Source organism: Anomaloglossus baeobatrachus, chromosome 4, assembly GCF_048569485.1.
Source record: "Anomaloglossus baeobatrachus isolate aAnoBae1 chromosome 4, aAnoBae1.hap1, whole genome shotgun sequence".
NCBI classification, from domain to species: domain Eukaryota; kingdom Metazoa; phylum Chordata; class Amphibia; order Anura; family Aromobatidae; genus Anomaloglossus; species Anomaloglossus baeobatrachus.
In genome coordinates, this window is record NC_134356.1 from 560,259,562 (window position 1) to 560,403,740 (window position 144,179).

General features: G+C 43.8%; 3 protein-coding genes across 9 annotated transcripts in view; 1 reads left to right on the forward strand and 2 right to left on the reverse strand.

The window, feature by feature from the left end:
* Nucleotides 1-4,241: 4,241 nt before the first annotated feature.
* LYSMD4 (LysM domain containing 4) lies at nucleotides 4,242-23,209 on the reverse strand. Of its 2 annotated transcripts, XM_075342831.1 has the most exons (4): nucleotides 23,089-23,209; nucleotides 21,047-21,111; nucleotides 9,258-9,543; nucleotides 4,242-7,240 (listed from the first exon to the last, which is right to left on the reverse strand). In XM_075342831.1, the coding sequence occupies exons 3-4, from the start codon at nucleotides 9,528-9,530 to the stop codon at nucleotides 6,668-6,670; spliced, it is 846 nt and encodes a 281-aa protein (XP_075198946.1). In that variant the 5' UTR covers nucleotides 9,531-9,543; nucleotides 21,047-21,111; nucleotides 23,089-23,209; the 3' UTR covers nucleotides 4,242-6,667. The 2 variants fall into 2 exon arrangements, with proteins under 2 accessions (XP_075198946.1, XP_075198947.1); XM_075342832.1 differs by lacking the exon at nucleotides 21,047-21,111.
* Nucleotides 23,210-23,268: 59 nt separating this feature from the next.
* LOC142301811 (putative E3 SUMO-protein ligase RNF212) lies at nucleotides 23,269-118,231 on the forward strand. 6 transcript variants are annotated; one of them, XM_075342836.1, is made up of 15 exons: nucleotides 23,269-23,357; nucleotides 45,150-45,290; nucleotides 49,597-49,658; nucleotides 52,025-52,099; nucleotides 68,761-68,817; nucleotides 69,921-69,970; nucleotides 73,881-73,951; nucleotides 76,506-76,560; nucleotides 77,215-77,260; nucleotides 79,463-79,523; nucleotides 94,801-94,855; nucleotides 96,783-96,828; nucleotides 96,938-96,998; nucleotides 98,794-98,830; nucleotides 117,947-118,231. In XM_075342836.1, the coding sequence occupies exons 2-15, from the start codon at nucleotides 45,179-45,181 to the stop codon at nucleotides 118,140-118,142; spliced, it is 984 nt and encodes a 327-aa protein (XP_075198951.1). In that variant the 5' UTR covers nucleotides 23,269-23,357; nucleotides 45,150-45,178; the 3' UTR covers nucleotides 118,143-118,231. The 6 variants fall into 6 exon arrangements, with proteins under 6 accessions (XP_075198951.1, XP_075198949.1, XP_075198950.1 ...); XM_075342834.1 differs by lacking the exon at nucleotides 23,269-23,357 and adding an exon at nucleotides 23,381-23,485; XM_075342835.1 differs by lacking the exon at nucleotides 23,269-23,357 and adding an exon at nucleotides 23,381-23,485 and having other exon boundaries at nucleotides 73,887-73,951.
* A 16,436-nt stretch (nucleotides 118,232-134,667) lies between these two features.
* Nucleotides 134,668-144,179, reverse strand: part of ADAMTS17 (ADAM metallopeptidase with thrombospondin type 1 motif 17) — a 398,711-nt gene continuing 389,199 nt past the window's right edge. The window contains exons 22-24 of the mRNA XM_075342840.1: nucleotides 143,126-143,278; nucleotides 142,461-142,638; nucleotides 134,668-135,290 (exon numbers count right to left, since the gene is read on the reverse strand). Of these exons, the coding sequence (XP_075198955.1) occupies nucleotides 135,139-135,290; nucleotides 142,461-142,638; nucleotides 143,126-143,278 (483 nt within the window). The 3' untranslated portion in view covers nucleotides 134,668-135,138. The remainder of the gene's footprint in view (nucleotides 135,291-142,460; nucleotides 142,639-143,125; nucleotides 143,279-144,179) is intronic.

Here is a 144,179-nt window from a genome sequence, read left to right on the forward strand (position 1 = left end):
GCCAGTAGACCAGGGCCACTACCCTGGCTACCCTCCACTAGGCACAGCCTTGACCTTGCACTGTCACTTCCACTCCTCTCCACTTGATCTTCACTTAGAAACTACTGTGTTCCCACCCCCAGATCCTCAAGACCCCTAGGTGGGCTCTCCCAATCTGCCTGGTCCTGCCCACTGGTGTGTCCTACCTACCCTGAGGGGGGTGGTTAGGGTTTTGTGGCTGATGGGACCTGGCGTGGGAAGGTGTTATGTGGGGTGTTGTTCTCTTCTGTGACCACCTGGCGGCACTAGGGTGTCACATACCCCTAACAAAAAACCCTTCAAATGTTGATCAATGTAGATTACATTATTTCTGAAAAAAGCAAGTGATCATACATTGTTCTCTAATTTGTATCTCCAGTGTAGGTTTTGTACACAAGGCCATATTACAGCTATGGATAGATGTGCAGGACATAATTGCTGGCACAATTTCATTTTTGCCTGCAATGCCTGTTTAGGTCATATAATTGAATCAGGAATTGGAGCCATAATTAGAAATGAGCGGACCCGTGGAAGTTTGGTTCAATGGGTTCAGCTGGACTTTAGATAAAATTTAGTATGGGACCTGAACCCCAATGGAAGTCACTGATTGGGCAGTTCGGGTCTCCACCAACATGCAGCCAGCCATAAACAGATCACTTCTGGGGGAGAGGGTGGGTTTTTTTTTTTTCCCCTCCTGTACACATTACATCTGATCATGTGGTGTTACCCCCAGTGCGAGCCATTCAAACACTGCAAGCAGCTCACACTGGGCTGAGCATCAACCATACCTGAGCACTGCGAAGCTTGCTTGAGTGGTCAGCATACGTAAAGCACCTGAGCTCTGAATCCGAACTCTGTACCAAACACTAGACTTACCCAAAAAAAAACACCCACTTCGAGTTTGCTCATCTCTAGCGGTAACCCATTTAAACGGTAAGCGGTAACCAAATAAAGCCTTGCAAAGTAGTCTTTAGGCCTCATTCAGACGTCCATTTTCATATACCGTGTTCTTTGTTTTTCATGGATCGAGCACATACTTATTACAGTCGATGGGGTTGTTCACATGTGCGTTTTTGTTTCCTGCAAAAGGTAAGCTTGTCTTTGGGCTAAATACACAGGACTACAAAAAAAATATTTTTTGTAATCATCGCAGATGACTTTGTACTTTACTGAATCATCTTTTTATCCTGATTTCAAAAATCTATATAGTTTCCCAGTAGCAGCATCATTATTATAAGGTATAGGAAATATACTGGTGACATTAAGAAAACAGTAATTTACATATCAGAAAAAAAATGCTTCACCTTACAAAACAGTTTTTATCGAACCAAAATAATTTCACATGCAAAATAGAAACCAAAATATAAGTAGAAATTAAACTTTCTTGACATTAGACTGTCGTTGATACTATTTTTTAGGGTTGTCACTATATAATATCCAACAATATTCTTCCATCATTGAGTCATTGCTGGTAGCAGTGTTCCATTACTTTAATGTCCTGGTGAAACTGCTTTCCTTGTTCATCGCTTACATCCCCAAGATTTTGAGGGAAGAAATCTAAATGTGAATTAAAAAAAATTGCATTTTCAGAGACATGCGACATCAAAGACATTGGTATGCATTTAGCAGTTCCTCAACACCTTCAACATATTCTGGAGATTTATTTTTTCTTAAATTTTCAAAGATCCACTTGAAGCTTTTACAAGATCTCAATTCCTTATCATTTAGAGTTCCTTCAAATACATCATCTCTCATAAGTTCTCTGATCTGAGGACCAACAAATACCCCTTCCTTTAGTTTTGCTGGTAAAATGCTGGAGAATTTCTGTGAAATTTACTGGAACCCTTGTGAATTTGTCTTTGCCATGGCTTTCACAAAGTTTTTAATCAATCCCAACTTTATATGTAATGGAGGAAAAAAGATTTTTGTTGGAGCAACTAAAGGATTTTTGCTGAACATTGTCTCTACCTGGAGCATAGATGTTTCTCTGTCCCCAATCACGACAAACAGAATGCTCTACTGTATTTCTACTGTCCCATAAACACAAGAAGCAACAATATTTTGTGAAACCTCCTTGCATTACCATTAGCAGACCAATCACTTTCAAATCTCTACAGATATTCCATTGATGATGCTTATATTGTATAGCATCCAAAACAACTGACAGATTTTCATAACTTTCCTTTAGATGACATGAGTGAGCAACAAAGATTGATGGTTTTATATTTCCATTGTGAAGCAACACTGCTTCTCTGGGATGAGGCAATAAACAATCGCCAGTCTGCAACAAGATACTCTTGATTTAGCTCTTCAAAGAGGCCATTCACATTATTACAGTACACCATTGGTCCATCAACTGTGAAAAATTGTGTTAAAGTGTTACTTTTGTTTCGGTAATAACTCACTTTGACATCATCATGAAGATGATTTTTCTGTTTCAACCTAGATGCAAGAAGTTCAGCTTTATCTTTTGACAATGCAAGGTCTCTGATGACATCATTTAATTCATGTTGAGTAAAGCGTTTTGGCTGCTACATCAGGTACATACATAGCTTCAGCTTCATAGTCTTAATTTTCATCCAAAGCAGACAACGGTGGTACAGGAACTGGCAAGGTGCCATCATGTGGAACTGTCCTAATCACAGATTCAAGTTCAGGGTAATTAATCTTATGTTTGTAGAAAAGCCCTTCAGTTTGACAAAACAAAAGTTGCAGTCATCACTATGATTTTTTGGGTTCTCTCCAAATTATGGGAACAGGAAATGGCATAGATTACTTGAACAACTTGAGCATATCACATGAGGGGGGCCAGCTTTTGTCTTGATCACCAAGTGGACACTTAAAGTACATCTTTTTAATATCATGAGTGATTGCATGTACTTGGCCTTTTGGTGTAACAGAACCACACACATAGCTCAATCTGTTCAAATGATTGATACACTGTTCGGGCATTTTGCTCCTTTAAATCAGATCAAACAGTAGAGTAAGTTCAGTTCAATGGCGGTGACAAACTCAAAATTAAACAATGCGATGAGCCTATCGACTATATGTAGATATTTCCCCAGAGATGACAGATGCTTTCCCTCCTATCTCCCTGTGGCAGTGCTCAGATCCCTGTAGAGGCCTGTCTCCTTTCAGAGTCTCACATACCAGTCCTTGCGCTGCCATCACCATACTTTTTTGACTGACTCAACTCTTACAGCCTCATAACATGTGACTTTCCCAGAAGCAGTCATTGGTTGACTGCACTGTCAATACTCCTTCCCATAAAACTCACTAAAACCTTTACTGATGTTGTCCCTGTAAGAAAATTCACAATTAAGTATGACAAGCAAAGAAATGGGAACAATATAGGAAAAACCACATACATTGAAAATGCACAAATACTGTAATAACAAAAATATTTCTATCTCAGAAACTTTATGTGAAAAAGCAAAACTAAGAATATTTTTGGAATCCGCACATCAAACTCCATAAAACAGACCTATTACCTTTGCTGATGATTTTTTTTGTGTTGACCAGTGATATAGTAGTGCAGTGTGTGAATCCAGCCTTAGAAAATGTAGGTACATGTCTATTTCACAAGAGCAATGGTAATACCCAACTTGTGAATATATTCATAAATATTTATGCGAAATAACAACTGTAGAACAGATGTAGTCTATATGTAATAAGTCTAGGAAAATCATTGACTATAATGCATGAGAAGTGATGGATCCATTTTAGATCACTCTCTGTACTGGAAACTGGTGGTCATCACTGGATCTTTAGAAATGTGGAGACTGAGAATAGCATTGGTTCCTACAGACTACTCACAGAAATAATCCAGCTACGGACTCCCCAAATCGATGATCAGATTGGAGTTTCTTTTCAAGTATCCACAGAGGTTGTGACGTTCTCAGAAAATAAAACAATTAAGCAACTGCTAAGATTCATTTTATTACTTGCTGAAACTCTGTGTCTCTCAAATCTCTTAACAAGTATAAAAGAAAGAAGAGAAGATAATGATTGGGTTTTCTGGGACATTGCAGCCATCTTCGGCCTGCATACGTGTAGAAACTGGCATCTCTCCTGGATCTTGGACTGTCTCCATTTGTTTCTGATAATTTGTGAAGTGAATACTCATAAAATGAGAACCCAGAAATGATCTGATACTTTGTGGTTGACTCGCCAGAAGATACTATGTGAGTAAATAAGCAGCTACCACTCCTTTTTACACAGAAATATATTTTATTCCTCCCAACTCTTAATACAAATCGTACACAAGTTTTTTGTTTTTTTCCTTCACAGAAGAAATAATTCTATTTACAGTGTCATAAATAAGATCTCCTGCAGAGCGGTCCTCTCAGCAGCCATGACACTGTTATACACATTAGATGAGGTATTAGAATAGTTGGCACCGTGGAGAATTATGAAATGTCATGTACGCCAATGGAACAAGTGTTGCTGTAATATACTGTCTGATACCAGAAGTGCGGATTTCACTGCGTTGGATATTTTCCCTGAGGAGCTCATCATGCAACATCGATGGACAAGTCAACTCCCAATGACTTCCCTAAGCTGGGGCGGAAGCTCAGAGGAGGATGCACGACACTCTGCTGTCATCATCAGCCCTATAAACAATGAATGGAGTAAAAAGCGCATATATAACCGGCCAGTTCATTCAAACACTTGGCCATGGTCGTAAATTACCCGTTCTGGCTCTGAGTAGGCATAACAGCCGTGGGACCTGCACCAATTAAAATCTTCTCACCTACCATCTCATTTTTGTATAGTAAAATACCTCTTTCTATCCAAATAGCAGGAAAAAAATACTATAGACAGTAGATCTGTACTACTAATAGCACATCCTCTTTGTTAAAGGTGGTGAAGAGACAGGATACATGGTCTGAGAAGCTAAGGAGCGTGCTGGAGCCATTGATTGGGCTAAATGTTTGAGGGCAGCTCCCAGGTCATGCAGTCACATCTAGAAGGTCATGTTGTGGTGCACAGAACTCCCTTCTAAATGGTACCTGTCTGTTAGACTTCATTCAGATGTCCAAGATTTTTCTTGCATGTAAAAACAAGGATTGTATTTGTCAGTTTTATCAGTAATGTTTACTAAAAAATAAATAAATATATACGTCTTCATACCTGGACAGACATCTCACTGACATCCACAAACCAGGGAGGAGCACGTCCCAGCGTCTCGAGCTGAAGACACAAGCTAAGCCGTAGGTAAATGATTCTGAGGGTCACACAAGACATTTTTCTGATATTTTTTTGAAACATGGTTGCATTTTACATGCAGAATTAGATGATCAGTGAATAATCGTTCTGGTGGAGGAGAGTAATCACACAGAAACGCACAGCGAACAACCCTGTCCTGTAATTCCACAGTATCAGACCTGGAACCAGGGAACATGGCTGTGCAAACTGAAATACTGTACTCATATTACAAAGATGAATATCACCAAGGTTGAAAATATGACTTGCCAAAGCAAAACACCAATGTAAACACGATCATAAAAGAAATGGGGGTAAGCAAAGCTCGAGTCTGCGACAGCAGGATCTAACGGAGGAATCTAGGAGCAGGTAACCATTTGCAGCATTGGACAGTCCTGACATCTTGAGGTTGGCTCTTGGAGGAACATTATTGGGCAAGACCAAGAGGTGTAGGAAATGAGCCCATCAGAAAGCAATTTGTATTTTTCATTAAATATTTTGCTATAACTCAACAAACCAAAAAAATCTGATGCGTGCCCCTGGGGTAGTTAATCGTAAACCCCCCCAGCAACACTGACGTAATATGGATGTAGTGAGCAGCTTGTTTCTGTTATGACAAAGGCTGAGTTCAGACGTCCAGTAATTATCCGTTAGATTGGATCTGTTTTTAAATAATTTTTGCCCGATCCGTATTTGTTAGCATGGAAGTCTATGGAGAATGGATCCATTAACGGATTGCTATTTATCTTCCATTTTAAAGTGATCCAGTGAGCAAAAAAACGGATCCATTGCAAATGAAAGAAAAATACATGGCTAAATAGCAATCAGTTAATGTTCTCCATAGACTCCAATGATAAAAAAAAAAACAAATCCTGCAAAAATCAATTATTTAAAGGCTGACCAAAAAAGTTGTGTCTGCACAAATTTTTTTTGCAATCGGATTGCTGCTGGTTCCGTTCGAAGGCCTTGGTTCCACTTGTGTTTTGCACAGATGAGCGCAATACAAAAAGACATCAGATTGCACTCGCACCAGTAAAACCTATGGGGCAGTGTCCATTTGCGATTGATTTCTCATGTTATATCAGCATGAGAAATGGATTGCAGCATGCGGCGTTTGGCAGCAAGTCTCGGCTGACGCACCCATACAAGTCTATGGGTGCGTGTGAAACATCGCACTGCACTCGGATGACATCAGACAGCAGTGCGATATATGCAGAGAGAGGCCACGGAGAGAGGGGAGAAAGTGCTCCCTCCCCCTTTTTCACAGCTGTGATCCGATTAGAAGTTTGGATCAGTCGCATGACCCTCGGTTCCCACTAAGAGGGTCATTAGCATATCGCTTTTGATGCTCTTGCATCGAATACTATGCACAAATAGATCCAAGGCCTAATAGAAGATTACTGGATGTGAACTCAGCCTAAAGAAACTGTTCCTCTTTCACACTTTACCCTCCTGTGTCAAAAAGTCTCTGTGGACGCGGTAAGGGTCTTGCCATCTGATCGGCAAACTCTGTGCTGATGTTTGGAGTAATGTTTATAGTGAAATTGCCAAACTGTGATCTTTCTTGGCCTTTCCACTTTTCATAGTAGAGTATATAAAATACTGGCAGCACAATCCCAATTAAAAGCATAATGAACACGGCATTCCACCATCGTATACCCCAATCTGCTCCTAGATTGGGGTTTTTGTGCCTTGAGCTGGTGGAGAGATGATGGCTGCTTGTACCAAGGTCCAATGATTCACTGAACAGCTCCTGGTTCTGCGCTGCAGCCTCAATGTTCTGGTCTATTTCCCGGAAATACTGAGTTACATCCCGGTTTTCCGTCACGGTGACTGATGCCTCGTCGCCGGACTCAATGACAATGTCTATGGAATCTGCTGATCGGCCCTTTTGTGCATTTGTCTCCTTGTGCTGCTCCGTTAAAAAGCCATGAATCTTGACTGGAATCTTGATGGTCTTTAAGGCGTACACGTCTTGCTCTGTTAATAACTTATTTATTCGCTTAATATCAGAAACCTATAGAACGGAAAGGACATTAACAAGGAAGGTGAATGCAATAGACATAAACAGCGTTCCTCCATTTTACACTTTATCTTTAGACCAGTCATTCATTCCCCTGCCTTCCCTTTACAAGGGTCAGACCAGATCTTTAGCTAAACTTAAATCTGCCCATTTATGTCTCCAGACACACCCATAAACCATAACACAGCTAGGCAGAGAACTCCTGTTCTATCAGGAGAGAGGAGTAATCTGCTGCCAGAATCGATAGCGGCTCATCCACCCACCAAACAATTGGATTGAGAGACTGAAGGCTAATTGTCTAATCCATAGCTCCACTGACAATCTATTAGAAAGAGGGGGGGAATCATTGGCTGATTCCGTTACAAAAAAAAATAAAAATTGGCAGTTTTCACAGACTTATCTAATGTGTATGTAGGCCTAAAAGCTGAGCAATCACATACAATAGCTGATGTAGCTGATGTACAAGTGCTTATTGCGCTGTCTCCTATCTCGCCCCTAAAGGGCTGGGAGGAACTAAGCCACTGCCGAATGGCTCCGCGGGCAGCTCCTCTGCTATTTTACAAAAAAAGAGACAGTTAGTAAAAATGCTAAATATTGTCTGATCTGTATCTCCTAAATATCATGTGTCGGGGAAGAGTCTGCAGGCACCATACACATTACAATGTCTGCCGATCCCACCAATTTCTGACATTAGCCATTTTAAGGTGGACATACACCATACTGAGCTGCTGTCTAACAGATATTCCTCTCCCACTTTCCCTACACTTTGGAGCATGCGCTCTCAATGAAGTAAAGGGCATAAACTCCTGGCAGCCTTTTAGCTCCTGTCGAAACAAAAAGATCAGTGCATGGTGAAACCCAAGAGATGGTTGGCTGGCCCTGACAAAAAAAAAGTGTCATGGTTCAGTTGACATGTCTGGTCGCCTTAAAAGGGGTTATCCAAGCCTTTGGTTATTTTTTTTCCTATGGGGCTAAGGATTCACAGGCACATAGTTCCTAACTACCTATCTGTTCTACCAGCGATGATTTTTGCTGGATCAAAGTGGTGACAGACTGCTCCTGCGGCTTCCGCTGACATGTCAACAGAGCAGCAGCTTCTCTTTCGCTCTGCTCTGATGTGGAGGACATCACTGCAGGTGTGATGCTAATTGACAGAAAACTCCCTGCGGCTTAAATGCATTGAGCTAGCGGTTAATCTGCATGATGTCGGCAGTGAAACCCCCGTCAGCAGAGCAGAGCCGAAGAGGAAGAGCTGTTCTGTTGACGTGAGGTGAAATGAAGCAGGAGAGTTACCACCTGAGCCGGCAGATATCATCACTGGGTAGAACAGGCAGGTAATTAGTATCTACCTGCCTGTAAGTGGTTAGCCCAATAATAAAAAGTAACCATAGTTCCAAATAACACCTTAAGGCCCTGAGCGCACGCTGTGGATTTACCGGGAATTTGTCACGAAATTACTGCAGCAAATGTGTCTAACCTTGCTGCAGTCATTCCCCAGCAAATCCTGTGGGTTTTAAAAAAGGCTGTGCGCACACTGCGTTTGTTTTATACCCGCAGATTTTCCACTGCGGAATTAATGTGCATGCCACTTCTTTTTTGCAGGTACCTGCGATTTCTGCCATAGATAATGGTAAAAATCCGCAGGGACCAACCTGCGGAAAATCCGCGGTAAAACCGCATGCGGATTTCGCTGGGTTTTTTTACCACGGGTGCGGGATTCTTTAAGAGGGTCCGGATTTTTCTTAAGAAAAAGGCCCTTTCTAGTGCACACATAGCCTTAAAGGGGTTTCTCAGACAAAATACAGCTAATTAGCTTCAGTTACTACTCCTTCTAGAGACTAGGTCGATTAGATTCTCAGCTCGTGCTCAACAGAGCACAGGTTTCCCTTCTAGAGCAGTGTTTAAGGGGGCTGGTGGTTGACTTATGTTAGAAACCAAGCCAGCCCCTTTTCCAGTACAGCCAGTGCATTTATCCACGTGTAGAGGTGTAAGGAAATCTGTAAATTATTACCTTGCAGCCATACTGCAGTGCCAGTTTGTTAAGGTTGTCGTTCTCTGTAATGGTGTGCTCTAACAGAACGATGTCCCCCACTTTTTCCCTTGATGCGCTCTGTCTGTGAAGCTCTCCTCCTCTAGCTCGTAGCTCCATAGTGTCAAGTTCTTCTTCTGAGGAGCTGTCACGATCTGCAGACCCATTAGTAAATGTGTAAACATGGCTTCCTAGAGATGAATGAATGGTAGTCGGAGGATGGAAGGAGTGAGAAGGACCCTTTTTTAGGCGCATGGTTATTAAAGACCTGGAAGAGCAATGCAGACATTATCAAGTTATTGAAACAGAGGTTTGGTATGAAAAATAATGTAAAAATATAAAAATAAACAAACACAGTCTCACATTGATACAGACAAGATACGCCTACTCGGAGTAATGCTTCAGGCAGCTACATCTGATACTACACGGGCAGGGCTTCCTTACCCCTGAAGGTCAAAGCAATTAAAATCTCATCCAACTTCAAGTCATGTTCATAATCTTGTGGACGACGACAGACATGTACTTTATATACCCAACCATGGCAAGTGTCCAGAAGCTGCAGCCCATGTGGTCACCATTACTGACAGGAGAATGGTTATACCGGGTGTTGTGTGGACACAGAGGGAAGATCACGTTTCGCTCACTGCGGCTGGGCAAATAAAGGGTGCTCATGGATGTACGGCCGCTTTCTGCACCTCGAACTGATATTACACATCAACAAGTAAACACGGCTCAAGTCACTGTATATTCTTCCATTCCAACAATCCTGACAAACATCCACAAAGTTCACTGTCAGTCACAGATCTGTTAGGGGTGTAGCTGGGGTGTGTGACCTCTCATACCAAGATCATTTACTAGCTCTCTTTATTGGCTAGAAAGGTGCCATGTAAAAGTAGAGTCTTCAGCCATGGCCTTTAGCCTAAAATAAAATTCAGCAACAGTGCATTCACCGCTACCAGGGTACTGGCTGCAGAAGGAGCCTCCCCCCACTGCGCTGCCTGAAATAGAAGCTCAGATAAGTCCCAATCCTCAGTGACCAATCAAAAGAGAAAAGGAAATTGGCCCCTGTGGTTTCTGCTTGTCACCATGTTCAGATAAAAACAACATTGGGAAGCAAGCATGTCTTGATGTCTCCTCCTCCCCTCCTTTTGAACATTTACAAAAAGATAAGGGCGGATGAAGCTTAGGATCACAGCGCAGAGACACTGGTAACTGCAAAGTGATAGCGAGATGTGGACAGTGTCACTGAGGACGTATGGCAGTGCAGAATCTGTTAGTTAGTGCTGCTTGTTGTATCATACGCTGTTAGATACGTGGACTGTTTCACATATGATGATATATGATACAGGGATCAATGTAGTGTATCACATAGAACGGGAGCAGCAGTGTAATGTGTAATACCTGCTCCGTTCACTTCTATAAGAGCAGAAGTGTAATGTGTGACATCACGCCATACACCTCTATGGGAGCAATGGTGTAATGTGTGGCCCCGCTACATCCACTTGACCTGTGGAGATCAGGTACAAGTCTCTGTTGGCTGTAGCACATGATGAGCATTAGATAAGCAGCATTGTGGGACTATAAGCTGTGGCCACCATCAGTGGGCTCATATTTTATTATATATATATATAATTAGAAGGTGGCCCGATTCTAACGCATCGGGTATTCTAGAATTTATTGTGTAGTTAATGTATGATTTTTGTTATATATATAGATGTTGTTGTGTGTAGTTGCCAGTGTTTGTGTGTTGTGTTGTTTGTGGAGCGCTGTGTGTGTGGTGCTGTGTGTGTTGCGCAGTTTATTTGCGTGTCGGTGTGTGTTTTGGGGGAGGTATGTTTTGTGCAATGTGTGTGTTGCGCGGTATGTGCGTATATTTGTGTGTGCGGCGTTGTCTGTGTGAGTGGGTGTCTGTGTAGGGGGTGTTTGTGGTTCCCAATGTGTGTGTGGTGTGTTGTTCGGTGCGTGTATGTTTTGGGGGGAGGTGTGCACCCCCCATCGTGCTCCATCCCCCATGCTGCACACCCCCGATCGTGCTCCATCCCCCATGCTGCACCCCCCATAGTGCTCCATCCCCCATGCTTCGGACCCCTCAGAGAGGATTATAATAGGAATATAATGGGAGGAGTAGCCCTGGGGAAAGAGGAGTATAATGGGAGGAGTTGTCCTGGGGGGGGGGGGGGGAGGTGTGCAGGTGCCCGTGTGGGGGGGTGTGGGCGAGCGGGCATCGTGTGCGGGGGGCGTGGCCTAGCAGGCATCGTGTGCGGGGGGCGTGGCCTAGCAGGCATCGTGTGCGGGGGGCGTGGCCTAGCAGGCATCGTGTGCGGGGGGCGTGGCCTAGCAGGCATCGTGTGCGGGGGGCGTGGCCTAGCAGGCATAGTGTGTGGGGGAGCGTGGCCTAGCAGGCATCGCGTGCAGGGGGCGTGGCCTAGCAGGCATCGCGTGCGGGGGCATGGCGTGTGGGGGCGGAGCCTGGCCAAACGGCCAATCCATGTGGGGGGCGGGGCCAGGCCGAGCGGCCAATCCGACGGTTGTCACTGTAAGGACACAATTTTGGAGCAAGACAGACAGAATAAGGTATATATATATATATATATATATATATATATATATGCCTTATTCTGTCTGTCTTGCTCCAAAATTGTGTCCTTACAGTGACAACCGTCGGATTGGCCGCTCGGCCTGGCCCCGCCCCCCACATGTAATATATATATATATATATATATATATATATATATATTACACACACACACTCGGGGCCGGCGCACCCTCTTTCAGCCATCTTGGTCTTCCTTCTTCAGAAGCCGGCATGCATGACGCGTCCTATGTCATACACACAGGCCGGTACTGAGGACCTGCGCAAGCGCACTACAATACTTTGATTTGCCCTGCAGATCAGAGCGCGCCTGGCTGAAAGAGGAGGCGCCAGTCCCGGAGAACAGCGCCACCAATCTGAGCAGTCTGCACAGCAGCGACCTCCTCTAGATGAGTATTATAAACTGTTTTTTATGTTCTACACAGCATGTTAGAATACTGTATATAAGAGCCCGCTGGAGGTGGCCACAGCTTATAGTCACCAAATCTAGTGATAAGTTCCCTTAAAATCCACAGCGCTTTACAGACATGTAAATCTATATTCCCTATCAGTATATCTTTGGAGTGTGAGAGCAAACTGGACCACCAGGAGGAAACCCACGCAAACACGTGGAGAACATACAAACTCCGTACAGATATTGTCCTTGGTCAGATTTGAACCCAGCGCTGCAAAGCCACTGTGCTGCTCATGATGTGCATTAGATACGTGGCACTGCAGGCTGTATCGCACATGATGGCATTAGATACACGGTACACGATGCAGTGATTATATATTTTTTTTTTGTTTCTATAGCTTTTGATAATTTTTTTGAACATTTTTGTAGTGTATATTTTCTAAATGGCATTTCATTGTACAGTTTTATAGCTCAGGTAGTTATGCATGTTGCAATAATCTTTTTTTTGTTTACTTTATTTTATATATAATACAGTATTTCTAGGGGTAACTTTTATGCTTTATTTTGACTTTTTAAGATTTCCCCCCCCCCCCCCCCCCCCAATTGGCCACATACTGTAATATAGCCTTACCATTAGAACAATTTAGTGATTTTGGCCAACATTTTGTGATAATGTCCCCCATCCCGGTCCCCTTCTTGCAGTAATTTCCCCCATCCCGGTCCCCTGCCTGCAGTTATGTCCCCCATCCTGCCATCTTTTATGATGAGTTAGGGAATATTATTGACCCTAACACTTATGGTGTTTTTTTAGGTCTTGCATTTACTATTGTGCCATCATGTACTTTTGTAAATGTTTTAGCCACATAGCGTATTTGTACTGAGTCACCTGATAAACTATATTGATTGTTATTCAGTGTGCATGACATACTTTATATAGGATACCTTTTCATTTTTTGTCTATTCTTAAGGCCCCGTCACAAACAGAGATAAATCTTTGGCAGATCTGTGGTTGCAGTGAAATCATGGACATATTGTTCCATTTGTACACAGCCACAAACCTGGCACTGATTGTCCACAATTTCACTGCAACCACAGATCTGCCGCAGATTTATCTCTGTGTGTGACAGGGCCTTTAGTGTGGGTCATAGCAGATTGGTGGGGTCAGACACCGGCACTCCCACCGATCAGCTGTTCTTAGCTCCAGGTGAATGTAAACAGTAAATGTAGTTGAACAGTGCAACTCTTTTCTACATTGATGTTCAGCCGCCAAGTGCTGACTCAAGAAATAAATAATACAGGTGTAATTAAGGCAAGATCCAAGACTAAACATCATACCTTGAGGTACGTGTCAGCTGTTCAGTTTAAAGTCCTCGGTGGATGTGATATTTGTGTCCTGCAGCTATAGACCTTGCTCGCACTGGATGATAACACATTACAGCAGCAGGCTTTTTTCCCTCCAGTACATTGATTTTTTTTTTTTTTTTTACTGTTGACATTTCCTCCCAAGAAATGACTGTGTACACATCTTTTCAACAAGCGCTCACAGACACGGCCTTGTCTAACAGATGTGAATATGGAGCTATGGGATAAATATGTACTGGCCGACATCCAGAAAGCCAGAGCGAAGGAAACCACAAATAGAGCGAGAATTCATAGGTTTACTCAATGCACATCAAAGAGCAGATCTGAAGAATATTGCTGATGTCTAATATCTGAACATTCTGGAAATAAGGCAGAAATTAAAGGTCCAGGACCGAAGCCTCACATTGATTAGTCAAAAGTCTCCTGAGAAACGTGGCGAGGTCTTCTCTGAGCGCTCAGGCAGGAGCTGTGCTTGTCTAGGGTGATATTTGAGTGATCTTAGGACCCAGACCCTCACCCCTATACACATATACAGTACAGACCAAAAGTTTGGACACACCTTCTCATCTCTAGAACAACTGTTAAGAGGAGACTTTGTGCAGCAGGCCTTCATGGTAAAATAGCTGCTAGGAAACCACTGCTAAGGACAGGCAACAATCAGAAGAGACTTGTTTGGGCTAAAGAACACAAGGAATGAACATTAGACCAGTGGAAATCTGTGCTTTGGTCTGATGAGTCCAAATTTGAGATCTTTGGATCCAACCACCGTGTCTTTGTAGAAAAGGTGAACGGATGGACTCTACATGCCTGGTTCCCACCGTGAAGCATGGAGGAGGAGGTGTGATCGTGTGGGGGTGCTTTGTGGGGACACTGTTGGGGATTTTTTCAAATTTGAAGGCATACTGAACCAGCATGGCTACCACAGCATCTTGCAGCGGCATGCTATTCCATCCAATTTGCGTTTAGTTGGACCATCATTTACTTTTCAAAAGGACAATGACCCCAAACACACCTCCAGGCTGTGTAAGGGCTATTTGACTAAGAAGGAGAGTGATGGGATGCTACACCAGATGACCTGGCCTCCACAGTCACCAGACCTGAACCCAATCAAGATGGTTTGGGGGTGAGCTGGACCGCAGAGTGAATGCCAAGAGTGTGCAAAGTAGTAATGAAAGCAAAAGGTGGCTACTTTGAAGAACCTAGAATATAAGACATATTTTCAGTTGTTTCACACTTTAAGTATTTCATTCCACATGTTTTAATTCATAGTTTTGATGCCTTCTATGTGAATCTACAATTTTTAGGCTATGTGCGCACTAGGCCGTTTTACCCGCGGATTTACCCGCGGTTTTGCTGCGGAAATTTCTTGAGAAATGTTTGAAATCTTTGTGCAGACATTTCCCAGCAAAACCTATGGGGAAAAAAAATAGCTGTGCGCACGCTGCATTTTTTTCTCAAGAAAATTCTTTGTGAAGATTTTCTTGAGAAAATTTCTCGAGAAAATGTGCAGGTCACTTCTTTTCTGCAGGTACCTGTGGTATACCCCCAGTATTTCACTCCATTCACTGTAATGTAATCGCGAAATTCTGGGGGTATACCGCAGGTAGCAAATGATGTGCGGTATACCCCCGGTATAGCCGCGATTTACCTGCGGTAATGCTCATCGCTCCCTGCGGTTTTGCAGGGAGTGATGTCATTATGACAGAAGAGGAAGCGGAGCAGAGTAAACACAGACGTCACACTCCCTGGAGGCCACACAGAAGCGCTTCCGTGTGACCTCCAGGTGCCCGTGCAGTCTGTGTCCCGCTCCAGCCCCGCGGCTGCCCGCCCTGCAGTGTCAGTGTCTGTCCGCAGTGTCAGCAGCTTGTCACCCTGCAACGCAGGCAGACACTGACACACAGCAGTGCGTGAAGTCGTGGGGATGCCGAGCGCTGCTGTCAGGAGGTGAGATGAGATCATTACCTGCTGTGATGATCTCCTGCCTCCTGACGTCACTGCAATCACTGCTGTCTATGCCAGTCTCGTGAGCGGCCCGAGACTGTCACTAGCGGTGACGTCACGGGCTGCTCGCGATACTGCTGACAACGCGGTGGGCATAGAAGGCAGTGACAGCGCTGATGGCAGGACTGCAGGAGATCATCACAGCAGGTAATGATCTCATCTAACCTCCTGACAGCAGCGCTCGGCATCCCCTGCAGTGACCTGGGCTATTGATGTTAGCTCAGGTCACTGCATTGCTCTCCCAGCCAATGGGGAACATTCTGTTCTTCATGGACTGGGACAGTGACTATGGTATGGATTGCCGTGGGACGCCCCCCCCTTATTGGATTACGCCGGACGTGGAATTGATTGTTCTGATCAATAAATTGGTGAAAGAGGGAATGTGGGGAGTGTTTTTTTTTCAAATAAAACTTTTTTTGTTGTCTATTTTATATTTCTTACTGACTGGGTTTGTGATGTCAGGTATCTGATAGACGCGTGACATCACGAACCCCAGGGCCTGATGCCAGGTGACATTAAACATCTGGCATCAACCCCATATATTACCTCGTTTGCCACCGCACCAGGGCAACGGGATGAGTTGCGGCGAAGCGCCAGGATTGGCACGTCTAATGGATGCGCCACTTCTGGGGCGGCTGCAGCCTGCTATTTTTAGGCTGGGGAGTGTCCAATAACAGTGGACCTCCCTAGTCTGAGAATATCAGACCCCAGCTGTCCACTTTACCTTGGCTGGTGATCCAATTTGGGGGGGACCCCACGTTTTTTGTTTTAAATTATTTATTTAATGTAAAATAACAGTGTGGGGTGCCCTCTGTTTTAGATTACCAGCCAAGGTGAAGCTGCCAGCTGTGGTTTGCAGGCTGCAGCCGTCTGCTTTACCCTAGCTGGCTACAAAAATAGGGGGAACCCCACGTCATTTTTTTTTTATTATTTATTTATTTTTTGGCTAAATACAAGGCTAGGCACCCTTTAGTGCCACATGAAAGTCACTAAAGGGTGCCAGCTTAGAATATGCAGGGGGTGGGACATTATATAGGTCTTTCTCATCTATCTATCTATTCATCTATCCATCTTTCCCTCTATCCATTATCTATCTATTATCTATATTATTTATTTCTGTTCAGCATAAAAAAAACGCAGGGACCAACCTGCGGAAAAACCGTGGCAAAAACGCATGCGTTTTTCCCGTGGATTTGGTGTGGTTTTTTTACCGCAGGTGCGGTAATCTTCAACTCACAGAAGTTTCTCAAGAAATTTTCTTGAGAAAAATCACTTTTCTAGTGCGCACATAGCCTTAAGCGGGCTTTACACACTGCGATATCGGTCCCGATATCGCTAGTGTGGGTACCCGCCCCCATCTGTTGCGCGACACGGGCAAATCGCTGTCCGTGCCGCACAACATCGCCCAGACCCGTCACACATACTTACCTGTCCGGCGACGTCGCTGTGACCGGTGAACCGCCTCCTTTCTAAGGGGGCGGTCCGTGTGGCGTCACAGTGACGTCACTCAACGGCCGCCCAATAGCAGCGGAGGGGCGGAGCTGAGCGGGACGTAACATCCCGCTCACCTCCTTCCTTCCGCATAGCGGCTGGGAGGCAGGTAAGGAGAGCTTCCTCGTTCCTGCGGTGTCACACGGAGCGGTGTGCTGCCGCAGGAACGAGGAACAACCTCGTTACTGCTGCAGTAACGATTTTTGAGAATGGACCCCCATGTCACCGATGAGCGATTTTGCACGTTTTTGCAACGATGCAAAATCGCTCATCGGTATCACACGCAACGGCATCGCTAATGCGGCCGGATGTGCATCACCAATTCCGTGACCCCAACGAGTTCGCATTAGCGATGTCGTAGCGTGTAAAGCCCCCTTTAGAGTCATGAAAATAAAGAAAACTCTTTGAATGAGGAGGTGTGTCCAAGCTTTTGGTCTGTACTGTATACAGACTTAGCTGAAAGTGTTGGCACCCTTTAAATTGTTCAAGAAAAATCAGTATTTCTCTCAGAGAATTACTGCAATTACAATTTCTTTTTACACATTCTTTTGATCTTGATTGGACTGCTTATCCACCATCCAGACTATTCTGTATTGCAACCATTAATCATGTTTACTCTGCTGTCAACCACCAGGAAGATTAGCCACAGTGTCATGGGTTGTCAACTTTTTGATTATGTTGCGTACCATGGACAAAGGAACATCAAGATCTCTCACTTGTAATCTTGAGATGGTTGATATTTTTCAACAATTTTAGTCCTCATACAGTTCTCCTCTCCTCTTTCTGTGCTCCACACTTAATATGGCACACACAGACACACAATGTATAGACTGAGTCAACTTCTACAGTTTTTATCTGATTTCAGGAGTGATTTTCATATTGCCCACACCTATTACTTGCCGCAGGGTAGTTTGAACGAACATCACATGCTTGAAAAATAGTTGTTTACCCCCAATTTTGGAAAGGTGTCAACATTTTTGTCTGTTCCATTTTTGGAGTTTTGTGTGAAATTATGTCCAATTTGCCTATTTTTCCAGTGTGGGGTTTTTTTGTGTTGTTCCAATACACACAAAGGAAATAAACATGTGTAATTGCAAAAATTTTCTGGGAGAAATACTTCATTTTCTGCTACAATTTCAAGGGTACCAAAACGTACGGCCATGACTGTGGGTACTGTATTTCAATGGATTATAAACATAATGGCCATGACTGTTATATGGAAAGATTGATTATTCTTTAAAAGGAGGATCATATAATGGCTCTCGAGAAGAAAAAAAAAAAAAATCTTGAAAACCCTGCTCCACTAACTTTTATCTGAAACACATATGGACAACAGTCCCCCAGTATATAATAAAAAAAGAGGCCCTGTGCTATCCCTTATTATTGTGCTGCAAAATATAGGATATAATTGTTGGGAATTCTCCCCTGACATAATATCTGTATAAACATCACATTCTGATGTCAGATCTAGACAATCATACAAAGATAAGTGGTGCTCCACTGAGTATTTTTCCCCTACAAAATTAGTTAGTAACAACTTTTTTTTTTTTTTAGAGTACATGTTAAAGGAGTTTTCCCACTAACAAAGTTCATTTTAATCAATAGATATTGGAATAACATTAATTATTATTATTAATAATTTCCACGTATGGATGTATAAAAAAAACAAAAATAATGTTCCTGTGCTGAGATAATCTTATATGTGTGTACCTACTATGTACTGTGTAATGGCCGTGTCTGACTGTACAGGGACATGGTCTGATCATACCTCATCTCCTGGGCAGGGGAGGAAGCAAAAGAGAATATACAGATATCACAGCAGGGAATCATTGAGGATTCTTTTTGTGAGGTAAAGCATTTCTCTGTCCGTTTGTGATCTCACGCAATGCTATCTGTATACTCTTACGAGAACTCCCTACCCAGGAGATGTGGTATGATCAGACCATGTTCCTGTACGGTCAGACACGGCCATTACACAGTACACAGCAGGGACACATATATATGATTATCTCAGCACAGGAACATTTTTTTTTTTTTTTTAAACATCCAATTGTGGAACTTACCGTACTATCGTTCCAAGATCTATTAAACTAAAATAAACTTTACTCATGGGGAAACCCATTTAAGTATTTGCTGTGATTTTGCCCAAAATTTAGTCACAAAAACGAAAGGATTTCCTAGTACCTGCAAAGTGAATGAGATTCTTAAGGTCTCATGCACTTTTTGCTTTTTTTTCATGGCCGATTTGAAGCAGTTTCAAATATGTAACGTGTCAATTCTTTTCAGGGTTTTTTTTTTACCCATTCTGAAAAAAGCATTGATACAAAAAAAAAGTGCTTTTTTATGCAGTGTTCTTCATGGTATGAGACATGTCATTCATGCAGAAATGCCTGCACAATTACTTATTGTGTGCACAAACCCGTAGGAAGTTTCTTTTCCTGTGCCCTCCAGTGACATGCAGGGCCTGTCCTTAGTTACAAAGAATGGTCCTTCAGCAGCTGTAGAGTTAATTATATAGCTCGGAAGAAGTGGGAGTAAACTGTTCCCAAAAAATCTATTGTAAGACTGGTGTACTTACTATGATATCTATGTCAGACTGCTTGTACGATCCTGATATCAGAATGAGCATTGTAATATCAGAAAGGACTTTTTTTTTTTTTTTTTTTACAGCCATTGTGATTTGGATTTTCAAAGTACCGTATTTTCCGGACTATAAGACGCATTTTTCCCCCCCAAAATATTGGGGGAAAGTGGGGAGTGCGTCTTATAGTCTGAATGTAGGGCTGCGGGGAATGAGGGTCATCAGGGGCACGAGCAGGCTGTAGCATCGCCTGCCGTGACCACATGCGCCCGCTCATTTCATATGCGCGCTCATCCTCCCGCCCATCATCTCTCTGACAGGTGGGTGGGATGATGGGCAGGGGATGCGTGCATAATTAACAACCGGCCCGCGTGATCACCCCTGGCAACTACAGCCTGGAGTGATCATGTGCGGCTGTATTCACTGCCCCCTAGGCCTCATCTGCGCGGGGGCAGTGAATAAGTAAGGTATACTCATCCGTCACCATTCCCCTGCTCATCGCGATGTCCTCCTGTCTGCCGGACGCTGATCTGTGCAGAGAACGGTGAGCCCCGCGATGACGTCATCCCTGTGCGCGCTCTCCATACACATCAGCCAGCAAACAGGAGGACATCGCGATGGGAACGGCTCCACACAGGTCAGCTGCACAGCTGCTGACACAGACAGGAAGACGAGCGATGCTGCAGGGAGTGAGGAAAGGGGAGTATAAACGTTTATTTTTTTTCTGTGCCATAGGATACAGGCCATATACCAGGATGGGGGTATATTATGAGCAGGATGGGGGTATTTATCAGGATAGGGGCTATACCAGGATGGGGGTATATAACAGGATAGAGGCATCTTATAGTCCGAAAAATATGGTATATTGGACTCATCAGGTCTAAGAATGTATTTTGTTATGTATGCAGTTTGTATTGTGAAAGTGGTAACAAATCGACTTTGTTTTGGTTGTGAAAGAGGATCCGGCACCGGATTTTATAATAGAAACTGCAAATACTATTAAATGGATCTTAGGCCTGATGATGACGGTGGACTCACTCAAAGTCATATTAAAATGGCTGCATATTAATTTTTGAGAGCTTTCCTATGCAAAACTAAACATTTTCTGAGTTCAGCTCCAGCAGGATGCATAAAATGCTCTTCTTTACATCAGGATTATACAATATTAAAGTATGCATATACATAGTAAGTACATACGCCTCATCAGGTCCTAAGTCTATTTACTAATTTATACAGTTTATAATGTGAAGTCTGGTGACAGATTCACTGAATATAAAAAAAAAAAATACCTAATTGTAACCCTGCATCAGATCAGCTCTTTACATAAAATGTACAGGACATATACTTACAAGAAACGCCTGTCCTGTGAACTGTCACCGGTGAACTTCTAGCTCAATGAAAATATCCATTAGCGCTAGGAGAAAAAGAACAATAATAATTCCTAAGATGTCACTATTATACATTACATTTTTCTAGCACCCTTGCTTTCTCATCAACATTTTCTCTGACGTTTTGGTGGTCTGTATTCGGGCAGTGAGAGCAGAGTCCTGGCAGTAGCACCAGGCGGAGACCCAACGGTGATCGTGGGGGTACAGCACAGGAACCCCCGCGATCGCCATGAGTATATATATAAAAAAAACCGCGCAAACGCAAGAAAAAGTGAGCGGTTTTTCAGTTGCTTTTTCCTGCCAAAACATACTTTATGTGCAACAAATCAGTACATAAAAAAAGCAACGTGCGCACATACACATAGCCTTAAAGCTGCAGGTACATCCATCTTCATGACTGCACAGGTTTATAGGGTTACAAAGTACAGAGACATAGGCTTACAGTTTTCAGGATGCTAGACTGGTATTTTTATGGTGTTTGATTGATCATCTAAACATAAAACATGAACAAATGTCTTAAACTCAGTGTCACGTTTCTCGGACCATTACTTGACTATCTTTGCGGTGTGGATGGGGACATTATCCTGCGGAGAGGCCCCTGTTATAAGTGAAACCAGAATGGTTTGTCAGTCTCCGCAAGGAGAAAAGTTTTCCCCTTAGACCCCGCTATAGCGTCTCATACAGCCAGATCAGATCTCATACTTTGCACTGACGAGGGACAATCACCACGAAACACCATGTCTGCAAATTGAGGCTCTGATCTGGCATAAATCCTAATACGGGCGTCACACGAGACGATCTATCGTGCGATATGTCGTCGGGGGTCACAGTTTTCGTGACGCACATCCGGCATCATTTACGACGTCATCCCGTGTGACATCTCCGAGCGACTCTGAACGTTCGCAAATCGGTAACAAATCGTGTATCGTTGACACGTCGCTCATTTTTAAAAAATCTTTTATTTTTGTTTGCGCCGGTTGTTCATCGTACCTGGGGTAGCACACATCGCTCCGTGTGACACCCTGGGAACGGTGAACACAGCTTACCTGCGTCACCCGCCGGCTATGCGAAAGGAAGAAGGAGGGCGGGATGTTTACGTCCCGCTAATCTCCACGCCCCCGCTTCTATTGGCCGGCGGCTGTGTGACGTCACTGTGACGCCGAACGTCCCTCCCCCTTCAGGAAGAGGATGTTCGCCGCCCACAGCGAGGTCTCTCAGCAGGTAAGTGCGTGTGACGGGGGTTTAACGACTTTGTGCGCCACGGGCAACTAATTGCCCATGACGCACAAACGACGGGGGCGGATGCGATCGCACGATAGATCGTATCGTGTGACGGCCGCATAAGTCATATGAAAAGGCTCGTTAAAGGGTCACTTTTGACTTTTAGGATTGCTACTTCCAATAGGTGGAATTAAAGTTCGTCTCCTTCCACTTTGCTTACAAAGCATCGTTCTCAGCAGCCCGTGGTCTTGTGTAGACGCTGGCGCTGCGGAGAACAATGGCGGCCTACACCCCGAGCGATCTCTGACACATCAGATGCAGTACAGATCGCTCTGTGCGCCTGGTTTACCGCAGTCTGACTGGTGTGAACAGGTCTTACACAGCCATTGTTCCCATCGGCGATGGTCTGATGCTTCCGGTGGTTCCGTGAAACATCACCATCGCCATCTTCACCCTGGAAATTGTCCGCTGCTGTCGCCACCCATCAGTAATGTGGTCATGGCTGATAACAGAGAGTCAGAAGTGAGCTGCCACCCCAGCAGGATTTTTTCAGTATTTTTCCTTTTGCAGGGGCTGACACACACAGGAAACTTTCCACAAGCTCAGAGCAACCTAAGGGGGCAGTGTGGCACTACAAGTCCCAGCATAACACGCTGACCTCAAGTGAGTGAGGGAAGGAGCTTCACATGTGGAGAACTACAATTCCCATAATGCCCTTCTGACCTGTCAGGGGTCTGGGTCACCCAGTCACATAGAGAGTATGCGGACATTCACAGTACTACCTGCGCTCTCCTCCTCCGGGAGCAGGCCCTCAGTCCCCGGGCTGTGCCGCCTCCGGGGGCCGCTTTTCTCCTCCCTGTTCCCAGGTTCAGTCTGTCCTCAGCCACCTGGACTTGCGGTTCATGGAGAAGACGAAGCCGAAGAATCCTTATCCAATGGGCTTCAGGATGACTAAAACTGTAGCCAATCACTGCTCTCATCGATCGTTAACTAACCAATGAGAATGCAGATTTTATTTTCAGAGCCAATGGGAGCGAGCGGAAGCGGTGAGGTAAGTTAGGGAAGTGTGGGAGTTGGGGTTTGACGTGTCGTCTGGCTGAGCAGTGACCCGCGGGGCCCGGGGCTGCAGGCGGCGGCCATGGCATTGGTTATAGGACACCTACATGTGCAGACTGGATGGTAAAGGGCTGAACACAGAGAGCACTAGCTCACATTGCGCGACACACACTTTTTTTTTTAATTGTTTTGATGTTTATCATTCTAAAGAGATGACAGGAAGTGAGGCCGGAGGGCGGCTTTTAACCCCTTACTGACGAGGCCAATTTTTAGATTTTTCTCTCCTTCAAAGAGCCAGCACATTTTTATTTTTCCCACCATCTCCTGCTGAGGGTTTTTCTGACAAGTTGTAGTGTTCAATGTCCCCATTAATTTTGCCATTTAATAATCTAAAAGTACAATCAAGGTGCAGCAAAATGGTGAAAAACCACACAGAACACAAATCCACCATTGTTCAGGGGTTGTTTTTTTTTTCTTTTGTTTTTATGGTGTTCAGCACACAGTAAGGCTATGTGCCCACGGGACTCTGTACCTGAGGATTTTGCCGCGGAAAACCTGCGGATTTATCTGGATTTTCTAGATAAATCCGCAGGTTCTAGCAAGTACAGACACTCCCCATGTTATCCTATGGGATTTGGGGAGTGCTGTATCAATTCTGCGGTATGTGAGGCTGCGGATGTAGAATATGCTGCGGATGTCCTGCAGCCTCATGTAAATGCATGTCAATTATTCATGCGGAAATATCTGCGGAATTCCCGCTCCTCCACTACGGAGATACAGGGTGGGAATTCTGCACGAAATCGGCAATGTTTCCGCAGATTTACTGCAACAACGCCGCACATATAGCGCAGCAATGGATAGCTGCGGATTCCGGGCAGCAGCTGCGGTAAACCTGCGGAAAAGTCCGTGGGTACATTGTCCCGTGGGCACATAGTCTAATAATGAGCTGTGAGCGGGCGTCAGGAGGCGAGGCCAAGACCGAAACTGTGAGGTGTCAAGCTAGTACTGATTTACAAAATTTCCGAAATTTGTAAAAAAAAGTATAAAGATCTGAGAATGGCGATACAAAGTTACAGCTCTCTTTTATTGTGGCCGGCCTAAGGCGCATCTGTGCAATAATCCTGCTGTCAAATCAGCATCTTGATATGCCCCACCGGTGAGGTGGATGGATTATCTCCGAAAAGAAGTAGTACTCACTAAGGCTGGTGTCACACTTGCAATTGCCTCGCGTGTATCCCGTGTTGCATCACCCGTCGTGGCCGCACACTCTCCTCACAGGAGCGGGTCGGTTGCATGCATCTCTATGCAGCTGAGACGCTTGTGTCCGGAAAGTGTGAGTCCGTGCAGGGTGATGCAACGCAAGATACACGCGAGGCAATTGCAAGTGTGACACCAGATTTTTTTGTTGCAGTTTATCGTGCAGAGTGTTGCCCAAATCTGCATGTATATCCTTATGGCTGCTTTCACACCTCCGGTTTTTGCTATGCGGCACAATCCGGCACTTTGCAGGAAAAACACAACCGATGCGGCGGCCGGATGGAACGTTGCCTGGCACGTTTTTTTGTGCGGCAAAAAAAACCCGCATCGCGCCGCATCCGGCCGATGCGGCGCTTTTCTCAATGCATCCCTATGGATGCCGGATGCGGAGTGATGCGGCAAAAACCGCATCTGGCCGCCACATGCGGTTTTTGCCACTGCGCATGCTCAGTAGCATGCCGCAAGCGGCAAAAACTGGACGGGCTGCATGTAAAAAACTTATGCAAAGGATGCGGTGTTTTCACCGCATCCGTTGCACAGGTTTCACAGCCGGATTGAGCAGCACTGCTCAAACCGGATGTGTGAAAGCAGCCTATGCCAGCAAAGTCAATGAGAATTCTGTAGTGCTGTGCACACGTTGCTTCTTTTTTCCTTGCAGTTTTGGATTCAGAAACATCTGTAACATGGGGAGTGTCTGTACTTGCTGAAACTTGTGGATTTAAATGGAAAATCCAGATAAATCCGCAGGTTTTCCGCGGAAAAATCCGCAGAAACAAGCTCCTGTGGGCACATAGCCTAAAGGGGGCTTTACACGCGTCGATATCGTTAATGTTTGGTCGCTGGGGTCAAGTTGTTAGTGACGCACATCCGGCGTCATTAACAATATTGCAGCGTGTAATACTTACCAGCGACCTTAGGCGACCTCAAAAATGGTGAAAATCGTTCACCATGGAGAGGTCGTCCCAAAGTTAAAAATCGGTAAGGGTTGTTTAGCGTTGTGGTTCATCGCTCATGCGGCAGCACACATCGCTATGTGTGACACCGCAGGAGCGAGGAACGTCTCCTTACCTGCTGCCGGCCCCAATGAGGAAGGAAGGAGGTGGGCGGGATGTTACGTCCCGCTCATCTCCGCCCCTCTGCTTTGATTGGCCGGCCGCTTAGTGACGTTGCGGTGACGTCGCTGTGCTGCCGAACGTCCCTCCCCCTTGAAGGAGGGATTGTTCGGCAGTCACAGCGACGCCGCCGACCAGGTAAGTATGTGTGACGCTGCGTAGCGATAATGTTCGCTACGGCAGCGATCACAAACAATCGCATGCGCGACGGGGGCGGATACTTACACGGTCGCTATCGCTAGAAATTGCTAGCGATATCGCTACCGTGTAAAGCCCCCTTAAGGCCTCCTTCACCCCTCCGTCTGTTCGATACAAGTGATGTCTGTTTTCAGACTTTCTTGAAACGTTCACACGCATAGAGATTAGAATCATTGGGTTTCTTCACACATTTGTGTTTTCACAGAGGTCCCATGTCTCCATGTGAAACAGTGAAACACGTCCGTGTTTATTTGGCCCTTCGGAGCCTACAAATAGCAGCCTCCTAGCGCTGAACCCTGGCTTTCCTATTGCCCTGGTGCAGTTTCAATCGGAGCAATGGTTTATGCCAGCTGTGAATTGACAGCTGGCATAAAGCCTTGTTGTTAGTAATGGTGAATTGACAGCTGGCATAAAGCCCTGGTGTCAGTAATGGATGGGCGTCTATCAGGCACCCCCATTACTAACACAGTAGCTCTAAATAGTAAAAAAAACAAATTTATCAAACCCCCCCCCCCAACTATCCCTCATTCACCAATCTACTAAAAAAAAAGCCTTTAAATTCTGACGTCATCTAATGTATCCAAAGTACTGTAGTCCACAACCTGAAAGACCTAAAAAAAGAGAGAATTAGTAAAGAAGTAAAGACAAGAGACCCCCCCTCATTCACCAATTTATTCCCCAGCAAAACCCAAAGCAGGTCCGACGACGTCCCGTGGATGTCCCACAATTTTCCCCTACTCAGTGTCCCAGCCTATGAAGAACCATCTCCATAGGTTGGAACAGCAACCACTACCGGCTCTCCTGCTGTGTGAGAGCCACTGGCGGCAGTGAAGGTTACCGGAGTTCACAGCATGCTGGGTCACACAATGTAGCATGGGAACCACCGACAGCTGTGACGTCATGAGGTCACCACTCGTTACAGCACCCAGGTCTCACAGAAATTAGCGCAAGCGTCAACTGCGGTGACTTTATGACGTCACAGCCTCCAGTGATTCTCATTCTATGTTCTGTATGACCCAGTGTCAGTGATCTGCGGTAACCTTATGAGGTCACCGCAGTTCACTGCTGCCAGCGGTTCTCGCACATCATGGCATGAGAGCAAGCGGTGGCTGCTGTACTAGCCTATGATTTTAGATCTCTGAACGTTCTTCCAATGCTGGGACACCGAGTCTGAGAACATTGTGGGACCTCCATGCAGATTATGTCGGAACATCAAAGATCTCTTATTTTTTTCTTTTAATAAATTGGTGAACGAAGGATGTGTCCTGTGTTTATTTCTTTAATCCTTTCTTTAGGTCTTCCAGGTTCGCTTTTGTGGAACCAACTTGTGGATTATGGCCGAACTGCAAGGATATATATATATATATATATATATATATATATATATATATATATATATATATATATATATATATATATATATACATACATATACATATTGGTGAATGAGGGCTAGTGAGAGGGGGGTGTTTTTTAATAAAATATTTTTTGTTTTATTTCTATTTACATATACTGGGCTAGTAAAAGGGGTGTCTGATAGGCACCCACCCATTGCTAACATGAGGGCTTGATGCCAGCTGACCTTACACAGCTGGCATCAACCCCATAAACCATTACCCTGATTGTCACTGCACTACGGCAATAGGGAAGAGTTGGGTTCAGCACCATAATAATACCAGCCCCCAGCTGTCTGCTGTACCTTGTCATTTTTTTTTTAATTATTTATTTTAATAATAATAAACTTAATAATAATAAAACAGCATGGCATCATCTCTATTTTTGATAGCCAAGGGACAGGTGACAACTGAGGAGACCCCATGTCATTTTTTTTTCCCTTTAATTATTTATGAATTCTGCGAAATAGCTGTCCAAGCTACCTATCTATCTAGTTATCTATAGTTTTTCTAGCTTTGCACATCTTTTATATATTAAAAAACAAACAAACATTTATTTCTACAGATTAAAAATCAGTGTTCGGAAGCAGTACGTATTCTGACCCCTCGAGCGAGCAGCGCTGTACTTGGGTATGCTCGGGTCTCGGCACAGTGTGAGCCACTTGCAGTATTTATCGGCTCTCACTAGGGGTAAAATCGGTGTTAGCGGATGTAGTGTGCACAAAAAAACAGAAGGAAATGGAAAAACCCTGGTCTGCCTCTGCCAGAAGTATTCTGTTTATGGCTGGCTGCATATGGGCAGAGCCGACCTACCAATCAGTGACTTCCACTGAAGGTCAGGTCCAGAACCGAACCTTAGGCCAGAGTCACACTTGCGAGTGCTTTGCGTGTAACTTGTGCGAGTCTCGCATCCCATCACCAGACACGGCCGTACACTCTCCATACAGGAGCGTGTCAGTTGCCAATAAATATGTATATTTATGTAAAAACAAAAAAGTGCATACATTTGGTATCGCAGCATCTGGAACAAACCGTCTATAAGGCCCTGTGCGCACTTGCCGGTTTTTGCCGCGGATTTCCTGCGGTTTTGCTGCATGTTTCGCTGCAGAAAATGTTCATAATATCTCTGCAGTGATTCACCAGCAAAACCTATGGGGAAAAAAAAATGCTGTGCGCACTATGTGGATTTTGACAGCTGCATGTTTTGCTGCGGGATTCCCGCAGCGAAAACAATTGCATGGCACTTCTTTTCCGCACGTCGCTGCGGGATTTCACTCCATTGACTGCAATGTAATTGTGAAATCCCACAGGGAATAACGCAGGCAGCAAATTTTGTGCAGTTCACTGCGTTTTCCTGCGTTATTCGTTCCGGTATTTTGCGGTTTCGGGACATAATGTTCATCGCTGCCTGCAGTTTGCAGGGAAATGATGTTATTATGTGAGGAAGTGAAGCAGAGAGTAAACACACACACACACACACACACATCACAGACTACACACAGATCACATGCACATGCAAATCAAACGGACATATAGAAAAAGAAACACGTGGGCTCCGCTGTATTTTTACCGTCCAGCCGAGGTAAACACACAGCGGCGGCCCGGTATTCTCAGGCTGGGGAGGGCGAGGGGCAGGGTTAATGCCCCCCCCTCCCGCAGCCGAGAATATCAGCCCGCAGCTGCCCCGGGACTGTCGCATCCATTATGCGGCAGTCCCGGAGTGTCCCTGGCTCTTCCAGATGCCGTGATGCGGTGGCAATCCAGGTAATAACGAGTTAAATGGCAGCGGATTACTGCCATTTAAGTCCAGGCTTGATCATGGCAGCGTCTATGAGACAGCTGACATGATCAACCCGTAAGTAAAGTGAAAAAACACAAACACTGAAAAATCCTTTTATTTTAAATAAAACACAAAAAAACCCCTGTTTCACCCCTTTATTAACCCCCCGAAACACACAGTTCCACGGCGTAATCCACGTTCTGCGATGCTTGCATCCAGCCGCAACTCACACTGCACTGAATGCAGCCTCGCAATGAGACAGCAAAGGTAACCACAGGGCATTTCCCACAGCCGGTAATGTGAACACACTACCGCCGGGAGAAATGCAGTGATCTGTCATCTATCTATCCCTCTATCTATCTACTATCTATCTCAGAAGTAACTTTTTTTTTTTTTTTCCTTTTCAATGTTCTTTATTGCATTGAATGCATTAAAACACATGTACCAACCCGCATGCGGAAAAACCGCGGCAATACCGTGAACAATACCGCGGTAAAACCTGCCGCGTTTTTTTACCGTGGGAGCGGTAAACTTTCAGACCCTGCGGAATTTTCTTAAGAAAATTCCATTTTCCAGTGTGCACAGGGCCTAAAACTGTCACAATAGTTATCCCTTCAGTAAACACCGTAACTACAAAAAAAAAAAAAAATGTAGAAAAAGCGATGCATTTTCATCATACAGGTGACCAAAACGTGGAATAAAACAATCAAAAAGTCATATATAGATAAAAACTGTATTGCTGAAACTGTCATCTTGTCCTGCAAAAACTAGCCACCTCAGCAAAAAAATAAAAAAAATATAGTTTCCAGAATGGGTTAAAGTGTGTGAGATTTCTGCTGTTTTGACATGTCAGGAATTATTCAAATGTGACATAGCGTCTGCAATCTATTCCAGCCAAAATGGCGCTCCAAAATTCAAATAGCGCTCCTTCCCTTCCGAGCCCTGCCATGTGTCCAAACAAAGGTTTTTCATTACACATGGGGTATCGGTGTACTCTGGAGAAATTGCAAAAATTGTTTGGTCTATTTATTTGTTTATTTTTTTTTGCTGTTAGCCTTCTAAACATGGAACATTTGGCGTTAAGACAACATTTCTATGGTAATTTTTTTTTTTTTTTTTTTTCTTCGTTCAACACTTTAAAATTCTGTGAAGCACCTGTTGGTTCAAGGTGCTCACCACACATATAGATACATTTCTTGAGAGGTCTGGTTTCCAAAATGGGGTCACTTGTTGGGGGTTTCCACTGTTTAGGCACATCAGGAGTTCTCCAAACGCGACATAGCATCCGCTAACAGTTCAGCCCAATTTTGCATTCCAAAAGTCAAGCGGTGTTCCTTCTTAGGGTACTTTCACACTTGCGTTATTTTCCTTCCGTTACAATCCGCCCTTTTGGGAAACAGCGGAATCCGTTAACGGATTCCGCTGTTTCCCATAGACTTGTATGGTTGACGGATTGTACCAAAAGGAGCTGCGTTGCTTCCGCTGGGCGACGCTCCGTTGCTTCCGCCCAGCGGGAGGAACGCAGCATGTAACGTTATTTTGAGCAGCGGAATCCTCTGGATTTCACTGCGCATGCTCTTTTTTTTTTTTTTTTTTTTTTTTTTTTTTTTTTTTAAATCAAACTTTATTTTGGCTCGCGGTGGCCGAACGTTCAGCTGAGCGCCCGGCCGTCGGCAAGCGACAGCGCTCAGCTGAATGACCGGCCACCAGCATGCCCGGCCGCCGGCAAGTCACAGCGCTCAGCTGAGCGCCCGCCCGCCGGCATGCCCGGGCGCCGGCAAGTGACAGCGATCAGCTGATCACCCGGCAGCCGGCTGCAGGGAGCGATCAGCTGATCACCCGGCAGCCGGGAGCGATCAGCTGATCACCCGGCGGGCGGGAGCGATCAGCTGATCACCCGGCGGGCGGGAGCGATCAGCTGATCACCCGGCGGGCGGGAGCGATCAGCTGATCACCCGGCAGCCGGCTGCAGGGAGCGATCAGCTGATCACCCGGCAGCCGGGAGCGATCAGCTGATCACCCGGCGGGCGGGAGCGATCAGCTGATCACCCGGCGGCCGGCTACTGGGAGCAATCAGCTGATCACCCAGCGGCCGGCTGCAGGGAACGATCAGCTGATCGTTCACTATAGTCTGCCGCTGGTAAAACCGGGAAAAAAAAAAAAAAAAAAATCAAAACGAATTGCGTTGTTTTGCAGCATCCGTTGCATCCGTTGTGTCACTATATGCAACACATCCGTTGCATCCGTTACACAACGCAATGCAACGGATACCGTTCAACGCAAGTGTGAAAGTAGCCTTATACAAGCCCTGCTGTGTGTCCAAACTGTAGGGCAGTTTTTTTTGGTTGTTTTTTTTTTTTAACCATATACGGGTATTGGCATTCTCTGGAAAAATTGTACAACAAATTGTACGGTCATATTCCCCTGTTACTTAAAATTTTGGGCTAAAGCAATATTTTTTTTTTGTGGGAAGAATATGATTTTTTATTTTTCTGGCTCAACGTTATAAAACTCTGTGAAGCATCCAGGGATTCAAGGTGATTACGACACCTCTAGATAAATTCCTTGAGGGAGTCTAGGTTCCAAAATGGGGTCACTTGTGGGGGAGATCCACTATTTAGGCACAACAGGGTCTCTTCAAGCGCAATATGGCGTCTATCTATTCCAAACAATTTTGCGTTGCAAAATTTAAATAAACCTCTTCCCTTCCGAGCTCTCTCGTGCACCCAAACAGTAGATTTTCACCACACATGGGGTATCTGTGAATTCAGGAGCATTTGCACAACAAATTGTACAGTGCATTTTCTACTGTTAAGGGGGTTTTACACGCAACGACATCGCTAATGACATGTTGTTGGGGTCACGGAATTTGTGACGCACATCCGGCCTCCTTAGCGACGTCGTTGCGTGTGAAATGTACGAACGACCGCTAATGATCAAAATTACTCACCTGATCGTTGACACGTCGTTCTAATCCCAAATATCGTTGATGTTGCAGGACGCAGGTTGTTCGTCGTTCCTGAGGCATCATACATCGCTACGTGTGACGCCCCAGGAACGACAAACATCTCCTCCTTACCTGCGTCTTCCGGCAACGCGGTGGGTGTAACTTTCTTTTGGCTGCTCTCCGCCCCTCTGCTTCTATTGGATGGCTGCCGTGTGACGTCGCTGTGACGCCGCACGAACCGCCCCCTTATAAAGGAGGCGGTTCACCGGCCACAGCGACGTCGCTAGGCAGGTAAGTATAGTGTGACGGGTCCTAGTGATGTTGTGCGCCACGGGCAGCGATTTTTGCCCGTGACGCACAACCGACGGGGGCGGGTGCATTCACCAGCGACATTGCTAGCGATGTCGCTGCGTGTAAAGCGGCCTTTACTATTGTGAAATGCAAAGTTGGGCTAAAGCAACATTTTTTTTGTGGGGGGGGAAAAGTAAAATTTTATTTTTTCCTTCCACATTGCTTTACTTCCTGTGAAGCACCTGAAGAGGTAATCAATATCTTTGATGTGGTTTTGAGCAGTGTGAGGGGTGCAGTTTTTAGAATGGTGTCACCTTTGGGTATTTTCTGTCACCTAGGCCTCTCAAATTCTCTTCAAATGTGATGTGCTAAAAAATAAAGGTTTTGTAAATTGTGTTGGAAACACCAGAAATTGTTGATAACCTTTTAATTTCTAACTACCTAACAAAATAATTATGTTTAAAATATTGTGCTCATGTAAAGGAGACATGTGGGAAATGTTATTTATTAACTATTTTATGTGACATAACTCTGGTTTGAAGACATGACAATTAAAAGTTTTAAAAATTGCAACATTTTTGCCACATTTTCCATATTTTTTGCATTTTATTTGGGAACATTATCATCCTAAATTTACCACTAACATGAAGTACAATATGTCACCAAAAAACTATCAGAATCACTGGGATCTGTTGAATTGTTCAGAGTTATAACTTCATAAAGTGACAGGGATCAGAAATGAAAAAATTGGCCTGGTCAGGAAAGCGATTTGCCACGGAAGCAAAGACTTTCAAAATGCCATTAATGATGCCACTCTTGGAAATCATGACACTCACAGAAGCATGATCACATGATTAGTCACCCACAATTTAGCATATTACAGGCCAATATGTAAAATTCATTTTATGCCAATTCAAAAATCTATAAGCCACAAAAAGGCCATGTTAGGAAGTAGAGAAATGGGTCAACAAATACATAGTAGAGGTTTGGGGGGTCTATCGAAGATGACAGGTTCCCTTTAAAATATATGCCATTTTTCTTTGGGGTGGGAAGAGATTCTCTATATGTGCAGTCATGTCACTGGGCAATTATATAACCCCATGGTCATGTGAGTCCATGACTGATGAGAATCCCCACCTGCGACATTTTAAATCATACTTAACAGGTTTCGTTGTTGCTGTGTATCCCTTAACCCCTTAATGACCGCCGATACGCCTTTTAACGGCGACAAATTAGGGTACTTCTTCCGATCCGCCGCTTTTTAACGGCGGTCGGAAAAAAGGGTCTAGCGCCCCCCAGAGTCAGAAAATTTCCGGGGTCTCAGCTGCCGGGGGTAGCTGAGACCCTGGAGATCATGATTCTGGCTGGTTTTTCCGGTCCCCGCTCACCTGATGACCGGTATACACCGTATACCGATGATCAGGTTACAGTAAATGACCGCGCCGGTAAAAAATCATTTATCTCCCATCTGGCATAAACAAACATGTCAGATGGGAGATAAATCTCCTCCCCCGGTCCTTTCGGGTCCCCCGGTGTCGCCAAAGTGTCCCCCCCCCCTCCTCCCTCCCGAAAATCTAACATGGCGCTGCACATACCGGCGCACACAGCAGCGCGCCGGCCGCATTTCCCCCTTTCCTATGGTTTCTGTCGCATGTGCTATGACACATACGACAGAAACCTGCTCCCCAGGCCCTGCCAGGTCACCCCCTATTCCCACCCCGGTGTTCCCCGCAGGGCTGTGGAGTCGGAGTCGTGGAGTCGGAGTCGGAGTCGGAGCTCATTTTGGTGGAGTCGGAGTCGGTATAAAATGCACCGACTCCGACTCCTAAAATATATAATAAATTGGGGACAGGAGTGCAATGCAGAATGTGCTGAATATTTTACTAAATAATAACATTTAGTATAATGCTTATATTTAAGTGAAAAATGTATTGTAGTACAATGTGAACATCAGACATTTAATTGTTTTTATGATACAATAATCAAGATATTTGGATAGAACATAAAATATTTATTGGAATACAACTTTAGAACACAAAAAACTAATAAATTGTAAATATGTAAAATATATATATATATATATATATATATATATATATATATATATACAGTGTATATACACACACAAGATATATATGTAATCTACTGTATATTACATAGTGTATTACATATTTACAATTTATTACAGTTTTTTGTGTTCTAAAGTTGTATTCCAATAAATATATTTTATGTTCTATCCAAATATCTTGATTATTGTATCATAAAAATTATTAAATGTCTGATGTTCACATACACATATTCATGTACTACAATAAATTTTTCACCTAACTATAAGCAATATATGTAGGAGCCGGAGTCGGAGTCGGAGCCGGAGTCGGAGCCGGAGTCGGAGCCGGAGTCGGAGCCGGAGTCGGAGTCGGAGCCGGAGTCGGAGCCGGAGCCGGAGTCGGAGCCGGAGCCGGAGTCGGAGCCGGAGCCGGAGTCGGAGTCGGTGCAAGAGAATTTGAGGAGTCGGAGTCGAAGGTTTGGCTTACCGACTCCACAGCCCTGGTTCCCCGGTGTCCCCCGTACCTGCCAGCTCTGATCCCCCGCGGCCCCCTCCTCCTTCACAGTGCACGCCGGTCACACGTGCAGAGCGCGGCTGACAGCTTCCTGTGTCTGATTCAGACGCTGGCTGCTGCTGCTGCTCGCACTCTGCAGCTGTGACCCAGGGAGGGTGGGTGCAAATTCTATGCACCCACTCTCCTCAAATGGATGGTCTGCACTCCTAGAAAATGGGGGATACCCCCCATATTCTAGAAGGTCCAGAATCGCCGCGGGACTTTCACAATGGATTACAGCAGGGACCCGATTTTTTTTTTTTTTTTTTTTTTTTCAATAAATTGGCCAAAGAGGGAATGTTTTTGGGGAGTGTTTTTTCAAATAAATTTTTTTGTTGTCAATTTTTTTTATTATTACTGTCAATTAGTTATGTCTTGTATCAAATAGACGCCGTGACATAACTAATTGCTGGGCTTGATGCCAGGTGACATTACACATCTGGTATCAACCCCATTTATTACCCCGTTAGCCAACGCACCAGGGCGCGGGATGAGTTGGGGCGAAGCGCCAGGATTGGCACATCTAATGGATGCGCCACTTCTGGGGCGGCTGCGGCCTGCTATTTTTAGGCTGGGAAGAGTCCAATAACCATGGCTCTTCCCACCCTGAGAATACCAGACCCCAGCTGTCAGCTTCACCTTGGCTGGTGATCTAATTTGGGGGGGACCCTATGTTTGTTTTTTGTATTTTAATTAGTTATTTATAAATAATTAAAAAAAAAAAACAGCTTGGGGAGCCCTCCAAATTGTCACCAGCCAAGGTGAAGCTGTCAGCTGTGGTTTGCAGGCTACAGCTGTCTGCTTTACCCTAGCTGGCTATCAAAAATAGGGGGGACCCCACATCATTTATTTTAATTATTTCTTTTTCTTTTTGGGCTAAATACAAGGCTAGGCACCCTTTAGTGCCACATGAAAGGCACTAAAGGGCGCCAGCTTAGAATATGCAGGGGGGTGGGACGTTATATATGTTTGACATCTATCCATTCATCCATTGTAGCATTTTAGGCTATGTGCCCACAATCAGGGTTTGCAGCGTTTTGGGCGCAGAGTGTTTTCCCTGCGTCCATAACGCTGCGTTGTGCAGTAGAAGCACAGTGGAAGGATTTTTAGAAATCCCATGCCCACTGTGCTTCTTTTCTCCGCAGCATAAACTGACCTGTGGCGCAGCTTCCCGAGCCTCAGCATGTCAATTTATGCTGCGGAGATGAGTGTTCTCTGCAGGTAGAATAGAACTAAAGTCCACAGCAGCCTGAACCCAAATCATGGGCATGGGCAGCTGCGTTCTCCCATGGACAACACTCACATCTCTGCAGGAAGGCTGACGCTGTGTACTGGACGCCGTGTGGCTGGATCATGGCCACATAGCCTAAAAGTGAGAAATTTGTTGCTATAGCAACATTTTTGTGAAGTACCTGTGGATTCAAAATGCTTACTATACTCCTGAATAAAATCCTTGAGGGGTCCAGTTTCCAAAATGGAGTCACTTGTGGGGGGTTTCTAATGTATAGGTACCCAAGAGGCCCTGCTAATGTGACATGGTGCGCGCAATTTATTTCAACTTTTCCAAAATTCAAATGGTGCTCCTTCCATTCCAAGCCCTCCCATATATCCAAACAGAGGTTTTTGGCCACATATGGGGTATCCCTGCGCTCACAAGAAATTGGATAACAACCTGTGGGGTCCACGTTTTGTTGTTGCCTCTTGAAAAAGTGAGAAATGTGATGGTAAAGAAACATTTTTGTGAAAAAAATGATAATTTTCAATATGGCAACCTAAGCTTATCAAATTCTGTGAAGTATTTGTGTATTCAAAATGCTCAATATACACCTAGATAAAAGCCTTGAGGTGTCTTGATTCCAGAATGGGGTCACTTGTGGGGGGCCTCCACTGTTTAGGCACTTTAGGGGCTTTCCAAATGCGACATAGCGTCCACTAATTATTCCAGCCAAATGTTCAGTCAAATTGCACTCCTTCCCTTCCAAGACCTGCCGTGTGCCCAAACAGTTGATTTCCACCACATATAAGATATCACCAAACTCAGGAGAAATTGCACAAATTTCATTGTGATTTTTTTCCTGTTACCATTGTGATAAAAAAAGCTACCTGGTTGAAGTAACAATTTTGTGGTAAAATTTTATTTTTTTATTTTCATGGCTCAACGTTATAAACTTCTGTGAAGCACCTGGGGGTTCAGGGTACTCACCAAACATCTAGATAAATTCCTTAAGAGGCCTCTAATTTCCAATATGGGGTCACTTGTGGTGTTTTTTTGCTGTTTACGTACCTTAGGGGTCCTCCAAATGCGACATGGTGCCCGCAAGCTTTTTCAGCCAAATTTCCTTTCCAAAATTCAAATATTGCTCCTTTCGTTCCAAGCCCTCCCATTTGTCCATACAAAGGTTTCAGACCACATGTGAGGTATCACCGTGCTCATAAAAAAGTGGGTAACAAACATTTGGGTCAAATTTTTGGAATTGCCTCTTGAAAAAGTGAGAGAATTGATGCTAAAGCAACATTTTTGAGAAAAAAATTACAATTTTCAATATGACAAAGTAACGTTATCAAAATCTGTGAAGTACCTGTGGGTCCAAAATGCTCAGTATACCCCTCGATAGAAGCCTTAAGGGGTCTAGTTTCCAAAATGGGGTCACTTGAGGGGGGTTCCTGCTGTTTAGGTACCTTAGGGGATCTGTAAAAGCAACATGGTGCCCGCAATCTGTTTCAGCCAACTTTGCTTTCCAAAATTCAAATATTGCTCCTTTCATTCCGAGCTCTCCCATTTACCCAAACAAAGGTTTCTGACCACATGTGGGGTATCGGCGCGCTCATAAGAAAGTGGGTAACAAAGTGTGAGGTCCAATTGTTGGTGTTACCTCTTGAAAAAGTAAGAAAATTAGTGCTAAAGTTTTTTTTTTTTAGGTAAAATGTTAATTTTTATTTTTTTTCATTCCACATTACTTTAGTTCCTGTGAAGCATCTGAAGGGTTAATAAACTTCTTGAATCTGGTTTTGAGTACCTTGAGGGGTGCAGGTTTTAGAATGGTGTCACTTTTGGGTATTTTCTGTCACCCAGGCCTCTCAAAGTCACATCAAATGGGATGTGGTCCCTAAAAAAATGGTTTTGTAAATTGTGTTGAAAAAATGGGAAATTGCTGATGAACTTTGAACCCTTTTAACTTCCTAACCCCAAAAAATTTTGTTTCAAATATTGCGCTGATCTAAAGTAGACAAGTGGGAAATGTTATTTATTAACTATTTTGTGTGACATAACTCTCCGGTTTATGGGCATAAAAATTAAAAGTTTGAAAATTGCAAAATTTTTAATTTTTTTGTCAAATTTCAGATTTTTTCACAAATAAAATAAAAAAATATCATCCTAAATTTACCTCTAACATGAAGCCCAATATGTCACGAAAAAACAATCTCAGAATCACCGGGATCCATTGAAGCGTTCCCGAGTTATAACCTTATAAAGTGACACTGGTCAAAATTGCAAAAAATGGCCTGGGCATTAAATACAAAACTGGCTTCGTCCTTAAGGGGTTAAAGTGTAAGAATATGTGCCCATAATCGGGATTAGCAGCGCTTTTTTGCTGCTTCCAAAACGCTGCATTGTACAATACAAGCACCGTGGATGGGAGTTATAGAAATCCCCTGCACACTGTGCTTTTTAATGTTGCGTAAACTGACCTGCGGTGTAGGTTTTCTATCTGCAGCTTGTCAGTTTTTACTTCCGGAAACACTTGAGTCTCCTGTATTGGACAATACAGCTGTGATTACTTGTGCTCTTATGGCCAGGAATTTGTTCCACTGAGGAGTCCGACGAAATGCATAGGGAGGTCCAGGAGCACGATACATCACTAATGTGTAGGCTATTTCTGTTAGGGGCTAATTTGTGGCCATGGTAATTTTGCCCCCCCCCCAGTATTACCCTTTCAATTGTTTCTCCCATGGTGCACGATGGATCTGGTGAGATCTTTCCAATTTATATATTTGTTGTGTTGCCCAGGCATTTTGTTTACATTCTTTATGGATCTGTGTTGAGCCGTTGCATAGATTCTTAGCACAATTGTTTTGAGTCTATTGGAGCAGTCTGGTGATTATATAACCCATCTGGTAGACATTTGGTTTACAAAAAAGGGTTTTCTGATATATTTATACGGTTTAGTGTTGAGCGAGTAGTTAACTATTCGTACTCGCTATGCTGTTAGCGAGTACTGCCCGTTACTCGCATATTCGTTACGAGTAGCGGGTGCAATGTAAGTCAACGGGAAATACTCGCTAAGTGGTGAGTAACACAAAAGCCGTATTTTTGTGCGAGTGCACAAGGGACAAGGAGACAAGGGAAAGCCACCGTTGAGCGGAGGACGAAAAGAATCTTGGGGTCACTTCCGCTGTTAGGAGGGTACCTTTGTTAGACGTTTATAGGGAGAGGTAGGACTGAATATCCATATACTGAGATAAATGCATATATATATATATATATATATATATATATATATATATATATATATATATATATATATATATATATATATATATATATATAATTAATATATAGCCACAGTCTATTATGCAATGGTCGGATTTTTTACATTTACATGTGTTTATAGATTTCACTTTGGTGTATTTTTAAAATTGATTATTAAAGGCTATATATTTTACATTTGGAGTACTGCCTTGATTGAGTCAGAGATGAGAGGAAGCTTATACCTGAGAAGGCTGTTCTCACCTGCATAAATGAATCTGACTTCTCTTTCCCAGCACATTTCCCTGTTTATAACTACAGCCTACAGTAGGGGTTGCTATTTCAATAGAGATGGATGTGTTTTATCTCTTTCCCTCTTTCTATTATAATTAGTTTCAGATATTCAGTGTGGGGGGTGGATATTTTTCCTCTCCAGAGATGCCTTATGGATTTTAATTTCTCTCTATGACACAATGGAACACTGTAAAGACAGTTATCAAGAAGTGGCATAAATTTGTCACAACAGTGACATTGCCTAGAACTGGACAACCCTCAAAAAATTGATAAGACGAGAAAAGTGGTCCAGGAGGTTGTCAAGAGCCCTATAGCAACATTAAAGGGGTGTTTCACCCATATTTTATATTTTCTAGATCGATATTATATTGAGAAACAATGTTTCTCTCAAATACCTTATGTTGGCAATAGTGCCTGTGAGAGGCGCTATTACAGACCGCTGATCCCCGCTCCATGACCCCCGGGCTCCGTGACCTCGGGGATCCGGTAACGTCACGTCAAGTTCCTGACACCGCGGTCGGCCGCAGTATCCGTGAGGGATGGGCTGTGGGCGGTATTTCACCACTCGTCACAGCCCATCTGCTCCCTCCTTCCTCACAGCAGAGCGCTGCAAGCAGGAGACACACTGGGCTGTGATGAGCGGGGAAACATCACCCACAGCCCAGTGACTCAGGAAGACTGGGGCCGGCTGCAGGAACTTGATGTGATGTCATAGGATTCCCGAGGTCACGGAGCCCGGGGGTTAGGCATGGGGAACAGCGGTCTGCAATAGCGCCTCTCACAGGCACTATTGCCAACATAAGATATATGAGGGAAACATTGTTTCTCAATATATTATCGATCTAGGAAATAAAAAATATGGGTGAACCACCTCTTTAAAGGAGCTGTAGAAATTTCTGGCAAGTACTGGTTATGTTCTTCATGTAGCAACAATATTCTTCATTTGTCTGGCCTGTAGGGTAGGATGGCAAGATGAAAGCCTTTTCTTACAAGGAAAAACATCCAAGCTCATCTGTGTTTTGCTAAACCCTACATAACGTCTTCCAAAAAACATGTTAACCCCTTACCGACAGATCAGTCAGCTCCCTGACTTTGATGCGGGATTGCATGCTGAGACCGCATCTTTTTTTTTTTTTTTTGCAGATCATGGTTGAATCTAATAGCCGGGGATGGAGAAAAGCTCCACCTGCGACTGTTATCCTGTTAAATGCTGCTGTCAATCTTTGACAGCATCATTTATTGCCCACCGACAAGGGGGCATCTAGCTGAGGCCTGCGGAAGTTTCCCATGTTTGTTGATATAAAAATAAAAATTGGCTACAGGAATAAGGGGAAGAAAAAATGAAAGAGCAAAAATGTAAAAACGCTCAGTCGAGAAGCGGTTAATGTCTGATGAGTCCAAGGTTGAACACTTGGCCATAATTTAAAAAAAAGGTATTTTTGGCACAAAGCTAACACTACACATTACAAAGAGAACACCATACCCACAGTGAAGCATGGTGGAAGTAGCATTTTGGGGATGTTTTCAGCAGCTGTAATTGAGGCTAAATTCAAGATGAGGGAGATATGAACAGTTCTAATTATCAGTTGATTTTCCATTAAAACCTACAGGACTCTGATAACCAGATGAAGAGAACGTTCACCTTTTACCATAAAAGCCAAAAGTATATCTCCAAATCAACAAAAGAATGGCTCACCAGAGGTTGATTAAAGATTTGTAATGGCTGAGCCAGGAACCCAGACCTGAAGCCATTTATAAATTGTGGGTGACCCTAATTGGACTGAACACAAGAGATGCCCTCACAATCTGACAGATTTGAAGCATTACTGCAAAAAAACAGTGGGCAAGAACTGCAAATTTTAGATGTGCCATGCTGATGGACTCCTACCCAAAATGATTGAATAGTGTCATTAAATTATTTTTTTTTTATCAAGTAATTTTTATTGAAAACTTTTATTATACAACAACCAAACTATATAAATTATTACATACATACAATATAGTCTTAGAAATTCTAAGCATACTTCATAGAGGGGTTGCTGATAAGTCTATGGCTTTGTGATTTTTTTTTTTTTGTTTCTATAGTAACGAATGTTACATCACATGAAAGCCTTATGTGTCTAATATATGTTTTTAAAAATTTTGTGTTTGTTTCTTATGGTAACAGTGTTCTATGCACGCCAGAAAACAAAGTGATGGCGTCTAATGCGATATTCACAGCAACTGACAGCAGAGGCGTGAGAAAAGTCTTGTTTCTGCAAGGAAAGTCCGCACAGGATATTCATGGTGATATGTCGCAGACATTGGGGGATCAATGCTCTTCATATTCCACAGTTAAAAACTGGGTTGCCAAATTTAAAACTGGACACTTTAGCACTAATGATGAGGAACGTCCTGTACGACCGAGAGTGGTTGTTGTTCCGGAGCTCGTCGATGCTGTGCACAACCTCATACTGGAAAATCAACGAATTTCAGCTAAAGCAATAGTAGACATCATGGGGATTTCCCGTGAACGTGTTTGTGTCATTATCCATGAACATTTGGACATGAGGAAATTATCTGCAAAGTGGGTCCCCAAATGTGTGACAACAGATCAGAGAAGCATGCGAGTGAAAACTTCCCGGTCCATTTGTCAGTATTTCCGGACTGATAAGAACTTCCTGGATCAACTGGTCACTATGGATGAGACCTGTATTTATTTGTATGACCCTGAAAACAAGGAGCAGTCAAAAGTATAGGCACAGTGGTTCTCCTCATCCAAAGAAGTTCAGGGTGCAAAAATCAGTCATTAAGGTGATAGGGTCTGTTTTCTGGGATAAGGAAGGAGGGCGTGCTGCTAGTGGACTACCTTCACGTAGAGAAAAAGGAGTAGCAATCACTGTCCTTTGTGAATGAATGAAGAATCCATTTTTTTTATTCACAAAGGACGTTGATTGCTACTCCTATTTCTCTACGTTTTTGGGTTACATTTTTCCAGATATGGAGTTTAGCACAAAGGAGTCCTGAATAGTCTATAGGAATGTTTGTTCCGTTCTAAACCACCTGCATGTGAGTAGTGCCAGATTGCTTTCTAAGTGATTACCTTCAAAAGCGTTCCACCATCAATGCAAGTTATTACATTGAACTTTTGGACTATTTGAATACAGCTCTGAAGGCCAAAAGGCGCAGACATCTGTCCAAAGGAATCTTGTTCCTGCAAGACAACGCCTCCGCTCACACTGCACAAGTGACCATGGAAAAACTGGCAGAGCTGGGCTTCCAGCTGGTTGACCACCCATCTAATTCACCAGATCTCGCTCCCTTCCGACTATCATCTGTTTCCAAACCTGAAGAAACCCCTCAAGGCTACCAAATTTTACACCATTTCTGATGCCATGGCTGCTACGGATGCCTGGTTTGAGGCACAGACGAAATCCTTCTTTTTGCTAGGCTTACAGAACTTGGAATACCGATGTAAGAATTATGTTGCCATCGGTGGAGAGTATGTGGAATAAATGTAAAGTTTCATCATCTTATCTTGTTTCTTCCTGGGAAAAGCCAAAGACTTATCTGCAGCCCCTCGTACATGGTATTATTTAAAGGTTGTGCATATTTTTGCAACCACAATATTTTCGTTCTTTTTTATTTTTACACCTGAAAAGATTTCAGTTTGTTTTTCAATGGACTTGTACAGTTTTAGGATGACCTTTTCAAGGTGGAAAAAGTCCTGAAATTCTTCTTTTTGGTATAAAATATATATTTACATGACTAAAACCTGGCATTCTAACACTGTCGTGTAGACTTTTTATATCCAATATAGATGATGAAGATGAGCAAAAATGTTTTGGGACTCTGCAAAAGTATAATTGACATGCTCTGTCACCAACAACACTGAAATTGGTTGCAGCAGAGTCTAGGAGTAAAGGGCAACAGGGAGCAGTGAGCAAAGCCGTTTTCACATCTGACTTTTCACTGACCAAATACAGATTGCAATGTCCGGACTGGCATATAAGCCAATGAGGCTGTTAAGTTCAAGTCGGATACCCACAGCCAGTCCGGACTTCACTGTCCAAGAGTCGGAAATTTTGCTCAAGAGATTTACCTTTCCTTTATCCTCTTGGAGGATCTTTATCACTTTGTGTCCTTTCTTTTCTGTATACACGAGAAAGACCAAAAGGCTATGTGCGCACGTCCCAAAAAACGCTCCCTTGGCATGCATTTCTTGCTGCATTTTAGCGCATTTTTTATTTTTTTTACAGTGTTTTTGCCCAGTGCATTTTTTAAGTCAAATCTATTGACTGGAAGGGCTCAAAAACGCTCGCAAAAATGAAGAAAGAATTGACATGCTGTATCTTTGTGGTCACCACAAAGACGCAGCCAAAAGAGAGCTGCAACGTGCGGACAGCAAAAATTAAATCTCACTTTCCTGGAGAAGGAAATGTATGCAGTTTTGGGATCAAAACTGCACCCAAAAAAACCCACAAAAACGCAGCAAAAAATGCAGTGTGCGCACAAGGCCCAAATGATCCAGCAAGGGATGGAAGTATAAGTAAAAACTTGTATTTATCTCTTATTTTTTAAAATCTCCAATACACATGCGTCAGAATAAGAACTCTAAAAACACTCAGGGTTGTGTGCAACAAATCAGCGCGTTTCGACTAACCTTAAGCCTTAATCATGATCATTATGATTAAGACTTAAACGTAGCTGAAACAAGTGGATGTTACCCACACCGCTGAGTGTTTTTTGAGGGTTTTTTTTGACTGCTGCATACAGTATGTGTTGGAGATTTTATAAATACATACAAGTTTTTACTCATACTTGGTGGACTTCCTTCCCTTGTTTGATCATTTATGATATTTCTCATTTATGCTACATGGTATCCAAGTGAGATCCGTGCCAAGACTGGAAGCAGGAGCAAAAAGGGATTTAATGGTAAGGTGACACATTGTGGTGTGCCCTTTTCTTTTGTTATAGTACAAAAATCCAAAATGTTTGATCATTTGTAACTAGTGATGAGTGAGCACTACCATACTCTGGGTGCTCAGTACTGATAACGAGCAGTTTGATGCTCGGATGGGCACGACTCTGGTACCTGGGTATAATGGAAATCAATGGTGAATGCATTTTTCCTGGAAATATTTTGGAAAAATACTTGAGTTTTCCATTTACTTCCATTACACTCGGGTACCTGAGTCGCGCCCATCCGATCATCTAACTTCTCGTTATCAGTACTGACCACCCAAGCATGGCAGTGCCCGCTCATCACTATTTGGAACCCTTTTTGGAACCCTTCTTTTAAACAATTTTTTATTTGGAACCCATCATGTTCCCAGATTTCTTTTTCTCTGCCAAAATAAATGAGTTATTCTTGGAGATTTTACTATAAGGTTTGTAACTATTTGATTTGTTTATTTCATATTAAACTAATAAAGTACATTTTTTATTTTTTATACATTTTCTGTAGCCTCATCCAATCATACTAAGGAGACCAAAATGAATGAGCTGGTCCGGTGTAACATGTGCTTTCAGCAGCCTGGCAGGAAAGCCTCTCAATTTTCCATAACAAGCTGTGGTCATGTCTTCTGTGAACAATGTCTAAGGAAAGGTATTATATCAGTATTGAACGGGAACATACTGCCATCTCTTAAAGGAATTTCATAGAGAATTTCTAAACATAAAATAAATATACATTTAAATATATATTTTTTTTTCTAAATACCTTTAGCAAAAATGTATACTTTACCTAGTCACCTCTGTCAGGATTTTAAAGATGGAAACTGCTATCTATCAGTGTGCAACTTGTTCTAGATTTCAGCTGAAACACAATATCATGGCTGCATGAATAACATCTGCTTAAGGGGAATCTGTCACCAGGCGAGAGCAGCATAATGTAGAGACAGAGATCCTGATTCCAGCAGTACGTCACTTACTGGGCTACTTACTGTAGTTTTGATAAAATCACTGTTCAATGAGCAGTAGATTATCATTAGAGGACTACTTGCGTGCTGCCAGGTAGTCCACCATATTCATGATCTCTGTATAACTGCTAGATCTGCAGCAGAGAAAACATTGATTTTATCAAAATTACAGCAAATTGCTCAGTGACACATCGCTGGAATCAGAATCTCTGTCTGTACATTATGCTGCTCTCAGATGGGTCAGCAAAAACCTAGTGACAGATTCCCTTTAAGAGAGCAGTCAGGTCAGACCAGCATCCTGTTGACGTGAACTCGCATTTCTCTAGACCAGGGGTGGGGAACCTCCGGCCCGCGGACCGTATACAGCCCGCAATGTCCTTTTCTGCGGCCCCCGGGAATCTGCCGGCAGCAGCGTCTTGCTGGCTGCCAGCCCTTTAAATCCCCATGTGCACTGTGAGGACGCGCATTCAGCGTTCACTACTGAACGCTGGTCAGTGCTTCTGTGCGGAGGACTTACTTTTTTGGGCAGGGTCAGCTCTCTGCGCCCCGTCCCAAAGAAGAAGACCAACAGCAGTTTCACGGCTTCCAGCGCTGTGCACTCTCCATGTGCCCGCTCCCACTGCACGCTCCCACTGTGTTTCGTGCCTGCTCCCTCTGTGTGTTGCTACTGTGCTGTGTGCCCACTCCCAATGTGCACGCTCCCACTGTGCTGTGTGCCCGCTTCCTCAGTGTGTGCTCCCACTGTGCTGTGTGCCGCTACCAAGGTGTGCGCTCCCACTGTGCTGTGTGCAAGCTTCCCCTGTGCGCGCTCCCAGTGTGCTATGCGCCCGCTTCCCCGGTGCTGTGTGCCCACTTCCCTTGTGCCGTGTGCCAGCCCCACCAGGGTTGTGTGCCCCCTCCCCCACCAGGGCAATGTGCCTCCACCTTAGTGCTGTTTGCACCCCCCTCCCCTAGGGCTGTGTACCACCCCCAGTGCTGTGCCCCCCCCCCCCATGTCCATGCTCCCCCATGCTATCTGTGCTTCGCAAGTGTTATCTGTTTCCCCCAGTGCCCCCTAGTGCTGTCGGTGCCCACTTAGTGCTGATCATAATGCCTGGCACTTCCAGTCATGCACACTATGAAGCCAGGTGTACGTGTCCCGGCTTCAGGGAGATCTAGTCCACATGACTGGAAGGGCCGGGGAATGCGCAGTAAGCCTAAAGCCGGAGTCATCAGTGGACACAGGTACGTGCGTCACCGCTGATGACGCTGCATTGACTAGCATGTTAGCATGCCCCTGTGGGTGTGCTTACATGCTAAGAGGGCGGAATGAGCACAGGAATTAACGCCCTTGCGACTAGTCCCTGCACTCATTAGCATATAATAGAGGATCTTTAAAAATACTTTTTCTAAAGATCTCTTTATCTATGCGACTACATACAGGGACAGTTAGGCAGAGATTAGCAATATGCACCCAGAACTGCTTGTGGTCCTGGGTTCATATTGCACCTGACTGGTTCCCTTTAAAGCATCAATAACTCAGGATCAAATAAAATTAAAAAGGAGTGTGAAACTCGCCATACGGCACTGTCTGGGTACATTCCTCCAGTGTGCTCATATCAGCATTTCTGATGGATGGATAGGCAGGGATTAGAAATATGCACCCAGAACTGCTTGTGGTTCTGGGTTCATATTGAACCTGACAAGTTCCCTTTAATGCAAGGCAGGGAGGACGTCTGTCCATTCATGCAGCCAGTGTACTGCGTGTCCTCTGAAATCTAGGACGGGCTGCACAGTGGTAGATGGCGGGTGCCATTTTTTTAATCCTGACCGAGTGCTCTGGATGAGACATCCTTTTTACTAAATAAAGGTGTATTTAGAAAAATGTTTAATACATAAAAGTATTTTATTTTGTTATCCCTTTTTAACACTAAATGAAAAAAAACCCCAGAAGACACTGGCCATAACTGAAGCAGTTTCTGCGTGAAAACCTTGGCTGGTCCGCCGCCTTGAAAAATACTTTTTGTTCATATAGCCTAAGACAATGAGGGCACTACGGAGCAAAAGGCACAATAGGGTTTTATCTGATGGGTGAAAAAGTAGTGTGCTCACCTATGAAAGTTGTATTACACACACAACAATAAATGCGTTTAGGGTAGTATACAGCTGCTACTGACACACGTGTACAACCAGTACAGAAATCGTGGAAAAAGAAGACATGTCCGTGTTAGGTTTGCACGCCTATTGAAGACTTCTGTGAAGATGATCAAGGACACACCAGTGGCTACAATGCAGTGTTATTGTGACGCATTTCGCAGCTGTCCAGCCTCTTCAATAAAAGATATTGTGGTTCTTTTCATGAAGAAGCTGGGCAGCTTCAAAATGCATCAAAAGGAAACTGCATTGTAGCCACTGGTGTGTCCTTGATCTTCATCACAAAAGTTTTTAATGGGCATGCAAACCTAACACAGACATTCCTTCTTTTTCCATAGCCTAAGCAGACACCTATTGACTCCTGTGCTGCCCACTCTGTACCCAGGAGGCATGTAGTAATTTTTGTTTAGATCTGCCTTTCATCTTGTTTCCCTCATGTAATTACAGATGCGTCCTCTTGTTCTTTTGTTTAGGTTTTTATTAAAACACTTTGAGCTCTAATCATTATGCCTAGTGATGAACGAACACTACCATGCTCAGTACTCGTAACAAGCAATTTCACTCCGGAAAGAGCTTGACTGTTGTAAGAAGTATAATGAAGTCTATGGGGAAATAAAGCACTTTTCTGGAAGAGCTTCCTTAAAAACTTGAGTTCCCCATAGACGTCCATTGTACTCGGTACACAAATCAAACTTGTCCAATTGTCAAGTTGCTCTCAGAGCACCCGAGCATGGTAGTGGCCGCTCATCACTAGTTACGAGTACCGAGCACCCGAACATGGTAGTGGCCGCTCATCACTAGTTACAAGTACAGAGCACCCGAACGTGGTAGTGGCCGCTCATCATTAATTATGCCCTATTCTGGCGTTTAATTTCTAAAAAAGGGTCCGCAGGAGCTGTGCATGGGCCGTCAATAGCAAGAACCTGCTGTAATATATAAATGGGCTACCAATGAAATAGCCAGGATAAGAGATAACGCTATTGCCTGTTTAACCTTTTTAGATGTCAAATTGAATAGCAACCATAGTATCTAAATTGCCAATAGAGGAAGAAGGCTTCTGCCACATTGCAGTGTTTCTATGGTTTGATATGGCAGCCGATTAGTAGTCACCAGGTCTGCCATTTTAGCATTGCTAAGTATCCTGATAAACTAAACACCATAAAGAAACAAATCAATGACAGAATAGATACTAAATAAGTTTGTTAAATATCAACTTACCCTGCAAAGCACAAACCTTAAGGGTAAGTGCCCACGATCAGGACTTGCTGCGTCCTGGACGCAGCAGGTCCTGACCTGCGGGGCAGCGAGTCTCCTCCGCAGGAAACCGCAGATGCTCATGCCCACGATCAGGGTCATTGCGCTGTGGTCTTTCTCTTGTGTTCCCCTCTCGGAGGACGCATGCGAATTCGTAGCAAACAATTGACATGCTGCTGTTTGGAAAGACGCACCGCAGGTCAGTGTTTGCTGCGGAAAAAAACAAGCACAATGGGCACAGGATTTCTAGAAATCCCATCCACTATCCTTGTACTGTACAACGCAGCATTTTGGATGCATCGACAACACACTACATCCAGAATGCTGCAAACACTGATCGTGAGCACGAACCCTAACACACTGCATGCAGAATGATCGCGTCATCCAAACAAACTCTGGAGCCTTTCCTCTGGATCTGTGGGGGTCCGAGCAGTAGCATTTCCACTAATCAAGAATTTATCAAATTATCGTTACTTTTTATTAATTAATTGTAATTGATCTAAAAACATATTGCAGGTATATGTAGGCCATATGTAAAATGCCGCTTTTGTAATGTTTTATGGGTTGATTGTATATATTGATGATGTGCTTTTTATCACCATGTAGGAAATAATGAGAACTGCAGTGTCTGCAAGGCTCCTTGCCGCACAATATTACTTTCAAACGAGGTACGTGAAGTGTATATCTAGACGTAACAGGTGGATTTAGATTGCATTCAAATGGCTGCAATATGGCTTGATTCTTGAGCTTGATATACATTTTGTTTTAAAAACGGGAGACGGTCTTGTCTTAACGAAGCATAGAAACCTTTTTCCAAATGTTTTGTTCTGCTGAAGATTTCCTAGTTTTATTTTCACAGCATCTGTGATCATGTGCGATACCGAGGTCTCCAACAGGGGCTGTGCAAACAACTGAAACACAGCCCCATGGAGAAAATGGAGCCCTATTTTCTCTGATTCCGTGATTTTGGAAGTCCCGAAGAAATAATATAGTAAAGCTAAGACCAGTGATGGTATGCCCGGACTGTAAAAGTCTGGATCCGCACTATTTCAAAGGTGCCCAGTTGGCGGGATTCCACATATTAATCCGTCACTGGGGAAATTAAAAAAAAAAAAAAGGGAGAAGTAAAGAATATAAGAATGAAGTGAGCGCTTCATACTTATGACGGCTCTGGCGCAGATGTACACTGCTCCCGCGCGTCTGTACGCTGCACTGGCGGCCTCTCCTTCACGTCCTGGGCAGCTCATCATTGCTCATCCAAATGCACTGCTTTCCCTGCCCACTGGTGGTCACACAGGCTGGGGGCGCATCTGACTGCAACCAATCACAGGCGCTGTCTGCGGGTCAGTTTCGCGGTGCAAAAATAAATAAATAAAACATTTGGCATAGGGCCCCCATATTATGATGCCCATTACAGATAAAGCATACATTACAGGCTGCAGTCTCCATCCCTGCACTTATCTTGGCTGTGTATCAAAATAAGAGGAAGAGCATGCGGCTTTTTTATAATTATTATTATTTAAATAAATTTTAAAAAACTGAGTGGTCCCCCCCCCCCCATTTTGTTACCCAGCCATGATAAAGCTCAACAGCTGGTGGCTGGTATTCTTAGCTTGGGGAGTCTCATGGTTATTGGGAACCCCCAAGGATAAGAATAGCAGCCTACAGCCACCCCAGAATTGTCACATCCATTAGATGTGACAAGCCCAGCACTTTACCTGGCTCTTCCCAATTGCTTTGGTGCGGTGACTGACGATACTGACCCGCAGACGGTTGCACTGCTTTCCCCGCCCACCGGCCATCCTGGCGCCTGTGATTGGTTGCAGTCAGCTGACATGCTACCACTCAGGGTGGGGCACTTTGGACTGCAAGCAATTACAGGCGCCGGTGGGCGGGTAAAGCAGTACATATGAATTGAGCCTCATGCACAGTACCGGAAGTGAATATATGGCCTGGGAGCAGCATACAGCTGTACCGGTGTCTCGGTAAGTACAGCGTGCTTGCTCTCATCCCCCTATCTTTTCTACCACCATTTTTAATCCCCCAATTCTAGTACCCATAGACTTATATGGGGACCGGAATCTGGCCTGGAACTGGATTTTAGAAACTGGATCAGCTGGTCCCGGTTATCTGTGAGTCCGATCATCACTAGCTAAGACCACTTGCAGACATTCTGTAGCACAGCGGGTTTGATAGCCATTATTAACAACCATATGAATACCATTAAGTAAAACAACTAATCTTGAGATTTCCATGTTACTTTCAACTAAATATATCAAAAGAATTGAAAAACTTATACATTAAGGAGTTTTACAAATTTTATGCAACACTGAATATCTTATCCACCGCCAGAAGAATTAAGCCAAATTCAGATGTCATTTTTTTTTTCATACAAGTCCAATCTGAGGTTTTCATAGATAGAACCCGTACCCATTATATTTTTTGGAGATGTTCAGGTCTCTGTGTATTTTTGCAGACTGCACTATAACATGGAGACATGACAGATTTTGATCCTAGTCACGGATCAAATTCACCAATGCAAGTCTATGTACGGTTTGATAAAAAAAAAAAATTACACAGCACTCAGATGCCATCCGTGTGCTGTCCATTTTTCACTGACTGCTTCATAGGAGAAGCATGAGAAACCTCCATAAGTTTTAGTTTTTTTGTTTTTTTTTTTGTTTTTTTTGTGCTTAAGCAAAAATGAGGAATCTCTGTGAAGAAAAAACTGACACACTGACTAAACTCTGAGGACACGCTGATCAAAAACACTTGTATAATTCAGACCGTTTTCTTTGCGTACATGAAAACTCAATGAAGTGAGAAGGAGCCTTTACTCTGTTTCCACATGACTCTCAGTTCTATATATATTTTTCCCAGTATTATAAACTGATGAAATTCTGATCAATACACTGATGGGAATTCACTCTGGGTTTTTTTACGTACGAGAAAAATCACCAACATCTGACTGTGGCCTAATTGTATATTTAATCAGTTTTATAGTATTTCTTAATGCCTTTCCCTGTTCCTACAGACTGATCCTGATATAAAAATGTTGTTTACCGATGTAAACGTCCTCTGCAAAAAGTTTTTAACAGAATTTACACAAGTAAGTAACAAGTGATTACTTTAGCTATGCAAAGCTGGCATGTAATTAGATTTTGGAGAATGTTTGTTTTATTTATTATTATTATTAATTATTATTAGTATTATTTTATCTTTATCAGAAATGTGTGCATTATGGTTATGGGACATCACTTGTGTCTGTATAAACTTATGATATAAATTTTATAGTGTAGGTCTATCTATCATAGCATTAGTGTTAGGGGTACTTTGCACGCTGCGACATTGCTACTGCGATATCGTCGGGGTCAAATCGAAAGTGATGCACATCCAGCGCCGGTAACGACGTCGCAACGTGTAAAGCCTAGATGCGCCGATAAACAATCGCAAAAGCGGCGAAAATCGGTGATCTGTGTAGCGTCGGTCATTTTCATAATGTCGCACCAATAGGAGATACGATGTTGTTCCTCGTTCCTGCAGCAGCACACATCGCTGTGTATGAAGCCGCAGGAGCGAGGAACATCTCCTTACATGCCTCCACCGGCTATACGGAAGGAAGGAGGTGGGCGAGATGTTTACGTCCCGCTCATCTCCATCCCTCCGCTTCTATTGGCCGTCTGCCGTGTGACGTCGCTGTGACGCCGCACGACCCGCCCCCTTAGGAAGGAGGTGGGTCGCCGGCCACAGCGACGTCACAGGGCAGGTAAATGCATGTGAAGCTGCCGTAGCGATAATGTTTCCTATGGCAGCTATCACAAGATATCGCATGTGTGACGGGGGCGGGGACTATCGCGCTCGGCATCGCTAGCCGATGCTAGCGATGTCGCAGCGTGCAAAGTACCCCTTAGGCTCTGCACACACTAACATCATGACAACTGTATTCAAACAAATCTGCATAAACATTGATGGTTTTTACTAAGCTTTAAAGAGGATCTTCCACCATATTTTTCAAGTTGAACTGGATGAACAATGTAATAGTGGCTGCTCACCGCTAAAGTATTTGTATTTGGTACCTAATAAGTTTTGTGAAGTCCAAGTGAGTGTTATCAGAGCGTTTTCACTGGGGGCGTGTACTTATTCTTCCTGTATGATGCTGACCAATAGAGCTGATCGAACGCCCAAAAATCCGGGACCGGAGGATCACCGCCAGATTTTAAAAAGAGTCCGATCCGCTCTGGAATCCGGTGCCCATATAAGTCAATGGGGACCGGAATCCGGAGATTAAAAACGTCTGTGTAAGGGATAGGGGGGTAGGAAAGAGCGTGGCATACTCACCAAGGCGCTGTCATGGCGGCACACTCCTTCCGTGTCACGATTTTACCTTACGGAGCCGACAATTCAATATTCATTGTTTTGCCCGCCCACCGGCGCATGTAATTGGTTGCAACTAGACTCGTCCCCACCCTGAATTGCAGCATGTCAGCTGACTGCAACCAATCAGAGGCGCCAGGATGGCCGGTGGGCGGGGAAAGCAGTGCAAGTGTCTGCCGGACAGCATGGTGGTAAAAAAAAAAAGAAACTAACGTGCGGTTCCCCCTAATTTTCATCCCCAGCCAAGATAACGCCAGCTGGGGGCTGGTATTCCAGCCCGCAGCCGCCTGGTATTGCCGCATCTATTAGATGTGACAATCCCGATGCGATACCGGCTCTTCCCGATGGCCTGCTGTGGTGCCAATCTGGGTAATTAGAGGTTAATAGCAGCGCACAGCTGCTAATAAACCCTAGGTTTGATGGCACAGCGTCTATCAGATACCTGTATCACACAAACCTGTAAGTGAATGTAAATAAACACAGAGTAAAATCCTTTTGTGAGGTAAATCCGGAGATATGACGATAAATCATGATATTCAAGTCATGTCAGGAAGCCCTCTCCTGGTGTCACCCCCCCTTTCCTTCACACAACTCCTTCAATCATAAAATTTACCACAGGGATAAACGGTTTGTTTAGCAGATAGGTGTCAAAGGAACTGGTCTGTGTTTCACTCACCCAGCAGAAGGCCATCTCCTCTGATATGGAGATTAGTGTCCTCTCAGGCCTTTACCACAAAGAGAGAGAGGAAGACCCCCTGGGAGCTGTGTCCACTCATCAAAGAAAGTGGACAGTGACCTGGCAAAACCAAAAGGAAGCTAGTCACCACAGGAGAGCATACGGCTGGCTCCGTAATATCATACCCAGTTATGATATTACCGTGCGTCTCAGCCATACACCCCCTACATCGTTAGAATCGGGACTTTGAGCTGAATCTGTGCATATCCTCGGGGTCTATGTGGCACCCTGGGGCGGCGAGATATAGAGAACTGCTAGTAGGAGTCCGGTAAATGAGTCGTGCTTGGACTCAAAATGCCGAGGGGACCCGGGCGGATCTGATGGCACCAGAACCGTCCCGATTGGACCTCCCAGTCCGGAGTTACGGGTAATAGCCCCTTCTGGGATATTACTCTTACTCAATGCAGGGGGAGTGGCAGTGCTTCCCTGTGAGGTCACTAAGGTAGGAGGGGACCTGGATTTGCCCAGGTTGATAACCCCAATTTGGCCATTTTCCAGGGTTCTTTTGCTCGGGGGTCTGGTCAGGGAAGACCTGTGAGTGAGATCCTGGAAACCTGGTCCACGGCGCCCCCCGTGGCCAGACGCACAAGGTAACTGCTCGAACTGTGTATGCCTGTTTGTAAACCATGCTTTGATTGTAACTGTACTCTGACCTATGTATATTCTGTAGATCCCCTATTGTATATATTGTAGTTTCTAGTGTGGCTTCAGCCGATTAAATTATATAATTAATCTTGGGCTGTTCTGTTATCTCGATCTTGAATCCCACGTCTGTGTGTTCGGCTAATAGTTACCGTGAAGCGGTTGGTGGCAGCGAGTTGTGCCAAGGATTATTGTGGGGCGGCCAGTGAGATTCGGGGAGGTTTTTATATATTCCGTCCGCGGAGGTCGGGGGAATATATACCCTACTCTCACCGGGGACCCTTCAATCATCGGCATAGTAGAATTGCAGCCTCCTTGCTTATTGTCGGGCAATTCCATAATTGGCCTGACTATAAGAGGGGCGCTAGAAAGCGCGTCACGTGCTCTGTCTGTCGGTCGGGAGGTATAAAGGAGGGGTGACCCCCGCTTGTTACCCCCCAATCGTGACATTGGTGGCCAGCACGGGGGATTTCTGAGTGACCCCCCCCCCCCCCGGTGGTTCGTGACATATTGGTGGCAAGCGGTGGGATCGAGATAATAGTGTGTGTGAGTGTGAGACCCATACTCCCAGACACTAAAGACTGCCTGCAGCAGCTGTGGCTGCTGGGGTCTTCAGACCAGCTCAACACTAGAGTGTCAGAGTGCAGGTACTGTAAGGTGTGTGGAGGCATCAGGTGTCAGTTCTGTGTCAGTGACCAAAGTCTGCAACAATGGCTGAGAGCACCAGGAGCAAAGCCAAAGGAATGGCCGATGCTCAGGCCAGAGATGATGAGGAGGTTGTCCACGAGCCCTCCAAGAGCCCGACGCCAGAGAACAGCTCTGCAGAGGACATTGCACAACCTGGCAATTATGGACAAGATGAGGAGCAGCTCACCCAAGGGTCCTCAACGAGCCAGATGCCAGCCCTCCGCTCTGCAATGGACAGTGAATCACCAGGCTCCGCAGCGGGCCGCAGATCACCACGTGCCATTCCACTGAGTCTGGGAGGCTCGGATAGCCTTCTTCAAATGGCTATGGCCCTACTCCAGGCTGCAGACCGGGAGGGCTACAAGGAACTCCTGGCAGAGCGCAGGGCAGAGCGCAGGGCAGCGTGTGAGGCTGAGGCTGCGGAGCGGCAGGCAGCGCGTGAAGAGCGAGAGCGACAGGCAGAGCGTGACCTCCGGCTGCAGCTAGCTCAGCTCCGGCCCTCATCAGCCACCCGTGACCTTCAAGACACCAAACTTCCAAAGGTCCGTGTTGAGGACTTCCCAGTGCTGGAGAAGGATGGAGACTTAGACTCTTTCCTGACTGCTTTTGAACGGACTTGCCTGCAGCACCATCTGGACAAGGATCAGTGGGCCAAATACCTGACCCCCCGTCTAAGGGGTAAGGCCCTGGATATCCTTTGGGACTTGCCTGCTGAGGCAGATCAGGGCTACGACACCATCAAGCGGGCCCTGATCCAACAGTACAACCTCACTCCGCTCCGGTGCACAACGGTCGCATGGGTAGTTCCGTTCTCCGGGCCAACGTCTCCCCTTTCGGCCATCTTGGTCTTCCTTATTCTGAAGCCGCGGTGCATGACGAGTCTGTCATACACACGCGCCGGCATTGAGGTCTTACGCAGGTGCACTACAATACTTTGATCTGCCCTGAGCAGGACCTCAAACTAGACGCGTCATTCACCGCAGATTCAGAATAAGGAAGACCAAGATGGCCAAAAAGGGAGAGGTCGGTCCCGGAGAACGGCGCCACCCATCCGACCGTTGTGTACCGGAGCGACCTTATAGATGAGTATTATAAAGTGTTTTTTATGTTATACGCAGCGGCCTGGGCTCTTATATACAGCATTCTAACATGCTGTATATAAGAGCCTAGTGGTGGTGGCCGCAGCTTATAGGGCAAAAAGAAAAAAAACTGGTGACAGATTCCCTTTAATACTTTTGTCGGACCACTTTTCGCTGCAATTACTGCTGCAAGTCTTTTGCACATCTAGAGTTTGAATTTTTTTACTTATTCTTCTTTGAAAAATAGCTCTATCTCAGTGAGATTGGATGGAGGCATCTGTGAACAGCAATTTTCAAGTCTTGCCACACATTCTCATGGGAATTTCGATCTGGACTTTGACTGGGCCATTAACACACCTGACTACACCACAGTTCAAAAGTTTGAGGTCACCCAGACAATTTTGTCTTTTCCATGAAAAATCATACTTTTAGTTATCAAATGAGTTGCATAACGAATAGAAAATATAGTACAGACATTGACTAGGTTAGAAATAATGATTTTTACTTGAAATAATAATTTTCTCCTTCAAACTCCCTTTGCAGCAATTACAGCTTTGCAGACCTTTGGCATTCTAGCTGTTAATTTGCTGAGGTAATCTGGAGATATTTCACCCCATGCTTCCAGAAGCCCCTCCCACAAGTTGGATTGGCTTGATGGGCACTTTATGTCTACCATACGGTCAGGCAGCTCCCACAACAGCTCAATAGGGTTTGAGATCTGGTGACTGGGCTGGCCACTCCATTACAAATAGAATACCAGCTGCCTGCTTCTTCCCTAAATAGTTCATGCATAATTTGGAGGTGTGCTTCGGGTCATTGTCCTGTTGTAGGATGAAATTGTCTCCAATCAAGCGCTGTCCACAGGGTATGGCATAGCGTTGCAAAATGGAGTGATAGCCTTCATTATTCAAAATCCCTTATACCTTGTACAAATCTCCCACTTTACCAGCACCAAAGCAACCCCAGACCATCACATTACCTCCACCATGCTAGACAGTTGGCATCAGGCACTCTTCCAGCATCTTTTCAGTTGTTCTGCATCTCACATGTTCTTCTGTGTGATCCAAACACCTCAAACATCGAATCGTCTGTCCATAACACTTTTTTTCCAATCTTCCTCTGTCCAATGTCTCTGTTCTTTTGCCCATATTAATCTTTTCCTTTTATTAGCCAGTCTCAGATATGGCTTTTTCTTTGCCACTCTGCCCTGAAGGCCAGCATCCTGGAGTCGCCTCTTCCACTGTAGACGTTGACACTGGTGTTTTGCGGGTACTATTTAATGAAGCTGCCAGTTAAATACTCGTCACCGGGCCGGTGTGGTCGAGTCTGGGATGTCACGGGTGGCCCTATCCAGCTTCATGGCCCCGAGGTGTACACCAAAAGGGGATGAAGGGTGATGGGATTAAGGGATGATGAGGATGTTGGGTGTTGTAGTTGTCTCGTGACGCCACCTGCAGTATGCGGCCAGTGATTAGCCGCCGCTGCAGTCGCAGTCCTCTGGGGCAGATGGTGTCGCAGCTAGGATGGTTCAGCTCCCCACAGGTGGAACAGGCCCCAGGGAGGATGACTGGGTAGTAGTCTATGGTGTTGTACACTGGGGTGCAGGGCTGAGGACGCCGACAGTAACTGGACAACACAGGCCGGTGGTTTCCTTTACCTTTACTGGTCAGATGTTATGGTCCCAGAGTTACAGTGGTCCGGGAAGCAGTGAGGAATCTTTTTTTTTTTTTTTTGCCAGGTAGGTTCGAGGCCGTCCTTAGTGTGCTCTTAATGTGGGTCGCTGTGGCCTGAAGCAGCACAGGGTCCCTCTTCCTAGATGTGATTTGCCTTGTCCCTTGTGGCGGGCAGCGCGAGCCGGATGTAGGGCCCGCTTGTATTTCTGCGGCCCCGGGCTCTGTTGTGCTACTTCACCTTGGGAGTCTTTGCTGGGCCAGGAGATGTGGAATCTCTTGCCCTCCGGGTTTACTGCTGGGCCGAATACACCCGACAGTCGAGGACTCCGGTATCCTGATTCAATGCTCGGTCCTGGAAAGCTTTCAGACAGCTCTCTAACAGCGACCATTCTCTCTTCCGGCTACTAGAGTTCTGAGGTCTCTCTCCCTGTTCCTCTCTCTAACCCCTCTCCAATCGAGAACAGGGAAGCTCGCCCCAAACAGGACTTGAGGTCCCCCTTCTGACCTGGATTAGGAAGTGTTGTGTGTGATTGTACCTGACATAGAAATCTCCCTGCTGCTTCCTGGAATAGCATTGCCCTCCGAAGAGTAGAACAAAGCCACTGTGGCTCCCATGAGCACTGGGGTGCCACGAATCCATTAACCTTCTAACACAGTTAGCAAACACAATGTACCATTAGAACACTGGAGTGGTGGTTGTTGGAAATGGGCCTCTATATACCTACGTAGATATTGGATTAAAAACCAGACGTTTTAATCTAGAATAGTCATTTACCACATTACCAATGTATAGAGTGTATTTCTGTTTAATTTAATGCTAGCTTCATTAAAAAAAAAGATATTTCTTTATTTTTGAAAGAAAAGCACAAAGTGACCTTAAACTTTTGAACTGTAGAGTATGCTTTTATCTAAATCATTTCATTGTAGCTCTTCAGTATGTTTAGAGTTGTTATGCTGCTCCCATTCTCAAGTCTTTTGCAGCCACTATCAGGTTTTACTCCAGGATTGCATGTATTTAGCTCCATCCATCTTCCCATCAGCTCTGACAAGTTACTGCTGAAGAAAAGCATTGCCACAGCATGATGCTACCACCACCATGTTTGATTCTGGGGATGGTGTTTTCAAGATGATTTACAGTGTTAGTTTTCTGCCACACAATAGTCCAGTCAAAATACGAAAAAAAAACACTTTACCCTGAACAAATTCCAAGAAAGAGTTTTATTGTTTTTTTTTTTTGTAGTATTACATGTAGGGAAAAACATACTAAAAGTTTACCAAGATAGGGTTACCACAAAGGGTCTAAATGTGACGTCAAAGAATATGGCTGCCAAAGCTGTAAAATGTTAAAGGTGACTCGCCTTTCAGTGTCTATCATATTTCTTTTACAATTACTACTATTATTATATTTATTATTTAACGATTGATTTATTTATTTAAAGTCAAGGACGAGAAGAGATCGTGGAGAAAATTGCAGATAAACTCGAGACCTTTTCACCTTTCTCTGATGAAGTGTCTCTTCGCAACATTATCACCGGTGTCAATGCAAATAAGGATGTGAATGTCCATAACCTGTTCACTAGAGTTGAGCGATGTTCGATTCAAACCGTTCGCCTTCTTCAAATTCGAGTGATTTTGGGCGGTGTTCGAGTCGTTCGACGAACTCAAATGATTTACTTCAAGTTCGGCTGTTCGAGTTACCATTCGATAACGGTTCGATCACCAAAAGCGTAGCTAGTTACTAGCTGGCTTTTCACTGTAATAGTGTCAGTCACTGTTAATAATGATATTATCAAAATTCAGCATATAGTGTGCGGGGGGGGTTAGATCAGTGCTGCTGAGTGCTGAAAGAATGGCGATCGCAATTTTTTTTCCCTAACCGCACGTACAGTGGGGCGGGCCAGGCTGTCAGCCAATTACAGAGACACACACAGCAAAGTGGATTTTTGCCAGACAAGCAAGGGCATGTGTCATAGGCAGTGCATGTCACATGTCCTTGCCCTATAAGACCCGGCCATTTTCCCCTTCGCCGCCATTATCTCTCTGCTGCGGATGTGTGACAGTCACCGCTCCCGCTGCTGCTGCTGATGTGTGCGCTATAGACTTATACAGTGCAATCTACACATCGGTTTAGGGATTAGGGACTACTTGTAATTTCAGCTCTTTTCAGGGCTACATTACAGCATTTCATAGCCATTTTTGCTAGGCAGGTCTGTGCCAGCGCTGTGCAGGGGTTTATCACAGCGTCTGGCTAACTCAGCTCAGGCAATTCCTAGGGGCATATTTTCATTGTCTGGGATAGAAAGTGAGGGTTCCTCTGCTAACAAGCAAGCTACACCACCTGTGCGTTGTACACCACCTGTCCATTTTTGCTACGCAATTTTAATTGCAAAAAGTGCTGCCAGTTTTAAGGGCATAGTTTCATTGTCTGGGATACTACGTGAGGGTTCCTCTGCTGACAAGCAAGCTACACCACCTGTGCATTGTACCCCACCTGTCCATTTTTGCTACGCTATTTTAATTGCAAAAAGTTCTGCCAATTTTAGGGGCATAGTTTCATTGTCTTGGATAGTACATGAGTGTTCCTCTGCTGTCAATAAAGTTAGACCACCTCTGCATTGTACACCACCTGTCCATTTTTTCTACGCAATTTTAATTGCAAAAAGTGCTGCCAGTTTTAGGGGCATAGTTTCATTGTCTTGGATAGTACATGAGTGTTCCTCTGCTGTCAATAAAGTTAGACCACCTCTGCATTGTACACCACCTGTCCATTTTTTTCTACGCAATTTTAATTGCAAAAAGTGCTGCCAGTTTTAGGGGCATAGTTTCATTGTCTGTGATAGTCAGTGTTGATTCTTCAGCTGTCAATAAAGCTAGACCACCTCTGCAATCTACACCACCTCTCCATTTTTGCTACGACATTTTAAGTGTCCAATTTGGTCACAAAAAAAATGAGTGGCAAAAGGACAGATGGTGGTGGAAAGGGGAACAGGCTTGTTGGAAAGGGGAAAAAAATGTTTGTGTCCGTGAGGTGGGTGGTAAAGCAACAGTAACATCTGCTGAAGAAAGGCCATCTTCCAGCAAAAGTAAGATGTCTACTACTTTCCGTGGACAATCTGACGTGATCCCTTTTTTACGGAACCGACCAACTCTACCAAAGGTAGATGATGCACAAATAAAGCACATGCTTGAATGGATCTCAAGTGCTCCATCAAGTGGCCTCTCCTCCACCAAAACTTCAACATCCCAAAGACTCCAGTCCTGAGTTGTCACCCCAATCGCGCTTGCTTTCTAACAGCTCTCAAGTCTCCACCCGCCCTGCAGAGTATGGGGTAACAGACATGGTTGAGTCTGCAGAGCTGTTCAGTCACACTGTAGCCTAGGAATCAGAGGTCTGCTCCAAAGCTACAGTGAGTCCAGACCAGGAAATGATCTGCAGTGATGGCCAGAAGCTTTGTGAGTCAGATTCAGGCCCTGATGAAGAAGTTTCTGAGCATAATGTAGACCCTCATTCCCAAAGTGTAACTCTTCTTGGTGGAGACAATGAGGAACATGCTGATGACAATGAGACTCAGATACCTGATTGGAATGACAACTTAACTATTCGGTCAGGGCAGGAAGAGGTTAGCTCTGAGGACGAGGGGAGTGCAAACACACAGGGTGATGATGAGGTTGTAGATCCCACTTACTGTCAACCTACAGTCAGGCACTCGATGAGGTCAGCAGAGGCGGTGGAGGAGGATACGACTGACGATGAGGTTACCTTGCGCCTTCCTGGACAGAGTTGGAGTACTGGAAGCACATCAACAACTGCATCCTCAGCCACAACTCTGCCTCTGAGCACAAGTCGGGGTGGCTCTGCAGGTCGCATGGGCTCTAAGCCTTGCCTAGCCTGATCCTTTTTTGACATCACAAAGGATCTCCCAACTCATGTGATCTGTAAGATTTGTCAGCAATCTCTAAGTAGAGGCCAAAACCTCACTAGTTTGAATACTTCGTCCATGAACCGTCACATGGATATGAAGCATAAGTCCCAGTGGGAAGCTCACTGTGCTACAATGCGGCCTAGCGGAGCTGGCCAACCACCGTCTGCCCCTTCAAGTGCATCCGCGCGCTCTTCATCCTCTATGACTGTGGGGACAGCAGTTACACATGCTTTGCGACGCAGACCTTTCACCTCTTTAACCGCAACGGGAAGTGTTATTGGGCAGGTCGTCAGTTGTTTTGGAAGTGGAAACAGCTGCTGGTGTTGAGCTCTCTCAGACATCGAGAGCACCAACTTTGGATGAAGGCAACATTATGTCTCCGCCTGCACTTTCCTCACAGACCAGCAGTTTTCCAGGGACACCCTACTCAACGCCGTCTTAGCACAGCAGCCAGCCCTCGGTCCCTCAGATGTGGACAAGTAAAAGACCATTTCCTCCTAGCCATGACAAAGCTAAGAGGTTGATTTTCAGCATCTGCAAGCTGTTGGCTACAGAAATGCTGCCTTTCCGCCTCGTGGACACAAAGGATTTTTGAGACCTTATGTCTGTCGCAGTGCCCTAGTACCAGATGCCCAGTCGCCACTACTTCTCCAAGAAAGGTGTGCCTGCGCTACACCAGCATGTCGCACACAACATCACCGCTTCCTTGAGAAACTCTGTGTGTGACAGGGTGCATTTCACCACCGATACTTGGACCAGTAAGCATGGACAGGGGCGTTACATGTCGCTGACTGGGCACTGGGTAACTATGGTGAGAGATGGAGAGGGGTCTGTTGTACAAGTCTTGCTGTACCCACGAGTTGTGCGTCAATCCTCTGTATGTAGAAGTTCCTCCACTGCTTCTGCCTCTTCAACCTCGTCCGCCCAAAGCCTGTCTGGTCAGGCCACCCGCGTTGTAAATGCGCACAAGGAATCCCGCACACCACCTTACTATGCTGCCAGCAGAGCTCAACGGCATCAGGCGGTCTTTACGTTGAAATGTCTGGGAAATCAGAGCCATACAGCTAACCAGTTGTGGTCAGCTCTGGAGACCGAGTGTCGTCAATGGTTGTCTCCACTCAACCTGCAGCCAGGGAAGGCCGTGTGCGACAATGCTGCAAACCTGGGTGCGGCCCTTCGCCCGGGGAAGGTGACACACGTGCCTTGTATGGCTCACGTGTTGAACCTTGTTGTCCAGCAATTTTTAACCCACTATCCCGGCCTAGATGGGCTTCTACACAGGACACGGTCACTATCTGCTCACTTCTGCCGTTCAAATGGCGCAGCTGACCGACTTGCAGAAGTATTTCGGCTTGCCGGTTCACCGCCTGAAATGCGATGTGTCGACACGCTGGAATTAGACTCTCCACATGTTGCAGCGACTGTGGCAGCACCGCAGAGCCCTGGTGCAATACGTTATGACGTATAGCCTTGGCCAACCAGATGCAGAGGTGGGGAAGATCACGCTGATGGAGTGGTCTCAGATCAAGGACGTATGCACCCTTCTGCACAGTTTCGACATGGCGACGAAGATGTTTTACATGCTGGAGCACACTCTAAACACTATTCGGAGTCAGGTGGTGGGACAAGAGGAAGGGGAGGAAGTACAGGAGGATTCATATGTGGAAGGGATACCAAGATCTACAAGGTCCAGACGCTCAGCATCAACAAGGCGGCAGGCATGGGACGGTGGGGGAGAGGGATTAACAAGGGCGCATGGTAGCAGCCAAACTGTTAAGAAAGGTGCAGGAGCCCAGGAAGAAATGGAGGATGAACTGGCAATGGGCATGGAAGACTCAGCAGATGAGGGAGACCTTGCTCACATATCGGTTGTTTGAGGTTGGGGGGGAGAGAGGTCAGAGGAAGGAAGCATGGTTATCACCTCGCCGCCACAAACACAGCAAGGACTTGGTCAGCATAGATGCGCAAGACACATGAGCGCCTTCTTGCTGCACTACCTACAACATGACCCTCGGACTATCCGAATTGAAGTAATGCTGACTACTGGTTTGCCACACTTTTAGATCCCCGGTACAAGTCAAAATTTGGCGAAATAATTCCAGCCATAGAAAGGAACGCACGTATGTAGGAGTATCAGCAGAAGCTGTTATGCAATCTTAGCTCGGCTTTTCCACTAAACACCAGTGGTGCACAGAGTGAATCTCACAGTTGTAACTTGCCAACCATGGGACTGTCGAGTCATCATCGGTCAAACCGTACCAGCAACACCGTATCTGGTGGTAACAGCAATTTTATGGAATCGCTTCATGATTTTTTTTAGACCATCCTTTGCAAGGCCACAAGAGACAAGAAGTCTGACACATAGTCAACGGCGGGAGAGGATGATACAGGAGTATCTCCTAGTGAATATAGATGCCATGACTCTGCAACTGGAGCCTTGCTCATTTTGGGCTTCCAATCTGGAAAAATGGCCTGAGCTCGCCACTTACGCCTTGGAGATCTTGTCGTGTCCCGCAGCCAGCGTTCTCTCGGAACCTGTCATCAGTTCTGCTGTGTGTGTGCTGACAGATAAGCGCACGCGTCTGTCCAGTGACAATGTGGACAGACTAACGTTCATCAAGATGAACAAGTCATGGATCCGCAAGGACTTTTCTACTCCTGTGTCATCCTGGGGAGAGTAAAGGCTTGTGGATTTGGATTGTGCTTCATGCAAATCAACATGTCCGGTTTGCAACTGGGGGACAAGTGATGCCACTTAAGTGGTGTCTGTGGCCCAATTTTTGGAAAAAAGGGAGACTCTGGTTGGAGTCCTCTTGCTGTGGTTTACATGATTTTAGAAGGGCATGACATGCCTATATCTGTGTCTCCTCCTCCATTTACTCGTCTAGCTCTTTTGTTTTCGCATGAGTATATGTATTTGTCCCTTTCCATGTGTTTGTGGTGTCTTGCGAGTTGTTTGTCACCTTTTGGACACCTTAGAAGGTGTTTTCTATGTGTTTGTATGTGTTTGTGTTTGCCTCTCATTGTTTTCAATGGGGTTCGAAGGTGTTCGTCAATCGTACGCCGAACTGAGCCGCCGTTCGACGAACCGAACTCTAAGGGGTACTTTGCACACTACGACATCACAAGCCGATGGTAGCAATGCCGAGCGCGATAGTCCCCACCCCCGTCGCAGCTGCGATATCTTGTGATAGCTGCCGTAGCGAACATTATCGCTACGGCAGCTTCACATGCACTTACCTGCCCTGCGAGGTCGCTCTGTCCGGCGACCCACCTCCTTCCTAAGGGGGCGGGTCGTGCGGCGTCACAGCGACGTCACACGGCAGGCGGCCAATAGAAGCAGGGGAGGGGAGGAGATGAGCGGGACGTAAACATCCCGCCCACCTCCTTCCTTCCTCATTGCAGCCGGGACGCAGGTAAGGAGATGTTCCTCGCTCCTCCGGCTTCACACACAGCGATGTGTGCTGCCGCAGGAATGAGGAACAACATCGTAACATCGGTCCTTACGAAATTATGGAAATGACCGACGCTACACCGATCATACGATTTCAACGCTTTTGCGCTCATTAATTGTAGTAAAAAGGATTCACACACCCCGATGTCGACAGCGACGCCGGATGTGCGTCACTTTTGATTTGACCCCACCTGCGATGTTGTGTGCAAAGTACCCCTAACACTAGGGGGGTGGCTCAACACTACTGTTCACCATTGGCAGAGAAATAGTGGCAACAATGGAGGGTCAATCACTGTTTTCAGTTAAGTACAAGAAGTCAATGAAAGCCAAGACCCTGGCATCCAGTGAGGCAATTGACAATGCTAAGGACAAAACAAAATAGACTCCGCTCTTTTGTTCCAAAGGTTTCTTTTGGTGTCTCAAACTACTGATCTTTCCCTTGATGAGGTGATGGCCTATGAACTTTCACCATACCCACCATCCCTCTTTGAGGCAAAACATCTCTTACGCAAACCAAACAAAGCACAACTGATGGCTACTATAAAAGAACAGAGTTCAGATGATGCAGTATTCAAGGATGTACCAGAAGTGGAACATTATGTTCTTGACGGAGGTTCTCTTCTCCATCGACTGAAGTGGTCAGAAGGAAAGACTATGCATCTTTCACAGTAAAGCACTATGGTAAGGCTACGATAGTATTTGATGGTTACATTGGAGGACCAAACACTAAGGACATTACCCATCAGCGACGGCGCAAAAATCGAACAAGTAACAAAGTGAACATTGCTGAAGGAACGAAATTTGTCGGGAAAAAGGAGGACTTCCTTTCGAATGTGGAGAACAAACAGTCTCCTATCAATCTCGTTTCACAGCGCATGAATGACAGAGGTTGCCACGTAATACAATCAGAGGGGGATGCAGATGTGGAGATTAAGGCAGCAGTGTCATTGTCATTCAACAAAAGTACTAGTCTCATTGGCGAAGATACAGATCTTTTGGTTTTGTTACTCCATCATGCGTCAACCAGCGATGGCAACAAGCTTTATTTCTTAACCTTAAGGTTATGAAGAAGTTCCTGGGAAAACATGTCTGCAGCAGTCTTCTGTTCCTGCATGCATTCACGGGTTGCGATACCACTTCCGCGGTTTTTGGAATTGGAAAAAAACTCGTCTACACAAGGTTTTGAAGGGAGACTCTGTCTTAAATAGCTGTGCTAAAATGTTTTCCACACCTAAGAAAAACATAGCTGAGATTGAAGACGCTGGGTGTAAAGCAATGGTGGCATTGTTCGGGGGCAAACGTGGTGACAATCTGTCTGTAATGAGGTATTCTACTCTCTGCAAAAAAGTTGGTTCAGCCAAAATCTTTGTTACACCTGAACGACTGCCACCGACCTCCTCTGCAACGAAGTATCATGCCCTTCGGAGTTACCTCCAAGTGATGCTTTGGATGGACAATGGTGAGGCCATGGACACTACTGCATGGGGATGGGAATTGCAGAACAACAGTCTAGTTCCAATGATGATGGATGCTTCACCCGCACCAGAAACACTTCTGAAAATAATTCACTGCAATTGTTCTCGTGGCTGTAGTACACTTCGGTGCACTTGCAAAAGACACGGACGTACCTGTTCACGGGTATGCGGACCATGTCAAGAAGGGCATTGTGACAATATGAATGAGGAAGCAGTGTCTGATGATGAAAATAGTGACTATTGACCTGACACGGTTATTCAGTGATGAAGTAGGTCTTAAATTCACTATGTTCTATAATTTCTAGACATGTACATGTATGTCATGATGTCATTGATGACGTCATGACCTCGCCTGTCCATGTAGTTAGTATAAAACTTTGAATAAAAATTGTTTTAATGAAAATATATAGTATAAAAAATGCAAACTCTTCTGTAACTACAGCTACAGCTTTGAAATAGGGAAATATTTGTTATTTTTAGTGCGATGGCTGTCATTTGTCTTATGACGTCATAGTTAGGACCTTTTGTGGTGATCAAATTTTGGAAAACTTTTAATATGTTGTTCCCCACATACAATAGTAATTCAAAAAAAATCATAAAACGCTTTCTTGGAATTTGTTCTGAGTCCAACCGTATTTTGACTGGACTACAAAGCGTTTTGCATTCAGCTCAAAAAGTTCTGCTTTGGTTTCACCTGACCAGAGCACCATCTTCCACATTCTGGTTGTGTCCCCTACTTGGCTTTTTACAAACTGCAAACAAGACTCATAGTTTGCTTTCAAAAGTGGCTTTCTTTTTGCCACTCTTCCATAAAAGGCCAAATATGTGGAGTACATGTCTAAAGGCCCTGTCACACAAAGATAAATCTGTGGTAGATTCCCCCCCCCCCCACTGAATTATGGAAAATTTTTGCAAAAATTTAACAGGAGCAACAACATGTGTACACTGTTTCAGTTTTCATTTATTACATTTTCTTTGTTCAAGGATGCACTCCGGATCCTTGACACTGTGAATCAGTTGACAGTGCATAAACGTATAAGAGAAAACTGTTGTGTTGAAGGAAGTCGGCCATGCCGATGACTTTACGACCCCACACACCTGCTGAGATTGGCAGGTAACATGCACATGTCCTGTTCATTAAAGAACGGTAGTATGTGTGCACAATGCCTGCCTTTCGGGCAAGTATTTTAGGGGTGTGTGGGGTCATAAATTCATTGGCACCACCTGTATTGGTGTTGGTGTTATAAGAGCCCACCAGTAAGATTGAATCTGGGGTCCTACTGTTCAGCTACATGCAAATATTACATCACCCTCCTTCATAAATTCACCTCTGCTTCTGTATAAAAAACTGAATTTTTTTTTTTTTTTGATGAATGATGAGATGTGTCTTCTGTCTGTACATAGTGAATCAAATGTATTGGGCCAAATACTGCTCATGTTGGGGGGTAAATAGTTTACTCCTGCACAGTGGCCCACCGGGGGATTCACCTACTCCCCTGAGGGCCAGTACAAGCTTGGGCACCGCTCTATTCTGATGTGGATGTGAGCAGTCGCAATAACAAGGCTTGTGGCCGCTACTGTTATATCCTGGAACAAGAAATAAAATGTACACATGTGAATTTAGGTACCAGTAAGCATTAGATATTTGTGTGTTCTTGTCTTCTAATGTATTTTTTTTTTAAATTTTAGTAATTTTAGTTTATTCTAATGTGAATTCTCGTTTGCAGGTTGTAGAATTTCAGGATAGTCATCGACAACGATTATTGACACATTATAAAAGAAAAGTAAGTGCCATCCAACAGCGCACCCATTTTTGCTCTGCTGAGGTCTTGTACTATGGTGGCCCTTAACGTAATATGGTTGACAGTTGCTCATATTCAGGGGATTCTGCAGTTTGTTTTAGTCTGCAGATTTCTAAAGCAGAGACTGGAGTATCTGTCCATCCAACCACAATAAGTTGTACACTCCAGAGAGCTGGCCTTTATGGAAGAATGGCCACAAATAAACTTTTACTTACAGCACAAAATTTTAAGGATACTCCCCAAATGTATGGACCAAGGTGATGTGGTCAGTTGACTTTTTGGCCAGCAAGGCAAACGCTATGTTTGGTGCCAAACCAACACAGTCCATCACCCCAAGAACACCATGCCAACAGTGAGACATTGTGGTGGCAGCATCATGCTGTGGGGATGTTTTTCGCTGCAGGAACAGGGAAAGTGGTCTGAGTTGAGGGGAAGATGGATGGTGCGAAATACAAGGATATTCTTGAGCAAAGTCTGTTCCAGTCTGTAAGTGATATGAGACTGGGACAGAGGCTCACCTTCCAACAAGACAATGACCCAAAACCTACTGCTAAAGCAACACTCAAGTGATTGAAAAGTGTAAATGTATTGGAGCAGCCAAGCCACAGTCCAGACCTTAATCCAATTGGTGATCTGTGGTCAGACTTAAATATTGCTGTTCACCAGAGGAAACCATCTAACTTGAAAGAGCTGGAGCAGTTTTGCCTTGCTGAATGGGCAAAAATCCCAATGGCAAGATGTAAAAAAAAAACCTCCTAGAGACTTATCCAAAGTGACTTGCAGCTGTACTTGCCACAAAAGGAGGCTCTACAAAATACTAACTTGAGGGGGTGAATAGTTACGCACAATGACGTGTTCAGTTATTTTGTCCTATTTGTTGTTTGCTTCACAAAAAAAAGAAAACCAAATGTTCACAGTTGTAGGCATGTTCTTTACATGAACTGATTGAAACCCTCAAAAAAAAATTGTGAAATTTGAGGTTGTGAGGTAGCAAAGCACGTAAATTGTCATGGGGGTGAATACATTCGCAATGCAGTGAATAAGCCCCTAAAGTTGATCACGTAGTAATCGTTTTGTTGATTTAGATATCAAAGTTAGAAGAAACAATTAAGGAACTCACACAACAGTTACAAAGGTAAGATATCTGCTCTACATTTGTCATTACACTGTGTGCAGAATTAATTGGCAAATGAGTATTTTGATCACATGATAATTTTTATACATGTCCTACTCCAAGCTGTATAGGCTTGAGAGCCAACTACCAATTAAGCAAATCAGGTGATGTGCATCTCTGTAATGAGGAGGGGTGGGGGTGTAATGATATCAACACCCTATATAAGGTGTGCTTAATTATTAGGCAACTTCCTTTCCTTTGGCAAAATGAGTCAGAAGAGAGATTTGACGGGCTCTGAAAAGTCCAAAATTGTGAGATGTCTTGCAGAGAGATGCAGCAGTCTTGAAATTGCCAAACTTTTGAAGCATGATCACTGAACAATCAAGCATTTCATGACAAATAGCCAATAGGGTCGCAAGAAGTGTGTTGGGCAAAGAAGGCGCAAAATAATTGCCCATGAAATTAGGAAAATGAAGCGTGAAGCTGCAATGTTACTGGAGTATCAAAAAGCAGGAGGTGTGCCATACTCGGGGACATGGTCAAGGTAAGGAAGGCTGAAAAACAACCACCTTTGAAGAAGAAACATAAGATAAAACGTCAAGACTGGGCCAAGAAATATCTTAAGACTAATTTTTCAAAGTTTTTATGGACTGATGAAATGAGAGTGACTTTCTTAATGGGCCAGATGGATGGGCCAGAGGCTGGATCAGTAAAGGGCAGAGAGCTCCATTCCGACTCAGACGCCAGCAAGGTGGAGGTGGGGTACTGGTATGGGCTGGTCTCATGAAAGATGAACTTGTGAGATCTTTTTGGGTTGAGGATGGAGTGACGCTCAGCTCCCAGACCTACTGCCAGTTTCTGGAAGACAACTTCTTCAAGCAGTGGTACAGGAAGAAGTCGGTATCGTTCAAGAAAAACATGATTTTCATGCAGGACAATGCTCCATCACATGTATCCAACGACTCCACAGCGTGGCTGGCCAGTAAAGGTCTAGAAGATGAAAAAATAATGTCATGGCCCCCTTGTTCACCTGATCTGAACCCCATAGAGAACCTGTGGTCCCTCATAAAATGTAAGATCAACAGGGAGGGAAAACAGTACACCTCTCGGAACAGTGTCTGGGAGGCTGTGGTGGCTGCTGCACGCAATGTTGATCATAAACAGATCAAGCAACTAATAGAATCTATGGATGGTAGGCTGTTGAGTGTCATCATAAAGAAAGGTGGCTATATTGGTCACTAATTTTTTGGGGGTTTTGTTTTTGCATGTCAGAAATGTTTATTTCTAAATTTTGTGCAGTTATATTGGTTTACCTGGTGGAAATAAACAAGTGAGATGGGAATATATTTTGTTTTTATTAAGTAGCCTAATAATTCTGCACAGTAATAGTTACCTGCACAAACAGATATCCTCTTAAGATAGCCAAATTTGAAAGAAAAAAAAAGCACTCTTACTTCCAAAAATATTAAGCTTTGATATCTATGAGTCTTTTGGGTTGATTTAGAACATAGTTGTTGATCAATAATAAAAAAAATCCTCTAAAATACAACTTGCCTAATAATTGTGCACACGGTGTATAAAAACTAATCCAAGTTTTTTATAGTTATATAAAAAGCATATTTTCTAGACAAAAAAAAAAATGTAATACATAAAATTAAAGGTTTTAGTACATTGACATACAGTCATGGCTGAAAGTGCTGGCACCTTTTGAAATTATTCAAGAAAGTAAGGTATTTCTCTGAGAAAATTATTTCAATTATACATTTTGTTATACACATGTTTATTTCCTTTTTGTATTGGAAAATCGCCTCCTATCTTGGTCTCATCTCTTCATAAGACGCTTTCCCAGAAGGAGTTTGGCTTACTCATGCACATTTTGGCAAGCTGCAGTCTAGCTTTTTTATGTTTCTGTGTCAGCAATGGGGTCCTCCTGCATCTCCAGCAAACCTTTCCTTAATTTTTCTCTGTCGTTCACATGCAGGGAGGGTAGCCACAGTGCCATGGCTTGTAAATGTCTTAATTATATTGCACATCATGGACAAATGAACATCAAGATCTCTGGAGATATACTTGTAACCTTTAAATTGTTATTATTCAACAATTTTGGGTCTCAAGCACTCACAGTTCTCCTTTTTCTGTCCTCAAAGCTTAGTGTGGCATACACACCCTGCAAAGATTGAGTCAATTTCTCCCCATTTTATCTGGTTCCAGGTGTCATTTTCATATTGCCCACACTTGTTACTTGCCACAGGGGAGTTTGAACAGAACAATCAACACATGCTTGAAACAGTTATTTACCAACAATTTTGGAAAGGTGCCAGCAATTTTGTCCTGACCATTTTGGGCGTTTTGTGTGAAATTATGTCTAATTTACATTTTTTTTCTGGTTCTTTTTTTTTCTTTGCGTTGTTCCAATGCACACAACATGAAAATAAACATGTATAACAAAACGTGTACTTGCAATCATTTTCTGGGATAAATGCTTCATTTGTCTGAAACAATTTCAAGGGTGCCAACACTTTAGACCATGACTGTACTCTTTTAATACATAATGGAGAAAATCATGTCTGCCAAAGTTTTACACTAGGATAACATTGTAAGGCTAGGTTGTAACATTGCGTCTGTGCACTTAAGGTACCGTCACACTAAGCAACATCGCTAGAAACATCGCTGCTGAGGCACAACTTGCTAGCGATGTTGCTGTGTGTGACATCCAGCAACAACCTGGCCCCTGCTGTGAGGTCGTTGGTTGTTGCTGAATGTCCTGGACCATTTTTTAGTTGTTGCTCTCCCCCTGTGAAGCACACATCGCTGTGAGCAGGGAGCCGGCTTCTGCGGACGCTGGTAACCAATGTAAATATCGGGTAACCAAGAAGCCCTTTCCTTGGTTACCCGGTATTTACCTTCGTTACCAGCGTCCGCCGCTCTCACGCTGTCAGTCCCGGCTCCCTGCTCCCTGCACACATAGCCAGACTACACATCGGGTAATTAACCCAATGTGTACTCTGGCTAGGAGTGCAGGGAGCCAGCGCTAAGCGGTGTGCGCTGGTAACCAAGGTAAATATCGGGTTTGTTACCCGATATTTACCTTAGTTACCAAGCGCAGCATCGCTTCCACGCGTCGCTGCTGGCTGGGGGCTGGTCACTGGTTGCTGGTGAGATCTGCCTGTGTGACAGCTCACCAGCAACCCATGTAGCAACGCTCCAGCGATCCCTGCCAGGTCGGGTTACTGGTGGGATCGCTGGAGCGTCGCTTAGTGTGACAGTACCTTTAGGCTACAGTATACATCAGGAGCTATTCCTGATGTTCACCAGACGGAGGACAAAAGTGTCTTTCAACTTGCGTCTGGCCGGTATATGCCTTCATTCTGTTTGTTTAACAGTATTTTCAAGCACAGCACACTGCTGTTTCCTTTACAAAGGGCCACTACAAAGAATATGTATGACATGGGGTATACTTTTCCTTGCAATGGGTTCTTATGGTGGACGGATGCTGAGGCACCAATTCTAACTTTGAACACAATAGGACTCATAACTCCTGGGTGTGTGTGCCTGACAAGACCACAAATGTAGTGTGGACAGGGCCTAAAATTAGTTAGAAGAAAATAGAGCACTCACCATCCACATTTCCTTGTAAAGAACCTGATTTACTTATGATTTTATTACTGAAAAGAAAACATTTTTATTTTTCCATTTGCTTTTTCAATAATCTTTTTCATAGCAATGATTACATTAATGGTTACATAATTTAGACTACACTACACCTGTTGGGCGACAATCTTGAAAACGACTGTTAGGCAAAAGTGCATTAAATGCGCATTGCAACCATATAAATTTAGCAGAAATTTGCTGTTCACCAATGTTAATAAATCTCCTTCTGTGTATCTACTCAAAGTATTTGTGAATACAATATGACTACATTTCTTTTGAGTTGCAGTTTGAGAACTTCTCAGTCTTACAGTCGACAGTCATCATCTAATACATACAGGAACATGGATCCAGGTAAGTTTAGCAGATAGGTGTTCCAAGCCGTCACATCATTTCGTGTTGCGATATTATTTATACAAATTTTATGACGAGAGATCTGTGACCAAAATTTGGAAGACCCGGGGCAAAGGGGAAGTAAATACCACAGCAAATAGTAGGGCAAAACTACAAAGTAAATGTTTTAATAGAAATTAATGTTTTTTCTAGCATTTATGACAGATCTGTTAGAATCTGTCATGATCAATTAGGAGCCGTTTGATGGCTATATCATAAATTCTCCATCGTAGATTAGATAAAAAAACAGATTTAAAGATGTCAAACACATGAAAAAAGATCCATCACATAGATGAAATATGGACCTAATTTTGCGGATATAAAATGGACAGGCAATTAAGAATAATACCTTTTTCTGGATTTCTTCTTATATAGGCACAATAACGTTTATTTATTGAAACCGTAATATTCCTTTATAAAAGAATTATGTTCATAGCTTTATTTTTTTATTCCTTATAACAGAAATTCCACTGTACCCTAGTATACTTACCTCTCAAGGTATTTTTTCTTCCATACTGATCGTGTACCCTACATAAGGCCAGGTTCACATGAATGTATGCAAAATCGTCCTTTTTTGTCCAGAAAAAAATGACGTTCTTGCATCCATATTGTATTTTCTATGACCGTTTCACATCTCTCTATTGCATCCGTATACCTGTCTTTGTTTTTTTTAACATCTGTGTGCCATCTGTGGGTCAATTGGTATCTCAATTGTAATGGATCCATGACAAACAGATAACAACTCATATATTCTCTATTTCTTTATGCACCTGTTGGCTTATAATGGGTGATTATGATCCAAAACTGGCTGCATCGATGGTGCCATCAGCAATGTTTTGAGTTTTCTTGAGTATGGAGTAAATTACCTGTATGATAGGCTCCTTGTTAGAGATGGGTTGCATCTAACGAAAACAGGAATACACACATATTTGGCAGACGCCTTGCTACACTCATCAGGAGAGCTGTAACCAGAGCAGTATCGGATGGGAAATTTACGGCCAGGAAACGTATGGAGCTATTGAATTCTTATGAGAACCGTGCTATTAGAAATGGGATTAAAGAACAAAGGCAACAAATTCTGAATGAAAATAGAGGAGCAAAAGAAACCAACTGCAAGCTAAAATGTCTCTATATTAATCCACAGAGGATGGGGAACAAACAAGGAGAATTGGAGCTACTAACACAGGAAGAGACTTGTCTACATACATAATTACCAGTTGCGGATGTAACCGTATTCCACAATGCACTGCGGCACTGTCAGTTGCGCAGCCACAGTTCGTGCCCACATCATAGCCATGGTAACTAGAGAGAACAGTGCAGGCGGAACCCAAATTGTGGGCTGAGTAAGCACAATTCTGTTCCCAGTATAACATTGTGCTACCCATACCACATTCAGGTATAATGAGGTGTTGGTGTTGCCGGGAGAAAGTGATCCTGGAAGCCCTGGAGTCTGATCTTCGATACCCTCACTGCTGTCACTTATAAAGTCTTGCAGGAGATCGCGAGTACCGTGAGAGTTCCTGAGTCAGTCCGCAAACCTCAAACTGCACAAAACAATATACCACCTCCAATTATAGTCACAACATCTTACAAGAGACCTTATAGTGTAAACACACACACAGCACACGGGGGACACCACATAGTGAACACAGCTCAAGAAACACAACACCAGATACCAATATACAGCACACAACAAGGAAGAGGCAGTGCACAGGGGTGAAAGAGGTCAAATGACGTAATACTTACAATACACAAATGCAATGGGATGACAACAGATATATTGGAAAGCGCAAGCAGTGTGACACATGCCAGTGCTCCTGTCAGCACCACTAAGCATAGACCGATGTTCATTTCACCGCACTTCCGATACGATAGCATCGGGCCTATTTGTAGTTATATGCATCACTGAAACTTGGTAGGATGATACACATGATTGTAACACAAAACTTAAAGGCTACAACTTATTTATAAGAAGTAGGCTCATCAAGAGGGGAGGAAGTGTTGCATTGTATGTTAGGAAAGCATTTATCTCCACAGAAATCCAAAGCTTCAGAAAATGGTAGCTCTGTAGAAACTGTTTGGGTAAGATTGCAAGGAGAGAAGAACAGAAAAGGCACTATTGTAGATGTTTACTATACCACCTGAACAGTCTGAACATACGGATGACCTCTTTGTACATCAGATATCTTTGTTCTCAAAAAAGTACAACATAGTGATCATGGGAGATTTTAACTATGCAAATATTTGTTGGGAATCTCTCGGAGGCTAAAGTAATGAGGAAAACTGATGAAAATCTGATGAAACTCTGTCCATATTTCATGTAGATGAAAAAAACTGCTGTCTGAATGAGGCCTTTTCACGTACCAGTGATGTGATTGCTCAGCATATGGATGACTTCTGTGTTGATTCTCTATGTTGTCCACTTCAAATACTGTAGTGTCGTATATTCTCCCGTAATATTTAAGTTTTTACATTTTACTACAAAAGAAAAAACGTTTTTTTATTTCTGCTTCAGCTAATTTGGAATACCAACATTATCCATCTGTATCCCAAGTGCCCAGCATGAATAAGTAAGTGTGGTACACAGAGTTCCCAAATACAGACTGCCAAGGTAAGGCCGAGCAGTCGGTTATGAAACATGCGGTTCACTGCATGTGTTTTTTGTAAACTAGCATGGTTTTAGCAGTGCATTTTTTTTCTCTACGTGTTTAGCAAGTTTATTAGCCAAGATAGTCCACATTGATTAAATTGGTGTATTTAGTTTGGGTCATTCAATAAAACAACGCACTGTGAAAGCATGTATGAAAAATCAGCATGTAGTCATCTGATAATAGCGCCTCAGTCAAAAAGATTAGCGACTACTTGATGTTACAGTGTAAAAGCTTTTTCATCCTCCAATCTATGCAACTATTACAATCATTGCCTTGTATGTTTGCAAATCTCACTTCCAGGCGCACCATATTTACTATTATATAGGTGTAAAAAAAAAAAAAAAAAAATGTTATGTTTTTAGGTGCTGCGCCTAATTTTTTTTTTTTATCTATGAGAGGGTCTCTGACTGGTCCATGCTGTCTTTAGTTGTTTTCTTGTATAATGGATGGACTGCTGGGCTCCCTATGGCATTAAGGCCTTGTTATAATCACAACCTTTGCATCTCTTTACATACACATCTTTTTTTACTTTTAATTGTATGTTTGGTGTATTAATCACTTTTGTTTGCACAGGGTTGAGCTAATGGACCAAACATCTAACGCATCCAGAAAAAAAAATGTAAGTGTTACCTAGGGCTGGGCAATTTTGGAAAAAAAAAAGTTTAAAGCGCTTGTCTCAAGTCGTTAAATGGGTAAAACTGCTATGTGCTTGTAAAAAAAATCCATATACTACTTATTAAAATCCTCTCCATTTACAATAATATATTGCTCATTTTGAGTTCACAGGCTACCCAGCAGGCTGAGTGGCTAGTTGTCTAGGCAAGGAGTTCACGCCACATGCAGGCTCTAAGCTTTAGAGCCAGCAAACGCCACTCTGAAGTTGGCCGGAAAGCTGGATCTGCTCAGCCTTAGCAGCGCTCTGCTTTTTTCCATGCTGCAGAAGCAAAGCTGCATAACTGGTGGAGCCATGCCACTGATCCAAACTTTCAATGGACAACGTAACTCAGCAAAACACCCCACCTGACTACCAAAGAGCCAGACTGTGACCTCCTGAAGAAAAAGAGCATGAGAACACCCCTTTAAAGGGAACCTGTCGGATCCCCCGTGCCACCAAAAACACCAGCAGATGTGTGTTCATATCTAAATTCCCTTCCTAACCCCTTACTACATTGCACACCTAAACAAATCTTTAGAAAATGTATTTCAAAAGTCCCTTTGTGATATGCAAATGACCCCCTTGACAAGTCGATGGGGCTTTAGTTCCCCAGACTAGTCAACCCACCTAGCATGTTATCACACTCCTGTGGGCGTGATTACACAACTTACAAGAGCTGGCATCATTGCCAGTGCTATGCAAAGCTTGTGCATGTACATGGGTTTGTTCCCTCACATCATTGTGCTTCTAAAGCTGTGTATGTGTCCCAGCTTCAGAGAGACGCATGACCGGAAGACTTCTAGTCATGCACAGTGCACCTCTCTTAAGTCAGGACGAGTACACTTGATGTTAGAAGCTCAATGATGTGAGTGAACAAAGCCACGTGCATGCACAAGTTTTGTATAGCACTGGCGATGACGCCTGTTTGTGTACAATGTAATTAAGGGAATTTAGACAGGTACACACAGCTATCGGTGGTCTGGGGGCACAGGGGAACTGACAGGTTCCGTTTAATCCCGGTTTTTCAATTTTTTTTTAATGAGTGGGCCTTTGTGGAAGGTTTTGGCCAACCACAGGGCAACATATTTATAATTACGCCAGAAAATGTCTTATACTATAACATGAATATACATAGCAACATTGCATAGCTCAACATTGTTTACTTTTTCGGGAGGATGGGGAGTTATAGGACCGATCAGACTGGGTAGTTTGGGGGTGGGTGGGAGATGGTGACAGGAAAGCCATAAAAAAAAAAAACTATCTTTATTGATGCTTGTGAAGAACTCAGAGCAACAGCCAGTAGCCAAAGGGGACCAATTAGACTGCACAGGAAAGACAGTACAAGGAACACACAAGCTGGATGGAGGAGAGGAATGGAGGGTTAACCATCACCTCCTACTACAGTAGGTCTCTGCTCTGTATCCCAAGTTTCCCATTGCACAAAGAGCTTCTCCTTGCCGCTTTCCCTGTACAGTTTCTGCACAAGTTTGAAATACACCACCCGATCATGGTGCTCGATAGCTGTCCTCTTCCTCCTATAGTACCTGCTCCACCAATGACAGAGAACAGATGCCAGGGGGGAGAGGGAGTGGAGCAAAAATATTTTTTTTGATTCTGTCAGAAATCTGAATTGTGCTGGCCCTCAATGGCAAAATAATCACATTAATTTAATTAAAAACCCAGCCTTAGTTTAGGTGTAAATGTATGGAGCCTGATACATTATAACTGGCATTATTCGACCCGGTCTTGATGAGGAGATGGGCTCAAGTCAGATGCTCCTGATTCATGAAGAAGCGTATGCCCCTTCATAAATGAGGAGCGTTGGGCAAGGGACATGCATCTCCTATTGTGCCTTGCCAAAAATCCTTCTCAAGCCCCTGATGGATAAGATTTGTGGCATTGTCATGAATTTGACAAGCAAAAATGGCATGCGTATGTCATAGGTCATATAATTTTAGCACAGACTTGAGTTTCACCAAACTTTTGAGACTTTTCAGACCTTTTTACGCCAGAATACTGGCATACATTTTTGATGTATTGGGTCCAGCTTTGATGTTTCAAGTCCATAGTCTATACCATAGTCATTTATATACTTTTGGTATTAAACATAATTCCCGGATAAAATGTTATTATTGTTGTTACAAACAAATATGTTTACATTTACAGTTAAACATTGGCGGTCTAAATAGATTATCGCTGGTAACGCCCTCGCCTCCTGGGTTCATGGGTAAATTTAAATATTTGTTTTCTCTTTATTTTGTTTTATTGTATAATATATTCATTTTTTTTCTAATATTTGACTCTTGCATGTGTAAGAGGCTGTTTTTTTGCTGATTGTTTATGACTTGTACTTAATATTTACTCACCTATGCAGCAATTTGTTGAAACTTTCATTAAAAAGGTTTAACTTTAAGGATTGTACTCACACTGTGCAGTTCAGCATCAGACTTTTGTGCGGTATGGCTTTGATTTTGTTAACCCCTTCACGACCGCGGGCAGTAAAATCACGTCCTATTTTAACGTGACTTAACGACCAGGGACGTAATTTTACGGCCTAAAGTTCATTTGAGTGCCGTGGCCATAGCAACGGCTTTCAAATGATGTCCCCTGCTGTTTCTTACAGCAGGGGACCTTTGCTTCACCCCAGGGGGGGTGGCATCGCCACCCCCCCATCGACGATCGATGTGATTGGCTGTTCAAATCTGAACCGCCAACCACATCTTTCGCACTGATTTCGGTAAAAATAATGCCGGAATTAGTGCGATACCATGAGATCCGGCTATGATGTGCTGTAGCAAGTACAGCAGATCATAGGTGGATCTCAAACATGCCGCCCCCAGCCCCTGCAGCACTGATTGGAGCGATCGTGCTATGACGCGCAATCGCTCCAATAAGTGTGCAGTGGGGCGGTCTGATCTGCCGGTGGCCGCCCTCCCCAGGCCTGTGCTGGTCTGGGGACCCTCCCCCAACATGTCTGCAGCGTGCAGCACTGGCTGGTACTAGTGGTACCACGCCACCGCTGCTGCTGCCGCTGCTGTCACGTCACGGCGCAGGAGCAGGAGCGGTGAGTATTGTGCTCACCTTGCAGCCCCTGCGCGCTCTTGCGATTGCTCCTGCGCGCTTCCGTAATGGCCCCTGCTCGTGCCCCCCTGACATCCCGATCTGCCCCCCGCCATCTCTATTCTGCAGCTCCTCCGGTATCTCCCTCCTCCTCTGCTCTCCTTGCAGCCCCTGCGCGCTCTTGTGATTGCTCCTGCGCGCTCCCGTAATGGCCCCTGCCCGTGCCCCCCTGCGATCTGCCCCCCCCCGCGATATCCCGATCTGCCCCCCCCCGACATCCCGATCTGCCCCCCGCCATCTCTATTCTGCAGCTCCTCCGGTATCTCCCTCCTCCTCTGCTCTCCTTGCAGCCCCTGCGCGCTCTTGTGATTGCTCCTGCGCGCTCCCGTAATGGCCCCTGCCCGTGCCCCCCTGCGATCTGCCCCCCCGACATCCCGATCTGCCCCCCGACATCCCGATCTGCCGGCCTCCCCCGTGATCTCTATTCTGCAGCTCCTCCGGTATCTCCCTCCTCCTCTGCTCTCCCCCTCTGCTCTCCCCCTCCCCCTCTGCTCTTCCCCCCCCCCCTCTGCTGTCCCCCCGACGTCCTCTTACCTGTCTTCACCGGCCGATCACATCTGCCTCCATCGCTGGGTCCTTCTTCCTGGGTCTTCTGCTGAGCTGTCCAACTTCCTGCCTGCTGGCTGCTGCTGTAAAGCTGTTCCTCCTGCTAATCCTCTGGGTACTGTGAGTATAACTTTTTTTTTTTTTTTCCTCTATCCCCTGTCCATTTTTACACCTCGTGCGTCCCGCCGAGCGCTGATCAGGGATGCAGATAACGTATCTGCATCCGTGATCAGTTTTCGGCGGGACTTTTTTTTTCCCGTATCCCCGACGCTTTTTGTATCGCATCAGTCCGTGCGTCCCGCCGAGCGCTGATCAGGGATGCACATAACGGATCAGCATCCCTGCTCAATTTTTGGCGTGACAAAAAGCATCGGGGATACGGAAAAAAAAGTCACGCCAAAAATTGAGCAGGGATGCCGATCCGTTATGTGCATCCCTGATCAGCGCTCGGCTGGACGCACGGACTGATGAGATACAAAAAGCGTCGGGGATACGGAAAAAAAAGTATCGCATCTGTCCGTGTGTCCCGCTGAGCGCGGATCAGCATCCCTGCTCAATTTTTGGCGTGACTTTTTTTTTTTTTCCGTATCCCCAGCGCTTTTTGTATCTCCTCCGACCGTGCGTCCTGCAGCGACCGATCAGTGCACTGCGTCTGTGCGTTTGAAAAGTCAAATGGCGTTCCTTGTCTTCTGAGCCCCGCCATGCGCCCAAAAAATTACTTTCCACCACATATGAGGTATCTGCGTACTCGGGAAAAATTGCACAATACGTTTTATGGTGCATTTTTTCCTGATACCGTTGTAAAAGGAAAAAAAAAAAGCTACCTTGTTGCTGCAAAAATTTAAAAAAAAATAAATAATTTTCACGGTTCAACGTTATCAACTTTCAGTGGAGCCCCTGGGGGTACAAGGGGCTCACTAAACATCTAGATAAATTCCTTGAGGGGTCTAGTTCCAAAATGGGGTAATTTGTGGGGAAGCTCCACTGTTTAGGCACTATAGGGGGGGTCTAAAAACGTGACATGGCGTCCGCTAATGATTCCAACCAATTTTGCTGTCAAATGGTGCCCTTCTCTTCTGAGCCACGCCATGCGCCCAACAATTACTTTCCACCACATGTGAGGTATCTGCGTACTCGGGAGAAATTGCACAATACGTTTTATGGTGCATTTTTTCCTGATACCCTTGTGAAAAAAAAGCTACCTGGTTCAAGTAACAGTTCTGTGGAAAAACAAAAGAAAATTGTATTCATGGCTCAACATTATCGACTTCTGTGCAGCCCCTTGGGGCTCACCAAACATCTAGATAAACTCCTTGAGGGGTCTAGTTTCCAAAATGGGGTCACTTGTGGAGGAGCTCCACTGTTTAGGCACTTCAGGGGGTCTCCAAACGTGACATGGTACCTGCTAATGATTCAAACAAATTTTGCTGTCAAATGGTGCTCCTTCTCTTCTGAGCCCCGCCATGCGCCCAAACAATTACTTTCCACCACATATGAGGTATCGTCGTACTCAGGAAAAAATGCACTATAAATTTCATGGTGTATTTTTTCCTGATACCCTTGTGGAAAAAAAAAGCTACTTAGTTGAAGCAACAGTTTTGTGGTAAAAAAAAAAAAAAAAAAAAAATATTTTCACAGCTCAACTTTATAAACTTTTCTGAAGCCCCCAGGTGTTCAAAGTGCTCACCAAACATCTAGAAAAATTATTTGAGGGCTCTAGTTTCCAAAATGGGGTCACTTGTGGGGGAGCTCCATTGTTTAGGCACCTCAGGGGGTCTTCAAACCTGACATGGCGTCCGCTAATGAGTGCAGCTAATTTTGCGTTCAAAAATTCAAATGGCGCTCCTTGCCTTTCGACCTCTGCCGTGCACCCAAACAATTGATTTTTACCACATATGGGGTATCAGCGTACTCAGGAGAAAATGCACAATAAATTGTAGGGTGCACTTTCTCTTTTCTCCCTTGTAAAAATGAAAATTTTATGGCTAAAGTAACATTTTTGTGTTAAAAAGTAAAATTTTCATTTTTTCCTTCCACATTGCTTTGGTTCCTGTGAAGCACCTAAAGGGTTAATAAACTTCTTGGATGTGGTTTTGAGCAGTGTGAGGGGTGCAGTTTTTAGAATGGGGTCACTTTTGGGTATTTTCTGTCACCTCGGCCTCTCAAAGTCACTTCAAATGTGATGTGGTCCCTAAAAAAATTATTTTGTAAATTTTGTTGGAAAAATTAGAAATTGCTGATTAACTTTGGCCCCTTCTAACTTCCTAACGAAAAAAAATATTTCGAAATTTTTTTTTTCGAAAATTGCGCTGATGTAAAGTAGACAAGTGGGAAATGTTATTTCGTAACTATTTGGTGTGATATATCTCTCAGATTTATGGGCATAAATTTTCAAAGTTTGAAAATTGCGAAATTTTCAAACTTTTCGCACAATTTCCTAAATTTTCACAAATAAACGCAAAAAATATCGGCCTAAATTTACCACTGACATGAAGTACAATATGTCACGAAAAAACAGTCTCAGAATCGCCAGGATCCGTTGAAGCGTTCCAGAGTTATAACCTGTCAAAGTGACACTGGTCAGAATTGCAAACAATGGCCAGGTCATTAGGGTGTTTTAGTGGCCGGGGGTGAAGGGGTTAATGTCTTTGCTCATCTAGTACAATTTAAAGAGTAAACATCATTTTAGTTTAGAAATCAATAACACAAATGAAAATAAGAAACTGACAGCTGGTGGTTTTAAAATTCTATGCAGAGAAGTGAGGAGGAGCTGGAGGCCGAGACAGACATTCTGCTGCAAGTTCTCCTCCAACAACAGTTATAGTTCTCTATAGAATCCTATAAAAGAACAACTGCTATCTCCTATCTCAGTAATGGAAAAATCTGTTTCCACTGGAGAAAGATTTTACCCATAAATTGATCATTTGGGGAATGCACGATCAGTTCCTAGGAATGGAAAGATGTAGATTTTTCTACTTAGACATATTACAAAGTTTCTGATTTACACATATTATTGATTTATGTCATAAAAATTATAGCGACTCTTACTCTTTCAGTGTCCGATTTTGATGTGTAACTTACACTCAAAAATAGTATTAGATATTATAGAGGTACAAATGTTTCTTATACTTTCCCAACAAAGCCATAAATAACCATATAAAATATACATGCACTGGTCAGTCAAAACATAATATTATATAGGTCCTCTTTGGGCTGCCAATACAGCTCTGAACTTTCCCTTACTCCCTTCACCACCCCGCGATTTTTCGTTTTTGTTTTTTCCTCCCGTTCTGCCAAGAGCCATAACTTAGAGGGTTTGTTTTTTGCGGGATGAGATGTATTTTTTAATGACACCATTCATTCTGTCACATATTGTACTGGAAAACAGAAAAAAATTCAAGTGCAGTGAAATTTTCCAAAAAAGTACAATTCCACGACTATTGTTGTTACATTTTTTTTTTTATTTTTTATTTACCATGTTCACTATATGGTAAAACTGACACAGTATGATTCCCCAGAACAGTACATGTTCGTAGATACCAAACATGTATAGTTGTTGGTTTGGATTTTTTAAATTTAAGTGGTGAAAAAAATTCTGAAATTTGTCCAAAAAAGAATTGTGCTTTTGGCGCAACACTTTTGGTATTTTTCTTAACCACCAGTGCCTTTTAGCTGATCAGGTCAGCCGATATGTGCACGAAACATCAGTGGAACAGACGTGACCTTTGGCATACCGATACGTCCAAGGTCGTGAAGGGGTTGTCCCATGAGCAAAGTTCATTTTAACCAATAGATCTTGGAAGAATAATAATTTCCACATTTGACGTGTTTAAAAAAAATATTCCTGTGCTGAGATAATTTTATATATGTGTCCCTACTATGTGCTGTGTAATGGCCGTGTCTGACCGTACAGGGGCATGGATTGATCATAGCACATATCCTGTGCAGGGTAGGAAGTAAGAAAGTATACAGAGCATGTATCGCAATTTTTTCTTTCTTTGAATTAAACATGTTTTAAAAACAGTGAGGAAAATAGAATCAGCTATGATCACTTGCTGTGCTATCTGTATACTCTGTCTGATCACACCACATCTTCTGCAGCAGGGAGGATGTAACAATGTCCCTGTACGTTCAGACACGGCCATTACATAGTACATAACAGGGGCACATATATAAGATTATCTCCGCACAGGAACATTTTTTTTTTAACAAAGCCAATTGTGGAAATTATTATTATTCCAATATCTATTGATTAAAATTGACTTTGAAGGGAACTTTGGCCTGTTCACTCCGGAGCGCTGCACAACCATTCTTTTACTTCCCAAGGACAATCAAATAAGATTTTCAGGTTAATTATCGCTTTGTGCGCAAATAAAAAGATTTACATTGTGTGTCAGACAATCTCCATACAGAGGAAAAAAAATTCACAACAGCGTGTTTCAGCTAGCTGGTATAGCCTTTGTCAAGTAAAGGCTATAGTCAAGAGGATTCTTTTTAAAACTCCAAACTCCAGATGAAGCAGGTGTAACTCTTCAGTAATCCTCCCAGGTAGCCTCATTTAACCCTTTGTTTCCTTGATGAAATTTTCAATTCCTAAATCTATAAATACAAACTTAAAGCAAATTTATGCAATCAAAAACAGTTTTCTGTCAAACACAAAACAACATAATCTACAATGGAATTAGCCATATAATTGTATAATACATATATAATATAACCAATGTACATAAAAAATGTTGACAAATCTCTGCATGTTTGCTTATAAATACATATCGTTATTATAAATCATTAACAATAAATATTCAAGATTGTGTTGGAATTACATTAACCCCTTCACCCCCGGCCACTAAAACACCCTAATGACCGTGCCATTTTTTGCAATTCTGACCAGTGTCACTTTGACAGGTTATAACTCTGGAACGCTTCAACGGATCCTGGCGATTCTGAGATTGTTTCTTCGTGACATATTGTACTTCATGTCAGTGGTAAATTTAAACCGATAATTTTTGCGTTTATTTGTGAAAATTTAGGAAATTTTGCAAAAATTTTGAAAATTTCGCAATTTTCAAACTTTAAAATTTTATGCCCATAAATCTGAGAGATATGTCACACATAATAGTTACTAAATAAACTTTCCCACTTGTCTACTTTACATCAGCGCAATTTTCGAAACAAAATTTTTTTTCGTTAGGAAGTTAGAAGGGGTCAAAGGTCATCAGCGATTTCTCATTTTTCCAACAAAATTTAGAAAATAATTTTTTTTAGGGACCACATCACATTTGAAGTGACTTTGAGAGACCTAGGTGACAGAAAATACCCAAAAGTGACCCCATTCTAAAAACTGCACCCCTCACTCTGCTCAAAACCACATCCAAGAAGTTTATTAACCCTTTAGGTGCTTCACAGGAACCAAAGCAATGTGGAAGGAAAAAATGAAAATTTTACTTTTTAACACAAAAATGTTACTTTAGCCATAAAATTTTCATTTTCACAAGGGAGAAAAGAAAAAGTGCACCCTACAATTTATTGTGCATTTTCTCCTGAGTACGCTGATACCTCATATGTGGTAAAAATCAATTGTTTGGGCGCACAGCGGAGCTCGGAAGGGAAGGAGCGCCATTTGAATTTTTGAACGCAAAATTAGCTGCACTCATTAGCGGACGCCATGTCGGGTTTGAAGACCCCCTGAGGTGCCTAAACAATGGAGCTCCCCCACAAGTGACCCCATTTTGGAAACTAGAGACCTCAAATAATTTTTCTAGATGTTTGGTGAGCACTTTGAACACCTGGGGGCTTCACAGAAGTTTATAACGTTGAGCCGTGAAAAGAAAAACATATTTTTTTTTACCACAAAACGGTTGCTTCAACTAGGTAGCTTTTTTTTCCACAAGGGTATCAGGAAAAAATGCACCATAAAATGTATTGTGCATTTTCTCCTGAGTACGCAGATACCTCATATGTGGTGGAAATCAAATGTTTGGACACACGGCAGTGGTCGGAAGGCAAGGAGCGCCATTTGAATTTTTGAGTGCAAAATTAGCTGCACTCATTAGCGGACGCCATGTCGGGTTTGAAGACCCCCTGAGGTGCCTAAACAATGGAGCTCCCCCACAAATGACCCCATTTTGGAAACTAGAGCCCTCAAATATTTTTTGTACATGTTTGGTGAGCACTTTGAACACCTGGGGGCTTCACAGAAGTTTATAACGTTGAGCTATGAAAAGAAAAAAAAAATTTTCTACAACAAAACTGTTGCTTCAACTAGGTAGCTTTTTTTTCACAAGGGTATCAGCAAAAAATTCACCATAAAATTTATAGTGCATTTTTTCCTGAGTACGCAGATACCTCATATGTGGTGGAAAGTAATTGTTTGGGCGCATGGCGGGGCTCAGAAGAGAAGGAGCGCCATTTGACAGCAAAATTGGTTGGAATCATTAGCGGACGCCATGTCACGTTTGGAGACCCCCTATGGTGCCTAAACAGTGGAGCTCACCCGCAAATTACCCCATTTCGGAACTAGACCCCTCAAGGAATTTATCTAGATGTTTGGTGAGCCCCTTTTACCCCCAGGGGCTCCACAGAAGTTCATAACGTTGAACCGTGAAAATTATTATTTTTTTTTAACCACAAAATTTTTGTATCAACCAGGTAGCTTTTTTTTTTTTTTACATCGGTACCTACATCGGTACCAGGAAAAAATGTACCATAAAACATATTGTGCAATTTTTCCTGAGTACGCAGATACCTCATATGTGGTGGAAAGTAATTGTTTGGGCACATGGTGGGGTTCAGAAGAGAAGGAACGCCATTTGACTTTTCAAACGCACAGACGCAGTGCACTGATCGGCCGCTGCAGGAGGCACGGTAGGATGAGATACAAAAAGCGTTGGGGATACGGAAAAAAAAGGTCACGCCAAATATTGAGCAGGGATGCAGATCCGTTATGTGCATCCCTGATCAGCACTTGGCGGGACGCACGGACGGATGCGATACAAAAAGCATCGCAAATACGGAAAAAAGTCACGCCAAAAATTGAGCAGGGATGCCGATCCGTTATGTACATCCCTGATCAGCGCTTGGCGGGACGCGCGGACGGATGCGATACAAAAAGCATCGCAAATACGGAAAAAAGTCACGCCAAAAATTGAGCAGGGATGCCGATCCGTTATGTGCATCCCTGATCAGCGCTTGGCGGGACGCACGGACGGATGCGATACAAAAAGCATCGCAAATACGGAAAAAAGTCATGCCAAAAATTGAGCAGGGATGCCGATCCGTTATGTGCATCCCTGATCAGCGCTTGGCGGGACGCACGGACGGATGCGATACAAAAAGCATCGCAAATACGGAAAAAAGTCATGCCAAAAATTGAGCAGGGATGCCGATCCGTTATGTGCATCCCTGATCAGCGCTCGGCGGGACGCACGGACGGATGCAATACAAAAAGCGTTGCGAATACGGAAAAAAGTCACGCCAAAAACTGACCACGGATGCAGATCCGTTATCTGCATCCCTGATCAGCGCTCGGCGGGACGCACGGACGGATGCGATACAAAAAGCGTCGCGAATACGAAAAAAAGTCACGCCAAAAACTGACCACGGATGCAGATCCGTTATCTGCATCCCTGATCAGCGCTCGGCGGGACGCACGGACGGATGCGATACAAAAAGCGTCGCGAATACGGAAAAAAGTCACGCCAAAAACGGACCACGGATGAAGATCCGTTATCTGCATCCCTGATCAGCGCTTGGCGGGACGCACGGACGGATGAAGTGTAAAAATGGACAGGATACAAGAAAAAAAAAAAAAGTTATACTCACAGTACCAAGAGGATCACTGACCAGAAGAGCTGGAGACGAACAAGAAGGCAGTGAGATACACAGCTTTACACCAGCAGCAGGCAGGACGTTGGACAGATCAGCAGAAGGACCCAGCGATGGAGGCAGATGTGATCGGGCCAGTGAAGACCTCGGACGACCCGTGAAGGCAGGTAAGAGGACGTCGGGGGGGGGGGGGGGCAGAGGGGGCGGAGAAGCAAAGGCAGAAGGAAGGAACCTTGGAAGCAGAATAGAGATGACAGAGGAGGCAGGCAGATCGCGCGGGTAGCAGATCGGGATGCCGGGGGGGCAGATCAGGGCGTAGGGGGGGCAGATCGGGGGGGGCACGGGCAGGGGCCTTCACGGGAGCGCGCAGGGGCCTTCACGGGAGCGCGCAGGGAGCGGAATACTTACCATTGGAGCAGGAGCGGCGGTGACATCAGAGGCGGCGGCGGCGGCGGCAGCAGCAGCAGCGGTGGCGTGGTACCAAAAGTACCAGCCACTCCACGCTGCAGACATGTTGGGGGAGGGTCCCCAGACCAGGACAGGCCTGGGGAGGGCGGCCACCCGCAGATCAGACCCACTGCACACTGATTGAATCGATTGCGCGTCATAGCACGATCGCTCCAATCAGTGCTGCAGGGGCTGGGGGCGACATGTTAGAGATCCGGCTATGATCTGCTGTAGCTGCTACAAAAGATCATAGGAACTCAGAAGAAGCGGAGTCATAATCCAAAATTTATATTAAAAAGGTATAATTTTATTCAATACAAAATTCATACAAATAACACACAGTAAAAACTGGGGAGATAAGGTGCAAGGAACAGCTACATTACCACAATGAGAGTAGTTGGTGAGTGTAAGGAGATTCCAAATGGCATATAGTACAAACCACATCCGATACCATTAATATTCATGTAATAGTGCTGCCATCTGGGTTAGCCGGATTTTGAACACCCTGCAGTAACACCAGTAGATTTGAGAGACAGATTTATGGAGAGGGGCTATAGCAGGAGGTGCATTAGGAGCTTTTAACACCTATTTCCAGACAGTCGTCTCCTGGTGCCATCCGTTTTATCTCCACTTATAATCACCGATGGGAATTGATGCGTCAAATTCTACAGAAACATTGGTCTATTCTGCTCACTGAGCCAACGTTGGCTGGTGTTTTACCCACATCTCCCCTGATGGCAGCAAGGAGGAGTATGAACTTGAAGGACCATTTGGTCAAAAGCCACTATGTGGCAAAGGTGATTAGTCCCTGGGCTATGGGTGGGAGAAGAGTCGGCTTTTATCCTTGCGGTGATTGCCGTGCATGCTCCAACATGGTGAGATCTACAGTTTTCTATTCGGCGGATGGATCGAGAGAGTTTAAAATAATAGATTTTATATCGTGCAGCAGTACCTATGTGGTGTACTACGCAACATGTACCTGCAATTTAATCTATGTGGGTCTCACCTCTAGGTAACTGCGTGTTCGCACACGTGAACACGTAAGAGACATCTTGGCAGCACGCACCGCTGATGAGCCGTCCCTTCTCAAACCCATACCGAGGCACTTCTATGCCCATCATAACTGTGATCCTGTTGGATTCCGGGTCCGTGGTATTGAGCAGGTTAGGATAGGTGCTAGAGGGGGCGATATGAAGCGCCTTCTGGCACAACGTGAATGTCGTTGGATCCACATTTTGGGAACGCTTAGACCAGGTGGTCTTAATGAGCAACAGAGTTTTGCTCCTTTTTTATAATTCATGCTGAGCTCTTTTTTTGAGTCCTTTATTTTTAATTATTCTTATTTTTGTTTTTTATCTATTTCCTGTATAGGCTGATGGGATCCATATCATTTTCAACCATTGTTATCATCGCTTCGAGCAATAACAAACTGTTTATGATGTATATTGTTATAAATAATTGTTACTCTTCTTTATACATCATATAAATGTAATTGTGTTATATCCTTGTTGAAACTCTATATGTACGATCTCTTGTCCTATACTTACGTGCTTCATGACTTTGTGACTACTTCTTGTATGTGAGATGACTGGTGCGCATGCGCGCCGGGAGCCGGCGGTTGGAACACATCCTGGAAGGTCTCTCTGAGTGATGTGGGCGGGATTTTGTGACGTCACCAGGGATTTCCCTGACCCGCGACGTCACTCTGAGGCCGGAAGTGATGCGCCCGTGGTGTCCGCTCGTGCTGCGCATGCGCCGCAGATGGCGGTCATCTCACATTCATGAAGGGCTTTAAAAAGCCCGGCACACACAATCAAGGCATGGCCCCCCAAGGAAGCCCTACGCGAAACGCAGCGTCGGGGCCCCCTGGACAGTCCTACCGCATCTCATACTATGGGTGAGCATTTATAATCTTATATAAACTTTACACTCTATTTGGCTGGTGTGCAGTTTTGTTTTACATCCGATGTAACTGATTTATCACATGTGCTGAGTACTGGGTGTTTGCCTTTCACTACACACCTACGGCATATTTCCATGTGGCTACTGGGATCCATGTCTCTACCACCATATTATAAATACTTACTTTAATGTCACAGGTTCTGTCGGGACACTGACAGCAGCCTATGTTATATGGTGGGAGGAGGATTCCCAGGCCTACTGGTGTTACTGCAGGGTGTTCAAAATCCGGCTAACCCAGATGGCAGCACTATTACATGAATATTAATGGTATCGGATGTGGTTTGCACTATATGCCATTTGGAATCTCCTTACACTCACCAACTACTCTCATTGTGGTAATGTAGCTGTTCCTTGCACCTTATCTCCCCAGTTTTTACTGTGTGTGTTATTTGTATGAATTTTGTATTGAATAAAGTTATACCTTTTTAATATAAATTTTGGATTATGACTCCGCTTCTTCTGAGTTCCTGTATTGCTGGGAGTTTCCATATGTAAGAAATATGTTTATGATACACCGGATGTATTTGATTGTATACAATAGATCATAGCAGGATCTCACAGTATCGCACTAATTCGGGCATTATTTTTGCCGAAATTAGTGCGAACGATGTGGTTGGCGGTTCAGATTTGAACAGCCAATCACATCGATCGCCTATGGGGGGTGGCGATGCCACCCCCCTGGGGTCAGGCAAAGGTCCCCTGCAGGTCCCCTGCTGTAAGAAACAGCAGGGGACATCATTTGAAAGCCGTTGCTATGGCCACGGCAATCAAATGAAGTTTAGGCCGTAAAATTACGTCCCTGGTCGTTAAGTCATGTTAAAATAGGACGTAATTTTACTGCCCGCGGTCGTGAAGGGGTTAATTCATTGGAAAAAATCAACAAAACCATGTTTCCTACAAGTAATTAAAACTGAAACTGTATCATGCAATGTGAACATGCCTCTATCCAACATCAACTTTAAACCCTTCAGTAATCCTCCAAGGTAACCACATTTAACCCATTGTTTCCTTGATTGAATTTATAGATCTAAGAATTGAAAATTTAATCTTAAAGCAAATTTAAGCATTCAAAGACCGTTTTCTATCAATCACAAAACATGATGTACAGTGGAATTAGCCATATAATTGTATAATACATATATAATATAACCAATGTACATAAAAAATGTTGACGAATCTCTGAATATGTGCTTATAAATACATATAGTTATAATGAATCATTAACAATAATTATTTAAGATTGTGTTAGAATTGCACTAATTCATTGAAAAACAAAATCAACAGCACTATACGTTTCGTAGAAGTAATTATAACTGAAGCTATTTCATGACAAAGGCTACACCAGCTAGCCGAAACGCGTTGTCGTCAAATCTTTTTACGTTGTATGGAGATTGTCTGTCTGACCCACAATGTAAATCTTTTTTTATTTGCGCACAAAGCGATAATAAACCTGGAAATCTCATTTGATTGGCCTCTTCACTCCGGAGCGCTCACTGGCTCATCTTCCTCTAAAGCATTCTGGTGCCATCTTTTCCCCCAACTAGACATTGCATACGCACTTGGCTGTCTACATGATGCAAAGATTATCTATCAGGCATGGTTAGGGACTTCCATTGCTTCATGGTCCACATCCGTTGCTGATGTGCCCATTGTAGGCACCTTTGGTAGTGCACAGAGGTCACAATAAACACTTTGACCAATCTGCGTCTTTACAGCCTTGAACTCAAGGAATTGCATTGCACTTTGTGTTCTGACACATTTTAATCATAGCCAGCGTGAACTTTTTCACCACTTTGGTAGGTATTAATCAGGACATACGAGTAACACTCTACAACATCTACACTTTTTATACTATATATATTTATTATTGCTTATTCCTATGTGTTGTGTATAGTATACTTATGTCCAGAGACATCTTTCCACATAGGGCTCATTCAGATGACTGTTCTGTTTGTCCTGTTCAGTTCCTGTTTTTTTGAGGACCTACTGACAAGACCATCTTTTCAATGTCTTTTGTGTAGGATCGGATGGCACACAGAAGCACTTCCGTGTGCATCCGATCCTACAAAAAAGCACATGGGATGCCATATGTCCGTTCCGTTGTTATGGAACATGTCCTATACTGTTCTGTAATTACGGACCGGACCGTGACCATGCTTGGGGCCATTGTCTTGTTGGAAGGTGAACCTTTGGCAAGTCTGAGGTCCAGAGCACTCACAAAGACGTTTTCTTCCTGGATATCTCTGTACTTGGCCACATTCATCTTTCTTTCAATTGCAAGCAGTCTTCCTGTCCCTGCAGCTGAAAAACACCTCCATAGCATGATGCTGCCACCAACATGTTTCACTATTGGTATTGTATTGGGCAGGTGATGAGCATTGCCTGGTTTTCTCCACACATGCCGCTTACAATTATCACCAAAAAGTTCTATGTTTGTCTCATCAGACCAGAAAATCTTATTTCTCAAAGTCTGGGAGTCTTTTATGTGTAGTTTTGCAAACTATGCAGGCATTCATTTGTCTTCCACTGAGGAGAGGCTTCCCTCTGTCCACTCTGCCATAAAGGCCTGACTGGTGGACGGCTGCAGTGATAGAAGACATTGTGGAACTTTCTCTCATCTCCCTACTGCATCTCTGGAGCTCAACCACACTGATCTTGGGGTTCTTTACCTCTCTCACCAAGGCTCTTCTCCCAAGATTGCTCAGCTTGGCTGGATAGCCAGGTCTAGGAAGAGTTCTGGTTGTCCCAAACGTCTTACATTTAAGGATTATAGAGGACACTGTGCTCTTAGGAGCCTTGAGTATAGCAGAAATTATTTTTTAACCTTGGCCAGATCAGTGCCTGGCCACAATTCTGTCTCTGAGCTCCTTGGGTAGTTCCTTTTGATCTCATGATTCTCATTTGGTGTGACATGCACTGTGAGCTGTGAGGTCTTATATACACAGGTGTGTGCCTTTCCAAAACAAGTCCTATCAGTTTAATTAAACACAGCTGGACTCCAATGAAGGAGTAGAACCATCTCAAGGAGGATCACAAGGAAATGCACAGCATGTGACTTAAATATGAGTGTCTGAGCAAAGGGTCTGAATACTTATGACCATGTGATATTTCAGTTTTTCTTGTTTAATAAATTTGCAAAACTTTCTACATTTCTGGGGGGGTTGTGGCAAGATGGGGTGCAGAGTGTAAAAAATGAACTTTTTTGAATGTACCAAATACTGCAATTAAACAAACAGTGGAAAAATTTAAAGAGGCTCCGTACCCACTGTATTTTTATTATTTTTCTGTTTTGATGGAATTCTATGTACATTTTGTCCTATTGTTTTTAGTCCAATAAAATTTGACATTTTTTATAATCATAGATATGATTATTTATGTTCTGCTACATATTTATATTGGTGTTCCTGTTTACATAGTGCTACTTTGGGACATTTATGATGTAACATTTATGCTTTTGCCAGAACTGCTAATTTTGGTAGCATAAATCACCCATGTAATGATCAATAAATCACAGTTATTGATGTCGTCTGTAGGATAATTTTATGTACATTGATTTTTTTTTTGTTTTTACATAATGAAAAATCAACCTTTTGTTTGTGCTTCAGCCAATTCAGAAGACAGATATTCTCCTTCTGTATCACAAGTTCCCAGCATCAATAAGTAAGTAGAAGCAGAAAGCTTTTAATATAGACTATAAGGCCGTGTTCACATGTTGAGTATTTCATGAGTTTTATACATCAATATTTCTAAGCCAAAACCAGGAGTGGGTGATAAATACAGAAGTGGTGACGTGTTTCTATTATACTTTTTCCTCTGATTGATACACTCCTGGTTTTTCATTACAAATACTGAGGTAAATACCTCGCCATGAGTTCTTGAAGATTTTCTGCAGCATTTCTACCCCAATTAACTAAATTAGGTTTCTTGCACTTTTTTCATTGCGTTTTTGTGTATGCTTTTTACATGCATTTTTATCGCGTTTTGGACGCTGCTGTTTTTGTATGTCATATTTTAAATAAACTAGCTTTGTTAGTTTGTTGATTTTTCTCAGTTTCAGTCATTACGAGTACCGAGCACCTGAGCATGGCAGAGCTCGCTCATCACTAGTGATCATCACATGCTTGTCGAAAACTTATGTATTACAGTGGAAATCTCATTCGCACTCTCAGAAGAAAAATCGCAGCATAAATTGACAGCATCATAGATTGGAAATTCACAGCATGTCAATAAATGCTGCACATGCTACTGCAGCTTAACCCCTTCACGACCTTGGACGGATCTATCCGTCCAGGATCGTGTCCTGTTAAGCCCCGCCCCCTGCCACGGGCAGGCGGCGTGGATCGGCACACATATCAGCTGTTTTCAACAGCTGACATGTGTGCCTGCTAGCCGCGGGTGGAATCGCTTCCACCCACGGCCATTAACCCCTTAAATCTTGCTGCCAAAGTCTGGCAGCAAGATTTAAATGCGCACGGCCATGTTTGTTACTTACCGCCGCCCCCACCGGAAGTCACGTGTGTTATCACATGACTATCGGTGGTTGCCATCGTAGCACAGGGTCATGTGATGACGCCTGCTGCTACGATGTTTCACTTTCGTTTTCCCTCGGTCGAGAGCAGAGGGAAAACCAAAGTGACTGAATCTGCTGATTACAGCTGTATTGCTGTGATCAGCAGATAGCGATCGGATTGCTGATTGCTATAGCCCCCTAGGGGGACTAGTAAAATAAAAAAAAAAGTAAAGTTTTAAAAAATAAAAAAAACCAAAAACCTAAAAGTTCAAATCACCACCCAAAATTACGTTTTTTGGTCGCCGCAAGTTTTACGCAAAATGCAATAACAGGCGATCAAAACATAACATCTGCGCAAAAATGGTACCATTATAAACGTCAGCTCGAGACGCAAAAAATAAGCCATCACTGAGCCATAGATCCCAAAAAATAAGAACGCTACGTGTTTCGGAAAATGGCGCAAAACGTGCGCCACTTTTATTGGACAAACTTGTGAATTTTTTTAACCCCTTAGATACAAGTAAACCTATACATGTTTGGTGTCTACAAACTCGCACCGACCTGAGGCATCACATAGATACATCAGTTTGATCATATAGTGAACACGGTGAATAAAACATCCCAAAAACTATTGTGCGATGACACTTTTTTTGCAGTTTTTCCACACTTGGAATTGTTTTGCTGTTTTCCAGTACAATATATGGTAAAACCTATGGTTTCATTTAAAAGTACAACTCGTCCCGCAAAAAACAAGCCCTCATATGGCAAGATTGACGGAATAATAAAAAAGTTACGGCTCTCGGAAGAAAAGGAGCAAAAACGGAAAGTGCCCGGGGGCTGAAGGGGTTAAATGCACTATATCCACAACAATGACCGCAGTGAAAATGCCCTGTAAGAATGTGCCCTAAATGGGTGCCTGATTGAACTAAAGATGGCAGAGGATAATTTACTTTATTATGTAATAGATTGGGCGTTAGGGTTTGGATGTAATTACATCTTCGTTATGATATTTAGTTACACCTTTTAGTTTTACACCAAGTTTTGTGTGTGTTATCCTTATCATTTTTGTCTGAGCAGGGCTGAATTAATGGACCAAACTTCTAACGCACCCAGAAAAAAAAATGTAAGTTGAAGTGTAAATAACTAATATTAATCATTTATATTCTACACATAGTAAATCAATTCCTCAATATAATTTCTATTTTATTAAACAAACCCTTTTACATTTCCAGTTAATCATAGGTGGCTCAAGTCGATTGTCATTGATTACGCCCTCTCCGCCTGGGTTCATGGGTAACTTTCCAAATATTTGTTTAATCACTAATTACTGTTATTGTATAATATATTATAAACATTTTCAGATCCATTGTCTTCTAATGCCTCACCCTGCACTTGCTTAACTCAGAGGCATTTTTTTTTTTTTTTTTTTTTGCTGAATGACCATGATTGATATTTAAGCTTTGCTCACCCGAGTAGTTTCATGCACAGCTTTCTGCTGAAGGCTTTATGAAGTTAACATTTTTGACTGCTTTAGGACAGCTATTGACTTTAAATGTCGGGGAAGTGCACATATGGCTCTGCAATTAGGTTTGGGAACATTGCTGAAGAGTAAGCAGCTACACGAGATTATACTAAAGTGAGGAGCGGGTTATCAGACACACTCAAACTCCCCATGGAGAAGGCAGAGATGCTTTATTAACCTTTCTGCCTTATTGCTGTATACATCACTGAACAAGCACTGTACAAACACTATACAAAGCAATAATAGCGCCCAGTGATTACTGAGTGTAGGTAGGCAGAACGAGCTGCTGAGACCTCAAAGACCTAGTTCCGTTCTGTACTGCAGAAAAGAGGCTGAATTTACCCTGTAGCTGGGGTAAATATGCCATCCCCAGTTACAGGGAAAATGGGCAACAATAAAATTGTATTTAAATGTTGAAATGTCCTCCAAAAGTATGTCATCAGCTTATGTGAGGGCACAATGTGTGAAATATAAAAGGATAACTCCTATGGAAAGGGGAGCACAATGTAAAGGGAACCTGTCATCTCAAAAAAACTCTAACCGCAGACATTGGGTTAATCTGAAAATTAATAGCGTTCTAAAACTGTTCAATCCACACTGAAAGCCTGGCTACTGAGGGGCATAGCTGGAGAAGTTACAGTCACCGCTCAGTACATAGTGAAGGGGCAGTGTACCCATGTCTGACACTAGCTGACAGCCAGCACTGCATAAATACATAGCTGTCTGTCAGTCAGTGCTGGGGCGTAGTGTACCTGGCCTTAAACTGGTTCAGGGTTCTCTTCCCTGCTTGTATATAGGGAGAAGCCTCTCACTCCGGGGCAGCGATTAACTGGAAGCTGGCGGGAATTTGCCTGTCCGACTAGTTTCCTGCCCGACTCGCTCCATGGTAGCTATTAAATTATGCATCGGGCAGCAAGTATCACTAGTTACGTTCCCTTTTAAATGCATAGCAAAGGGTGAAATCTGAGATAAGTCCAGTTAATGTTTGCAACAGTATTTTTTTTTTTTTCCTTTTTGTATGTGACATTTCCTTTTCTTTGACATTTTGGTACTTTAGTTTGGAAATCTGCTCCAAATTTATGGTTTGTTCCCTGTGTGTGTGTGAACATAGCCTTTCTATATAGCATGTAGTTACTTTAGGAAAGCAAGTTAGTGACAACAGGGAAGGATTAAAGTAGACCTGTGATTTCTGCTGCCCGATCTGAGCTCGGGTTATGATAAAAGGGAGATATATATTGTATATTGGCTTAAATGACTTGAAGCCGGATTTCTAAGCAAAGAGCAGGCAGGACTCCTAGCACAGAGTCCTGATTATCTCACTCTTACATTATGATTGAGCGCATACTCAGTGCATACTGATACAGCAAAATCAGAACTCGCTTATTGGCTGGTCACAATTTACTTTGCTTTTTACTCAGAAATACTTATACGAATTTACATAATTATGGAGCTCATCTTCAAAGTGCTCCTTTCATTTTGACAATTTGAGAATTTTCATGTGCAATATTTTATATTTCTCAGCTGCATCTTCCCCACAAATATTAAATACCATCTTTCATTTTGTAGGTTCCTATAGAACTAATAATACAGGAGGATCCTTAAGGTAATTCATTTATTTGTTTGAATTGCAGAGATGAATATCTGCGGCTCTGTTCACTTTCTGTTGGGGCTTATACTCAGTGCACATGTATGATGAAAAATGGGTGTGTAGCACCCCTGAGGTACAAGGTGCCACAAAATGAATGTGGAAACCCAAACCCCGGAATATTCCTGCCAGTCAACACACCAGCACCTTCAGGCCACACACACAACCACAACACCAAACTGGGAGACTGCCTAGCAACAGGTAAAAGGGATGGGCATTGATTGGATAGTCGCCACCCAATCTGTAGGGAGAGACCCAGCAAGGGGAGGGGCCCTTGGTCAGTTGGGAAGTTGGCAGGAGTAAGCATTTAGTGAGTAGCTAGGAGCAGTGGAAGTGAAGGAAAGAGGAGTGAATTAGCGAAGTAAAGAAAAAAAAGTGTAGAAAAACCTGCAGTAACAACCGAAAGCTGTAACAGAAGGGAGGGACTGTGGAGTAAGGAACCAGGACTCCAGGGACCGTGGGTTACCTGTGGAAGTGGAATACTCCAGGAACCGTGGGACGCCTGTGGAAGTGTGGAACCTAGGCTCACAGGACTCAGCACGAGGCGGGGTGCAGACCCTAGGACAGCGGGACACTTTATGGTCAACTGTTAAATCTGCCAGGTGAGAAGATCTCCAGGGTCCATCGCGAACCAAAGAGTCTGAAGCATCAGCAGCGAAGAGGGGACTAAGGATTGACCCCCTTAAATAGTCCAGGCTGCCTGCAATAAGATCAAGACAGAACCGGGGGTTCCCAAGAAGCTCTAGACCACGGGAGCCCAATACAAACGAGAGTGCATGGAGGTCAGCTACCCCAGGTCACAACTGGCATGGAGAACAAGGGGAGCGGGAACACCTGGAACCGGCACCAGCGGGTCCAAGCACTGAAACCAAGTAAAGACAAGGCAAGTTAAACTGCAATACTGGTGTGGACTGTTTCCTTATCGCCTCCATACACATACACTGACTGTTCCCTACTACAATCCCCATCATCCACTGCTGGGGCCTAGGTTGCAGAGGGCCCAAAACACCTAGGCTGCACTACTCAATCAGCCCCAGCAAGACCCTGCAGCGGCGGCTTCAAAAAACCTGGCTGCACACTGCAAGTGGCGTAGTCGAAAAACTATTTAATTTTTATTTCTCCCTTTTTCTTTTCTTTTTACCTCTTTTTATTCGGACTGACACCCCAGGGTCACGGAACCAGGCATCGGCCCCGACCACAACTGTCCCCCACACTGCGCACCACGTGCTCGGGATCGAGTATCCCACAGCCCTGGGGCGTCACAGGTGGTTAATGTCTTAACCTTAACATAAAAGTCACAATAAGTCACATATTCCAGGCAGGTTATTGCGGTCTATAAAAAGACATGGAACAAATACATGTTTGTTGCAACCACTTTTTGGGCCCTTTTTGTCATATTTGTTTGCTAGTGGAGTGACCAAAACGGTAATTCTGGATGTGTTTTTCTTTTGTTTTTGAAGATCATTTAACATAATTGACATGCTATTTTTTCTTCTCTGGTGTTTGATATGATAATAGCATTGTATAATTATTTTTTTTTATTTGTTTTACTATTTTTGCTTTAAAAAAAAAACAAACAAAAAAAAAAAAAAAACATTAAAGGTAACCTGTCACCAGGATTTTCCCCTATAAGCTGCGGCCACCACCAGTGAGCCCTTATATACAGTATTCTAGAATGCTTTATATAAGAGCCCAGGCCGCTCTGTATAACATGAAAAAGACCATTATTATACTCACATAAAGGACGGTCCTATCTGATGGGTGTCTCTGCTCTCAGTCTAGCGCTTCCTGCACCTTGTGCAATCGCCGTCCTCCTTCCAAGCCCTGTGTGGATGACGTGTCCTGTGTCATTCACACAAAGGTCGCCATTGTGCTCCTATGCATGCGCACTTTGATCTGATCTCCTGAGGGTAGAACAAATTTCTGTAATGCACAGGCACAAGGAAAGGTCAAAGACCGCCCACGCATGCATACTACAATACTTTCATCTGCCCTCAGCCAGGCAGATCAAAGTGCGCATGCGCAGGAACACAGTGGCGGCCTTTGTGTGAATGACACAGAACGCATCATCTACGCGAGGCTTGGAATGAGGACAGCGACTGCACGAGATGGAAGAGGCGCCAGATCGAGAGCAGCGACACCCATCAGACCGGAGCACCCCCTAGGTAAGTATAATAAAGAAGTTTTTTACGTTCTACAGAGTGGCCTGGGCGCTTATATACAGTATTCTAGAATGCTGTATATAAGCGCCCAGGCCACTCTGTAGAACGTAAAAAACAGTGTGTTCTGGGCTCTTATATACAGTATTATGGATGCTGTATATAAGTTCTTACTAATGGTGGTTGCAGCTCATCAGAGAAAAACCTAGTGACAGGTTCCCTTTAAAAAAAATCTTTTTTTTGCTAACTATTCTTAGAGCCATAACTTTTTTTTATTCACTCATAAACAGAGTTGTGTGAAGTCTTATTTTGTGCGGTACAAACTAGTTTTTACTTGTACCGTTTTAGGGTACCCAACTTTTTGATCACTTTTTGAAAAGAAAAAAATCATAGGAGAGATAAACAAGAACAGCATTCTGCTATTTTATGTATATCTATTTTTGGGGTCTTCGCCTACAGAATAATTAAAGATACACAGTTCTATACAAGAGTTTAAGAAGGAGTGACAAAAAATGCTTCAAAGTAAGAATTCTTTCAAAAATAGAAGTATAGTAATTAGCAAAATGCAAAGTAAATGAACAAATGAGAAATTTTCCTTTCTCCAAGGCAGCACTCAGGAGAGGTGGTCCACCCACCCCCAAAGGACAGGAAACCTACATCTTTTAAAAAGTGGAGCCTCTCTATATTCTTCAGTGGTTTCCTTTCCTTTGGGGGGGGAAGCCTACAGCACCTGGTGCTGCTGGGAGAAGATAAAATACTAACTTTATAGCCATCTCCAAGGAGGGGTGGGAGCACGGCCTTTTTCAGCATCAGCGCGTTCCCTGTGCAGACTCCTGGCAGCACCCGGTAAGAGGAGTATGGCCTGGTTTGGTGTCGGTGTCTCCTGGGATCCTGGGGGCCGGAGCGGTCAGCAGCTGAGGAGGCTTCCGTAGGAATGCAGCAGCTCTTGGCTGATCTGGCGCTGTCTGCAAGTGGCCGGTGACCCGGATCGGAAGTGGAGTGCTTCCGGTGATGTCACGGCAAATTCAAAATTGTTGCAGGAGGAATGGTGCTTTGACAACATGGAGCAGCCTGCAGAGACTGTGGAAGTGACTGCACCTCCAGTCCTGGTATTCTGGCTCCTTGGTGGGTGAGTCTAGGGGATTCCCTGATGCAGTTGTGACTGATTGTCTGCATGTCTGTTCTGTTCTGTTTTGTCTAGGATAAGCCTAAGAAATCACTGTCCAAGACAAAACATAGAGAATGTTCCCTATGTAGAACTAAGCTGGCCACTATCTATAAGAAGTTGTGTCAGGCCTGCATAGACAAGACACTGTTCGGAGGAGTCCCCATCCCTCTTAGAGAGTTTTATATCCCTTTTTAAGGATGAGGTAAAGATATCTGAGTGAGGTTATGTCGGACAGGTCTTCAGGGAGACAGATGGCCATGGGAGACTCCAGCCCAGAAGAGGACGGAGAAGACTGCGAGGTCAATACATTTTATTCAGATCATTCCTCATCCTCATGATCCTCAGACATTGAAAGAAGACATCCGTGCTTCCCAATAGAGGATACGGGAAGGCTAAGAAAGGCAGTGAGGGTAACCATGAGAATTTAGGACGTCAGAGAGCCCAGATCCATTCAGGACATAATGTTTGGGGGGCTAGAGGCACGTAAAGATAAATGCTTCCCAGTCCATAATAACATCGTAGCTTTAATCAAGCGGGCATGGAAGAGACCGGATAAAAAGGTCTTCATTCTGAAAGAAATTAAAAGAAAATATCCATTTGATTCAGATGACTCTGAAGTGTGGGACAAAATCCCGAAAATAGATGCCGCCGTCTCCAAGTTATCCAGGAGTACGTCTCTCCCATTCGATGACGCGGGATTACTGAAAGATCCCTTAGACAAGAAAGCAGACAGTTTCGTGAAAAGGGCCTGGGAATTGAGATCAGCAACTTTCAAACTCAACATTACAGCCACGTACACCACTAGATCTCTGAGCATGTGGCTGGGTCAGCCTGAAACACAGATAAAGGAAAAGTGCCCAAGAGACCAGCTGCTGTCTAGTCTCCCAGTTATTACAAAACCAGCAGATTTTCTGGCTGATGCATCAGCGGATGCTGTGAGGCTCGGACTTGTTCCCTTTCAAACTCTGCCAGGAGAGCCTTGTGGTTGAAGAAATGGAAGGGAAACTTCCACTACAAGTCAAGGTTCTGTGGGGTCCCATGTGAAGGAGAACTCCTCTTCGCAAAGGGCCTGGATGAAATACTGGAGAAGGCATCAGATTCCAAGAAAGGTTTCCTAAAGACTAACCTCCCAGACTTTAGGAGATCATTTAATCCTGGCAGGAGAAATAGGCAGCCCAAAGACATGAAAAAGAGAAGTCAGAACTGGAAGGAGGGACCCAGAAGAAAGAAATCCAGAATGGAGGGTCTTTTTTCCAGGGCCTTCAGAAAACACCGAAGACAATGACTCCAGGACCCAGGTAGGTCGAAGGCTGTTGAGGTGCCTTCCTGGCTGGGAGAACATTTTAGCAAGCCGTTGGATTCTGGGCACAGTAGCTGAGGGATTGAAGCTCGAGTTTACCGTCCTTTCCCCAGACATCTTCATTATCACAAATACCCAGAGCTTGAGGGGGGCCAGCATGCCTTGGAAGACTAAGTGAGGTTCTTGTTATGGAAAGGCATGCTCACCCCGGTTTCACAAGGAGAAAAAGGGAAAGGTTTTTACAGCCCACTCTTCTTAGTAAAAAAAAAAAGCCAGATGCATCCTTCAGAACCATCATAAATTTGAAGGGTCTAACTCCATTTATAATACAGAAGCACTTTAGCATGGAGGCAGTCTCTATGGCAGTAAGACTTCTATACCCTGATTTTTCATGGCAACCATAGACCTCCAGGATGCCTATTATCATGTGCCTATTTTTCAGGGATATCAGAGGTTTCTCAGGGTAGCAATATATCTTTAGGATCGGCTTACCCATCTGCATTTTCGAACCCTACCTTTCGGTCTCTCAATTGCCCCAGAGTATTTACAAAACTCGTGGCAGAAATGGCGGCACACATCAGGGAGAAGGATATCCTTTTCATACCCTACCTAGTCAACTTCTTAGTGGTAGGAAGTTCCCAGTCAAGCTTCAGGGAGGCGACAGGTCAGGTCTCAGATATTTTAGCAGAGCTCGGCTGGCTTATAAATACAGAAAAATCAAGACTCGACCCCAAACAGATACAGATATTCCTAGGCATTATCTTGGATTCCAGACATCAGTGGTCATTACTTCCAGAAGAAAAATAGGAAGACTAGAGGAATTGGTACAGAACCTGATAATCGAACCAGTTACCACCCTCAGGAGAGTGATATCAGCCCTTGGATCTCTAACATCCTGTTATCCGGGCCAAAAGCAATTTTCGCAAGCTCAATGGGAAATCTTAAAGGAAATGGAGATCAGAGACAGGCTGGACCAAAAGATTTCCATCTCCCAGTCCACCATGGAGTCAGTACAGTGGTGGCTGAAAAGAGACAACCTCTGCAGAGGCGTGCCATGGGATATCAAGAACCCAGTTATTATAACAGATGCAAGCCTCTGTGGGTGCTGACTCACACTGGAAGGAAGGTCCTTCAAGGTTAATGGTCAGGAGAATTAAAGAAAGCATCTTTCAACCTAAGAGCTATCAGCCATAAAACTGGCGCTCAAGGTGGAGCATTGCGGGACTTAGCATGACACAATGTATAGGTCTTGTGGGACAACATAACAGCAGTAGCCCACGTAAACAGGCAGGGGGACACGAGGTCCAGGAGGCTCATGGCAGTAGCAGAGTCGATATTTGTTCTAGCCGAATCAAACTTTAGGTGGTTGTCCTCAAATTTTCTAAAAGGCAAAGAAAACTTGAGGGCAGGCTTCCTCAGCCATCACCAGCTGAGTCAGTACAATTGGTCTCTAGATCAATAAATATTCGACAGGATTGCTTTTAGGTGGGGCAGGCCATGTATAGATCTGTTTGCCGATTGGACAAACAGTAAAACCAAGAGATTATTTTTTTCTCTACACCCTGGGGACTCCCCTCACGGGATAGATGCCGTACTACAGGACTGGTCAGGGGGTCTAGTCTATGCTTTTCCATCCATTTCGCAAATTCCGGTTGTCTTAAGGAAGATTCGGATAGACCGAGCAGAAGCAGTTCTCTTAGCCCCCTTTTCGCCCAGAAGGTCATGGTTCACTGGACTTCGCCTGATCTCAATAGAGGACCCATGGGTCCTTCCGGAGGTCCCAGGCTTACTATTCCAGAGCTCCGTCCAGCACCCCAACCTGAAGAGCCTTCATTTCAAGGGGAAGAAGGTGGACCCAGGGAACTACAGGCCTGTGAGCCTGACTCCCAAACCAGGAAAGATCTTTGAACAAATTATTAAACAACATTTATGCAAGTACCTGGATGAGAATGAAGTTATTAACTAGAGCCAGCATGGGTTTGTAACTAATAAGTCATGTCAGACTAACTTAATTTCCTCTATGACAAAATCACTGACTGGGTGGATCAGGGAAATGCAGTAGATATAGTATATCTTGACTTCAGCAAAGCATTTGACAAAGTATCTCATACAATCCTTATTGAAAAAATGACCAAGTGTGGAAAGGACAAGGCAACTGTTAGATGGATTTGTAACTAGCTTAGTGATCATAGTCAAAGAGTGGTCATAAATGGCTGCACATCTAGTTGGAAGACTGTCTCAAGTGGGGTACCACAGGGCTCTGTCCTGGGCCCCGTGTTGTTCAACATCTTTATCAATGATTTAAATGAAGGAATTAAGGGTAAACTGATTAAATTTGCTGATGACATAAAGCTAGGAGGAATAGCTAATTCTAGAGAAGAGAGAGTGAGGATTCAACAAGATCTGAACAAGCTGGAACAGTGGGCAGCAACTAATAGAATGTTTTTTAACAGGGAGAAATGCAAAGTCATACATCTTGGCAAGAATAATGAAAAGAGCATATACAGAATGGGAGGAATAGAGCTATCCAACAGCATGTGTGAAAAAGACTTAGGTATACTAATAGATCACAGACTGAACATGAATCAACAGTGTGATGCAGCAGAAAAAAAAGGCAAACATTATTCTAGGATGTATTAACAGAAGCATACAGTCTGGATCACATGAAGTCATTACCCCCCTTTACTCCTCTTTGGTCAGACCTCATCTGGAATATTGTGTCCAGTTCTTTGCACCACATTTTAAAAAAGACATCAACAAACTGGAGCAAGTTCAGAGAAGAGTGACCAGAATGGTGACTAGTCTGCAAACCATGTCCTATGAGGAACGGTTACAGGATGTAGGATTGTTTAGCTTGCAAAAGAGAAGACTGAGAGGAGACCTAATGGCTGTCTACAAATATCTTAAAGGCTGTCGCACTGTAGAGGGATCAGTTTTATTCTCATTTTCACAAGGAAAGACTGAGGAGATACAGATTAGATATTAGAAAAAACTTTTTGACAGTGAGGGTGATCAACGAGTGGAACAGGCTGCCATGAGAGGTTGTGAGTTCTCCTTTAATGGAAGTCTTTAAAAAGAGGTTGGACGGACATCTGTCTGGGATGATTTAGTGAATCCTGGTTTGAGCAGGGGGTTGGACTAGGTGACCCAGGAGGTCCATTCCAACACTAATATTCTATGATTCATTTGACAGCGTGGCATTTGAGCTTCAGCTTTTAAGATCTAGGGGCTTTTCAGATAGCTTGATAACCATATTAATGGGGAGTAGGAAAAAAATCACTACTAACATTTATGGCAGGGTCTAGAGGGAGTTTTTTTAGAATTCTCAGGAATCAATCCATTAGAAAAGACAGCCAGTATATTGGCTTTTTATCCTGGAGTTCCTACAGAAGGGGCGAAAAATAGGGTTGAGTTTGAGTACACTCAAGGTCCATATATCTGCATTGGGGGTGCTCTTTGACTGGAAGGTGGCGGATCACACCTGGGTGGTAAGGTTTGTAAAGGCAATGGGTCGATCTGTATTAATACCTCAGCCCCATTCACCTCCATGGGATCTAAATCTACTTTTGATGGCTTTAATCAGGCCCCCCTTTGAACCCCTGGCAGAGTGCATGGTTAAGTCTCTATCCCTCAAGACCACACTTTTGTTAGCCTGTAGCTCCCCTATCCTTCTAGTCAATGTAAGAGCTATCTGAATAAACCAGCCCTTTTCGGAGATGCTTTCAGATATGATAATCCTTAGAACAGATCCAGCCTTTTTACTAAAGGTAGTTTCTAGGTTTCACCTGTTCTAAGAGATCGTGCTCCCTTCCTTTTGTGATAGCCCCAGGAATGACAAGTAGAGGGAGTTTCACACCCTAGACATTAGGAGATGCCTCTTACGATACCTGGAGGTGACCAAAGAATTTAGAAAACTTACCACTCTTTTTAATCTTGTCACGGTAGAGGCCAGCCGGCGTCAAAGGGGACCCAAGCCAGATAGGGCAAAGCAGGGACCACTCTGACATACAGAGCAGGGGATCAAGATCTTCGCTTGAGCTTAAGGGCTCACTCCACTAGAGCCGTTTCCACCACTTGGCCTGAAAAAGCTAACGCCTCTCTGGAGAAGATCTATAAAGCTGCCATATGGTATTGCCCATCTACCTTTTTTAAGAACTATAGGTTGGATCTTGGTGCTAATGATCTTTCCTTTGGGAGAAAGGTGTTACAGGCGGTGGTCCCTCCCTAGAGGATTCCTTGCTATCTCTTCTGGGTGCTGTCGTGGAGATGGGGAAAATCGGTATTACATACCGGTAATTAGATTTTCCAGAGCCACGTCAGCACTCTCAATATTCCCTCCCTTATTTCTGTTCTTACCTACTTTTGGTGTTGGTCCTTTGTCACTAAAGTAGAGAATTTTTCCTTTTGTCCATGGGTGTCGCAAGAAAAAACAAATGGATATGGGAGTGGCATATATGTCAGCTATGCATGTCGGAAATAATGTAATTTCTTAAATATGTGTACTAATATGTGTCATACTAACCAAGCGGAAGTCCTCTCATGCTCTGTAAACCACTGAAGCGTATAGAGAGGCTCCACCTTTTAAAAGCTATTGGTTTCCAGTCCTTCGGGGTGGATGGACCCTCTCTTCTGGGTGCAGTCGTGGCTATGGAAAATCTAATTACCGGTAAGTAGTACCAATTTTTAGACCAAATCAAAACCACATCATTTCTTCTAGGTACACTTGCACAAAGATAGGGATCTTGTAGGATCATAGTGTGTGGGTAAACAGTTATGTGAACACAAGTGAGAATGATCATATGATCATCATTTTTATATTCAGGTTGATGCATAGTCATTAACATAAATGGCTGTATAGAAGGCTTAAAATTGGGTGGGAAAGACTGAGCACACTAACAAGACACAAGGTAGTTATACTGCATCAGCAAGGTCTCTTCCAATCAAAAATTTCAAAGCAGATTGAGGTTTCAAAATATGCTGTATAACCTCTTTTGAAGAAGCACCAAAAATGGGCAACGTTGAAGACTGTAGACTCTGTGGTCAATCAAGGAAACTTACTTCTTTAGATGAAAGACACAACATACTTGCTTCCCATCGAAATCAAAAGATGTCCAGCAGTGCCATTTGTTCAGAACTGGTGGCAATCAATAGGACCCAGCTACACCCATATGAAGTCTGGCCAGAAGTGGTCTTTATGTGAGAATTGTGGCCAAATGCAATGGAAACAAGCCTAAGCTTCTCAACTATGCACAAAAACATGGGAACTGAGGTGCAGAAAATTGCTAGCAAGTACTTGGGGACAACATTTGAAATAAATGGCTGTAACAGAAAGTAGATTGTTTACTGGAGAGTGGTACAATAAGTGGCAGAAAGCAACAGTGAAGCATTGTAAAAGTTCCTTTCAAATTTGGGGTTACATTTTGGTAAATGGAGATTTGGTCAGGGTTAATGGTGTCCTCGATGCTGAGAAATAAAGGCAGATACTACTTTACTAGAATGCCATTACAGTGGTGTCTGCTTTGCTGCAAATTTGTTCTGTTGCAGGGCAATGATCCCAAACAAAAAGCCTGTGTCATTAAGAAATATCTTCAGTGTAGAGAAGAACAAGGAGTCCTGAATTTGTTGATATAGCATACACAGAGCTTTAATCTCAACATAATTGAATATGTGTGGGATTACGTGAAAAGACAGAAGGATTTGAGTGAGTAATATCTACAGAAGATCTGTGGTTTGTGCTCCAAGATGTCTGGACCAACTTCCACATAGAGTTTGTTTGTTTAAAAACTGTGTGCAAGCGTACCTATAAAACTTGGTGCTGTTTTGAAGGCAGAAGGTGGTCACACCAAGTAATTTCTCCTTTGTTCATTCACTTTGTGCATTTTCTTAATTGATAAAAATAAACGTACACTTTATTTTTTTAAGCAATCTTACTTTGCATAATTTTTCTCACCCTTCACGACAGCACAAAGTAGATTGTCTCCCCGTCCTAATAGGGACAGGAAATACAAAGAGGATAAATTGCCCCTTAATCACCCCCTATTCTCAGTGTTTTTCCTGTCCCTAGGGGCATTAAGAGGTCCCCTAGAAGAAATGACCGGTGAGCGGTCCTCTTACCTGGAACCCAGGCGGCTTGGTTGATCGCTCGTGCACCTTCCTCCCTTAGGCTGCTCCTGTTCCACAGTAAACAGGACCCCACTGCTCTCCAGCTCCTGCGGGTAATGCTGAGCAGTGGCTGGCCAGGGTCCTCTTGCAGATCCCTGGTCTCTTTCCTCCTTCCCCTTACTCAGACATGCAGCACATGTGCATTGGAAGTGCCAGATGCCTCACGATGACGTCACTTCCGGGTTGCATTGCACCGTGGAAAGCATGTGGATTCCTGGGTTCCTGAGCATGTGATGGCATCCTAGCTGGAAAAGGGTTTTACTAATGGCCTCCTCCACATGTAATTGGCGTCCTGGAAGGGGTGAAGTCTCATCCTGAGGATGTCTGCTGGGCCGGGCCACGGTCAGTTGGATGCTTAATCAATTTAACGAATAAAGTCTAGACCCATCATCCAACAAAATATTCTATTAAATTTGCAGAAACAAACATGTCTCCTTACAGAAGACAAACAATACAATTAAGGTCCAGAATTTTAGCTCTACAGAAGCAAAATATTATCTCCTTAAGATTCACCATGACCATTCTGAGATTTATGACATCCTGCATTCAGATGATCCCATGAGTTCAGGCTCACACAAGGACCCTTCAGTCTTACAATCTGTTTCTCTGGAACAGATCCCCCAAATGCCTGAACAAAAAGATTTTCCTGCCTACACAGGTAAAATCGTCTCTGAACTGGCAGCTGAGACCAGGAAATTTTAAGAAAGGGGTACCGTGGATTCAATCTCCAGTAACATTGATAATGACGAATGCCAGCTGAAGAGGATGGGGGACTGTGATCTCTCAAGTTACAAAAAATAAGTAGTCAATCCTCAAATTTCTTAGAGCTAAAAGCGGTGGTAGAAACCTTCAGAGTAGCGGTATTCCGAAGGATATATGTAAAAATAATTCCGACAACATTACAATGGTGGCTCACCTTTGTCATCAGGGAAGCACAAAGTACAGAAGTCTGAGAAAGATTTCCGAAAGAATCTTTGCCTGGTCTGAACACCTTCTGTCCCTATTAGCTCTCCACCAACATACAGGCAGACTTTCTGAGCAGGAAAGATCTACATCCAAGTGACTGGAGTCTGAAGACAGAAACTTTCCTGCTGAATAAATAAATGTGGACAACCAGAAGTCAATTAGTTTGCAAACAGCCAGAATACAAAAGCAGATTTATTTTTCTCCCTGAATCAATTCAACGGGTGTATAGCAGTGGATGCATTTGCTCATTCATGGAAATTCAGGCTCGTCTACGCCCCCCCGCCCCCCAACCAATTCTGTTGTTGGCAAAAACAGTTCAAAAGATCAGGATGGAAAGGGTGAATACAATTCCCATAGTACCCTTCCGGCCCAAAAGGAAATAGTTTGGGATTCCAAACATGCTGAAGTCTGAGGACCCCATCATCTTCCCTCCAGTCCACGACCTTCTACATCAGGGTCCCATTTTTCATCCTGCTCTGGAAAATTTCTGCTTGGTGGCCTGGCTTCTGAAGCCGAAATACTAAAGGCAAAAAGCCTTTTGGATAGGGTTATAAATACCCTTCAAAAAAGTAGAAAACTGGTAACAAATTCCATCTATGGGAAAGTATGGAAGACCTTCAACTCCTGTGTGGATCTACTCCTGACCCTTTCCATCCAAATATTGCTAGAATCTTGGAATTTTTGCAAGAGGGTTTAAGGAGACGGCTGAGACCCAGTACCTTCAAGGTCCAAGTTTCAACCCTTAGTTCATTCTTTGACCCAGACCTAGCAAATCATTGGTGGATTAAAAAGTTAATGACAGCAGCATCTCCGGTTCTCCCAAGGAAATCCAACACATTTCCCCCCTATGATCTTAACATTCCACTTAAAGGACTGACCATGCCTTCCTTGGAGCCTCTTGACTGCTATGGGCTTGAATAAACTCTCCTGGAAGGCAGCATTCCTGGTAGCCATAATATCGTCAAGAAGAATCAGTCAGTGAGTTACAGGCTCCATCCATCAGAGAAACCTATCTCCGAATACTGGATGAAAGGATCGTGTTTCTTCTGGATCCATCCTTTTTACTAAAGGGTATCATCAGAATTTCACAGGTCTCAGGAAATAGTTCTTCCATCCTTATGCCAAAATCCGAAGGATGATAAGGAGAAAGATTCCACTCTCTGGACATGCGCAAAATCATCATTCATTATCTCCAGCAAACACAATCCTGGAGGGCAGACAAAATAATCTCTTTAGTCAATATTCCGGACAAAACAAGAGGAAGAAAGCTTCCAGGAGCATCATAGCAAATTGGATCAAAAATGCTATCACTGAGGCTTAAGGTACCGTCACACTAAAGGCCCCTTTACACACTGAGACTTTCAGCGATCCCAACCTGGCCGGGATCGCTACAAAGTCTCTGGTGAGTCTCTGGTGAGCTGTCAAACAGGTAAACCTGGCCAACGACGCAACAGCGATCCGGACTTGCAGAACAACCTAGCTAGTCAAACACTGGAAACGAGCGATGTGTCACAATATCTGTCAATCACTATTCTCTGTCAGTCGGTCTCTCCCTCTCGGTCTCTATTCTCTCTCTGTCGGTCCGTCACTATCTCTGTCCCTCTCTCACAGTCTGTCGGTCATTTTCCCCTCCTCTCTCATACTCACCGATCCCCCGATGCGGCGCTGCACGGCATTCACACTGCTGCAGCGGCTTTTACTATTTTGAAAAAGCCAGCCGCTCATTAAATAATCTCTTATTCCCTGCTTTACCCGCCCACCAGCGCCTATGATTGGTTGCAGTGAGACACGCCCCCACGCTGAGTGACAGGTGTCTCACTGCACCCAATCACAGCAGCCGGTGTGCGGGTCTATACTGTGCAGTGAAATAAATAATTAAATAATTTAAAAAACCGGCGTGCGGTCCCCCCCAATTTTTAATACCAGCCAGATAAAGCCATACGGCTGAAGGCTGGTATTCTCAGGATGGGGAGCGCCACGTTATGGGGAGCCCCCCAGCCTAACAATATCAGTCAGCAGCCGCCCAGAATTGCCGCATACATTATATGCGACAGTTCTGGGACTGTACCCGACTCTTCCCGATTTGCCCTGGTGCATTGGCAAATCGGGGTAATAAGGAGTTATTGGCAGCCCATAGCTGCCAATAAGTCCTAGATTAATCATGTCAGGCGTCTCCCCGAGAAACCTTCCATGATTAATCTGTAAATTATAGTAAATAAACACACACACCCGAAAAAATCATTTATTAGAAAGAAAAAACACAAACAAATTCCCTCATCACCAATTTAATCAGCCCCAAAAAGCCCTCCATGTCCGGTGTAATCCACGGACCTCCAGCGTCGCTTCCAGCTGGGCTGCATGCAGGTGACAGGAGCTGCAGAATACACCGCCGCTCCTGTCAGCTCCATGCAGCTAATGAAGACAGCAGTGCGATCGGCTGAGCTGTCACTGAGGTTACCCGCTGTCACTGGATCCAGCGGTGGCCGCGGGTAACCTCAGTGACAGCTCAGCTGATCGCGCTACTCACGTCAGTTGCTGCGTGGAGCTGACCGGAGCGGCGGTGAGTAGCGCGATCAGCTGAACTGTCACTGAGGTTACCCGCGGCCACCGCTGGATCCAGTGACAGCGGGTAACCTCAGTGACAGTTCAGCCGATCGCGCGGCTGTCTTCATTAGCTGCGTGGAGGTGACAGGAGTGGCGGTGTCTTCTGCTGCTCCTGTCACCTGCATGCAGCAGAGCTGGAAGCGACGCTGGAGGTCCGTGGATTACACCGGACATGGAGGGCTTTTTGGGGCTGATTAAATTGGTGATGAGGGAATTTGTTTGTGTTTTTTATTTCTAATAAATTATTTTTTTGGGTGTGTGTGTTTATTTACTGTAATTTACAGATTATTCATGGAAGGTTTCTCGGGGAGACGCCTGACATGATTAATCTAGGACTTATTGGCAGCTATGGGCTGCCAATAACTCCTTATTACCCCGATTTGCCAACGCACCAGGACAAATCGGGAAGAGCCGGGTACAGTCCCAGAACTGTCGCATATAATGTATGCGGCAATTCTGGGCGGCTGCTGACTGATATTGTTAGGCTGGGGGGCTCCCCATAACGTGGCGCTCCCCATCCTGAGAATACCAGCCTTCAGCCATATGGCTTTATCTGGCTGGTATTAAAAATTGGGGGGGACCGCACGCCGGTTTTTTAAATTATTTAATTATTTATTTCACTGCACAGTATAGACATGCCCACCGGCTGCTGTGATTGGGTGCAGTGAGACACCTGTCACTCAGCGTGGGGGCGTGTCTCACTGCAACCAATCATAGGCACCTGTGGGCGGGGAAAGTAGGGAATACGAAATTGTTTAATGAGCGGCCGGCTTTTTCAAAATAGTAAAAGCCGCTGCAGCAGTGTGAATGCCGTGCAGCGCCGCGCCGGGGATCGGTGAGTATGAGAGAGGAGGGGAAAATGACCAACAGACTGTGAGAGAGGGACAGAGATAGTGACGGACCGACAGAGAGAGAATAGAGACCGAGAGGGAGAGACCGACTGACAGAGAATAGTGATTGACAGATATTGTGACACATCACTCGTTTCCAGTGTTTTAAGTCCCCTTTACACACTGAAACTTTCTAGCGATCATGCTGCACAGCGGGAAACAAAGGACCAAAGAATGGTCCTGAACCATTTGTAGCGATCAGCAACTTCATAGCAGGGGCCAGGTCGCTGATGTGTTTCACACACTGCAATTTCGCTGGGGAGGTCGCTATTACGTCACAAAACCGGTGACGTTACAACGATGTCGTTTGCGATGTTGCAGTGTGTAAAGCTACCTTAAGCGACGCTCCAGCGATCCCACCAGCAACCTGACCTGGCAGGGATCGCTGGAGCGTCGCTACACGGGTTGCTGGTGAGCTGTCAAACTGGCAGATCTGACCAGTGACCAGCCCCCAGCGACGCATGGAAGCGATGCTGCGCTTGGTAACTAAGGTAAATATCGGGTAACCAACCCGATATTTACCTTGGTTACCAGCGCACACCAATTAGCGCTGGCTCCCTGCACCCCTAGCCAGAGTACACATCGGGTTAATTACCCGATGTGTAGTTTGGCTATGGGAGCAGGGAGCCGGCAGCACAGGCAGCGTGAGAGCGGCGGACACTGGTAACGAAGGTAAATATCGGGTAACCAAGGAAAGGGCTTCTTGGTTACCCGATATTTACATTGGTTACCAGCGTCCGCAGAAGCCGGCTCCCTGCACATTCAGTTGTTGCTCTCTCGCTGTCACACACAGCGATCTGTGCTGCACAGTGGGAGAGCAACAACTAAAAAATGGTCCAGGACATTCAGCAACAACCAGCGACCTCACAGCAGGGGCCAGGTTGTTGCTAGATGTCACACACCGCAACATCGCTGTTGCGTCACAAAAGTCGTGCCTCAGCAGCGATGTTGCTAGCGATGTTGCTTAGTGAGACGTGGCCTTTACAGTTGTCAGTATCTATCTTCCCCAGAGAATGTGAGAGCACACTCCACAACAACCATGTCTGTCTCCCAGGCTGAGAAGGCAATTGTCTCCATTGAAAATAATCTACAGAGCCGTCACAAAAACGGGCTTTACACGCTACGATATATCTAACGAGATGTCGGCGGGGTCACGTCATAAGTGACGCACATCCGGCCTCGTTAGTGATATCGTAGCGTGTGACAGCTATGAACGAGCAGAAATACTCACCTTCTCGTTCATCGCTGACACGTCGCTCATTTTCTAAAAATCGCACGTTCTGTTGTTCATCGTACAATGACACCCCGGGAATGATGAACCCAGCTTACCTGCGTCCTGCCGGCAATGCGGAAAGAAGGAGGTGGGCGGGATGTTTACGTCCCGCTCATCTCCGCCCCTCCACTTCTATTGGCCGGCCGCTGTGTGACGTCGCGGTGACACCGAACATCCCTCCCCCTTCAGGAAGTGGATGTTCGCCGCCCACAGCGAGGTCGTTTAGAAGGTAAGTACGTGTCACGGGGGTTACAGCATTGTGCGACACGGGCAACAAATTGCCCGTGCCACACAAACGATGTGGGCGGGTGCAATCGCAAATGCGATCGCACGAGAAATTGTAAGGAGTAAAGCAGGCTTTAGTCCTTGGTTCATACTTTTTCTAAGCATTATAAGCTAGACTTAATGCTTATTGGAAATCTAGCTTTTGGAAGGAAAGTCCTTTAGCCATTCATCTCTCCCTAGTTTAAATTCTTTGGTATTTCTCCTTTGTGCTGTCATGGAGGGTGAGGTGAGAAAATGGAATTAGACTTACCGTTAATTCCCTTTCTAGAAACCCTCTACGACAGCACGGGTAATTGTCACTCTTTTGTTATTGTATATTACTTTAGTGCTTAGTGTAAATAAAACCCTTTTGAGCATTCACTTGGTGTGATCCTAGAGAAAAACACTGAGTATAGGGGGTGGGAAGGGGCAATTTAACCTCTTTGTGCTTCCTGTCCCTATTACGGTGGGTAGGCAACCTCCTTTGTGCTGTCATGGAGGGTTCTTACAAAGAGAATTACTGGTAAGTGTAATTCCGTTTTTCACATCTGCCTAAAACTTTTGCACACTATTGTATATAGATCAATAGATAGGTAGATGTCACATATGCAAGTCCCTTAAAATGAAACCTATTTCCTAAATTTGGGCTTAAATAAGCAGTTACAGATGTTGGGGTTTTTTTGTTGCCTTTTCTACAATTATTTGATCATTTACAGTGCCTTGAAAAACCTGTTCAAAATAATATATCGATACCTCGTGAAATTTTGCAATTTGTTTAACGTTACACCCCATAAACTTAATTGTATTTTATTGGAATTTTGTGTGATATACCAACCCAATGTTGCAATTATTTGTGAAGTGTAAATGAAAGGATACATGATTTTCTAAAATATTTTGAAAAAAATATAAATCTGAGAATTATGATGTGCATTTGTATTCAGCCCCCTATATCTCTAAATAAAAATCCTGTGTAACCATTTGCCTCCAGAAGTCTCCTAATCAGTAAATTCAGTTCATCCTTGTATAATTTATTCTGTGTATAACTATAGCTGCTCAGAGATTTGTTTGAAAACATTAAGGATCAAATATCATCATAAAAATCAAGGAACATACCAGACAGGTCAGGGATAAAGTTGTAGAGAAGAGTAAGGCAGATGGGCTATTTCCTTTTTTATAACCTAAGCTCTGAACATCTCACAGAGCACTGTTTTAATTAATCATCTAAAAATGGAAGGAGTATGGCACAACTGCAAGCCTACCAAGACATGGCCATCCACATAAACGGACATCCCAAGCAAGGAGAGCACTAATTAGAGAAACAGCCAAGAGGCCCATGGTCACTTGAGAGGGTGCAGAGATCACAGCTCAGCTGGGAGAATCTATGCAATAATCCACCAATCTGACCTTTATGGAAAAGTGGAAAGAAGAGCCATTTTTTGAAAGAAAGCCATAAGAGGTTCCATTTGCAGTTTGCAAAAAGCCATGTAGGGGATACAGCTAGCATGTGGAAGGTGTTCTGGTCGGATGAAACTAAAGTAGAACTTTTTCATCTAAATGCAAAACGCTATGTGTAGTGGAAATCTAACACTGCACATCAACCCGAAAACACCATACCCACCATCAAACATGGTGGTGGCAGCATCATGCTGTGGGTATGGAAACTTGTCAGACCTGATGGGAAGATGGATGGAACTAAATACAGGGCAATCCTGGAGAAAAACATGTTAGAGGTTGCAAAAGATGTGCGATTATGGTATAGGTTCACTTTCCAGAAGGACACAAACCCTAAACATACTGCCAGATTAATGGATTGTTTAGAACAAAGCATATCCATGTGTTTGAATGACCCACTCACAGTCCAGACCTAAATCCTATTTAAAATTTGTGGCAGGACTTGAAAATTGCTATTCACAGATATCTCCATCCAGTCTCACTGAGCTAAAGCTATTTTGCCAAAAAAAATGGGCAAAAATTTCAGTCTCTAGGTGTACAAAGCTGGTAGAGATGTAGCCCAAAAGATTTTCACCAAAGGAAATTAATTCAGGGGGGTTGAATATATATGTATGTTACAATTTCCAGATTTATATTTTTTTAAATATTTAGAAAACCATTATTTGCTTTACACAAATAGTTACTACTTAGTGTTGGTATTTCAGATAAAATCCCAACAAACTACATTTAAGTTTGTGTGTGTAAAGTGAAAAAATGTGGAAAAGTTCACTGGGTATGAATATTTTTTCAAGGCATTATACAGTGTGTATTACTAAAAATTATCTTTTTCTCTACAGATCAAATGTTGGATCTTCACAGCACAATATTCTCTACCCGCTTTCACAGTCTGTGTCACCAGCAAGCCATGGAAGTATCTGGAACCTGTCTGGTCAGAGATCTCCACAGATATTATCACAGACACCTTTGTCTTCGCAGACATCGACTGTCAGACAACCTATTACTATTGCCAACATTATGCAGCGTCGTCATTAAAAAGCAATGTAAAAATTCATTTTTTTGTTTATTTTTTGAAGACAAGCTACCTAATGCGGTTTTACATATCAATAAATTGGTTTACTTTACCTAGCATTTTTGGTCACTGTTTTTGGAGAGTGAAAAATGTAATGAAAATCTATGGTAAGAGAAAAAAGAATTGGCAATGCATAGGGTAATATAAATACAGAACCCCCCCTCCCCCCGAGTATCTAGCAGAAGAAATGTGGGTGCTGCAAGTAAGAGTAGCGATACTACAACTGGCCCCAGCCATAGTACTACCAAACACAAATCACAACTGTCCATTATTTATCTCCGGAAAGTGTATTAGTGGGAAGGAACCGGAGGATGTTATGGACTGTATGGCACATCACTCCGTCACAGCATGATGATGTGACATCTGACAGTTATTCGGTCAGTCTGAGTCTTACTCTGCTGCCATTTCAGTTAATCTTTTCTATTGTAGACTTTCCGTTTCGTAAATTATGTTTGTCTATTCTGACACCTAGTTCTGTAAGCCACTGCATTCCAAGATATTCACAACAGCTTCTTCTATTTGATTCATTGGATGAAAATATTTAAGGTTTCAACTTGAATGAGGTGGGCATGCAGGAGGAGGAGAAAATGACAAACTGTTTTGGTGGTGATATTATTTGTGGCATTGGCAGCCATGGTGGGCGCTGGCAAAGTGTTACTCGGGGCTAATCTATAAACCGGAATCAAGAGGTGGGGGAAGGCACATGAACTTGCCACACTGAGACAACTGTCTGGAACAAGGGCGCTGGTGGGTAGGCAGCCGATTACCCCCCTTGTCACCCTGATTAGGTTAAGTCATCAGAAGAGGAGGGTATTGGTATTTGTAATAAAGAGCAAAGCCGTTGTTTACCCCAAAGATTCTCATAGTGCTGATCTGTTTGTTCTGTGGTCAGCTTGAAATCTTGTGTTGGTGGAGGCTCAATTGCTGTTCATTGTGGCATTTAGGGGGTAAAACAGCCAGTGGTGGTGAAGGGACCATCCCTGGCTGTGACAACTGAAGCTCAACTATAACTTATGCCGAGCTCCCAGCGGCAATCATGCAGGGCTGCTGTGACCCACGCAATTGCCATTACGTACCTATACGTCATCGGTTGGGAAACCCTATCCGACCATGACATATAGATATATCAAATGCCATGAAGGGGTTAAATATCCCACTTTATCCAGTATATAATATCATCAAAAGATTCAGAGATTCTGGAGAAATCCATGTACACAGGGGACAAAGCCAAAGGTCAGTATTTGATTCTTGTGATCAAAGGGCCCTAAGATGGCACTGCATTAAAACAGGCCTGATTCGGTAATGCAAATCACTGTATGTGCTCAGGAAATCTTCCAAAAAAAAATCAAAGAAAAGAGGCCAATTCATAAATGGAAGGTAAAGCTCTATCATGCAAAGAAGCCATAAATGAACACAATCCAGAAATGCTAGATTCTCTGGGCCAAAGTTCATTTAAAACTGAGGCAAAACAGAAAACTTTTCTGAAATTAAATGAATCAAAAATTGAAATTTTTTATGAAAGCTACGGATCCTGTGTCCTGAGAAGTGGGACCATCCAGCTTATCAGCGCACAATTCAAAAACCTGCAATTCTAATAGTTGGTTAGTGCCATCTTGAAAGGCATGATCAATGCGGATTATTCTGTAGAGGCTTTAGAATAACATACTCCCATCCAAAGGTTTATTTGAGGGAAGATCTTGCAAGTTTCAACAAGACAGTGCTAAACCACATACAGTGGGTACAATAAGTATTCAGCTCCCTTTAAATGTTTCACTCTTTGTTTCATTGCAGTCATTTGGGAAATTCAAAAAAGTTCATTTTTTTTCCTCAGTAATGTACACACTGTACACTTTTTGCAAATTTATTAAACAAGAAAAACTTATCACATGGTCATAAGTATTCAGACCCTTTGCTCAGACACTCATATTTAAGTCACATGCTGTCCATTTCTTTGTGATTATCCTTGAGATAGTTCTACTCCTTCATTGGAGTCCAGCTGTGTTTAAACTGATAGAACTTGATTTGGAATGGCACACACCTGTCTATATAAGAGCTCACAGATCACAGCGCATGTCAGACCAAATGAGAATCATCAGGTCAAAGGAGAACTGTCCAAGGAGCTTAGAGACAGAATTGTGGCAAGGCACAGATCTGGACAAAGTTACAAATGAATTTCTGCATTACTCAAGGTTCCTAAGAACACAAATGGAAGAAGTTTGGGACCACTAGAACTCTTCCTAGACCTGGTCTTCCAGCCAAACTGAGCAATCGTGGGAGCAGAGCCTTGGTGAGAGAGGTAAAGAATAACCCCAAGATCACTGTGGCTGCGCTCCAGAGATGCAGTAGGGAGATGTGAGAAAGTTCCACAAAGTCAGCTAGCACTGCAGTTCTCCATCAGTCGGGCCTTTATGGCAGAGTGGCCCGACGGAAGCTTCTCCTCAGAGCAAGACATATGGAAGCCTGCATAGAGTTTGCAAAATAACACATGAAGGACTCACAGACTATGAGAAATAAGATTTTCTGGTCTGATGAGACAAAAATAGAATTTTTTGGTGATAATTCTAAGCGGTATGTGTGGAGAAAACCAGGCACTGCTCATCACCTGCCCAATAAAATCCCAAGAGTGAAACATGGTGGTGGGAGCATCGGGCTATGGGGGTGTTTTTCAGCTGCAGGATAAGGACGGCTGGTTGCAATTGAAAGAAAGATGAATGCAGCCAAGTACATAGATATCCTGGAAGAAAACCTCTTCCAGAGTGCTCAGGACCTCAGACTTGGCCGAAGGTTCACCTTCCAACAAGACTATGACCCTAAGCACACAGCTAAAATAACAAAGGAATAGCTTTAGAACAACTCTGTGACCATTCTTGACTGGCCCAGCCAGAGCCTGACCTAAACCCAATTGAGCATCTCTGGAGAGACCTGAAAATGTCTGTCCACCAACGTTTACCATCCAACCTAATGGAACTGGAGAGGATCTGCAAGAAAGAATGGCAGAGGATCCCCAAATCAGGTGTGAAAAACTTGTTACTTCATTCCCAAGAAGCCTCATGGCTGTACTAGGTCAAAAGGGAGCTTCTACTCAATACTGAGCAAAGGGTCTGAATACTTATGACCATGTGATATTTTAGTTTTTCTTGTTTAATAAATTTGCAAAAATTTCTACATTTGTTTTTTTTCTGTCATGATGGGGTGCAGAGTGCACATTACTGAGAAAAAAATGAACTTTTTTTGAATTTACCAAATGGCTGCAATCAGGGCTGTATTTTGCCTTCATGCTGCCCTAGGCACTTTAAGTGGTCGCGCCCCTTAGTGACAACGTAAAACTTAGTTTTCGCACACGACATCTGTTTAAGGCAGATCTACTCTGTAAAACACTTTAAAAAGTATCAATGAGAAACAAAGGGCACTAACCCCCCCATGGGGATCACCACAGGCACATCAAAACATAGCATGAGTATAAAATATTCCCACCACACTGTGCCAACTTATATAGTGTGGCTGTCACACTGCCCCTAATAAACTAAAACACCACACTGCCCTCCCTTATAAACTACTATATACTCACCACACCTTCCTCAATTATGAAATATGATCTGTACATTGTGAGGAGGGAGCAGCATGATGTGAGGACAATGTCCCATGCATACTGCCCCCTCCTCACAATGTCCCATGCATGCTGCCCCCTCCTCACAGTGCCCCATGCATGCTGCCCCCTCCTCACAATGTCCCTCCCATGCATGCTGCCCCCTCCTCACAATGTCCCATGCATGCTGCCCCCTCCTCACAATGTCCCATGCATGCTGCCCCCTCCTCACAATGTCCCATGCATGCTGCCCCCTCCTCACAATGTCCCATGCATGCTGCCCCCTTCTCACAATGTCCCATGCATGCTGCTCCCTCCTCACAATGTCCCATGCATGCTGCCCCTTCCTCACAATGTCCCATGCATACTGCCCCCTCCTCAGAATGTCCCATGCATGCTGCCCCCCTCCTCACAATGTCCCATGCATGCTGCCCATCTTCAGTGTCCCATGCATGCTGCCCCCTCCTCACAATGTCCCATGCATGCTGCCCCCTCCTCACATTGTCCCATGCATGCTTCCCCTCCTCACAGTGTCCCATGCATGCTGCCCCCTTCTCACAATGTCCCATGCATGCTGCTCCCTCCTCACAATGTCCCATGCATGCTGCCCCTTCCTTACAATGTCCCATGCATGCTGCCCCCTTCTCACAATGTCCCATGCATGCTGCCCCCTCCTCACAATGTCCCATGCATACTGCCCTCTCCTCACAATGTCCCATGCATGCTGCCCCCTCCTCACAGTGTCCCATGCATGCTGCCCCCTCCTCAGTGTTCCATGCATGCTGCCCCCTCCTCAGTGTCTTATGCATGCTGCCCCCTCCTCACAATGTCCCATGCATGCTACCCCCTCCTCACAATGTCCCATGCATGCTGCCCCTCCTCAGTGTCCCATGCATGCTGCCTCTCCTCACAATGTCCCATGCATGCTGCCCCCTACTCACATTGTCCCATGCATGCTGCCCCCTCCTCACAGTGTCCCATGCATGCTGCCCCCTCCTCACAGTGTCCCATGCATGCTGCCCCCTCTTCAGTGTCCCATGCATGCTGCCCCCTCTTCAGTGTCCCATGCATGCTGCCCCCTCTTCACAGTGTCCCATGCATGCTGCCCCCTCCTCAGTGTCCCATGCATGCTGCCCCCTCCTCACAATGTCCCATGCATGCTGCCGCCTCCTCACAGTTTCCCCATGCATGCTGCCCCCTCCTCACAATGTCCCATGCATGCTGCCCCCTCCTCAGTGTCTCATGCATGCTGCCCCCTCCTCAGTGTCCCATGCATGCTGCCCCCTCTTCACAGTGTCCCATGCATGCTGCCCCCTCTTCACAGTGTCCTATGCATGCTGCCCCCTCCTCACAGTGTCCCATGCATGCTGCCCCCTCCTCACAGTGTCTCATTCATGCTGCCCCCTCCTCACAGTGTCCCATGCATGCTGCCCCCTCCTCACAGTGTCCCATGCATGCTGCCCCCTCCTCACAATGTCCCATGCATGCTGCCCCTCTCCATGAGCTCCTAATGCTGCCTTCCTCTTTTCCATAATGACACCTCCATGTTGCCCCACTTATGCTAAGACCACCACACTAAAGTTTATGCTGAGACACCTCCCCCCCCACACACACACTACTCCACTCTTGATATTGACTCCCCTACATTGCTCCACTCCATACTGATCCCACACATGCTGCCACTTCTCCATAATGAGCTCCCAATGCTGCCCCCCTCTTATTCTGAGTCCTTACACTCCCCCCACCCAATCGATTTTGTCATTGCACTATGCCTCAACCCTTGTTCTTTGTCTCTAGCATTAGCCCCTCACTCCCCCAGCATCAGGCTCTCCCCCAGCATCAGCCTCTCTCTTCCCTCAGCATCAGCCTCTCTCTTCCCTCAGCATCAGCCTCTCTCTTCCCTCAGCATCAGCCTCTCTCTTCCCTCAGCATCAGCCTCTCTCTTCCCTCAGCATCAGCCTCTCTCTTCCCTCAGCATCAGCCTCTCTTCCCTCAGCATCAGCCTCTCTTCCCTCAGCATCAGCCTCTCTCTTCCCTCAGCTTCACCTTCTCTCCCCAGCCTCCCCAAGCATCAGCCTCTATCATACCTCAGCATCAGCCTCTCCCCCAGTCTCAGCCTCTGCCTCCCCTCAGCCTCAGCCTGCCCCAGTCTCCGCCTCAGCCTCCCCCCCAGTCTCAGCCTCCCTCCAGCCTCCCCCCAGTCTCAGCCTCCCCCCCAGTCTCAGCCTCCCCCCCAGTCTCAGCCTCCCTCCAGCCTCCCCCCCAGTCTCAGCCTCCCCCCCAGTCTCAGCCTCCCTCCAGCCTCCCCCCCAGTCTCAGCCTCAGCCTCCCCCCAGTCTCAGCCTCCCTTCAGCCTCCCCCCAGCCTCAGCCTCCCTCCAGCCTCCCCCCAGTCTCAGCCTCAGCCTCCCCCCAGTCTCAGCCTCCCCCCAGTCTCAGCCTCCCTCCAGCCTCCCCCCCAGCCTCAGCCTCCCCCCCAGCCTCAGCCTCCGCCCAGTCTCAGCCTCAGCCTACCTCCAGCCTCCCACCAGTCTCAGCCTCCCTCCAGCCTGCCCCCAGTCTCAGCCTCCCTCCAGCCTCCCCCCAGTCTCAGCCTCAGCCTCTCTCCAGCCTCCCCCCAGTATCAGCCTCTGCCTCCCTCCAGCCTCCCCCCCAGTATCAGCCTCTGCCTCCCTCCAGCCTCCCCCCCAGTATCAGCCTCTGCCTCCCTCCAGCCTCCCCCCCAGTATCAGCCTCTGCCTCCCTCCAGCCTCCCCCCCAGTATCAGCCTCTGCCTCCCTCCAGCCTCCCCCCCAGTATCAGCCTCTGCCTGCCTCCCTCCAGCCTCCCCCCAGTATCAGCCTCTGCCTCCCTCCAGCCTCCCCCCAGTATCAGCCTCTGCCTCCGTCCAACCTCTGCCTCCCTCCAGCCTCCCCCAGTACCAGCCTCTGCCTCCCTCTAGCCTCCCCCCAGTATCAGCCTATGCCTCCCTCCAACCTCCCCCCAGTATCAGCCTCTGCCTTCCCCCAGTATCAGCCTCTGCTTCCCTCCAGCCTCCCCCCAGTATAAGCCTCTGCCTACCCCCCCCCCCGCATGCGCAGATTTCCGGTCTGCATTAGAGACACCCCCACGCTCCTTATGAATCTTCAGCTCTGCGAGCACTTACCTGATCCAGTGCCCGCCGCCATCTTTCTGGCTCACGTGAGTATCCTCTTCTGACACCGGCTTCCATCGCGGCGTCCTGCTGTGAGCTCTGCACGTGATGTCCACACAGCAGTGGACGCAGAACAGAGGAAGGAGCTGATTGGTGCGCGCATGTGACCCCGGAAGTGCAGGCGCCGGCAGTTCCGGGGTCAATCAGCTCCCTGTGCTCGGCGGCTGCAGTTTGTTTGCATTCGCGTCTTAATTGACGCGGATACAAATAAATGGAAATGCGCCTCTTCCCACCTCCAAAAACACAGCGGATTTAATCGACTGTCTAACGGAGGGGGAGAGGATCTATAAAAAAAAAAAAAAGTAAAAAAAAAAAAAAAAAATCACGGGTGCCTAATGGTAAATACGGCCCTGGCTGCAATGAAACAAAGAATGAAGAATTTAAAGGGGTCTGAATACTTTCCGTACCCACTGTACTGCATCCAGCAGAACAGCATGAAGAAGAGTTCAGATGAATAACTAGCTGTTTACAGTTGAGACCTTTCAACAATAAAAAAAAAAAAAAATTGGCACATTCTGAAATGTAAAATCTGATGAAGACGACACAGGAGTGTTGAGCAACTGGAATCCTACATCAGACATAAACGAAACAACATTCCTCTCCCAAAACTCCAGCAATTGGTCTCCTCACTTCCCAGATGTTTACAGAGAATTCGATATAATGTCCCAATGTTTTTGAGTTGTGTTGCTGCCATTATTTTAATTTGCACAGCCTTTTTTCGAATTTGGGCTTGTAGAAGTTGATGTTCTTTCTCCATCTCTTGCTGTTTCTTCATAAAGAAATAGGAAGAAGGGAATTACATTGTTTTTCCCATAGCAATTGACTAATTTAGTAGCCTCTTTAAAGTCAAATGCCAATGATAGATTTCAAACATGTAGCAATGAAATAAATTGTATTACAAGGCCACAAATCAAGCAATGTTCAGGCAGGCTATTTTGTTCTTGCAAAGCCTGAAGGCCGTGCTTCACCACTTAAGAACAGTTGAAATCTCTAGGCTTTCTCCTGGCCATAGGTACCAGTTTCTTCCAGCGGCTATATTTCTTAAACTAGGATGAGCGACTGTAGGGAGCATGTGTTACCTTGTACAAATGTAGGGGGACTGCTCCTTGCTGTGAGAACTGGGTCTCGTCTGTCACATCCGTCGAAGTCCCGAAGTCGAGCTGTGCATGCCCAAAGATACCGGTACTTTCAAGGTCAGGAAGGCACCGAAAAATAGGATGTACCATACATTCAAAGTCATAAATGGGGTTAAATGCGTTTTCCCTTGAACAAAGTTAATTTCAATCAATAGATCACTGAATAATAATAATTCCCACAATTTAATGTGATTAAAAAAACAAAAAAAAAATTCCTGTGCTGAGATAATCTTGTATATGTGCCCCTGTTATGTACTGTGCAATGGCCGTGTCTGACCGTACAGGGACATGATTTGATCATACACGGCCATTACACAGTACATAGCAGGGGCACATATATAAGATTATCTCAGCACAGGAACTTTTTTTTATCACATAAAATTGTGGAACTTTTTATTATTTCAAGATCTATTGATTAAATTGTACCTTTGTTCATGGGAAAACCACTTTAACATTTTTAAAGGGCTGACCACATTCTCCCTCTCCTTTTTCGGCTATAGAAATTAACCTCTTATTTTGAGGCTTATGATTTGCTCCTCTCCTTCCATATATTTTTTATCTTTCTATGAATATAGCTATATGAAAACTTGTTTTTTTTGCAGTACAAGTTGTAGATTTGAATGACACCATTCAGGTCTCCATATAATGTACTGCAAAATACAAGAAAAAAATTGCAAAGTGCAGTGTGATGGTAAAAATAGCCTTGCAATTCTGCGATTGTGTCTTGAGTTTTGTTTTTACAGTGTTCATTGAACTGTGAAAATGAGCTGGCAATATGATTCTTTAGGCAGTATGATTATTGTGATCCAAAAATTATATAATTTTTTTAAAAAATATTTTAGTAGTTAAAAAAAAATACATTTGTCAACAAAAATTGTTTTTTGTCGACATTGTCTTAGACCAAATTATTTTTATATTTGAGCTACCTGAGGGCTTCATTTTTAGTAGCAAATTGAAATTTTTTATTAGAACAATTTTTGGTCACTTTTTATTGTATTTTTTGGGGATGGTGATGACCAAAAAAACGCTAATTGTGGATTCATGCCAAAGTCATGTCCATGATATTAGATAAATTTGGTGCATCTTTACATGCAACAATGGAGTGAGAATTCCTTAAAATATGAAAAGTGGAACATTTTTTGCACAAAACAGCATGACAAAATTTGTAACTTTTTAACACCAAAAACTGCTTCAAAAGCCTTGATAAATTCTCAAAAGTTCTTTATTTTATACAGAGAGGGATATATATATATATATATATATTTCATTTTCCTTATTTTTCTATATTAGCGGGGTTCGAAGCCACTACTGTTTTTCTGAAATGAAACACACGACAGAGGTAATAACCCTGTGTTACACATTGTAACAAAGCAACATCTATATCATTTTCTTTTTAATTTCAATACAAAAATAGCACCACAAATAATTGTAAAGTGTACAGTACCATCGTAACACTGCAACATCCTTAGAACAGATCAGTTAGCACCATTGTCAAATGCTACAGAAAGCTCATTTATCCCATGCAACAGACATACATACAGTACAAACCTAAATGGGAAGTGAAAGTCACTGGTTTGGTCTGGCTCATTCTCCATGCTTATCTGAACAGCAACACAGTAGTTACATCTTCAAGGGGATCTGTCAGCAGGATTTCACTCCCTAAAACGATTTATATATGCATTTAGCTCTTTGACAGGCAAGTTTAGCAATACCTTTGAATGGTAAGTCTGCTCCTCTGTTACTGAGAAATTGGCATTTGACTTGCAAATAAGGCATAAGAGTTATTGTTGATCTGAAGCCTCTGTCACTCCGGCTCTATTCCCCACCCATTGTTGATCTGAAGCCTCTGTCACTCCAGCTCTATTCCCCACCCAGAGTCACCTCCTCCTGCCTAACAGACAGTCTCGATGCTGTGTGACTTCAGCAAAGGAGCAGTCAGTCAAGCAGGAGGAGGCTAAGCTGGTTAGGGAATAGACCTGGAGTGACAGAGGTTTCAGATCTACAAATAGCTCTTCAGCCTCATTTGTATATCAATTGAAACTCTGAATTTTTAGTAGTAGAGGAATAGACTGGCCATTTAAAAGGTATTACTGGACTTGCTTTTCAAAGAGCTACATGCACACATAAATATGCTTGTTTGTTTCTTTTTGTTTTTAGTTTAGTTTTTTTTTAGGGGGGGGATGTTTGAAATACCTCTGACAGATTCCCATTAAGAAATTGCTAAAACCCTTTTTTCTACCTTCCAATTAATTAAATCTTTCATTTTTTTTTTTACCCTAAGGCTATGTTCACATGGAGTTCTTTAGGCGTTCAAAACCTGAGTTTTTCAAGTGGAAACTGCTCCTAGAAATGCTCTTTTTTTGCGGGGAGTTTTTGTTTTCCTGAAATGGTATTAAAGAGTTTTGGATGTTTTATGCAGCCTTTTGATTTGACAGTGTCCAGCCTGGAGCATATCAGGATCCGCTTCTTAGGGTGCGACCGCACGTTGCTTTTTACCTGCTTTTTTGCTGCTTTTTCAACTGCAGCGTTTAATGCCAAAATGGATGTGTTCTGCTTTTCAAGCAAAGTCTATGGGAATTTGGTTTTCTAGGCCGCACTATGCTGTTCAAAATGCAGCCTTTTTGTTGCAGAACTTTGGTCAAAAACTCAGCTTTGCAGTGCAAAACCCAAATGGCAAAAACAATTGACATGTCAGTTGTTTTTGCCATTTGGGTTTTGCCCTGCAAAGCTGAGTTTTTGACCAAAGTTCTGCAACAAAAAGGCTGCATTTTGAACAGCATAGTGCGGACAAGAAACCCAAATTCCCATAGACTTTGCTTGAAAAGCAGAACACATCCATTTTGGCATTAAACGCTGCAGTTGAAAGAGCAGCAAAAAAGCAGGTAAAAAGCAAAGTGCGGTCGCACCCTAAGAAGTGACGTGTACTTTCTTTTTTTGCACCAATTGTTTTTGAAAGTGTCTTCATCAAGAAAAAAAATGTTACAAAAAACTCATCATATGAACAGCAAAGTGGATTTCCTTTGGGAATGAATAAGAGCTTTCCAAGTGTTTTTGAATCATTTTTTGCAGATGAATTTTGAGCACTCCTAAAAACTATGAGTGATGCAAGCCTCGGAGCTCATACAGATTGGTTCTGCAAGTACGACATCAGGATGTCAACTGAAAAAGAAGCCTCATCAAAATAATTTATTTTACTATCCCCCCTATGTAATGGTGTGTATGTGCAAAAACAACTACAGATTGCCATCTTCACTAGTTTTCAGCAACACTTTGTGTCTCTGCTTGCCCAAGTGACCGTCGCATAATAACAGACGAGCCGACTCACACAGGGGCTTATGTGTGGCCTGAAGTTTGCTTTATCAATGAAAGTCTATGGAGTCTTGTGCTTCGTCTCATACACTTAAAATTGAGAAAGCAGCTATTGCTCAATACAGTATATGTGTGATCCGGCAATAATCCAAAATGGTCATGTAGGACTGGGGTGGTGCTGGAAACCTGGAGATGGCAGTGATGGGCAAGTATTTTAATACATTTAAACACCATTACAGAGAGGATTAAGACAGATTCCAAAATATACATTTTCATGACGATTCTTCTTTAAAGGAAATCTGTCAGCAGGTTTTTGCTCTGTAATCTGAGGGCAGAATGAGGTAGGGTTTGACACACTGATTTCAGGGATATGTCACTTATTAGGCTGTGTGCTGTTGTTTCAATACAATGAGTGTTTTAGCAGCAAGATGTTATCACTCCCAGACTAGGTCCCATGCGTATCTTAATCCAACCATGGCCCCAGCACTGATTAGAAGATTACTGTCAATATACAATGTACACAACAAGCTGTTATTCAGGGGGGTGGGCGGGGTTAGCTTTCTGAGCTCCGCTACATGCTACATCTAAGAACTCTGTGTCAGATCCACTGCACCAGGTAAACTAAGTGACATATCGCTGGAGTCAGGATCTCTTTTCCTACATACTTTTACTATACTGCTATCAGATGAGGTAGCAAAAATCTGTTGACAGATTCCCTTTAATAAGTATTTGAAGATTCACACCAAGTTTGTGAATTTTGCTTGGAAAACAGTACGTCAGTGCAATTGTACATGTCTACCATTAAAGTGTGTACAGCTCTGAAGTGCAGCTCAATATTCTTGTGACTTATGACACTCAGTGTGAAATGCCCTTGTTGTACAAGCGAGCACGAGTTTAGTTATGAAAATCCCCTTTGAATTTCATATACCTCAGTGTAACAGATAGGACTGGTAAGTAGTGATGAGCGAGCGTGGTCGCCACTGATCGAGCATCAGGGATGTCAGGTGCGACAAGTACAGAGTATAATGGAAGTCAATGGGAGCATTTTTAAACCCCGATGCTCGATCGAGTAACAAGCAGTGGTGATCACGCTCGCTCATCACTACTACTAAGTTGTAGTTCCTACAATTATCCACTGGATGTCAGCAAATCACAATACACTGAGGAGGAGGACGCGGGATTAGGCGGACTGTCGTATAGATCTGACCTCTTATATGTTCTGTCTTCCCCACAACTTATTAAATTAACAATTATCAGATAATCTATTTAAGGTTCTACAAATAAAATGTGCTCACGGCACCTGAATCTTCTTTGTACAATGCCGAGTACTTTGCTACTTATGATAATAATAATTATAAATTTTTTATCACGACTGTGTTTATATACAGAAGTTAGCAATACATTATATCTATATATACACGTTTCACCTGTGGTTTGCCTTGCCTTAGTGGTATAGATGTCTACATCTGAGCCGGTACAAATCTAATGATTACCTAAACATCATGGATAAAATAATAATGAGGACATCCCATCTATCCACTTTGTGGCAACCTTCAAAAACCTATAGCACCTGTTATGCACCAGTTTTGGGCGTACACCAAAGGAGATATTCATTTAAACATTTTCCTTATTGTTTGAGCTAATAGAACGGTGACATTATGTGGCTATAGAATTGGCTCAGGAATACAATATTTTCCTCCCACTGCCCTCAGTTCCAATGTGCATAGTGCTGAGAAGAGTAAAACTGCCCAGCAAATCACAAGTGTGCACCTAGAAATCTGAAAAATAATAATACACTAGAGTAATGCTTAAAAAAATAAGGTGATATAATACTTGCTACATGCAGCCACCACTGGGATACAGTAGATCTACACAGCTTCTGTATACAGCAAGATCCATCAGAGATGGTTGTAGGGAGCAGTTGAATGGCCGTCCCCTCCGACCCAATAACTCTCCTCCTATGCCATGCCTCTATGAAGCCACAGCACAGATACGGGATACAGATTCTTACGACTGATGACGACACAGTTTAGGCTGAGGCTACAAGGCGACTTTGGCCAGGACACAGTTTGCTCAGCAAAAGATCACTGTACACTGCCATCACATCACAGCATAATACAAGTGCGACCCACTAGATACCGCAACAAGCAAGTCTCAAAAAATCTGAATCAGTGGGATGTTGGTTTTTGCAATTTTCTAGTTGGTACATGTGCTAAGGCCAAAGTCTCCTTGTAGCCCCAGCCGACGGTGGATCATCAGCTGCACTTTGGAGGTATTTTATAACTGAAGTCCTTTGTGTCTTTATTATAAGCTCCAATATGTTTGTATTCTGCTACAATATGAGGACGGAATATAAAATGGTGTGTATATATATATATATATATATATATATATACATACATACATACACACAGACACACAGTCATGGCCAAAAGTTTTGAGAATGCTACAAATATTAATTTTTACAAAGTCTACTACTCAAGTTTTTCTAATGGCAATTTGCATACACACCAGAATGTCATAAATAGTGAACAGCTTAACAGCAATTACTTGCAAAGTCAATATTGGCTAAGAAAATGAACTTCAACCCCCAAAACACATTTCAACATCATTGCATTCCTGCCTTAAAAGGAGCAGCTAACATTGTTTTAGTGATTGTTCCATTAACACAGGTGTGGGTGTTGATGAGGACAGGGCTGGCGATCAATCAGTCATGATTAAGTAAGAATGACACCACTGAACACTTTAAAAGGAGGCGGGTGCTTGGTATCATTGTTTCTCTTCAGTTAACCAAGGTTATCTCTAAAGAAACACGTGCAGCCATCATTGCTCTGCACAAAAATGGCCTAACAGAGAAGAGTATCGCAGCTACAAAGATTGCACCTCAGTCAACAATCTATCGCATCATCAAGAACTTCAAGGAGAGAGCTTCCATTGTTGCCAAAAAGGCTCCAGGGCGCCCAAGAAGGACCAGCAAACGCCAGGACCGTATCTTAAAACTGTTTCAGCTGTGGGATCGGACTACCAGCAGTGCCGAGCTAGCTCAGCAATGGCAGCAGGCTGGTGTGAGTGCTTCTGCACGCACTGTGAGGCGGAGATTGCTTGAGCAAGGCCTGGTTTCAAGGAGAGCAGCAAAGAAACCACTTCTCTCAGAAAAAACATCAGGGACCGACTGATATTCTGCAAAAGGTACAGGGAGTGGACTGCTGAGGACTGGGGTAAAGTCATTTTCTCAGATGAATCCCCTTTTCGATTGTTTGGGACGTCTGGAAAATAGCTTATTAGGAGAAGAAGAGGTGAGCGCTACCACCAGTCTTATCTCATGCCAACTGTTAAGCATCCTGAAACGATTCATGTGTGGGGTTGCTTCTCAGCCAAGGGAATCGCACCACTCACAGTCTTGCCTAAAAACACAGCCATGAATAAAGAATGGTACCAGAATGTCCTCCAAGAGCAACTTCTCCCAACTGTCCAAGAGCAGTTTGGCGCCGAACAATGCCTTTTCCAGCATGATGGAGCACCTTGCCATAAAGCAAAGGTGATCACTAAATGGCTCATGGAACAAAACATAGAGATTTTGGGTCCATAGCCTGGAAACTCCCCAGATCTTAATCCGATTGAGAACTTGTGGGCAATCATCAAGAGACGGGCGGACAAACAAAAACCAACAAATTCTGGCAAAATGCAAGCATTGCTTATGCAAGAATGGACAGCTATCAGTCAGGATTTGGTCCAGAAGTTGATTGAGAGCATGCCAGGGAGAATTGCAGAGGTCCTGAAGAAGAAGGGTCAACACTGCAAATATTGACTTGCTGCATTAACTCATTCTGTCAATATAACCTTTTGGTACTCATAATATGATTGCAATTATATTTCTGTATGTGATGTAAACATCAGACAAACACAATTAAAAACCAGAGGGCAACAGATCATGTGAAAATATAATTTTGGTGTCATTCTCAAAACTTTTGGCCATGACTGTACATACATACGCACATACTATATATGTATATATATATATTACACAAAACGATATACAGTACATAGAAGCTGAAACAATATCCAAGTATCAATATCCAAATTTTGAAGAACCCTCAAAAGTCACAAAGGGTCCATGAGACAGGAGCTGTGGAAGACTTTCCACCTGTCAAATAAAAAAAAAAAAAAAAAAAAGACAAACCTCAAAGTATATAAGCAATAAACACAAGGATGGAGAACAGTGATCCGGTTCTTAAAGGGAACATAAAATAATAGTGGTATGAACACAATTCTGCTGTGCCCATTGCCAGTCACAATCTAGTGCATTTTCTGAAATGAAACAAACACACTATAATGACAACCACATATTTGCATCTACAATTATAATAATGTAGTGTTTTCTATAAATATAATAGTCCAGGATTAAGAAGAAGAGCGGAAGGAGGGGTTAAAATAACCAATTCTTCCATGGTTAAGCACAAAACGACTATTCAAACCAAGCACAGATGCTCGGTGCACCCATGGTGTGGCCTAACAGTTTAGTGCACTCTCCTACCTACTTGTTTGCCATCTATCTACGCCCGACCATGTCTTCCTTGTTTGACAGCTCTGGCTTTACAGGATTCATAGAATGATGGATAGATGGAGAAAAAGCTAGTAGGATCGTGCACTAAACTGCTCAGCCATGCCAAGGATATACTGTGCGTCTGTGCTTTAATTTATCATTTTAACACATTTGCTTCTAATCTTATTTTTAAATCCTGAATGACCCCTTAAATGCTGGGTTTCTCCAGTTTTAAGGGGATTCATAAATGATCAATGACATAGGGTCACCTCTAGATTCTACATGTTTTAACCAGTAGAAATAAAAAAAAATAGTAAAAATGCCCTCTGTAGTAACGCTGCATAAACGAATGCAGCAAAATAACTGATCGAGGGCTTAAATAGATACTTGTCCCTTGTTCTTGACGATTTCGGATACAAAGAAGCACCATTAGTAAAGAAACCGTTCCTTTTAAAAGTTACACAAACTGCAAAGTATGCCATCTTATACGTGATGAGGAAAAGAAGAGCACGAGTGGTGTATTTCTAGTAGACACTGATTTTCTTCTGGCACGTTACAAGTGAGATACATAGCGCGCGGTGTCCCTATATTCACATTATACAATAGCTGTAACATTGCTTTACAGAACAAAAGAACCTGGTGGATTTATTGGTACGTAAAAAAACAAACAAACAAAAAAAACACTGACATGTAGCATTTGCTACACAGATAGCTGTCATCAGTTTGCTCATGTGTGCGAATATTCATTACTCACTAAGCACCATAGTACGGACAAGGCTTCATGTCAGCCACCACTTTACAGCTGCTGATTGCAGATAACCTCATTGTGCAACTGGCACTCATAAAAGAATGTCATTTTGCATGGCTTTGTTTTGTTTTATATTTTTTTTTTTACATTTTTGGGCAAACCACTAAAATATATCACAGTTTCTCCAGTCTGATTGATTTGCCTGAGAACATGTTTGCATAATCCAGATTAAGTCATTTATAATGATAAACATCCAGGAGGCAATCAATGACGCAGAAGAACAAGCTGAGCAGTATATAGAGTATGTGACACTCGTTCTGTGCTTTGAGATCCGCAGACACGGCCCCCTGTTATCATTACCCAGCACCATTGTGTTCAAGTCTCGTTTTGCAGATTGTAGCACTGCTGTCCGGTGTGGCAATGCTGTGGCCAGTGCTGTGGGTCACTAGCTTTGTGGCTGCAGCTTGGTAGCGTAGAAGTCCCTGCATGTCTGGCAGCAGCGCTGGTACCACCTCATATCCTGACACAGATTTTTTTCTCGTACGACTCTGCAGTACACTGTCCATTGGTCGCCTGTACATTTGTAGGTCAGAGCCGCTGTAAGAAAAACAAAGGTATATTATATCCAAATTCATTATCAAAAGCCCAAAGCTCCAGTACTATTAAGAATTAATGTTTACGTTTATTGGCGCTTAGTTGTGCCGCATTAAATCACATTTACGCTGCGATCAGATGAGCGATGATTTCCTCTGCCAAGAGAATCGGATCGAATATGGTAATAACTGATCAGAGCGTGAGCCGAGTGTCATTCAGGAATCAGAGCACTGGTGAGGAGAACATGGAGAACTTAATTTCTCCATCTTCTCCCTTGTCTAAAATAAAATAAAAATTCAGTTCATCAGTTGCACTTGGATGACATCAGAGATGTTTTGCATGCACCCATAGACTTGTATGGGTGCGCGCCCTCTGACATGCTCTGCCAATCGCACCATACTACCATTTTATTCTAATGTCGAATTGGCTTAAAAAAAAATGCGCTGGTTGGAATTGCCCCATAGTATAACATTACTCCAAATTGGTCCAAGGGCTATCCGATGTTTGTCTATGTAATACCCTCACATGAATGCAGCCTTAAGTTATGACCAAATGGTAGGGGGAAATAAATCGTTTACAGATTTTGGCAAAACAGTCAAAATATTTACAAATCGAAGATTTGCCACAAATTTACAAAGTGTGACTTCTGTGGAGAACATCAGCAGAAAAAGTTGACAAGCTGCGGATAAATCTGCACCACATGTCCAATTAGATATTTCCAGAGCCTGTGGGTGAGGACTATTAAGAGCTCATCCACTTTGTTGCAACTGTATTTCATTCTGCGTTTTCTGCCCACAAATTTGGATGGAAAATCTGCAGCATGTCCACTACTTGTGAATGTACCCAAATAATCCATTGTGACTTGAAAGTAGCGGGAGCTTGCCAAGTTTGCCCATTATACTATTTCATATATAGCAGTATAGTCAATACAGTAATGCATGGGCATTAGAGACCCATAACCACAGGATGCCCAAACAGTACTGACCGTTATAGTGTAATAGAGGTAAACTTTCTCCTTGTGGATTTGGAGACTTATAGACCATGCTACCTTTCCTTGGGAATTTAAATATATACACCGTGTGCAGAATTATTAGGCAAGTTGTATTTTAGAGAATTGTTTTATTATTGATCAACAACTATGTTCTCAATCAACCCAAAAGACTCATAAATATCAAAGCTTAATATTTTTGGAAGTTGGAGTGTTTTTTTTTATAGATTTGGCTATCTTAGCAGGATATCTGTTTTTGCAGGTAACTATTACTGTGCAAAATTATTAGGCAACTTAATAAAGACCAAATATATTCCCATCTCACTTGTTTATTTTCACCAGGTAAACAAATATAACAGCACAAAATTTTGAAATAAACATTTCTGACATGCAAAAACAAAACCCCAAAAAATTAGTGACCAATATAGCCACCTTTCTTTATGATGACACTCAACAGCCTACCATCCATAGATTCTATTAGTTTCTTGATCTGTTTACGATCAATATTACATGCAGCAGCCACCACAGCCTCCAGACACTGATCCGAGAGGTGTACTGTTTTCCCTCCCTGTAGATCTCACATTGTATGAGGGACCACAGGTTCTCTATGGGGTTCAGATCAGGTGAACAAGGGGGCCATGTCATTATTTTTTCATCTTTTAGACCTTTACTGGCCAGCCACTCTGTGGAGTAGTTGGATGCATGTGATGGAGCATTGCCCTGCATGAAAATCATGTTTTTCTTGAACGATACCGACTTCTTCCTGTACCACTGCTTGAAGAAATTGTCTTCCAGAAACTGGCAGTAGGTCTGGGAGTTGAGCTTCACTCCATCCTCAACCCCAAAAGGTCCCACGAGTTCATCTTTGATGATATCAGCCCATACCAGTACCCCACCTCCACCTTGCTGGCATTTGAGTCGGAGTCAAGCTCTCTGCCCTCTACTGATCCAGCCTCTGGCCCATCCATCTGGCCCATCAAGAGTCACTCTCATTTCATCAGTCCATAAAACCTTTGAAAAATCAATCTTAAGGTATTTCTTGGCCTAGTCTTGACGTTTTATCTTATGTTTCTTGTTCAAAGGTGGTCGTTTTTCAGCCTTCCTTACCTTGGCCATGTCCCCGAGTATGGCACACCTTGTGCTTTTTGATACTCCAGTAATGTTGCAGCTCTGAAATATGACCAAACTGGTGGCAAATGGCATCTTGGCAGCTTCACGCTTAATTTTCCTCAATTCATTGGCAGTTATTTTGTGCCTTTTTGCCCAATACGCTTCTTGCGACCCTGTTGGCTATTGCCATGAAACGCTTGATTGTTCGGTGATCACGCTTCAAAAGTTTGGCAATTTCAAGACTGCTGCATCCCTCTGCAAGACATCTCACAATTTTGGACTTTTCAGAGCCCGTCAAATCTCTCTTCTGACCCTTTTTGCCAAAAGGAAAGGAAGTTGCCTAATAATTAAGTACACCTTATATAGGGTCTTGATGTCATTACACCACACCCCTCCTCATTACAGAGATGCACATCACTGGATTTACTTAATTGGTAGTTGGCTCTCAAGTCTATACAGCTTGGAGTAGGACAACATGTATAAAAATTATCATGTGATCAAAATACTCATTTGCCTAATAATTCTGCACACAGTTTATATGTAAATTCCAGGTGGAACATTAAATGGCCTATAAGTCTCTCTACACTGACTTGGCGCTCTTCACGAGGAGAAAGTCAGAAGCCTCTCGCCCAGCTAAATTACCTTTCCTACTTTGCACTGATGAGAGGCAAAAACCCAGATACAGGTGCCTGCAAATTGGTTTGGCTTTTTATCCTAAGTCATGTGGTAAGGCCCATTAAATGGTTGTTATTGACTTTTAGTATTGCTACTTCCAATAGTTACAATAGTAAAAAGAGATATACAGATAAATCTGCTGTGCTGCTGGTCAAGAAGATATCCGATGGCGATGATAGTGTTCATCAAAAGAGTAGTTTTATTATTCTACACATTTCAGAGTTGAACAAACTGCTTCATCAGGAAAAACATGCAGTTTTTGTGGTTTTTTTTCCTAATAAAGGTGTTTGTACAACTTTGATATGAGTAGATTAATTCCTTGACCCCTGAGCCTGTTCTCACCTTCCTAACCAGGCCGATTTTTTCAATTCTGCATTTCGTGTTAGTTGTAAATTTCAGTTGATAATTTTTGTGTTTATTTGTGAAAATATCGGAAATAAAAATATATTTTTTTCCAAAAAATTTAAACTTTGCAGTTTTCTAACTTTTAATAAACCAGGCAACTACTGCACACAAAATAGGTAAAGGGAACCAGTCTCCAGATTGTGGCCTTCTAAATAAACTAAAACTACCACCTTAAGCAGCGCCTGTGCTGCATTCTATAAAAGGTGCACATTACCCCATGATATCTTTATGAAATCTCCTGCGATGTATGTAAAGTGCCCGTTCCAGTCCGATGGGCATCCTAATCTGCGCCTCCTGTTCCTCCTTTCGCCGTCCTCTCGTGCTGATTGACATGGACGATGCATCCGGCGCCATCCACGTAGTTGCGCAAATTCTTGCACTTGTACAGACACATTCCCAGCTCGCACAGGCACACTTCGCTCTACCCTATTGCGGACAGAGCCAAAAACATAGGTGCACCTGTGGAAATCAGTGAGTTCTGTGTGCAGGGGTGAGATTGCCTAGCGATGTGGATGACGTCACCTGCGCAGGTGCACCTATGTTTTCAGTTCTGACCGAAATATGGCATAGCGAAGTGACCGCATTGCACTGGCATTGAAGTCCTGCGCAGGCGCACTTTGATCTGCTCTGAGCAGAGCAGATCAAAGTATTGTAGTGCGTCTGCGCGGGACCTCAATGCTGGCGAGTGTGGATGACATAGGACATGTCATGCACCTCGGCTTCAGAAGACAGACGACAAAGATGGTCGAAAGAGGAGGCGGCAGCACCGGAAAACTGAGACACACATATGACCCAACTGCACCGCAGGGACCGTTTAGGTAAGTATTATAAAGTAATTTTTACGTTCTACACAGCGGCCTGGGCTCTTATTTACAGACTGTTAGAATGCTGTATATAAGAGCCCACTGGTGGTGGCCACAGCTTATAGGCCCCAAATCTGCTGACAGGTTCCCGTTAACCCTTTAAACTTAGTAAAGAAAAAAAATATCCGCAATTTTCCATTTTTCTAAACAAGATTTACAAACCAATTTTTTTTTTAGGGACCACATCACATTTGAGGGTTCTTCATGCCAGAAAATACCCCAAGTGGCAGTATTTTAAAAACTGCACCCCTCAAAGTTCTCAAAAGCACATTCAAGGAATTAAAACAATGTAGAAGGAAACAATTAAAATGTATTTTTTACCACAAAACTGTTGCTTTAACCTGAAATGTAGCATTTTCACAAGGGTAAGAGGAGAAATTGGACCATACAATTTGTTGTGCAATTTCTCCTGAGTACATTGATACCCCATATGTGATGAAAACCTAGTATTTAGGCACACGGCAGGACTCAGAAGAGAAGGTGCGCCATTTGGATTTTTGGAACGCAAAATTGGATGCCGTGTTGAATTTGCAGAGCCGTCGATGTGGCTAAACAGTGGAAACCCATAGGTGACCCCACTATGAAAACTATGCTCCTCATGGAATTTATTTAGAGGTGTGGTGAGCACCTTAAACTCACAAGTGCTTCACTGAATTTTATAATGTTGAACCGTGAAGATGAAAAAAACATTTTTTCATTCAAAAATGTTGCTTCAGCTCCACATTTTTCAGTTCAACAGAAGAAAATAGACAGTACAATTTGATGTGCAATTTCTCATGAGTTCATTCTATATTCCATATGTGGTGGGAAAACTACTGCTTGGGCGCACGGCAGGGCTCGGTATGGAATGAGCACCAATTAAATTCTAGAGTGCAATTTTGGCTTGAATAGATTGCAGATGCAACGTCACATTTGAAGAGACCATGACATGCCAAAACCGCAGAAACCCCCACAAGTGACCCCATTTTAGGAACTGCACCTCTTTAGGAATTCAACACGGGGTGTAGTGGGCATTTTTAACCCACATGTGATTCACAGAATTGTATAACATCGGGCTGAGTAAATGAAAAATTACCATTTTTTCTACTAAAATGTTGCTTTTGCCCCATTTTTTTTAATATTCAAAAGAGTACAAGGAGAAAATGAATAGTACAATTTGTTATGCAATTTTTCCTGAGTACTTTAATTTCTCCTATGGTTGAAAACTACTTTTGAGGCACTGTGCAAAGCTTGGAAGGGAAGAAGAGCCATATTGGAGTTTAGATTTTGCTGGAATTGTTTGCAGGTACCATGTCCCATTGGCAGAGTTACTGAGGTACCAGAACAGCAGAACCCCCCCATAATTGACCCTACATGAAATTGGGAACTACATTTCAGGCAGAGTGGAAAGCTCAAAAGGGAAGGAGCATCAGATTACAGAGAAGATTTTGCTGTTATGGTTTGGGGGTGCCATGACCCACTGAAAGAAACCCTGAGTTGCCAGAACAGCAGTACCCCCTATAAGGGCCTCATTTTACAAACTACACCTCTCAATGAATTAATCTAGGAGTGTGTCACAGAATTTTATACCATTATGCACTGAAGAAAAGGTAATTAGATTTTTTAAACAAAAACTTTGTTTTAGCCCTAAATTTTACATTTTTACATGGGGAAATAAGTATGAAGAGTACCAAAATTTGTCACACTTTCTGCTGAACATGGCAATAGCCCACATGTGGCTGTACAGTACTGCTTAGCCACATGGTGAGACTCAGGAGGAAAGGAGCACTATTTGACTATTGGAGCACAATATTTCCTAGAATACTTTGCAGACTCCATATATAGACCACCTAAGTGCCAGAAGAGCAAAATCCGCCTCAAGTGCCTCTATTTTGTAAATTACACCGCTCATGAAAGTTAACTACAGGTGTACAGGCGATTTTGACTCCATTTGTTGAAAATCTGCCATTGTAGTGCCCGTACATTGTAGTCCCATACATTGGGTCCAGCTTGTACTACTGGAGACATGCACCATGACAATTAAGCATGCTCTTCTTGCTACAGAAATGCCAAACATTTGGATGCTCTATGTGGTATTTCCAGACTGTGGGGCTCAGAAGGAAAATGGGTACAGTATTTGAATTTGAAAGCTCAGAATTTGCAGGATTTCTTTTGGGGGAGCCATAGAGCTTTTCTCAAGCCTTTTCTACTACCAGTAATGTTGAAGCCCCTTTATTTCCATTGACCTGAGTGGGGACTTACTTTTTTTGTGGATTGAGTTGAAGCTTTTATTGGCAACATTTTACATAACATTTTGGATCACATTTATCCTGTGATCTAAGCCGAGCACCTCCATTGGGTGTTTCCATCTAAATCTCTAAATGACGTAATTTAGATGAAACCCAAAAGGGTATTTATTCATTTGAGGCAGCAGAGTTATTCTGGACTCCATCTGGTCTCTGTTAAGCACCTTCTTTTCAAAGGTGCACAAAGCCGTGGCCGACTGCGATTTTGTGTGCTTAAAAAGACAAACACTGCCAGATCATAGGCCAGACACAGGTTAAAGTGACTCCTGCCTCATTATAGGGAATCTTCTGTTGGTGATGTTGTCTGAACTTCGTATTTCAGAGATTTACATGGAAACCCCAATGTAAGCGTCCTGCGTAGAGTGCAGGATAAGAGCCAAGCCATACTGCTATCTTTGAGAGGCAGAATGAAAAAAATCAACAGCAAGGCAAGATTTGGTTCCATTTAATTCTTATGTTCACTATGTGATATAAGTGCTTAGACAGCTTTATTCTTTGGGTTGATGCGATTATAGCTTTAATTTCTCTATATTTATGCCGACAGTGTCATGTGAGGGCTTATTTTTTGTGGGATGAGTTGACGTTTCTCATTGTACCATTTTTGGGCACATAACATTTTTGATCGCTTTCTATTCCAATTTTTGGGAGGCAGAAGGAACAACAAAATGCTGTTCACCGTGTGGTAAAAGTGAGAAGCCATCTTTATTCTTCGTGTCAGTACGGTTACAACGATACCACTGATAGGTATAATCCACTGCACTGTGAGACCGAATTAAACATCATTTTCCATTATGCCTACATCAACTTAACAACCAAGCAACAATAAGAATCTTTCCATATCACTAACCGAGTCTGGGAGACGTGATGGTGTTGGCATTCATTTTTTCATTACAGGCTTCTTGGTGACATTGCCTGTAGGCCACTGGCTTGGACAAGAAGGAACATTCACTTCCGTGACGGCCAGTTACCTTGTGCATACACTGTACTACACGAGACTGCAAACCTTTCCCACATGTGGAAGAGCACTGCAAATGGAAAATAGGGTGAAAATGGGACACCACTGGTATAAAAGTAAACATTCCCATAGAACAAAGAGTCAATAAAAAAGAAATACACATGTGGAAAACCTCATAACAAATACTTTACACTCTGTGCAGTATAATAAAAGCTACTGCTCACTGACTGTAGTATTCATGTGCCTGTAGTTAAGAATTATTCCAATGTTCTTAATAAGTGATGCACTGATAATAGCAGATATCTGAAATCAATACACTTTTGGATCAGGAAGTTGGTTCACAGCAAGGGACCTAACAACTAATTAAGAATTAGGTATTGTGAATCCTTTCCTTAGGGCTATCAGTGATGTCAGTGTTCTTCACATTTAATAGGCAACATATGTGCTTTTATAGAAGGACGACTTGCTGTTTCAGCATTATTACTTTAAAATTCATTAAGTTACACATGTAAAGTTTTGCAAAGAAGGAATCTATGAAACATTTGTAATCTACTGACCTTGGACCAGTCTCCAGTCTTCCACTCATAGCAGCCAGTGTAGTCCTCACATTCCTCCTCCTCTCTTGGCCTCGTAGCAGAATCACATTTTCCCCTGGTATTAGTGCAGGATATTCGCCTCCTCTTGGTGCCCCGGCCACAGTCAGTCGAGCACTAATATACAAGTTAGGAATATATAGATGTAAGCGGTTGGATGAGCTTGACAATTAAAGAGGAGTACTCCTGACGTGTGGTCTAGTAAATACTTGTATACGTCCATGCTAGAGATTCCAATTGTGCCATCATCTATTATTCCTCTTGGAAACTTGGTGCTACCATTCTACCGATCAATTGTGTCATTAGACAGTCTGACATTGTTAAAGGGGTTGTCCAGTACTTGGACAATCCTTTCTCAATCATTATGTTTCCTCCTTGTAGAATATTAATACTTATACCCATCTCTGGTGCTAGTGCTGTTCCACTGGTGTCAGCACTGGCTTTCCTGGGGATCGCATGACATTATGTCACACAATTACTGCAGCCAATCAGTGGCTACTTCACTCTCTCACTCTCACATATAAAAGATAGCAGCAGATCTCACTTCCTCTGGGTGTATGTGATTTGTCTAAAAGAGGAAGAGTCAAGTCAGCAATGATTGGCTGCAGGGAACGTGTGACATACAGTAATAATGTCACACGATACCCAGGAGTGCCAGTCTGACACTGTTGGAACAGCGTCACCAATGAAGGTGAGTATAAGTATTAGCGATTGAGAAGGGGCTGTCCTACTAGTGGACAACCCTTTTAATCAGTTTTTGGCAGTGTCAGGCTGTGAAGGCACATATCCTATTTGCAAAAAGAATGGCAACTGTTTCATTTGTTTCCAGGATGAACAAGTGAATAGCGGCAAAATTAAAATTTCTGAAAAGTGCAAAACAGTCAATGAAAAATCTAAACATTTACAAAAAATAGACAGGTCAAGAGAATCCAAAGCTACATTCACACATTCGTTTCCATTTTTACATCTGTGTAAAACGGATCATTTTTCTCACATATTTCACTCGTTTTGCATCGGT

What these genes read in the sequence shown, in the direction of transcription:
- LYSMD4 (XM_075342832.1), bottom strand. Translation starts at nt 9,530, where the DNA reads ATGCGCCTAAAAAAGGGTCCTTCTCACTCCTTCCATCCTCCGACTACC. An exon ending in CACTGCAGTATGGCTGCAAG is followed by an intron (nt 7,241 to 9,257) that starts GTAATAATTTAC and finishes TCCGTTCTATAG; the next exon opens with GTTTCTGATATTAAGCGAAT.
- LOC142301811 (XM_075342834.1), top strand. An exon ending in CAATATTACTTTCAAACGAG is followed by an intron (nt 49,659 to 52,024) that starts GTACGTGAAGTG and finishes CTGTTCCTACAG; the next exon opens with ACTGATCCTGATATAAAAAT. An exon ending in ACGCACCCAGAAAAAAAAAT is followed by an intron (nt 96,829 to 96,937) that starts GTAAGTTGAAGT and finishes TTACATTTCCAG; the next exon opens with TTAATCATAGGTGGCTCAAG.